The sequence below is a fragment of the Nelumbo lutea genome, chromosome 3 (genome assembly GCF_056320005.1).
Source record: "Nelumbo lutea isolate HS-2025 chromosome 3, American lotus-T2T, whole genome shotgun sequence".
Lineage (NCBI taxonomy): Eukaryota > Viridiplantae > Streptophyta > Magnoliopsida > Proteales > Nelumbonaceae > Nelumbo > Nelumbo lutea.
The window spans coordinates 20,978,137-21,122,315 of record NC_142686.1 but is presented as its reverse complement, the minus strand read 5'-3'; the positions used below and the strand labels follow the sequence as shown (position 1 = coordinate 21,122,315).

General features: G+C 37.7%; 7 protein-coding genes, 3 long non-coding RNA genes and 1 pseudogene across 11 annotated transcripts in view; 7 read left to right on the top strand and 4 right to left on the bottom strand.

Annotated features, from left to right (window-relative positions):
* Positions 1-74, top strand: part of LOC148863478 (uncharacterized) — a 1,684-nt gene extending 1,610 nt beyond the window's left edge. Inside the window, exon 2 of the long non-coding RNA XR_016110550.1 lies at positions 1-74. This exon is cut by the window's left edge and continues 434 nt beyond it. This is a non-coding gene — a long non-coding RNA (uncharacterized LOC148863478).
* Positions 75-6,231: 6,157 nt separating this feature from the next.
* On the bottom strand, positions 6,232-7,151 carry LOC148863477 (ethylene-responsive transcription factor ERF110-like). The gene has a single exon (XM_088975989.1). It carries the CDS (start codon positions 7,126-7,128, stop codon positions 6,358-6,360), a length of 771 nt encoding a protein of 256 aa, XP_088832115.1. The 5' UTR covers positions 7,129-7,151; the 3' UTR covers positions 6,232-6,357.
* A 19,836-nt stretch (positions 7,152-26,987) lies between these two features.
* On the top strand, positions 26,988-37,652 carry LOC148863476 (golgin family A protein). The gene is made up of 6 exons (XM_088975988.1): positions 26,988-27,367; positions 29,010-29,132; positions 33,911-34,090; positions 34,194-34,275; positions 37,102-37,166; positions 37,256-37,652. The coding sequence occupies exons 1-6, from the start codon at positions 27,077-27,079 to the stop codon at positions 37,553-37,555; spliced, it is 1,041 nt and encodes a 346-aa protein (XP_088832114.1). The 5' UTR covers positions 26,988-27,076; the 3' UTR covers positions 37,556-37,652.
* A 2,186-nt stretch (positions 37,653-39,838) lies between these two features.
* Positions 39,839-42,725, top strand: LOC148863475 (putative disease resistance protein At1g50180; annotated as a pseudogene).
* A 1,459-nt stretch (positions 42,726-44,184) lies between these two features.
* On the top strand, positions 44,185-47,300 carry CAS (calcium sensing receptor). The gene is made up of 6 exons (XM_088975987.1): positions 44,185-44,768; positions 44,884-45,129; positions 45,724-45,916; positions 46,109-46,250; positions 46,628-46,759; positions 46,912-47,300. Exons 1-6 carry the CDS (start codon positions 44,526-44,528, stop codon positions 47,168-47,170), a joined length of 1,215 nt encoding a protein of 404 aa, XP_088832113.1. The 5' UTR covers positions 44,185-44,525; the 3' UTR covers positions 47,171-47,300.
* A 6,225-nt stretch (positions 47,301-53,525) lies between these two features.
* AAE17 (acyl-activating enzyme 17) lies at positions 53,526-99,334 on the top strand. Of its 2 annotated transcripts, XM_088974868.1 has the most exons (15): positions 53,526-53,974; positions 54,662-54,791; positions 54,871-55,139; positions 56,532-56,736; positions 57,709-57,749; positions 57,843-57,968; positions 58,573-58,646; positions 67,538-67,758; positions 74,887-74,981; positions 75,149-75,365; positions 86,858-86,983; positions 87,065-87,163; positions 87,245-87,454; positions 87,551-87,647; positions 98,572-99,334. In XM_088974868.1, exons 1-15 carry the CDS (start codon positions 53,721-53,723, stop codon positions 98,634-98,636), a joined length of 2,229 nt encoding a protein of 742 aa, XP_088830994.1. In that variant the 5' UTR covers positions 53,526-53,720; the 3' UTR covers positions 98,637-99,334. The 2 variants fall into 2 exon arrangements, with proteins under 2 accessions (XP_088830994.1, XP_088830993.1); XM_088974867.1 differs by lacking the exon at positions 98,572-99,334 and having other exon boundaries at positions 53,527-53,974; positions 87,551-87,909.
* A 5,956-nt stretch (positions 99,335-105,290) lies between these two features.
* On the bottom strand, positions 105,291-109,180 carry LOC148863472 (protein trichome birefringence-like 19). The gene is made up of 2 exons (XM_088974866.1): positions 108,152-109,180; positions 105,291-106,445 (listed from the first exon to the last, which is right to left on the bottom strand). The coding sequence occupies exons 1-2, from the start codon at positions 108,668-108,670 to the stop codon at positions 105,675-105,677; spliced, it is 1,290 nt and encodes a 429-aa protein (XP_088830992.1). The 5' UTR covers positions 108,671-109,180; the 3' UTR covers positions 105,291-105,674.
* A 5,299-nt stretch (positions 109,181-114,479) lies between these two features.
* On the bottom strand, positions 114,480-120,476 carry LOC148863470 (protein trichome birefringence-like 19). Its single transcript, XM_088975605.1, has 2 exons — positions 119,789-120,476; positions 114,480-115,365 (listed from the first exon to the last, which is right to left on the bottom strand). The coding sequence occupies exons 1-2, from the start codon at positions 120,317-120,319 to the stop codon at positions 114,565-114,567; spliced, it is 1,332 nt and encodes a 443-aa protein (XP_088831731.1). The 5' UTR covers positions 120,320-120,476; the 3' UTR covers positions 114,480-114,564.
* LOC148863471 (uncharacterized) lies at positions 116,104-117,826 on the top strand. The gene is made up of 2 exons (XR_016109368.1): positions 116,104-117,045; positions 117,415-117,826. It is a non-coding gene; the product is annotated as an uncharacterized LOC148863471 (long non-coding RNA).
* A 10,435-nt stretch (positions 120,477-130,911) lies between the features above and the next one.
* Positions 130,912-131,539, top strand: LOC148863469 (uncharacterized). Its single transcript, XR_016110378.1, has 2 exons — positions 130,912-131,041; positions 131,204-131,539. It is a non-coding gene; the product is annotated as an uncharacterized LOC148863469 (long non-coding RNA).
* A 4,724-nt stretch (positions 131,540-136,263) lies between these two features.
* Positions 136,264-138,251, bottom strand: TET12 (tetraspanin12). The gene is made up of 2 exons (XM_088975190.1): positions 137,520-138,251; positions 136,264-136,836 (listed from the first exon to the last, which is right to left on the bottom strand). The coding sequence occupies exons 1-2, from the start codon at positions 138,021-138,023 to the stop codon at positions 136,525-136,527; spliced, it is 816 nt and encodes a 271-aa protein (XP_088831316.1). The 5' UTR covers positions 138,024-138,251; the 3' UTR covers positions 136,264-136,524.
* Between the last annotated feature and the right edge of the window lie 5,928 nt (positions 138,252-144,179).

Below are 144,179 nucleotides of genomic sequence, written 5' to 3'. Positions count from 1 at the left end.
GTTACAATCTAATTTTCTTTTTCAATGCTGTACTTTAATATGAGGTCATTTCTTGGATTCTTCTCACATTAAAAGCGGAATTGGATTCCATTGTTTGGGCTTTTTTTTTTTTTTTTAATTTAGTTACTCTTCAATCGAAATGCATCCCTACTTTCATTCGACGGTTAGAATTGTTTGATTAGGTTACAGTTGCATCCATTGAAGTGAGCAGAGGAAATGGATGTGTGGGTGAAGCTGCAGACTAGATAAAGGTGGCACAGTTGTTCCCCAAAGAGGAACAAGGGGAGAAAGTGGTCTTTTTCTTGGAGGGAGATGTGGTGAGGATTGAGGAAGATGGGTTTGGGTTTTTTCTGAGCCGGGGGTGACTCATATGGTGGACACGGCATTAAAGAGTTGAGCTTGAGAGACACAAGCAGTAGATTCCTTGGTGTAGTCAATTTCAGAAGGATGAGGTGCGCCTGCGGCTGTGGCCTGTGGGGTAGTCCGGTCCGGCTTCCATGTACAGGCTGGCTGTAGCTGCACCGGGAGACAGAATTTAAAACGCAGGGATAAGTGGACTGCACTCCTCCTCAAAAATCTGAGATTGCAGCAATCCATCTTTTAATGCACTGGGGGAAGAAAATTGCTTGGGCTGTCAATCTTTCATGTCAGGGGGTCGGGTCTGAGTGGAACTGGAATTGATCCGACAAGAAAAATTAAAGAACCGAAACCGGTCTGTAATTTTAAACCCAGAATCAAACTAATCAGTTTTCATGGCAATTGGGTCCGATCCTATGGACCCGATTATAATAAATCTTATATATATGCCTTGGATTGGGTTTGAATTGGTTTGGGAGTGGATAGAACCAGTTACAAATCGATAATAATCAGGTCAATATATTGAACTGAAACCGATCCATTGGTACCAAATCCTGGACCGAGAACTGGTCCAATTGGGGTCGGGCCCATTGGGTAGGCCCCACCCATTGACATCCCTAGAAAAAACCCAAAATGCCTTTTCAGCTAAAAAGCCTGTTTAGAAAAAAAAAAAAAGAATAAGAAAAACCAAAAATTTTGCCCCAGTTTGGGAGTGCTTATTTTTAAGCACTTATTTGAGGCCGGTTCAACACCAATAAGCACTTGTGATGGAAATAAGCCTCTGTTTTGAATAAGTGGTTAGCCGTGAGGGCCACCTTGGAAAGTCAGAAAGTCGTCTTCAGCCTTCCCAAACGGGTACAGAGAATTATATTAGGGGCTGAGAAGTTAAGTTTGGGCTCTCTCTATTAGGCTCCTGGGTAGGCATTACCTCCCAAAGTGTTTGAATTTGGATTCCAAGGGTGCCAAGATAAGAATCTTTTGAATTGTTTTCTTTATTTCTATTTAGTTCATGCATTTTTGCAATTGTAAGGGGGAAAATAATTAAAACTCAATTTGGAAAGAGTATAAATGTAAATATGTTGAGTGTAAAATCTTGTATTTTATATTATTTTATATATATTTATACCGTACATATTTATTTATATTTGTAGTCCAGGATAACTAGTTATAGTCCTATTACTTCCAATATGAAACATGAATGGTGATGGCGAGTTATGCTGCCGCTGAGGCAGAAAGATTCGGATTCAGACGGGCCGGATCACTTAATCACGCCATTGAAGACTTAAACCTAGGTTGCCCAAGTTTGAATAAAGAAATCCTGTCTCCTCCCTTGAGAGAGGCCGCTTGATTCATGGTTTTTAAAAGTGATTGAATCGGTCAGGGGTCTGGTTATCGGGTTGAACGGCCCAATTGTTTGAATCGAATACTTGGCCTGTTTTAACAAAAAATTCAAAAAAATAAAAAATTGATTAAAACCATTTGAACGATTAATTGTCCAGTTTAGTGGTTCACTGAGCAAAATCAACGGTTTTGGGGGGAAACAAAACCGGTCACTTGACCGGTTCCCAGCTTTTCTGGATTGATCGTCCAGTCCGGTCCACTTTTGAAAACCATCGCTTGAATAATGATCCTAGAACCTAGAGGTCATTTACCTCTAAGGGGGCGTTCTTTTTCAGATTTCGAGAGGGGGGAAAGTTGGTCAATGGGAACAGGGAAAGTTTATTTTCCTGCCTATCTCCTAGGTGGGGAAATTAACTTTTCCACCCATTGGGAAAGTTGCCAATACTTGAATAGGACAAAAATGCTCTTTTTAATAATGGATTTTTATTACTAAGATGGTCATTGCCTTATTTATATGAGAAATAAAAGAACATGGGTAAGTGTTTCCCAAGAAAAACTTACCCAAGTAACCGCATTTACCCTGGTAAGTTGCTTAACGAAAAGCAAACAGGGCCTAATTATTAATTAGTGCATCATCATCATTGTTTAGGGGTGCAAGTTGGGCGTGTTGGGCCAGCTTGGAGTTCATTGCAGCCCGATCCTAAGAATTGAGCCTAAGGCCCAAGTTTGAACTGAAAAAGAAATCAAGCATGGATGATTTAATTGGGTATAGCCCGCATTAAAATTTGATGCATTTGGATTGGGCTTAGGCCCGAATTAGATTCAGGGTAGTCAATCAACTCACACTAAAAATTGATATAAATGTATGTGAATATATGCATGTTTGGTTTGTCTTTATATATATGTGTGTGTACATGTATGCATACTTTTTGTTTGTATGCATACAAATATGCATCCGTATATGCATAAGTGCATACATATAATCAGGCCAGGCTGAAGTCATGATAAGGTCGGGCCAGGTTTGGATTACCTAAGAATTAGGCTTGAGCCCAATTCAAAAAAGAAAAACCCAAACTTTTGAGCCCAGGCCCAGCTTGAGGACCGAAAATCCAAACCTTTCATGAGTAAAATTGCATGCTGATTTGTTCCAGCTTTGGGTTGGATCCACCCAAGTTGCAATTCTACATTTGATAAGGATAGCCTATTCTCTGCTACATGGGGAAAAAACAAAACTTTTGTTGGGAGAAAAATAGCCTGGGACCGTTCTCATGCGTGTGGGGTAAAAGAGTATTTGCAATTAATCTCTAATTTTAAATATTGCTCTTTTGCAAAACAAATTTGATTATCTATAAACTCTAGCACTCTAAGGCTGCATTTAGCCTTTCTTATTTTAAGGACTTATTTCCTTTTTATGGATAAAGTAATATTATGAACATCGAATTTTTAACTATAAAAATGAAATAAATCCTTAAAATAAGAAATGCCAAATACAACCTAAATCGGCAAAAAAATGACTCCTCAATATATGACTAATGGACAAACTTGAATTACGGTCATGGATTGGAGGGGTCGATGGCCCACGATAAATGTAGCTTCATTTTATAATATCTCTAGAAGAACAGAAATGATAAAACATTTCACAATCGGTGCCTCCTCCATCAATTTTAGTTGATCGACCTCTAAATTACTACTTGGAATAGACTGCTTGTGATAAAAATATCGCTAGTCTTAGAAATTAATGGGAAAAAAAAATTAAACTGGAGGACTATCTGTTGGAAAACTCTAAGAGAGTGTGCTATTAAAATAAACTTTGATGCCTCAAGAAATGTTAATGGGGATTATTCTATTGCATGCATTACGATGAACCATACAGGGGAAATTCTTGATGTAAAAAAGCATACTATATTGGTGTTACCACTTAAGCTTGGGTGGCTGGGGAAGCCAATAATGTTATGCTAAGTTTCAAAAAATTTTTTATCAACATTGAAGGTAACTCTCCTCTTGGGATCTCATGCCTAAAGAAGCAAATTGAAGACCCTTGGAGGCTGAAGTCCATTATCGAAGATGGCTCGAATCTGGCTTGACTCCCTGGATCGAGGCGTGTCATACACTCCTTCAAAGTAACAAATCAAACTGTAGATCGACTAGCAAATTAAACTTTTTCTCCCTCTAAGTTCCTTCGTTTAATCCCTTTTCTCTCCCCTCTGTTTTTTTTTTTTTTTATTTGTTTGAATGATTTTACCCCCTCCCCCGGTCTTGTGTAGCTCCTCATATTACAAGAAAAAAACACTAATTTGTTTTGATGTAGTTTCATTAATAGTAGTGCAGAAGTATATATGTATGGAAGTGCAAATCAGTGTAACGCAAATTCTGGTTTAAATTTTACTTTGTTTATTTATTTGAGTAAAAAACAAACTACGGATTACAGATGCATGGATTCTTTGAGTAAAAAACAAAAAATCAAGGAACTCAATTTGGGAGAACAGCCAAAAATTTTCCCTGCTACCCATTTATGATGAGTTCCCTTCTTATCAATTCCTTGGTGCTTTGGACTGACAGATCACAAATGCATGTACAAATGTATAATTTTATAATAAATCATATATAATATATTATAAATGTTATAAGATTATAAGAAATAGATTATTATAAATATATATATTATATTAATTATCGGTTTTTTAAAGTTAACCAAAAATCAAATTAGTTTTTTGGTTTTTCAAAAATACTGAACCAAAATCGAAGCATTCGATTCAGTTTTTTATGTATATATATATACACGTAGACAGCTTTCGAGTTGCACGTGGTAATTAGGGTCGGGAAATGTGAGAAACAGGAAAAGACAAACAAGAAAAAATCCAGAAAACAAACAAGGAGATGCCCAGGAGTATGCCTGGAAAAAGGGTTTGTCAATGGAATTAGTGAAAACCGAAAAGCAGATGCCCTCCAAAGCATGCTTGGGAAATGCGTTTCTCAAACCCCAGAGAGTGCGAGTGTTTGGGAAATGGTTTTCTTTCATTGATGGAGTTGGTGAAAAGAAGCTGCCTGGAGCCTGGAGGGTGCTTGATTGGAAATGGGTTTCTCAGTATGTAGCAATGAAGTGTTTTTCACTCTCGATATCTTTTGCATAATGAATTAGTTTCCTCCCCTTCTCTTCTCATACCGGTGCTGCATGCTTGCTCCTCCCGCACTCCTTCACTTTGGCCTTTCTTCTACATTTCTGGTCCCCCTCGCTCCACCCCAACAAACAATGCTGTAATTAATAATGCTCTGGCTTGGTACAAACCTTGCCTTCTAGTAATGGCGGAGGCCGTATGTCATATATATGGTGGTACGTTCTCCTTAGGCAATCAACCCACATTAATTTGATCCTATATTGTTGTGAGTGTGGCACCTCATGAGGACAACCTTATGTCTTCTGATGTCCTATCTGCAGCTGCAGAAAAATCTTATCAAGCTCTTGGATCGGAGGCTCGGAGCTCTCTTCTTCAGTTATGTTGGTCCAGTTCTCCAACGGATTGCATTAATCCCCCTTGCTGATGCCTTCTGAAGCTCCCCTCCTTGGATTTCTGAATGCTTTGTCCCTACCCTATGGGTCTCTGTTTGTTTCTCCTTAGGATGGTCATTACTTTCAGGCTGAAATTTCCTTCTATCATTTCACCCCCCCTCCGCTTTATAAAGAAAACCTTACTTTCTCACCCCTTGTAACTTGTTTTGATTTAAATGGTAAAGAAAACAACATTTTCAATTCATCATTGAAGGGGATGGAAATTGGAAATATAGCTCAAATTCTTCAACCTATATTATATGGAACAGTGAAAGAAAACTAATGAGTATTTGGTAGGGAAAGTTATGGGGGTGTGGATGCAAGAGTTTTGAATTGTTTTCCCCTGTGATTCAACTTTTAACTCTTGGATTGTATAAGGGAGATTTTCACAACACATGCAGTGGAATACTAGAGCCAACTTGTCTCCACAGAACTACAAGGTTTTAACTGGGCCAATTATGATCATTTTAGTGGTCCAATATAATTAAGTAGAACTGTTGCATGAGCGGAAGCAACATTAACCATCCATGAGTGGAATCCGGTCAAGGATACCATTGAAGGTGGATGATCTCAGGAGGATGATCCAACCATGAGAGTTTCCTGTTCTTAATTTTCTCTTCTGTATCTTCTTTGACCTGGAGATAGTATTTTGTTAATTAGTATGTCAATAAGCACAAATCAACACAATTCTTGAATGGATATCTGGGGATTACTTTCCCTTCACAGATGGACAAAGGGTCTTTGTATTTGAGACTGTACTTGCACTCTTACACTTGTCAGATATATATATATATATATATATATATATATATATATATATATATAATCCTAAAATTGTTAGAGAGTTCAATTAGAGGCCTGTTAAACCAAACAAAAGAGAAATATAATTTTGATGGTGATTCTCAATTTCCTACTTAATTTGAACATTAAAACCAGTGATGAACAACTGAAAGATGACAGCACACCTCTCAGAAGAAAGCCAAGGATTGATCATTCATCAAACAAGATATATATTTATATTTTGATGTAGAGGGAAGAAGGATATATGTAGCTAACAAACTACACTACAGCTTACAACTTTCTGAACATGAATCTCAGAGAAAGAACTTTCTTTACTCTTGCACAAAGCCACTCTCCAGAAACCCAGTTGCATGCACAAAGAGAGGTTCAAGTGATTGAGTCCCTTCATATTTCCTCTCTTCCGCTTGTACTTCTGCTTGATCACATTGAGAAGCACTAAAAGAAGGAGATACGATAACAGAAGAATAAACTTTACAACCACGAAACGAGAATCCACAAAGCCCATCTCTCTCTTGAGAGCCATAACACTTCAACCCTTTCTCTGGGCTCGAAGAACATACTATAGTTTCTTCAACGACAGAATTGACGTCAATAGAACCTGATTCAAATCCTTGCTTCTGATGAGCACTAGTGCTGGCAGATGAGAATTTCCAGTGGTTCTTCATGATTGCGCGTTGAAGAAGCTGAGAGAATCCTGGGTTCTTTCTTAGTAAGCTGGGATTCCTTTCATGGATCTTCATGTTTTCGTGATATGGGAAGTTTGTCTTTGCGTTCCTCCCTCTTAGAAGCCTCGCAGCGTTGTCATAAGCCATGGCAGCTTCTTCTGCTCTATCAAAAGTCCCCAACCACAGCCTCAGCTTCTGTGAAGAGTCTTTAATTTCAGCAACCCATCTTCCCGAGGGCCTCTGCCTTACCCCAAGGAACCTTCTTCCGCTACCACTAGCTTTTATTGGAAGCGCAGAACCTCTTATCTTCACTTGGCTTTCTTGAAAATTCTCTGTTTCATCTGGTTCTGGTTCATGATCTCTGCATGGAACCTGTGTATGATATGAGGATGATTTTGGGCTCTCAATGGAGTCCATGAGAGAGAGGGAGAGAGATGGTTTAGGGCGAATGGAAGGAATACAAGGATACGATATTTAATACGAAATAATGGAAGTATATGCAACAAGGGTAAAACTGGTATGATGGTTTTCCCTTTTGTTTTATGTGTATGACATATAATATAATTCGTCAGACTCTATATATTCTAATATTTTTTGTTGTAACAACTAGCTAACGAGGACAGTATATTCTCATGGAGATTAATTAATACTTAGATTCCGATATTACCCTCAATAGGAGCTGACCTACATGATCACCGTTGAGATTCAGTTATCACTTACAATTTTTTTTTTATTGAATTTTGGGTAATCAAAATATATCAGATGAGTTGGGTTTATGAAAATCATTTTCAGCTTGGACTCTGTTGAATTACAGATGCATTCTTTCATTTAGGCTACTTGTGAAGTTTTTAGATTCCCCGTTAACATGGGTGAAGTGGCCAAATTTGATTGGCTGCCTGTGGCCCATAAGCTTCCAAGTCCCTTCATTCTTCTTCTTGTTTTGTTATCAAGCAATGGATACTTGGATAGTCGCATTTTGGAGGTTACGACCCAAGTAGAATGGATGAGTGGGTTGGTTCTTAGTTGCGGTTCTCATCGGCAGGCTCGCTCATTTGAAATTATAATATTGATACCTGTCGCCAGTGTACACGTGGCTAGATTATTCCTTATCTACGATACCAATAAGGCATTTCTATAATTAAATACAAACCAAAATAGACTAAGAAAGTTGATACCCAACTAACCCAAGTGTCTAACTAATGGTGATGAGGTAGTAAAACAAATTTAAAGCCTAATGCATTGTGACCTCTATAATTCTTATCCTTGGGAATAGGGTCATTGTACAAAGTGAAATAAGCTATGGGAAAATTACAAGATTCATATATTAAACTAGAAAATATTAATTAATAATAGTGCTTATTACTAGATTAATTAATGTACACTTGTCACCTCATCTATGATCAGACCTTCTCTTAACGTTGAATATCCCTATAAAGTTAGATCAGCTTTTCAATTAGTCCAAGATTGCACATCGGATTGAATTAGACAGTTAATGACAAAATGAATGAGATAACACCCATGACAAATTTTGGATTTTTCTTAAGATTTTGAGTGGGTGTGGGATGATCTTTCATTGAGCTTATTTGGATGGCTGTAGTATTTAAATATATTGGTGGGAAGGAATTTTTGGTGTTTGTGGCATTGTCTTCTATGTAAATGGAAAATCAAAATGAGAAATTAATTAAGAAGATTTGAGACTCGGTGCTTTAAAATGGAATTATTGAAAATCAAAGAAAGGAAAAGAAAGAGAGCTCTTGGCTTCATACCATGAAATTGTACTTCTGTTATTCAAAATAAAATTTATATACAACTTTAGAGGCTACTAGGTACAAATTTGTTGAGACCAATTACATGTTTTTGGAAAAAAAAAAGATTGTTGTTAATTTATGAAATTTATTAGTTTAGCATCTCAGCCAAACCATGAGATCAAAGCTTCCCATTAATTAAACTGTGTTATTAGTTTATACAATTTGCAGTGACAACTCACCATTAGGGTTAGCAAATCTGTAATCATGTAATTGTAAAAGCATCTATTCCAATTACCATCCAAATTTAAATGACCTTGTTACAGAGCCAGAAACAACTCGGCTGGCTGTACAGGCCTTCCCTGATAGCTGATGGTCCCTGCCCATGGCTGATTTTGTTGTGATGTAGCTGAACAGTAGGTTAGCCCTTAGAGATCATTTTTTAATTAGATTTTTTATTGGGAGGGGGGATGAATCCTAACCAGTCACATGTTTGAAGCTTTTTTTCTTTCTACCTATTTGTTTGTTTTTCATTTACCTGCAAAAATTAAAGTCAAGTAAACCAACTGCAATACATATATCCATACATACATACATAATATGTCTATATCAATGAATAGAACCAATTATGATTTCACACTTTGACACCCACCACTTTATTCAAGCAAATTCTCATTTATTTCCTATCTAATGCCCATCTGTTACAAAGTTATTTAATCTTACTGAAATTGCTTTCCGATACTTTGCTTTTTCTTTCTTTTGCAATGCAATTGACTTTGTTCAACTAAAAACAAAACTACTATGAGTCGGCCGACTTGGGTTCAACCCAGCCAGATTGTCTGGTCTACATTTTTGGATTTATCATATCTTTTCCATGTGAAACACAATATGCACAGAAAATCCTTTTATAGTGACAAAATCCAAAATCAACCATGAAGAAGCTCAGAACAAATGAGATGAGTCAAACATAGCTTTCAAATAACAAGGGCATATGGGCCACTTGGTAGGACATGATCAGCTTTAAGAAATGATATTAAATTTGTAATTATATGAGGTGGAAGCTTTAGTTGAAATGGGAAAGTGTTATAAACTAGTCTCATTGATTTTTCGAATATAAATACATTGACACTGGCTAGCCCAATCACTATACCACCATGGAATGCATTAATTCTATCTTAATTGCTTTAAAAATATAGATTTATTGACACTTGTTAGCTCAATTAATACCAATGAAGAATACATCCAATCACCTACAAACAAAACACACACTAAAAATATAAATTTACTGCACTGGTTAGCTCAATTAATACAAACAAAACTCACACTTCAAAAGTTCAAAAAATCAATCAGAATTCCTCCTCCCCCACGTTTCATTCTAGCTGCAGCCCCACCCTCAACTCTGTTTCTCAGCCATAACTATTGTTTAGCTCTTGTCACTTAGTGGGTGTCCTTATTAATCCCTTAGAATTTGATCAATTGATTTGGGTGCCTCCTCCGGTCATTGGTTTTGAATTTGAGAAAACAGAGGATTAGATTTCTTGTTGTCTGCATAAGACCAGAAGAACATTTAGCATTGTTGTTGTTCCACTCGTCATGTATCATTGGCTTCTCTCTTTATTTTAATTCAACCTTTTCTCGTTTATTCTTTTTAGCTCGACTGTAACGCGGTGGATCATGGATGGAGTTTTTGTACGAAGGTTTTTTAAACCAATTCAGAGAACGAATTGACAAAAAAGGTAAAAATAAATAAAAAAGGTCAAAATTGTTTGAACGGTTGGAACAATTAATCACTTGAGTCAGCAGTTTGTTGACCAAAATCAACGATTTTTTGTAAAAATCTGGTTTTGAGAAAAAACGCAATTAATCATCTAATCAATTCCCAGTTTTTCCGATCCAACCATCCGGTCCGATCTGATACATACGCAACGAGGACCTCTGATCTAATTTTATCGGAAGTCGGAAGTTGGAAGTTTGGGTCCAGTGATTCAATAAAATGAGTAGTTGGAGGCTTGAAGCTATAAATGTATTAATATAAGCAACATATGTCAAAGATAAGAAAATTCACTATTAAGGAATCACATTTTAATCTTCTGTTGTCCTAAGTTTTGGTCCAGATGATTTTCAAGGTAGGATCCCATCTGACGTGTCATGTGACATGTGGTCAAGATGTGGATGAGGTGGCAAGTTATGAGGAACAAGGCCTAGCTAGACACGCATCCTATGATTCAGTCTCTCTCTCTCTTTCTCTCTCTCATCTTACACATGTCACTAAACTAGTCTATATAAAATGGAGAAATAGTTATAAACAAAGTTGGTTCGGGTGTTATATTAATTCTAGTTTTATCACAAAAAGTTATTATTAAGTCATTTAATTTGTGATATATAAAATCAAAGTCATTTCATTATAATTAGCTCAAGAGCACATGTCTGCACATGTGTGAAAGTAAAAATAAAAGGGTAAAATTATAGAAAAACATTAAAATATCTAAACAACCAACCTTTGATAACATTGAAATCTCATCTTACTATATTATACAAATATTTTGACCTGACTTTTTTGTCCTTTGTGAAAAGCCAAGGCAAGTGTTGCCATTTATACTGTAAAGGTATAAATTACTTTAGTTATTTTTAATTTAATTAAGTGATAATTTATAATATACGATTATGATTTGATATGAATAGATGGATGTATATCGTCATCATTATGATTTTTTCACCATGAGAGTTTTGGTAAAAATTTTAGTGCCTTTGTCAATCTAACACAACCCTCCTCCTTTATTTGGAATTGGGATTAACAGCAGAAAAGTTCGATGGATTAAATCTGATGAATGTTTTCAATATTATTCAAATTAATGCATATATTAATGATCAAATTATATACTATTTGAATCCTATAAATGAGCAATTGCCTGAGGTCAAAGCTAAAATTAGCTAATCTGATGTCCAGTATGAGCTAAACCCAAGACAATTCAGGCTGCTTGGGCTAGCTTTCTTATGTTTGAAAGGGTTGGTCGTGTTTGTAAATCTTTCCATTCATGTTCTGCATTTCTACCTTTAACTTGGGCATTTTGTTTCAATTAGAGACGTCTATGAGTTGGGTCAAGTGGTGAACCTGCATTGAGGGTCAGGTCAGCCTTAACTTTGTTTCGGGTCAGGTTCGGGTTGAGGTGAATCAATGTTAAACCATGGCCTGTTGATATTGCAGCAATATTGAAATATTTGTAAATGTAAGCTTGATTAAATATAGGTAATAGGTGTACTGTATATGGGACAAGACGGGTCAGGTTCATTTTCTCTGTTTACTTGTTTAGTCGGGTCAATTTGGGTTTGGGCTAAGACAATTTTGTTTTAACCCAACCCTACTTGTTGACATGCTTAATATAATTTAGAAATAAGAACAAAAGGAAAAATGCATCAAATATTTGGCATTCATAAATATACATGTGTATTTTTTACGTGCATGACTTTGATTCTTTTTTATAAATATACATGTTATAAATATACCCTACAGTAAGATATAATAGTGAGTTCATATATCTGGATGCTTAGCATAAATATACAATTGTGGATAGCTAAATGGGGTTAAATGTATTAGAAAATATTAAGGCAGGCCCATTTTGGGTTGAACCAGGCGTAGGTGAGTCTCAAATTATCCGAGGTCTAAATGCAAGAGCCCAAGCCCAACTTTGAGATGAGGTCAAACTAGAAATCTCATACCCAAACTAAGACTAAGCCCAGCCCATTCAAATGTTTGTGTTGAATTGTATTGGGCCCACCAAAGTTGCAGTTCTATGGATCTCTGGACTGGCCTGATGTTTAATTCCTTTTATTTCACAACCCCAATACCCTAGAAATAGGGTATTTGGCGGGTACTTATCATTTTTTTAATGGATTTTGGATTTTATAACCCGTACAATACGATTGGAAGTTGGATGTTGACTTTATTATTACGAGGCATATATAAACTTATATATCAATGTATCAATGTATTATGTTGAATTTAATAATAATTTGAATCGAAGAATAATTGAAATCCAACAATTTTTTAATTTTTTATTATTTCAATCAATACTAATTTTCTGCAATCTTTTAAGGAGGTTTTTCAACTAAGGTTCAAAGTATTGATATGTATTGGCCCGTATCGGCCGATACGTATCATTCTGGCACCTTTCCGATATGCCTCTACAATGAATGTATCGGTGGTCTGACCGATTCAGGGTGTGGCAAAGACCTAAACCGGCTCCCCTGAACCAATTGGCAAAAAAAAACCACCAAAAGGAGTATCGATTCGTTCGATATGCCCATACCGGTGTATCGGGCGTATTGATATTTTGAACCTTGTTTTCAACTAATTAAGGCCTAATTTGATTTGCAATTATGATTCAATCTTTTTCCGTTTGGTTTGCAGCATATTTAGCCATCAAAAGTGGCTGCATCAAAGACATGCAAGAAACCCAAATTGAGTGATTTTCGAGAAACTCTAAATAGAATTTTTATGATTTTTTCTTTATTCATATTCATGCAAAAAGACATGCACACGCCATAACCAAACAATCCAAAAGATATTTCACAGGAACTCCACAACCAAACTCAAAGCATTGTTAATTACCACTTCTTTTGCAGACTATCTTCCATTCATGGGGTTGGTGTATAGTCGGTGGTGAACTAGTAATAGGTTTGGGACTATGCTCATAGTTGTTCTGGTTTAATCTCAATGAATAAATGATAGACAATGTCTTCTCTAAGAAGAAGGCAAAACATTTTTGTTTAAATTTATGTGAAGGATAGTTTTGAGATTTTAAATGTTTCAAATGTCATGTGATATAACAGCAGAGACTAAAGTGTGGGTTTTCGAGAGTTAAGTATTACAATGGCATGTTTTAAAGTTGGGGCACTAAAGTGAGAGTGTGAGACTATCCCCAATGCAATACTAATATGCAATTTATATCAATATATTATATATTGTTATATATAATATTAATTAAGTTGTTTTTATTCACCAAATTTTCAAACCTAAAAACCTAAACCAATAACTAAAGGAGCATTGTACAATGTGAATTATTTTTCTTGTTGCCGGTTCTAAAAACAAATCAAAATCATCTAATTTAAAACAAATTGTTTCTTAAAACAAAAACATAAAAAACAAGCTCTTGGTTGTGCTTGTGTTTTTTTTCTCTTTTCAAAATTGAAAGTGTAAACATATTTTTAATCTAGTTTCAAAAACATGTTTTCATCTAATTATTCAACATCATGTTCCAATGGATCATATAACTTTTATATTAGAAAATTTATTTTATTTTAAAAACCAATACTTTATTGGTGCTAAAAACATGTATTAATTGCTGATATGGGTATTCAAAAAACAAATCTATATTTATATCCATACTATATTAAAAGTGTGAAACTTTTGTTTGTTTGACTAAAATATCCCAACTTTTTAATTTGGTCATTATCTAATTGTAAGGACATAAATGTAATTTGAATAACTTTCTCCTCATTCAAATACCTCTCATAAATTCTTATATTTAAGATATTAACTCCCATTAACATTTTTTGAATCTTTATTTGATTAGAATACCCCTATTTTTGAATTTGGTTCATCTCTAATTGCGAGGTCATAAAATATAATTTGAATTTCTACATTTCTCATCATTCAATTCATTCTCATTAAGTCTTATATTTAGGGCATTAACTCTCATTCTTTCATTGAATCCTATATTAATTAATCATATTAAAGAAAAACGTGTGACAAAGAATAATTGTTTTTATTGATTATAGAAATAAAATACAGATTTAAAACCAACCAAAAAATGGAGTCATTTTCGTGTTTGGTCATGTCATAGTTAAATAATAATAAAAATTAAAAAATTATATATGAAAATACATAGAAATATAAAAAATACAAAAAAAAATTGTAGAAAACATTTAGGCACTACTCTAATATCATATATTCATCATATTAAACAAAAATAAGTGTGACAAATAAGAATAAAAATATAGACATAGGAATATAAAAAAAATGTAGAAACTTTTAGAAAACATATTATTCACTACCATCATTAATTAGGAGTATAACTTGGGCAGGTCCAAACCAAGTCTGATCTGACCCAACTTGAGTTTTTGCATGGGGTGGGCTTGAGTTTTCGAGCTACAAGCTACAGTTGGGCCAACTTGGGTTGACCTAAACTTGGGTTGAGGCCTTGGGTAGCTCAAGCCCAAGCCCAACCAAACCCAACTTAAGCCCACCAAAAAATAAATAAATACATATGTGTGCGCATTATATTTATATAAAATGTCTTTTTTTTTCTAATTATGTACACATGTGTATATCAATATATGTACAAAAGAATGTAAACAAACATTTGTAAATGAAATTCGTACATGTTTTCAATTAATTATATTCTTAAATTGGGTCATAAAGCCTTTTATAAAAGTTGAATACATAAATTATTTAAAACCTAACCAATCCACCCAAGTCCGACTAATCTGACCTGGCCCAACCTGACCTTGGTTGATAAACTTAGGCTTAACCGCGAGTTGAGCTAGGTTTGAGCCCAAAGTTTGCACCTTTAAGGTTAGGCCAAGGTTAACCTTCAACCAACCCAACCCATCTGAGTTGCACCCCTAATCATCATCATCATCATAAAAAATTTTCACATGTAAAACATGTTCACACATACTAATAAAAAGGATAAATTACAAATAAGTACCTTGCACTTTGGGGGTAATAACACTTAGGTACCCTGAACTTTTGAATGCATCACTTAAGTACCCCGAACTTTTAGAAGTATACACAGGTGGCGTTTAATTGCACTTTTTAGACGTCTGAATCTAAAAATGTTGCTTTTTAGATGCCACCTTTGTTTGGTGTTGCATCTGAAATAGGGTTTGAAAACTTTTTTCAAATTTGAAACTTTTAGACTCATGTCTGTCACTTAATGCATTTAGATGCATTTCAAATGTGGCCAAAAGTCAAAAATACCCCTCCCCATTCAACCTATCTTTCTTTTCTTCATACATCTCTCTCTCTCCGCTCTCTCTCTCTCCTCCTTGTCTTCCCGCCACCGTCGCTGCCACTTGCAGTGGTGGCTCTCTCTCTCTCTCTCTCTCTCTCTCTCTCTCTCTCTCTCTCTCTCTCTCTCTCCCTCCCCTGTCTTCCCGCCATAGCCACCACCGCTGCAAATTGTAGTAGCGGCAATTCGGTGAGTAATAATAATATTTTTATTAATTATAAATTATTAATTGTTTTAATATTTTTTATTAATTTACTTGTTTTATTTATTAATTATTAATTATTTTTATTAACTAGTAATTTTTAATTATTTCATTAATTTTTAAAAGTTATTTTAATTTTTATTTGTGTAAAGTAATTATTAAATATTTTATAGTCAATAATTAGTAATTATTAATTTACTATATTTTATTTGTATTGTTTCAATTTTTTTTGAGGTTGAAAAATATTTTTATGAGATAATGCAAATTGAACTCAATATTTCCAAATAGTATGTTCTAGGGGTAAAATAGTAAAAGCAGTAAATTTCATATGGTAAAGGGTTGATCCAACACAAACAAACTTATGGATTTAGGTCCTCTAAAATAGTAAAAACAGTAAATTTCATATGGTAAATAGTTGATCCAACACAAACAAACTTATGGATTCAGGTCCTCTAAAAAGTAGAAAAGCATCTATGCCTCTTTTCATATTTAAGACACTTTTAATATCTTTTTAACTTTTCATATTTGAATTTTCAGAGCTATCAAACGCCACCTTAGGTCTATTCGTAAGTATTCCGTTAGTTAAACATTTTATAGCACCAAAATTACCCTTCTCGTGTCAAGCAGAAGCCTACCCCAGATTTGGACCCAAAGCTACCAAATGATCAAAGCTCTATTGCTCCTCAATTCGACTTCATGCTCTTCTGATTCTAGCTTCATAGGTGGGTTTTCTTCCTTGTATGCGGAGTCTGTCTACAGAACAAGATTGAGGTCACCGAGTTTCATGGCATAGAGACCAAAACCGGTTCGAACTTGTATTCCAGCTTGGTCGGAGAAGCCTCTACAGTACAACGGTCATCATGAGCAGAGAAAATTGCATGTTTTTTATGAAGCTTATCTTCGTCATCACCAAGAGAGAGATTCTCTTCCACAGCAAAAGCCTTCAAAGAACAGAGGTGGTCGTTTCATCAGGACCAAATCGAGAGCATTAAAGATCTACGGTGATCTAAAGGAGGTGAAGCAACCAATCTCGCCAGGAAGACGGCTTGCTGCATTTCTCAATTCTTTACTCATTGCAAGCAATGCGAAGAAGGCAAAATTCTCATCTTTGGCTTGTGGTGGTAGTGGTATGGAAGATACATGTTCGGAGAGTATTTCAAAATCGACACAAGCATCAACATGTTCATCAATGTCATCATTCTCGAGATCGTGTTTAAGCAAAACCCCATCTTCGAGTGGGAAATTGAGCAATTGCATGAAGAGGTCGGTTCAATTCTACCTAGTTAGTGTGATCATGGACAAGGAAGACGATGAGGGCAATGACGCAACGGGCATATATGTTTGTATTTAATTCATCTTATTTAGTCGGTTAAAAAGGAATTGACATCAATTTCTGAGGTGGCACCTACCCCAATTGTACTTTGGACGTAAAAATTCTGACCCTGGGCTAAACCATCATTCTCCAAAAAGGAATTCCTAGGTATCTCATTTAAGCTTTATCTTTTACTGTCAAAAGAATTAGGGAAAAACCCTGATAGGTACCCTGTACTTTAGGCCAAGTGCCAATTTAGTACCCAAACTTTAAAACAATCTAGTACCCGAACTTACATTTTGCGACAATCTAGTACCTACCTACCATTAATGGACTGTCAGTTATGTATATCATGTGACCTCATGTGCGATTTAAGACTTTTAAAATGTCAAAATTACCCTTGGACATTGTTCATCATCTTCTTTCTCAAGAAAATGAAATAGAGCCCAAACACATTGTTCATCATCATCTTTCTTAAGAAAATGAAGATCAAGTTCTGGGAACCCAAATCTCTTTATAGAGGTGAAGCCTCCATCTACCACCTTATCATGTGCGATTAACTGGGTATCTAGGGTTTCCTTCTCGATATCCCAAACGATGCAAGTGGTATCGATGCTCAAAGTCCTGATTTGCTTTGGCTCGGCTTTGTTCTAGTAGGAGGTGAGGGGGTCACAAAAATCGCTGTTTTTGTTGCTATTGAGGAGGCTCTTGAGCTCGACCCAGTTGTCAGAAATGCACCATGCATGGAGAAAGTCACCGGAGGTGACAAGGAGGTTGGGCTTCTGGCATCCTTGTTAAGGAAGAAAATGGTCTTGGTGGATGGGTAAGGGTGTTTCGAAGGAGAGATTTGAGTCTGAGCAAATTTCACTGGTAGAATCATCGAGTTGGATGATTTCAATCCGATTCTGATACTGCTCAAGGAGGCTGGCAATGGCAAGTCTGTACTTCTTGTCGTGGCGGACACTCCAGTTCATGGCGTAGATGTGCCATGGAGCCTCATAAGTGTAAATCTCGAAGCGCTTTTGCTGCTCCTCTGACCTGTCCTGAGTTGGATCTACTCGTCCCCATGGAACGAACGAACTTGATTGATCAGTCATTAATTGCCCGTTGGCCTCTTCCCGTCTTTCGTCTCCATTGTGGATAAGAAGAGGGAGGAGAGCGGGTGAAGTGGAGCTATCTATCAATAATCAATATCAATACCACCAAAAAAAAAGAAAAGAGTATTGACAAATAAAAAATAAAAACAATGAATGAATAAAATATCAAATCAAATGAATAAAATGAACCATTACTTACAGTGACTTTTGATTCAAAAGGATGCTTGTCTTCAATATGCGAACATAGAGAAGCAATATCGTAAGCCTCGTAACAAAACGGGCAGGGAAAATCAGGACGAACCTCCTTTTCAACCTCAAAGTCGTCCTTGCACAATCGATCTAACATCCATCGTCATGGAAGAAAATTCATTTTCTTATAGAAAATAATTGTGCAATGCCTGCATATTCTTCCTGCATATTCAGTGCTGCTCACAGCTCATTACATCTCATCATTTAGTTATTTATTAGTTTTATATTATTCTTTTATTTTATAGGGTGAGGTGGAAAGTTGGTTAGAGACTTTGTTATTTTCTACATCATTCTTTTTTGTCGGCTTGTATATATATGTAGAGAGAAGGACCTTTGTTTTTCATTAGCTTCTGGAATAATATTTTACAGAGCTTTTCCTTCTCTTCATTCTATCTTTGCTCATGGTATCAGAGCAACGATCTAGGGAGAGGTATTGAAGATTTGAAGATGAAGGATTCGTCTTGGTTTTTTGCTTGATTAAGCAATACAACCTTATTGCAGCTACAGTAATGGCTAACGAACAAGAAGTTGTAGTCGAAGGAAATGAAACAAAGGCTGAAACAAGCTTGAAGAAAGATCAAATTGCAGTTAATAATGGAGATCCACTTTTCTTGCACAACTCAGACCATCCAGGTATGGCTTTGGTCACTGCACCTTTAACTGGTAAGAACTTTTTAGCTTGGAGTAGATTTGTTAAAATTGATCTAGGAGCTAAAATGAAGTTGGGACTCATAGATGGGAGTTATAAGGTACTAGAAAAGGATTCACCAATTTATGATCAATGGAATAGGGTTAACTGTATAGTAACCTCCTAGATTTAAAACTCAATATCAAATGACCTAGTAGAAGCTTTCTTATACACTTCTACTGCAAGAGAGCTTTGGTGTGAATTAGGGGAAAGGTATGGAGAGAGTAATGGACCTCTTTACCAAATACAGAGGGAATTTAGTTCCATTACTCAGGGAACGATGATTGTTACACAGTATTATACTAGACTTAAGAAACTTTGGGATGAGTTGACTGTTTTAATGCCAATACTTGAATGCACATGTGGATCTACAAAGGCAGTAGCAGATCTCACATTATTTAATCGTCTAATGCAATTTCTGATGGGGTTGAATGATATTTATGATCACAATAGAAGTCAAATTTTACTAATGGATCCTTTGCCCTCAGTCAATAAAGCATACTCAATGATAACAAGGGTTGAGAAGCAGAAGGAGGTTCAAGTTTCTTATGTGGAACCTAATGAGAATGCAACTATGCTAGCCAGAACACAAATGCCTAGGAAGGATGGAGGAAACAAGGTAAATACAAAGGGAAATGAAGTGACCAAAGAAGAGAAGCAGCAATATTGTACTCACTACCACACTAATGGTCATCTCAAGGAATCATGCTTCAAGCTTATTGGATATCCAGACCGGTACAAGCAACTCATAGACTAGAAGAGAAAGGAGTCAGGGGCAAGAAATGAAATAGGAGGAAAATATGCAACAAACTTGGTGGATACACCATTGGAAATGAACACTGAAACTACTGCAGGAAAAGGACTTGACCAGAATGCAGGGTTTGCAAATTTTATTCAGCAGGAGCTTATTAAACTGACGAAAGGGAAGATGCCTGTAGTTGCGAATATGGGAATTTTGCACATCTTAAAGACTTTGTAGGTACCGTTCTAAATCCTGAACTTAATTTTGCTTTAAATATTGTGGATTTGTTTAGATCAGGAACCTGGATAGTAGACACTAGGGCATCTAATCACATGTGCACAAACTTTTCACTTATACATAAACCAACAATTGTAAGCCACATGACACCTGTATATCTTCCAAATGGAACCATAAACTTAGTGAAACACACTGGAACTGTCCAATTGACCCCAAGAATCTGTCTCACAAATGTTTTGCATATACCTAGCTTTAAATTTAATCTGCTATTAGTTAGTAGAGATGCAAAGAGTGCAAACCAGAAATTTCTTTTTTTACCTACACACTGTTTGCTGCAGGACCGACAGAGTGAAGATGTATTGGCAATGGGAAAATCAGTAGGAAATCTTTTTTCCTAGATACAAAGTCTTTTCTTCCAAGCACTATACATAAATACACATTTCCTTCATGTAATTCTGGTTCATTACCATCTTTACCTTTGCATTGTAATGCAGATACGAATTCAGAAATAAAGTTAAAGGACAAAGCCAACTCTATGTCACTTTGGCATAAGAGGTTTGGCCATGCTTCAGTTAATGTTTTGCAACATTTGAAAATTCTGAATTCTTGCACTAAACAATCTCTATTGCCAAGTGATGTTGCTCCTTTTCTAAACAGCATAGATTGCCATTTCCTACTAGTCATATTCATACAATAAACCTTTTGAATTAGTTCATTTAGACTTGTGGGGACCTTACAAACATGCACCATAGACTGGTTCTCATTATATATTAATAGTAGTGGATGACTACAGCAGGGCAATTTAGACTTTCTTGTTAAAACACAAGAGTCAAGCTTTTCAAACTTTAGTGCAATTTATCATTATGGTTGAAACTCAGTTTGAAACAAAGATAAAATGTTTTCGATCAGACAATGGAACTGAGTTTTTAAGCAATGAATTTCAAAGTCTTTTACTTGAGAAAGGAATTTTACATCAAAAGTCATGTGTATATATCCCTCAACAAAATGGTGTAGTTGGAAAGAAGCATAACCACCTATTGCAAGTTGCAAGGGCACTTATGTTTCAATCAAACTTACCAAGAAATTTTTGGGGATATTCTTTGCTTATGGCAACTTTCATAATTAATAGATTGCCAACTGAGATTCTTAATTGGAAGATACCTTTTGAGGTTTTATATAACAAAGCACTAGAGTATCATATCTTAAAGGTTTTTGGTTGTCTCTGCTATGCAACAAATACTAAACCAGCAAAAGATAAATTTTCAACTAGAGCCTTTAAATGTGTTTTCATAGGCTATCAGCCTGGACAAAAGGCTTACAAAGTGTATGATTTAATTTCCAAACAAGTTTTTACCTCTAGTGATGTCATCTTCTTTCAAAATGTTTTCCCATTTAAACAAGAAACAAATTCCATCTTGCCTTTGCGCATGTCAACTGCTGACAGTGAACATGTATTTGAAGAATCTGTTATTTCAGAACCAATTTCACAGCCTGAACCTTCATCACTTGCGCTTGATCTTACTTCTGATTTGGATTTAGAACTTACTGATCATTCAACACCAGACCAAATATCAGATGTTGAACCTGCAATTGAAATGCTACCACTTCAACCTGATCTAGACCTCCAACAAACCAGACACAGTACTAGGATTAGGAATAAGCCAACCTGGATGAAAGACTTTGTTACTAATCTATCTTTTACTGATCCAACTGCTGCCAATACTTACTCAGAATCACACCCACCAGTTCCAAACACCACCCCTCAGACTTTTCCTTTCATTCACTCACCACCGTTTACATGTGATTACTTGTCCTTTCTAGCAAATGTTACAACTATTCAAGAACCAAAATCTTACAAAGAAGCCAGTGTTAAAGCATAATGGGTGGAGGCAATGAACAAGGAGTTAGAGGCTTTAGAATCAAACCAAACCTGGGATTTGATGCCATTACCTGCAAGGAAGAAACCTATTGGCTCTAAATGGGTCTATAAGGTGAAACTGAAACCAGATGGGACAGTTGACAGATGCAAGGCAAGATTGGTGACCAAAGGGTACAATCAAGTTGCTGAGGTAGATTATTTTGAAAGCTTTTCTCTAGTAGCCAAGTTGGTTACTGTTAGAATTTATTTAGCTGTGGCAACTGCATTTTCTTGGCCAATTCACCAACTAGATATAAATAACGCTTTCTTGCATGGATTTCTCAAAGAAAAAGTTTATATGTGGCCTCCAGAAGGGTATACAAAGGCTAAAGAAGGAGAAATTTGCAAGTTAAGGAGATCTCTTTATGGCTTTAAACTGGCTTCCAGAGAATGGAATTCGGAACTTTGCAAGAAATTGCAAACTTATGGTTTTCTGCAATCACAGCATGATCATTGCCTGTTTACTTTGAAATCTTCCACCTATTTTCTAGCTCTACTTGTGTACGTGGATGATGTTTTAATTACAGGAACTTGTGAAGAGCAGATCTTAGTTGTGAAGAAGTTTTTGGATACTGAATTCACCATCAAAGATCTTGGTCTTGCAAGATACTTCTTGGGAATTGAAAATGCATGCAGTGATACTAGCACTTATATTAATCAGAGAAAATATGCCTTAGATATTGTTACAGATGTTGGATTATTGGGTGCCAAGCCTACTGCAAGTCCTCTGCCTAAAGGCCATAAATTCTCTTCTCAAGCAGGAGATCTTTTACTTGATCCTGACAAATATCGTAGATTGGTGGGAAGATTATTGTATTTGAATCTTACTCGACCGGATTTGACTTATGCAGTTCAACAATTAAGTCAATTCGTTAATTTACCCTGCAAAAGCCATTGGAAAGCCTCTACATGTTGTTAAATACTTAAAGGGCACACTCAGTAAGGGTCTTTTTTTTCCTGTCCAGAATTCTTTCAAGTTACAAGCATTTAGTGATGTTGACTGGGCTTCCTGCATTGACACTCGTCATTCACTCACTGGATTTTGTATTTATCTTGGTCGCTCTCTTATCTCATGGAAAACAAAAAAACAAACCACAATGTCACGTTCTTTACCAGTGGCTAAATACCACAGCATGGCTTCCACAGTCTGTGAGTTGCAATGGATAACTTATGTTCTAAAAGATTTGCAAATTCCACTGCACCTTCCCATTCCTTTGTGGTGTGACAATCAGGCCGCCCTTCATATCATTGCCAACCCCATTTTCCATGAGAGAACCAAACATTTAGAGATTGATTACCACTTGGTTCGCAATCAATTCAAATAGGGATTTGTTAGTCCTCAGCACATCTCTACTAAACAGCAAGCGGCAGACATATTTACCAAAGCTTTAGCTCCTCCTCAATTTCATTTGATGCTGTCCAAGTTGGGCATGATGGATTTCCATCATAGTCCAACTTGAGGGGGGATGCACAATACCTGTATATTGTTCCCGCATATTCAATGCTACTCAACTCATTACAACTCATCATTTAGTTAGTTAGTTATTAGTTTTATATTATTCTTTTATTTTATAGAGTGAGGTGTTTAAAGAGTTTGTTATTTTCTACATCATTCTTTTTTGTGGGCTTGTATATATATGTAGAAAGAAGGACCTTTGCTTTTTATTAGCTTATGAAATAATATTTTAAGCTTTTCCTTCTCCTCGTTCTATATTGGCTGGAAAACCAAAAAAATCATACATTTAATGATCAAAACGAAATCAGGATGCCTACCTAACTGAGAGTTCTGATGGCGCTGCAACGTATATTGGCGTTTGGCGGCAGCAAGGCGTGATGTCCAAAGATCGGAATCTATCGAAGACCAGACGTTGGAGACGATTAAACAAATATGTTTTCACTTCTAAACGATCAATAAAAAAAATATAATTTCAAAACCACCTAGTAACGAAAATATACAATCTTTTCAGTTTTCACTTCTCCTCTCTTCCTCTTCTTCTTCTCATATTTTTCTGGTTTTCTTCGTTGATCTATTTCTGGTTTATTTGACTTTTTCTGGTGTTCTTCATCTTCTCCGGCAACGGCACGATTTTTCAACTTCAACTTTTCCAGCGTCTAATTCGAACGTTGATTTCAACTTTTCTGACGACGCATTTGCTTGACATCACCAGCGTGAGGGAGCTGGTTTTCAGAATCTCAGCAAGTGTGAACAGTGGCTACCACTTGCATTGATCGAAAAAGATGACGGGTCATTTTCATAATTTCAATCGAAAATTTATGTATTATATAAAATAGCTGAGGGGTATTTAGACTTTTTTGTCTTCAAACTGATGGTAAATTAACATCGGATACTCGGCCTAAAGTACAAGATACCTATTAAAAATTTTCCCAAAGAATTAAGAATATACACACACAAATTTTGGGTGTCGATTTGCCGAGAATTATGTGTCATTCTACCGGCGGCTATCATTCAATTAATTCCCCTCCCCTCATTCCTAGAAGTTTTTCTCGCCGGCGGTTGGGGTGAGGGGGTTAATTTAGGTAGATGGCCTCAAAAGTAGTAGATAAAAAAACGTTGATCTATGCAGTATGCATTGATTGAGACGAATGTTCTGACGTCCTTCCAAGTTGGAACCTTGGATTTTCAGCTTTTGTAGGCTGAACGAACGTTGGCAATTCCGAACTTCACAAAAGGGGAAATACAAAAATAAGGGAGGGGCGGACCTTGCTTTCTTCTCAGGCGGCGGTAATGGATTCTTCTCCCCACGGTAGCAAAGGTATCTTCTCATGCTGCCGGCTACGGTTACTTCTTGAGCGAAGAGTACGGTTTTTTCTCAGCTCAGGTGGTGACAACGATTTTTTCTTTTCTTGAGCAACAGTGATCCCCATATTGAACAGAACCCTAATTTTACTCAGGATTATTTTTGTCTTTTTCAAATTTTATGATTTAAACAATTTAAAATAATATGACCCTTTGGTAATTCGGGCTATTTTTTATCCTTAATATTAATAAAAAATAATATTTTCACATAATAATCAAAATAGGATAACTTTTATTAGAAAAATATCAAGAAAGCACGGTCGCTCGTCTTCCTCCTCTGCCTCTATATTCATCTACTTCGATGGCACAGGAGGCATTCCCATGGACTGCTCTACCTCTGTATCTAGCTTTGAAGAATTGCACATCTCAACTTTCATTAACGTTGAAATGGAAATACCTATCCATCGAGGCTATTCCCCACTCTATCTTGCGCACCTTAAGAAGAAATTCACTCTATTTTGTGCATCTAAAGAAGAAACCTAGAATACATCAATTGATGAGAACAGAACCACCGATGTTAGAGGAAGTACGACGTACACTGTCTTCCTGATTGGATTTGATGCAATTCCCGCAGCGACAAGAACCGATGTACCATGTTGTCCGCATCTGAAACACAGATCTGTAAACTGTAGGCCATCACCGTGAGGAGGTCCATGAACCTGAAATTTATGATCATCTTTCTTTGCATATGGTACATGATTGTCTAGGAAATGGATTTACACAATTTTGGTTGATAAAATGGTAGGCCATCACCAGAGGACTTACAGGAAGACGATGAACAAGCCTTTATTTGATATTTTCCCAAAAAAATACCTCATTTTGATTATTATATAAAAATATTATTTTTTATTGATATTAATGATAAAAAGTTGCCCTTATTCGCTATTATCCCATTTTACAATAATCTATAACGTGAGTTAATGGTAATGGACCTATTTTGAAAATTCAGAGTAGCTAAGACTCAATTTGGAAAGAGCACAAATACAAATTTATAGAGCACAGAGCATTGAAATTTGTATTATTTTATATGTATTTGCACTGTATATTTTTGTATTTCTACTCCTTCCAAACTAAGTCTCAGTGTTACTACCCCCAAATTACAGATTATTTAGGCTCCATTTGTAGAGTACAAAAACAAATATATACGGCATAAATAAATATAAAATAATACAAAATATAAGATTTTGCCATCTACAAATTTGTATTTGTAATCCTTCCAAACTTGCCATATCTGTAATCTACCCTAATAAAAAAAAACATTAAATCATTAATGTTCTAAAATGCCCCCTGAAATGAGTGCGGTGTCATATATCATGTTGGGAGTGAGTTGAACGTATTTTGTTCGATTCTACCGGTGTGGCTGGTGCTAAAGCTAGCACTATATGCCTCTTAACCCTGCAGTCCTGCTCTTTCATGAATAAAATTTGGTGTCTTTCCACAAAATCATTTTCACTAGTTGGAAAAACCTTATCAAAGTTCCCGACTAGCTGTAAATTTTCTACTTTGGTGTCTTTCCTCAATTTCTGTAAAAGAATACAGAGACCCGAGAACCAATTCCCATCTTTTATATCATTGTCATTAAGCTCCATCCATTTGGTAACAGGAGCATGATTCGACCAGAAAATTATATCAAAAACACAAGCACAGACTGCCCTCGAAAAAATAACCAAACCGCTAAATAAACCGAGAAGCTTCATGTTGCCATTGTAAGATTGCTTACTCCATGTTTTGTCTCTTACATGTGCTGTGAAGCGGGTTACGAACCCTGTACGCAGGCAAGGGCTACAAAGAAAGGAGTACAGTCAACAATGGAGAAAGCTCCACAGTCTAGTTGCAGAGCACACTGATCTACAAGGTTCGGCATTTTGATTTTAGTCCTAGTAAAAGGTTTGAACAGGAAGCCGAGTAGCGCCCAGTTGTTGAGGATTCAACCTAGCCCATTGCAGTTGCTCCCCAGCGAAATGGAGTTTCTTGGATAACCCTCTTCACATCACATGGTGGTATCCAAAGTTCACCATTCTCGTTCGCCTTGGTTGCTAAGGCGCCGGAGTAATAGAAAAAGGAAGGGCAAAGGGGAGAAATGGGTTCCTGAGCTTTGTCTGGATTTGTTGCAGGAAGCAGCAATTGGAAGAAAAAGGAAGAAACGTTTCCCGCCCTTTTTGTAACCTCCTCTCAATTCCGATATGGGTACAGTACACAGACAGAACGTCGCGGTTTTTGATAAACTCGGGACACCCACGTGAAAAGACAAAAGAAGCCCCTGCTCGACCAATAATTAAGGGTCTGCCCGGCTTATGAAAAATGAGAAGTGCCCAACTCCAAAGAGTTTCAGAGAGAGAGAGAGATGGCAGGGTTGCTTGCTTGGGCTGCAGATGTCGTAGGGGGAGGTGGGCAAAGCAACGATGAAGACGAGAAGAATCGATTCCCAGAAGTCGTGTTCACTCCCGAGCAGCAGAAATATATAGAGGAGTTAGACCAGAAAGCTGGTTCTCTCAGACGTACGATCCAGGATCTGCGATTGAGAATCCCTCCTCCTCACATCTCCCAACGCCTTCCACACCTCCATGCTCATACCCTTGCTTCTAATGCGGCTCTTGCCCTCCAATTGAATGCTCACTCCTCCACACGGGAGCAGGTTATTCAACATTTCAGTTGTTTTCTCGCATGGATCTTTGGATACTCTCTCTCGCTAAAATTGTAGACGGATGCTTCTTATATTTTTTGTTCTTCCGTACGATTGTAATGAAGGTGTTTTCTTATGCGGGCCATTCGCAGTTTCGGTTGGGTTTCTTCCATCGATTAATAAAGAACTAAGGGTTCTGCAGAACTTCGTCTCCACTGAATTATGTTGCAGGGTTGCCATGTTTATTAGCACTTTCGTGGATTTTTTTTTTCACTTGGTTTTATTTAATATTTTGGGCAGTTCCTGACTTTGAATCAGATATCATGGGTCGTCGAGCTTTTCTGCGTCTATAATTAGGTTGTTTTATGGGTCGTTTGGGGCTTCATGGTGCATTGATTCGAAAAATTAGGGGAAAACGAATAATTTAGTGAAGGCTAACCAACATGATTTTGTGTTCTTTCCCAATATTAATGCTGTTTTATTACCTACCTAAGTAACCTGAGAAAAGTGCATGAGTTCAAATCAGGTTCAGAATTTGCTGCCTCTTTTGCTTAGCAGTTCTTATTTTTGTACTGCATCAGGTTTTTTTTTTCCACCAACCTGATGCACATATCCTGTCATTATCGGTTTTATTTGTTTTGGATATGTTGCTTTCTATTGATGAAGAGAAGGTTCTGATAGAATGAAGTTCATTTCTCACATTTTTTGTGGTTGTTTCGTAATCTAAAAACAAGTAATTCAAAATTAGTATCATCTACATAAGTAGATATCCACAAAATGTACTTCTACAACTACAAATTAATGGAAAACCTTTTTTTAGCAAAATTAATTGAAAATTTATTCACTCAAAAAGGTACATGAGAAGATATACAATAGCCAGAAAAGGCTGAGGCAGAACTACACAGGCAAAGTACTGTCACTAAACAAATTTTCTGTATGAACCCCAGATTTAGCTAGGCTGTCAGCTACGGTGTTTAGCTCCCTGGGAATCCAAATCAGCTTCACATTCATTGAGTCCAAGACATCTCTAGCTTCAGACAACAAGTGTGCTAGCCTCCAAGGCCCTCCTTCTTTCTCCCTTAGCCTTTTTATTGTATTGGAAGATTCGCCTTCAGTGGTTAGAAAGGACAGGCTCTTATTGTACATAGGCTGACTGCTGGTGTTATTGGCTTTCACTCAGATTTTAATACAATACAATACTTTACCTGTTTCAATAAAAGAAAAAACAATAAGAAAGGAAGAGCTTCTGATTGGAGACCTGGGAGGCTTAGATCTTCTCAAATCAAATTCAAAATTTAAGTATTGAAGAAGAGTATTTACACTTCTACCAAAAAAGAAGAGAATTTACACTGATGGGAGGACTTGGTAGCTCAAAATGACAATCTGGAATTCTGGATTGTTAACGAGAAAAGGAAAAGCTTCTGATACATGGCGGATCATTAAAATTAGTTATAACATCTAGTGAATGTTAGGCCGTTGGTTCTACCTTCTACGTAATATAGTACACCATTATATCCAATTATTAGATGTGGTTCACCTTTTGTATAAACAAATAAGGTTTTATATAAAGGTGCAGTTGCTAAGGTTCATTTTGGTAATCACTTAACCTGATTAACCTGATTATTGATCTTTTGGTATTTTTCATTATGGCTAGGCACAATTAAGAGAGGCTACGCTGCAGGAAGAAAATGCTGCATATGAAAAGGCTATATCAAATTGTGAAAAGAAAATACAGGAGAAGTTGCAGGAAGCAGATCATCTTAAGAGTAAGCTAAAGGTTAGGGACATATAAGTTTTGGAGCTTTTCTTTTTTTATATGCTACCATTGGAGATATTATTATTATGACTTGATGACTTGTGCTATTGAATTCTAAATTTATGTTGTTCTCATTTTCCCTTATGGGTCTTAATGTTTTATTTAGATTCAGGAATGCCTGTTCTGTAATTCTCTTGCTAGAAATGGGTAGCAAGGCATGCCTTATATTCCTAACTGCTAGGGATGAGAGGCTTAAAAGTATGCTGTAAACACAAATTACAACAATTTTCTGTGAACATTATCAGAAAATCACATTTAATCCATTAATACCTGGTATTACCCCCTCCCCCTCATGCATTCAGGAAGCCTATTTTATATATGTAGAAATCTTATAGACATATCATATTTGGATCTATTTTTTTGATAGTAAAGATAGTATTTATAAAAAAAGGCAGAGTACAAGAATAGTGTTGAGAAATCACTGAGAAAACATTGATAATCCCTATAAAATAGCAGTGTTGCACCAACCACCACCTCTCTAGAGTTTTAACAACTACCTGCACTTCTTAATCTCTCTAGCACCCCCAAGAAAAAACACCCAAACTCTTTCCTACTTGGGGATCTCTCTATCTACCACCTTCTTAATCTCAATTTCGTTATTTATGATTTATCTGAACCACTTTGTCCAATGGACAAGCACGTCCTCATCTTCTTGAACAAGCCGTCTCTCCCTTTGTATCTGAGCAAACTTCTAGATTAACCAATTGATTGCTATTTGGTGGTAATGTTCTGAATAACTTCACCCTCCAAATCAGCCTCAAGACACTCCTCGGAAGAATCAGTAATGTTTCCATTCATATTCAAACTCAAATTACCTTCACATGAAATGGTTATTTCATGATTATTTCTTTTACCATGCCCTTATTAATCCCAGAATTTCCTCTCTTAACCAATACCTACCAAGCACTTCTACACACCACATGCAATGATTATTTCATTCACATGTGATGATTATTTCTTGCATGGATCTGCTCCAAAGAACATACCCTTTAGCCTTGAAAAAACTCTGAGATATGTACCAACTACTTCTAGATCCCTTCAATTGCTTGCCAACGTTACTGCAATTTTCCTTCAATGCGGAGTCTCCCCAAATTACTTTTTAAGCTTTTGCAATTGGTAACATCACCTCCATTACTCTGATTTGTTCATTTTATTTGACCTGAACCAACCCTTTTTGAGTCATTCTCCTTGTTACATTACATTTAAACCAATCATACTCTCCTTATCTCTTGAACCTTTACCAAATTTGATTGAAGCTTCACCTTGCTGTTTAGTAGACATAGAGTTATAATCTAACTGACCTTCCTCTGCAACTGAGATGGACCATCTAACTAGTGGGGCTGCAACTTTGTTGGGCTCTAGTTGAGGGTTTGTTAAAATTTGAATGGGCATGGCGACCAACTTGCACCCCACTAACCAATAACCAATTCTGAAATCAACTGGAGAGGGAAGGCTTATGGGAGGAATTAGCAACAATTAGGGGTTTGTGGGAGGGCCCATGGTGCTTGGGGGGTGATTTCAATGTGATTAGGTTCCTACAAGAAACAAATAACCCTAGCCATAGGATTACTTCCAATATGAGAAGATTCAACCTATTTGTGGATTCTAATGAATTGAGAGAGTTGCCCCTTCTACAAGCAAAGTTCAGTTGGTCTAATTTTCAAGAGACACCAATTTGTTGTAAGTTGGATAGATTCCTCTTTTCTGTAGACTGGGAGGAAGGGTGGTGGGAACAATGGGGTTAAAGCAGGAGTTGGAAGAGATTTTGAGAAAAGATTAGATAAGCTGGAGACAGAAATCTAGACGTCATTGGTTAAGGGAAGGTGATGGCAATACAAGCCTTTTCCACTTAGTAGCAAATGGGAGGAAAAGAAGAAATACCATCTCTAAGCTAGAGTGGAATGGGCAAACTCTAACTAGGGAAGAGGATATTGCACAGGCCTTTGTGGATCACTTCAAAGCCATCTTTGCTGGTCAAGGGGGAATTAGAGAATCTTTAGAAAACCTCGTTTGGAGAAGAGGCTCTAGGGCTTTGATGGAAACCATAGAGAAGGCTTTTGAAGTCCAAGAAATTAAGGAAGCAGTATTTTCTATGGAAAGGTCCAAAGCCCTGGGCCTAGATGGTTTTATGATGACTTTTTTTCAAGATTGTTGGGAAACTGTGGGTGTTGATCTAATGGAAATATTTGATAAATTCTTTTAAAGGGACAAATTCAACTTGAGGGAAAACACTACTTTGCCTTGATCCCCAAGAAAGCAGATGCTTCTCATCTAAAAGATTTTAGTCCCATAAGCCTTGTGGGTAGCTGGTAGCATGTATAAAATTGTTTCCAAGGTGTTAGCTAAGAGGATAAAAAAATTCCTTTCCTCTTTAATCTCTCTAAATCAAGGGGCTTTTGTGTTTGGAAGACAAATAATAGACCAAATCCTCATTGCTAATGAGTGTGTGGAGTTTAAAAAAAAGGAGAAAGTAAAAAGGCCTAGTTTGTAAGTTGGACTTGGAGAAAGGCTATGACTTGGTGAACTTAGATTTTCTTCTAGAAGATTTAAGACTAGGAGGTTTTGGAGTAAGATGGTGTAAATAGATAAAGGGTTGTATCTCCTCCTGTCATTATTCCATACTGGTAAAGTGGGAGGTGGTGTCAAAGAGTAGGGATAGCGGAGGCTTAGGGATAGGAAATATTAAACTCGGGAACTTGGCACTGGTGGGTAAATGGTTATGGAGGTTTCCTTTGGAACAAAAAAATTTGTGGCATAATGTAATTGTAAGCATCCATGGCATGGCAGACAACAGATGAGATGCTAGTCTTAATCCTAGGGCATCACGGGCATCTCCTTGGAAAACAATCCACAGCTTGCTACTTTCCTTCCTCTTGTATATTAGGTATGATACTTGTGTTGGCAATAAAGTGCGTTTTTGGGAAGATGTCTGTCTTGGGGATACACTTCTTGAAGACAGATTTCACCTATCTACTCCCTGTCCCTTAACAGAGGGAGAGTGATTTCTTCTGTGCATGCTAATGAGAACTCTTGGGATATAGGATTAAAGATAGGGTCAAGGGTATCTGAAATGGGCCTAGTAGATGATCTCATTGCCCTTCTTAGTAGTGCTTTTTTGGACCTTTCTTGTCGGGACACTGGGAACTAGGATTTGGTCGGTATCCCCTTCTGGCTCTTTTACCTGTGTTTCCCTTTTCTCTACCCTCCTTCAATCCTCATGCCCGGTAGTGTCCTTCCCTACAAAGAAGTTTGGTGTAATCCTATACCTCCAAAAATAAGACTTTTGCTGGGAGGTGGTGCTCCAAAAAATCAATACTATGGATAAATTACAATAAAGGAGGCCGAATCACTGCCTCTCCCTACATTTTTTTTGCCTTTGTTTGGGAAATGGTGAGACAATTGCACATCTTTTACTATCTTGTCCATTTGCTTCTTTTGTTGGAATTGTTTTTCTTTCCTATTTGGCTGTAGGTGGACCCCTCCCCCAGATGTAGTAAGCCTTTTTGACCCAAGTTTCTTCACATTACCAAAGAAAAGGAGTAAAGTGATGTGGAGGGCAACAAGAGCAGCCATCTTTTGGTCTGTATGGGAGGAAAGGAACAACATAATCTTCCAAGGGGTAGAAAGTTCAAAAGAACAAGTCATTGACTGCATAGCCATTAAAGTTTTGCACTGGCTGAAAGTTACTGACTTGTTCAAAGACTTTTCAGTGGATGATATACTAAGGGGGTGGTCAGCAGTGGCAAATTCTTCAACTAGACGGTCTGTGTTTCAGCCTTATTGGATTCCTGAAGCACAACAAAGGGTAAAATTAAACTTTGACGGAAGCTCCTTAGGTAATCCAGGACCCTCTGGAGCTGGGGAAGTCTTCAGGGATGGGGAGGGTGGATTGATGGCACTATATTCTGGTCCCTAGGTGTGGGAGACTCTCTGAGAGCTGAAATTATGGCTCTACTACAAGGCTTGAGATTGGCCAAACAATGGTGGTTTTAGAACTTTGAGGCGGAGGGAAATTCTAAACTGTTAATATGATGGCTGCAGACAAAAAATCTGGGTGTATGGACTTTTAGACACCAAATAAGGGAAATACTTTACTTAGCAAGCGAGACAGGAGTAATTTTCAAATGGGTAGGGAGGTCAGCCAACTCTGTGGCTGATAGTTTGGCAAAGCAGGGGGTCTTCAGGGAGAACTTTTTTTGGGCTGTATTGTAGCTTCAAGAACTTGACAGTGTATGATGATTAATTACTATTTTTAATGAAAGCCACCGTTTTCAATAAAAAAAAAAAAAAAAAAAACTGGAACACACATTTGCTTAATCAGAGTTCAGGATAATAAGAGTTATAGTTATTATCATTTTTAGCTTAGGAGCAGTTTGAGTGACTGCCCTTAAGTTGTGGACTGATTCAAGATCTGGTTATGCCTTAACTTAGCTGAACCATGATATTGCTTAGTTGAACTGGCCTTCTCAGCTGGTTGGACTGTTTAACTAGCATTAACTCACTGATGGTTACATATTTTACTTGACGTTTTGTTTCTGAGGTAATCCTATATCACCATTTTACCAGGTTGTCTCTGGACAGGTTGTGTGTCCATCAGGGTTGAATTGATCCACCCACACACCAGGATGGTCACTGGTCAAGGTTTTAAACAATTAAAGGGGTCCACTCAAAAATTATTTTTGGTACTTAGTATATTCTAGTTTGCTTTTGATATTGATTATTTTTCTATTTGGTTACAGGAAATGGAAATGACAGAGAAGTATTTGAGGTCTGAGTTGGAAAAAATGCAAGCTACATTGGAGACAGACCGTTCTGCTAAATCACCAGTTGATCCAAGTACCACATTGGAAGCTAAAGATGATACAGAGGCTTCAAAGGATATTATATTGGACAAGCTAGAAAATAAGAGAAAAGAGATGGTTGCTATTTCCTTTCTCAGCTTCACTGCAGTAACACTATCTCCCTTTTTTTCTTTTTTCCTTTTACATGTTCTTAGGAGTTAAGCTTTTTTTTTCCCCTTAGAGTTCCATTGAAGAGGGAGTTCAAGACTTGGAGAAAAAATGGGCAATGGTTCAGCATAATTCGTTGAGGCAGCCTTCTCCAGGTAATTTTCTTCATTGAACAATTCTAGTTTCTTTTTATTTATCAAAAAAAAATTCGTTTCTTTTTAAATGTTGTCTTTCTAGAAAATTAATAGGTGGCCCATTGATTAACCATTCAACTTTTATATTGGTAAGTAACAATTCTATTTGTAATTTGGTATTTGGAATTTTGAAATTTCTTTTCATCCCTTCCCCTCAATTTTCCACCGTTTCCGTGCATCATTAAAGTTATATTTTCAGGTGTGATAATTTTTCTTTGCATGCTTTCAATCTTGTTTGGAGATTGAGACTGATATAGGGCATTTGGTGAAGAAACTCTTCCAATTTTTAGAAAGGTAGGGTTTCTTCATGAAGTACCCCATTGAAAGTGGTAGTATTTTGAAAACTCAATTAGGATTTTAGAATCAGGATTGGACGGTTTAGCACCTTTGACTTTTTTATGGTTGATACAAAGGAATGGGGATTGGTACTTGGGCTGGTTTAAAGTCAACCCCAGGCCAATCCTAGGCAACAAGAGCTCCCTAATCCAACCTGAGCATTAATCCTATTCCTGCCCAATCGAAGTCTTAGAAATGCAACCCTCACCCAGCTGAGCAACACTCTCTCCATTTGCATAAAATTAGTTGAGGAAAGGAAAATCAGTTAACCATGCTTTAATAATCATCAGGGAAACAACAAGGGAAAATGTAATTTATATCGAAACCTATCTTATAAATACTCATTCTGGAAGGAGAAAGATACATCAGGCTTTTCAATCATTGAGATCATCTTGCTTTAGCAATGTGTCTTCCAAAAAGGAAAATTTGCAATGGAGATCATTTTGTGAAACACAATTGATGTTTTCAGATTCCCCCACCTCACAAATTTTTATCTGTTTGTACGGTTGGGGGAATCTGACACAATACAAGGAGGTGGCACTGTGTCATAGGTGGGGGTCTTGGAAAGTAAAATCAGAAAGCAATTAAAAATTTGTGAGGTGGGGTAAAGTGAAGATAATACAAAATCTGTAGTCATTTGTACATGTATCCCTTTTGCAACATCCTTGGTGAGACCATTCTTCACCTATTAAACTCCTGTTTATATGCCAAGGGGATATGTAAACAGTTTTTTTGGCTTTATTTGGAAATGGATCCCCTCAGAGGTTCTGACCCTCTTTGAGCCTCATGGTTTTTCCCTGGGAGGAGAAGGGGTTAAATCATGTGAAAGTTTCTGAGAGAAGCAATCTGGTCAATTTGGGAGGGGAGGAATGCCAGAGTCTCTAAATTCCTCTCTCCTATAAACCCAGTTGAGCTTATTATAATCGGGGTAGACCATTAAGTTGTATGAGAGAGGAGCTTAGAGATTTCAGCATTGATGGTGTTGTGAGAGGATGGGCAAATGTTTTGTCTTTACAGACCAGGATTGCTTTTTTTTGACAAGCACAGACCAGGATTGCTTCTCCATTTAGATTCATAAATCTTAATTTTGATGGATGGTTTTCCGAGCAATTCAGGCCCCAATAGCAGGATAGAACTACATCAAAACCCACAGGTGCAAACTACAAAGAAGCAACCCCACTAAAAGATCTCCCTACTCACAGGTTGACCAAAAGACAAAATCAAGATCCAGCAAGACAGCTCCACCTCTGGTACAGGCCCACCTCACAGGATGCCATTTCTTCCCCCTCCTGCCATGGCATCTGCCTCTAGTGCTTTTTGGAATGTGCTATTATTGCTTTACTTTGGAAAATAAAGACAAAAACCTCGATGACCCTGTGTTCCTAGACCATCGGACTTGAACTCTCTCAACCACCTCCTTGAAGTCTAACCAATCACTCCTGAGTTCTGATCATGATAAAACATGGCTTAGCAAATTGCCATAATTCACTCCCAAATGAGACAAGCCTTGCCATATAATCCCAGATCCACAACAACTTGCCTGCTTCACAGGGATCCTTCTTAGATTTTGATACCACTTAAGCATTGCCCAGACTTGAGCTTTCTTTTTTTTTTTGTGTTTTCTGATAGTAAATAAATGAAATTCCATTAAAGTGGAAAGGGGCTTAGTATGGCTTTAGAATCCTTCATTTAATTTCTTGAGGATGCAAAAATGGTGTATTGGGCTACTTGAGGCATAGAATTCGCAATTCCACACATACCCCCCCCCCCCCCCCCCCAACAATACAAAGATTATATCCCAGTCACATAGGACTGAAATTGGAAGGCAGAATAGGATTTCTGTATCCAAACTAGTTGGACAAGGCACTGATGGTGTATTATATCTAAAGTATATCACATTTCAAAGAACCTAGTGTTTTCCACTCAACTTGGCTTAGTCTTGTATACCTAATTGGTCCAGCTTGTGAGGTGCAAAACTAAGCCTAAATTTGTCTTTTGGACAGCTATTACAACTTACCGTGGTTTCTGTGGATTAAACTTTTCGATGACTATTCTCTTCCTCTCTTTTGATCCTGTTGTGTCTCTTCACAACATGGAGAGACATATTTTGTTGGCCTTTTGGTCTAATTTGTGCCTTATCTTTTCACATTGGTGTCATTTGATCTATAAATCCGATGAAGATGACACCTTGCCTTTTCTTTTAGAGATTTTGTAGATTGTGATTTTTCTTGAAGTCTGATGCTGTAACTTATCATTCTTTTACACCAGAAGAACTCTTCCTCTGAAATTTATGGATGCTTCCTTGTATTTTCATGATAATCCATGAACTGATGAATCATTTGCAATGAAAGTTGGTACTTATTGTGTTGATCAGAAAAAAATGTTATTTATTATAATTAGGAGTTTCAGGGCTTTACTTTCTTGCAGCTTACATTATTTTTGGTTGTGCAGCACAGAGGGAAAAGATTTTGGATAAACAGCTTCACAGTCTGATTGAGCAACTAGAAGCAAAGCAAGTAGGTTTTGTCAATTATGAAACTGTAACTATTGAAGGCAACTTTTCTTTTTAAATGAGATTCTTCTTTGCTACTTTTTCCATCTTTAGACACAAGCACAAGGCCTGGTTAGTGAAATCCATCTCAAAGAGCAAGAATTGGAGAGATTGAATGAGTTGTGGAAGAGGGTTGAAAATGGGAATATAGAGGCAAGTAATGCAAGAAACCGTTTTGGAAGAAGCAACTCAGAGAGGGGATCTTCTTCAGATTACATTGTCGATGTTCATTCCGGGCCTTCTTACATGGGTGGTCGAACAGAAAGCCAGCAGAGGCTAATGCTACTCAGATCTGCCTTTATTCTCTATATTTTGGTTCTCCACATTTTGGTCTTCATCAAGATTTCGTTTTAATCTTGCTTAAAGACACCGTTTGCTTCATCCTGGTTGTATGTATTACATTTAATGTATAATTCAATTAAATTCAATGACTTTTATTCCCATTCTTCAACCATAGGTTTTTCTTTTAACGGTTGTTTTGAGGCCACAGAGATGCTGCAATGTTATTTCATTATGTATTCAACTACTTGGCTAACTTTTGATGCATGCATTTTGTATATATTTTGGGAAAAAGTGCAGTAAAGATTATGTTTCACATAAAAATGGTGTGACAGACAGAAAGACCATGCATTAGAGCCATTATCCAATGTGTTGGTCTCGCTTCTGGCTATTTGGGGTCTTGGAAGGGGTTAGACTTAGACATATGAACCTAATAACCCTTGGCATTTTTTTATCAGTGGCTGCTCATAGATGTGAACCCGTTTTCTCATAGTTTGTCAGATATTGGACAATTACACAAAAGTCAATGCGCATGAAAGCATATTCAAGGCATCTAGAATTTTTGTTAGAGCAAGACAACAGACTGCATCAAACTCAAATAAACTTGTCAAGATATCAATACAATGGTCCATAAGTTGCACAATTTAGCATATAAAACTAACATCTGTGAAGTTGCTTTGTCTTTTCGTGGATAAAATAATTAAGGGTCATCAACTAAAATACCCCTACAGTTTATGAATTTACTAAAACCTTCCTTATAATTTGTGTTTTACAAAAATATCCCCTACAGTTTACAACCAATTTACCTAATTGACCTTCCATTGGATGAAAGTGGAAAATGGCAGTTTTAACCACAATATCCATTGAAATAAATTTAATCAAAAGAAATTAAAAACAAAAATATCATTTTTACCCCTATTAAAACATGGACAACCACTATTTTTCTCTATACAACCATGGGTCCATGCTCTTGACATTTTCCACTTAGTTTAGGTGATTATGTTACTATTTTCAGATGGCAAATCAAATAGTTCTTAGTGAAAGGTTGATTAAGTAAATAAGTTGCAAACTATAGGATAAGTTTTAGTAAATCTGTGAAACTATAGGCAGTGTTCTAGTAAATGATCCAATAATTAAATAAACGTTCAAGGTTACTTATCCACCCAACTTCAGCTTCAGCCATTAAAGAACCTACAAGCTCCTTAAAAACTTATTCAGTAGGCTATATTTGGTTTGGTAGAAAATAAGAGAAACTGAAAGTCGAGGGAAAGTTCTTAAAGAATATTGTCATGTGTGCACTTAAAAAATTTTCCTTAAACTTTCTTTCTTATTTTCTATCAAACCAAATGTAGCCTGAAGGACAAAGTAATGGGCTTTTCAGTTCATCCATTTCACACTGAAAAGGCTGTGAAGATGCATGCTTCTGTGTAAACTATGCAACTGTGGAGTAGAAGCATACATTTGCTACACGCCGTAGACTGCAACTATGTAGTATAAATTGCATAACATAGATTATGATAAAACAGTGATTATATGATTGGTAAGATCACTAGAAACTATGGAGTAGAAGAAGCATACTGTGTTTCTGTAGTATATCCCGTGTTACTGAGAGATCGGGTCACTAGCCCACATGTGCATGGGCATACTCTAATTTGCTTTCTTCCGCACCAGATCAAAGCCATCAGCCATTCCGCATGCTTGTTGGCTTGAAATTTCAGACAACAGAAATTGTAGACTTTTTTTTTTTTTTCTGTTTACAGGTCAATGGGTGATAAAAAACTGTAGGGTTCTCAAAAAGGTTATTAGTTAGGCCCCATCTTTTGAAGGACTTGGGAGTGGAACTATGCTGTCAACAAATGTATAGCTTCAGACAAGAATGATCGCTTCTTTGACCCACCAGGTGAGTTGGTTGGAAATGTTTGGCCAAGGAAAAATGCTTGTGTTGGATCACTCTCTGCATTTGTTAGTTAAAATATAAAGAAATCACGTAGAAGATCCCAGAAATCCACTTGAAAGAACATGTTGACATTATCTTAAGTACAAAAGTCAACAATTCGCCAATAGAACAGATAGTAGAAGCCGGTCCATGACGATGTCACAAATGACTGAGGAGGTTTCCTTCTGAGTGGATATCTTGATCAATGGGTTGGTATGCAACGTTATAATAATTTTTAATTGAAAATGATGTGGATGGGTTTGAAAATCTCCCCCATGATACATTTTCTCTGGATGAAGACGAAGAAATAATGCATTTTATTATTCCATTTGGCAGAGAAGAAAGATGAGACAGACGACACAAATGGTGTTAGGTACCCTGTAAAAACTATTGTGTATGGTTTTTGACTTGGGATTAAGAAATCGAAGGAAGAAACGGAATGGTAGTTTTCCAAATTCATTTGAGCTGTAACTGCAAGGCACTGAACTTGTTTCCTTGGGAGAGTGAGAGGAGCAGATAGATGGCTGAGTACATTGTTTGCTTTGTTGTTGAAAAGCTCGCTAATGAACTCATTGAAGAGACAGTTTCCTTGTCAAGAATCCATTGCCAAGTGGAGTGGATTGAGAGGGAACTGAAGAGAATGCAATGTTTCTTAAAAGATGCAAATGCAAAACGGGAGGCAGATGAAAGAGTGAAGAACTGGGTGGCTGATGTAAGAGATGTTGCTTATGATGCAGATGACATTATTGATGGCTTCATATTCAAAGGAAAACATCAAAGGAAGAAAGGTTTGATTAACTTTGTTGAGAGATATTGTTTTGTTTTGAATGAATTGATTGCTCGCCATAGAGTCAATAAAAAGATAGAGGGAATCAAGATGAGGATCCAAGCAATTGCTGAAAGTAGATCAACCTATGGAATTGAAAATATTGGAATAGAACGAATATACTTCGCAAGTAGAAAACTGCATGAGAAGCGAAAATCGTCTCCTTATGTCAATGAAGAGGATATTGTTGGTTTGGAGGAAGATGTAAAGATATTGCAAGCACGGTTATTGGGAGGAGAGTCACGACGGTCTGTGATTTCCATCATCGGAATGGGAGGTTTAGGTAAGACTACTCTTGCTAAGAAAGTTTACAACAGTAGTGATATTAAGAAACATTTTGACTGTTTGGCTTGGGTTTACATCTCTCAAGAACATAGAGTGGAGGAGATTTTGCAGGACATGGGAAAGCGAGTCTTGGGGCTTGGAAAAGTGGAAATGGAGAAAATGATTAAGAAGGAGCTGGAGGAGATGCTGTCAACATTCCTGGAGGATAAAAGGTATTTGGTAGTCATTGATGATATATGGAAAATAGAAGTCTGGAATGATTTACAAGCAATCTTTCCAGATAGAACAAATGGAAGCAGAGTGATGTTTACTACTCGCTTCAAAGGTGTGGCTTTACTTGCTGATCCTAGAAGCCCTCCTCATGAGTTGCACTTTCTAAATGATGAGGAAGGTTGGGTGCTGTTATCAAAGAAGGTATTTGTGCAAAGGAATACTTTGACAAGTTTTCTTCTGTGGTTAGAGGAAATTGGAAAACAAATTGTGAGAAAACACGGGGGTTTACCATTAGCCATATCTGTATTAGGTGGTCTCTTATCCACCAAAGATGAGACCTTTGGTGAGTGGATGAAAGTGTTGCAGAGTGTACATTGGCAGCTAACTAATAGTGCAGAACAATGCTCAGAAATCTTAGCATTAAGTTACAATGAGTTGCCTTTTTATTTGAAGCCATGCTTCCTATATGTAGGCATCTTTCCTGAAGGTTATGAGATCTCTGCAAGGAGGTTGACTTTGTTGTGGATTGCAGAGGGGTTTGTGCAACAAAGAGGTGATGAACCACTGGAGGATGTTGCAGAGGACTATTTGGAAGAGCTTATAGGAAGGAACATGATTCAATTGGCAAAAAGGAAGTACAATGGAAGGGTCAAAACTTCTTGTGTGCACAATCTTCTTCGTGATCTTGCTATGTCAAAATCCAAGATGTCATTCATGGAGGCACCAAAGTTGGATCCATAATTAGAGCTCGTCGACTTGCTGTGCATCTTGGAGTTCCCCCTCTAAATAAAGATACTCATCACTACCGTTCTTTGTTTTGCTTTGACCTTGGTAAGCCCATATTCAGTGAAATTGTCAAATTTAAATTGTTGAGAGTGTTTGACTTGGAGGGTGTGTATATGCCTAAGCTTGATAATGCTTTCGGAAATTTAGTTCATTTGAGTTACTTGGGTTTAAGAGGGACTTGGTTGAAAAAGATTCCATCATTCATCTGCAACCTCTGGAACTTACAAACATTAGATATAAGATCCACCTTGGTCAATCCCATCCCTTGTGAAATTTGGAAGATGGAGCAACTAAGAAACTTGTATCTAAATGAACTCAGTGAAATGAGTGTGCATCCCATTGCTGGTGATTCATTAGTGAATCTCCAGTGATTGCAGGGAATCTTTATAGGTGGAACCAGCTGTATAGAGAATGGTTTGGGCAAGTTGACTAATCTTAGAGAACTTGGAGCATGTGGTGATTTAGAATTGCAAGAAGAGGCCTTGGCGCTGTGGATTGTCAATTTGAATCAACTTGAATGCTTGAAGTTGGAGGCAATATCCAGGGCTGAGGGCAGAACTAGATTCAGAGTTCCAATACCAACGTTGATGCCATTTTCAAATCACATGCATCTCTGCAAGCTAAATTTGAAAGGATTGATGAAGAAGCTACTTGACCCAGATGAATTCCCACCAAACCTTACTGAGCTATCATTGCAAGACTCCTTCTTAATGCAAGATCCCATGGAAACACTGCAGAAGTTAAGGAACCTCAGGATTCTCAAGCTGAAACGATCATCCTATGTGGGAAAGGTAATGATTTTCTCTACTGGAGGGTTTCCTCAACTTCAACTGTTGAAGCTTTCTTTCTTAAATGCATTAGAGGAATGCAGGATCAATGAAGGGGCAATGAGAAATCTTAGACAGTTGGAAGTTATTGAATGCAGACGACTAAAGTTTGTTCCACAAGGATTAAGACCTCTGACTGCACTCTGCGAATTGAAGTTGGGTTATATGCCACATGAATTTGAAATGAAGGCTCAAGAACATGAGGGGAATGTTTGGTATAAAATTCAACATTTATTTCCTCTTTAACTAAATAGCATTACTCTTAGAGGGATTAAGATAGCTTCTCTTTCTTTGAGCACGGGTTAGTGTTTTCTTTCTTTTCTTGTCACACTTTTCTTCATGGAGAAAAACTTCTTGCTTGGCATTTATACAAACTGGGTGCTCATCTGAGAGTTGGATAAATTTGTTGTTTACTAGAATTTCTCAAAAACTTATCTCATCTCATCATCTAAGCCTTATCCCAACTATATGGGACGGATATATGAATCCTGTTTTACCATTCCACTCTGTTTAATGCCATATCCAATTTTTAAACACTTCAGATATAATTATAGGCAATGGGCCCAAACCCATCACAAGATATCTGCTGCTTGAATACAATTGAGATTTGAGAATGCATAAAACCCGCTCTGATGGGGTGAAGAGGGGTAGGTCCAAATCAAAGAAGAATCCAAGATATCTCAATTTGATTCAATATCTAATGGATATGTAAAATATGAATCCAATTTCGATTCATTTGCATATTGGGATATTTGTTTTCGAGTTGGATTCGATTAGAATATCCATAAATATCTATCAAATTAGTATATATATATGTATGTATGTATAGAGAAAAGTATATATTTCCCTATTGAATTAAATCTGACACGTTTGCAGCCATTGATGGGGATTGTACAATGATAGAGCTATCAATGAATTGGGTTATTAGTCAGGATAATCATGTCGAACCTGATTAGATCTGATTATATTTTCATCTTACAACTTGTAACTTGATTTTTGATAGGGTAAATTACAGATAGGTACCCTATACTTTATTTGAGGGTAGTAGCAGATAGGTATATGAACTTTTAATTGCAACACTTGAGTATCCTGGGCTCTCAAAAATAGACACTTGGGTCCATCCATTAATATTCCATCAGTTAAACATTATATAATGTAAAAAATTCTCGTATATTTTTAAGATCATTCTATGAAGTAAACTCTTCACCAGAGAATGCCGTCTTCAGAAAATTTGAATATATTATTTGTTGTCCATGTTAGAATGTCATCATGGGGAGACATTTGGTTACCTGAGAATGATCTCAGAAATACACAAAGGTATTTTTGGCATTATGTGATGTTTAACTGATGGAATACTAATGGATGGACCTAAGTGTCTATTTTTGAAAGTTCAGGATACTCAAGTATTGCAATTGAAAGTTCAAAGTACCTATCTATCACACTATACAGGGTACCTATCTGTAATGCACCCTTTTTGATACTATACCCTAACCTAAAATTGTTTATATGTTGATAAAATAAGTGCTTCTAATCAAAATTATCTTCTATTCTGTATAGGAAATTTATCCTTTCAAACATAAAATAAACAAAAATTACAAAAAAAAAACTTTCTATATTATTAACTATATAATGAATTCAGGTCTTAATCGGTTTGTAAGTTGAAACAACAACGATCAACCCCAACCCAATTATTAATCGGGACATAAACTATAGAACTAGAACTGAACAATTGGTTCAATCGGTTCGACTCTGTCGGGTAGACCCGACCTCTAGTCTCTCAGTGGCGGGTTGGATTTTGCGGCTGTATATACGTCCGAGATTGAGAAGGCACAGAGCTTTCCAGTACAAAATTCTGTTCTCATTTGGGAGGAGGTGCGTACTACGCTCCATTGTATTGTGGGCGATGGCCGGTAGGCCCCGTTTGGAATCATTTTAGTGGCGAGAGAGGCTTGAGACTGTGCGATGGGATTGGGTAAGCCAAAGCCATAAATCTTTTATTCATTGGACGACCAATCGACCAGAGATTCTACAGAAGTCGATTTTCCATCATTATATTATTATTTTTTGATCCTCCCATTTCCATTTTCCAATTTCCATCACACAAGAACTCGATCTTACAGATACCGATCAGCGGATCAGGCTGTTCTGTCTGTTTTTCCTTGAGAGGTGGCGATGGAGATGGCCTTCCGAGCAGCAGCCACGGCAAGGCCTCCTCCTTCTTCCTCTTCTTCCGTTCTCCCATTCGCACCCAGAGCTTCTCTCTCTAAACCAACTCCCAGAACTCAAGTTAGACCCGCTTCGGTATCCTTACCAACAACATCAGCGGCCATCTCTCTCCTAGCACTCTTTACAGCTCCCAATGACGCCAAGGCCTTCAGCTTCTCTAAAGAACAGATCGTTTCCACTCTCACTCAAGTAATTCATGTTCTCGATCTTCAGTTCTTTTACAATTTACAGCATCACTCTACCCGTTTTCTGGGTTTCCTATCAGACCCATCTCATTTTTTGACTGTTTTGAGCTTGTCTGTAGGTGGAGAACACAGTTGACCAGGTACAGGAGGTCAGTTCTGGAGTTCTGGAGTTCTCGCAGCGCGTTCTTCAAGTTGTGATTGATATTCTGAAGCCGGGAGTCGATGTGGCGTTACCAATCTTGCAGAAGGCTGGAGACCAGGCACTGAAGATTGCTGCGCCAGCAATTTCTGAGGCTTCTAAGAAAGCCCAAGATGCAATTCAAAGTTCCGGCATTGACACGGAACCAGTTTTAGGAGCTGCCAAGGTACCCATTTCCTTAACTTGCTCTCAGTTATACTGAGTATGTTAGTGTTGGCTATAGTCTACTAGTACCATGTATGGTCAACCGGAGAGGTGCTTGTTTGAAGGGAAAATGGTGCTCTTGGGAATGCTGGCTCGTTGATCACAAGGGACTGAGTTAAACTCTTTGAATTCAGGGGAAAGAAAGAGTTGGTCAGTTGAACTTCTAGCCATTGTTTCTGTATTGTGTGTAAACTTTGATGAAACATTTTAGCTTTTTATAACATGGTTTACCAATCTGGGATCTGAGAGAGGTGGTCATGTGTAAAAAATGGGGCATCACCAATTTGATTAGTTGAAACTTGAAGCGTGATTTAGATTGGGTTTTATGACAGACAAATCATTTTCAATTAAATTTATTTGTGGAAGGTTTATTCAGAAGCCAATGCATGTTAGCCTAAATATTGATCAGTAATTGGTAGTGAGCAATGTTGTTAGAGTAAATATTGGGATGCAGATACCCTCGACACTCTTCTTGGTTGCTTAAATCTACTACACTTTTGAATGCACATATTAGACAGTTCATACGTATTGGCTGAAGGGGTTCATTTGATTACAGACTGTGGCAGATGCAGCCCAACAAACCACAAAGGTAATTGAAGAGACCAAGCCCATTGCTTCATCAACCATGGAGGCCATCTCAACAGCAGATCCCGTGATAATTGTAGGAACTGCCGGAGTATTATTCCTTACGTACCTCCTCCTTCCTCCCATCTGGTCCTCCATTTCTTTTGGCCTTCGTGGTTACAAAGGTATATCCACTTTTGTCTGAAATTTGCATCTTTTGGTTAAATTAGAAATCAGATTACAAAAGTAGCATTGATGTGCAGTAATTCTACTTTTAGTGTTTAGTACATATATTATGTGTCCTTGTATTAGATTTGCATATTAGGAAACCAATTTTATCATGGCTGGGCTAATCTATGGTGTTTGGTGTTCTCTAGGTGGGCTTACTCCTGCTCAGACTCTTGATATGATATCTACACAGAATTACCTCATGATAGATATTAGGTCGGAGAATGACAAGAGCAAGGCTGGTATTCCTCGCCTTCCCTCGAGTGCTAAAAACAAGTTGATCTCAATTCCGTAAGTGGATCTGTTTTCTTGAGCTTCAATTATTTTCATCATTGTAGTTAGATGTAATGTCCAAAACAGTTCAAAAAAGGGGATTGAGGGACTTCTTATGCTCTGGAGGGTTGCAAAGATTTTTTCATTATTCATTTCTTAGGGGCCACATGCTTATGAGCCTTGGCAGTTGCTATGATCAAGGCATTTGGCAGACTGTATCTTGAGCAATGCCTAGTTAGCCCACTGAGTGCAAATTATGTGACAGGATGAATGATGCAAGATAAGTCCGTGCTGGCTAAGGGCATGATATTCTCTTCATTGTGAATTTGTTTACTGTTATTGGTACCACCTGCATGACAAGTATAATGATATGTTTGATATTATGAATGTTTCAGCTTGGAAGAGCTTCCAAGCAAATTAAGAGGGCTTGTCAGAAACTCAAAGAAAGTAGAAGCTGAAATAGCTGCTCTGAAGATTTCGTACCTCAAGAGAGTTAACAAAGGTTCCAACATCATTATCCTGGACTCGTGAGTTCATTTCTTATCCTTCTAACAACTCATATGTTAAAGATAACTAATGAGTTGAAGTTTTGATTAAATTCAAAATTTAAATTGATTTCTGCTCTGCCATTTTCTGTTAATAAAACTTGAGAAATTTGGTAATCCTGTTAAATTATCAGGTACTCTGATACAGCCAAAATAGTTGCAAGGGCACTAACAAGTCTTAGCTTTAAGAACTGCTGGATTGTGACTGATGGGTTCTCTGGGAGCCGAGGATGGTTACAAAGCCGGTTAGGAACAGAATCATACAATGTATCTTTTGCACAGGTTCTGTCACCTTCTCGTGTCATCCCTGCAGCAGTTAAACGCTTTGGTACTACCAGCTCGACAGTGCTCCAATCAAATCAAAAGTTTCTTCCTGGGAGCTCAAGCAATTGATTTTTTTAATTTTTTATTAAATCAGTAATCTAAGTATGCATTCTTCACCAAAATTATGATCTTTACAGTAATTTCTTGTAATTCTTTGAGGATTATGAATCAATTTGTCTAAGTTGTGTTGTTCTACTAATATTTGTGGCATGGATTTGCTTCCCTATCCGTTCTGCAATTTTGTTCTGGTAGTAGATAATCTGATGGTTGATGTCTCTACAATATAATCTCTCAATGCATTGAAAAGGATAAATTGCATTGAATATTGGGGTTTATGACATTCACTAAGCTCTCGTGTATTGTAGAGGTCTTTAGTACAGTTGCAATTTTCTTCTGGCAAACAGTTTGCTTCACTTTTTGTTCAGGCTATAACTGTTTTCAACATGAAAAAAAAAATCTAAAAGAAGGTTATTCATAATCATTATAGCATCATAGCCTGCTAGTGGAGGTGGTATATACTATCTGATTCTCCATCACTCCATGGACCATGGTTACTTCTATGGCTAGTTCTCCATTACTAAATGGAGGGATACCATGGGTTTATACTTTGCCTACAAATATGGGAACCTTATGAATGCAAAATATTCTCTCGAGCTGCATTCATAAAATGTTCATAACTTATCAATGGGTAACTTGCATGGGATTTCAAATGCCATGTGAAGCTGAAATTCACCATCTTGGCCAGTCTTCTCCTGACAGAAAAGGTTTTGCAAACCAAAGTTGCTTTGAAAAAGACCAGAATAAGCAAGGTTATAGTTTGAGCTTTGGATATGCATGGATGTGATAAGAAACCAAAACATCCTGCAAATCTATTAATAATATTAAATCTGAGGGTCAAGTTACTTTGGATAAAGTATAAACACACATTTTAATTGTTTGTGTTCTTGTGAAGTGTGAATTGTTCGGATGTGCTTAGGAAATGGTGGAAAAATTGAAATATGCATATATACCTAGGAGATCAAAATAAATCGCTTTAATACTAAAAAATAAATAAATTTATTGATCAACTAATTATTTTCTTTCTATTTATTTTCAATTTTTGGTTGAAAGCTTGAAATGGTACCAACAAGAGGAAGTTCCCACAGAAAATTGTGGCACAGAGAGTTTTTTTTTTAAACATCCAACCACAATATCCATGAGTAAGGTGGCATTTGGTAAAATTGAATTCTGATCTTTGAGAAAGCAAAAAGGATCCGAATATAGCTTAGATTCCGAATATCTAGAGTTTGGTTTTTTGCTTTTATGTTCTCTAATTGTAGTTGAACTATTTGAATATATGTTATAATACCTGAAAATAGATTATTTTGCATATTTATCCCTAGTTTTCCCTGGGCTCAGTTTGGAAGAAGTACAAATTTGTATTTGTATTCCTTCCAAACTGAGCCTTAGATTTCGAAGAAAGTAGGGTAAAATGAGAATAATAAAAGATATGGTTACTAATAACATTGGCTCTACTAAACAAGAGAAGCAAAAGAGATGGTGGTTTGAGAGAAAGGTAGGGTTTTAGGAGTCTGAATCTAATCCCAACAAGCCATTATGGTTGTATAAGGGAGGTGTACCCGATGCATGGCTGCAATAGCTTGTCACTTGTCAGGACATTGTTCAGACATGTGTTGGGACCAGGTCCAAATTCAGGCTTAATAAAAGATATAGGCATTTTCTGTTATAGATGTGGTTTCGAGCCCCTCTATCGGTTCTCGCCACCATTTGGACAAGAGTTATTTGATAGTTGCTGACAAAGTGTTTTAATGTGTCAAAATTAAAAATGACCCCTATGGGACCAAAAAAAGGGTAATAAAACTTCGTTTTTAACGAGTTGGATTTGCTCGGAACAAAATTCATTTCCTTCCACCATGACATCTCACTATGATACTAGAACCCACTATAGATAATATGTGCAATATCAATAATGTATTATGTCACCTTGGAAGGTATTTATTAGGAATAGGGGTGTAATCGGATCAAATTCAAATCAGATTAGGTAATATTCAAATTTAAATTCGATTAGAAAATTTGAAATCCAAATTCGATTTGATATCTGACAGATATTGAAAATTAATATCTAAATTCGAATATGATTAAATATTGGAATATTTGATTCGATTAGATTCAAATTTGATTAAATAATTATTTTAGATAATTAATAAATATATAAAATAAATATTTTATTGATATAAAGTATATAAATATATAAATTTTTCATATAACTTAATTATTATATATATAAATTATATAAAATATTTTATATATTATATATAAGAAATAAATAATTGGTCAAATTCGGATATTTATCGAATCAAATCAGGTCATATTCGAATTCAAAACCAATTAACTATTCGATATGAATAGGATATCCGAATTCGACCAATTAGATATTCGAATTATCTGAATTTGATTCGATTATGTCGAATATCGAATTCAAAATCAGATTTTTGAATACCGTTGACACCCCTAATTGAGAACATATCTATTCTTTTTTCTTAGTTCACAAAAGAAAAATGGGCTACTAAGGTTATATTTGGTTCACTGAGCCTCATTCTTTTAATTCTTGTTCAGGATAAGCAGGAAAAGCGGGAATGGGCAAGAATGAATAACACCCTTAACCTTCAACTCAGAAGACCCCTAAGGGATTTGGAAATTTCTGAATTAATAACCTTAATCCAGACCCTTAAAGAAGCTTACATCTCCCCCTCCAAGTCTGACACCCGAATCTGGACCCTACACCCCACTGGCAAATTCTCTTCTAAGTCTATGTTTAAGGCTTTGACTATTGATGATCATCATCCCCCCTTTCCTTTCAAGAAGATCCGGTGCAGCCACATCCCCTCAAGAGTATGTTTCTTTGTCTGGGGAGCTTGCCTCGAGAAAGTTAACACTTGTGATCTCTTGCAAAAAAAGTTTATAGGAAGACTGTTTATCTCCCCTATGTTTGTTTTTTATGCCTATGCGAAGGACAATCAGCATATCACATTTTTCTTCACTGCAAATTCACCAAAAAGATTTGGTTCCATTTTTTGAAAATGGCAGGTTATAGTTGGGCTACACCAAAAGCATGTTAAGGACTTTATACATTAGTGGCAAGGAACATGTCTAATTAAGAGGGGTAAACTTTACTGGCAATCAATGTTATAGTGCTGTGGGGTGTTTGGGATGAAAGAAACAAAAGGCTTTTTGACAATAAATCAAGGTCCTTGGAAGAGTTAATTTCAAACATCTCTTACTTGTGCAACCTCTGGATGGTGAGTTCTAACCTTTTTAGTGTCTCAGTCAATGACCTCAATAGAGATGCTTACCCTTTCTTATTTCTCCCTCACCACCATCAATCACCCTTGAGGTTTCTTGAACCCATCAGTGAAGGTGAGATGATATTAAATTTTGATGGAAGTGCTTTAGGTAATCCTAGATTGGTTGGTATTGGAGAAACATTAAGGGATGGAAGGGGCAACATTTGTTGGACTTTCACCGGTCCAATAGGTGTGGCGGATTCCACAAAGGCTGAAGTAATGGCTGCCCTCACAGGAATCAGAATAATAAAAAGCTTGGGAATTCAAAATATAACAATTGTTGGTGATTTAGCAAATACTATAAAATGGTTAAGAGACAAAGAGGGGGGGCCTTGGAGATTAAGTCACTATTTAGAAGAGGCCAGTGACTCCTTTGGATTGCCTAAATGTAAAGTTAGTTTGGATTCCTAGGGAACACAATCATAGAGCAGATGATTTAGCTAAATGTGGCGTATTCTTAGAGCAGCTATATAGCGACAAGGTTTCTCCATTATAGTTTGAGGGGTTCTTCCCTTGCTTTGTACATCTTCTCATGTGCCTCTTTTTTATTAATGAATCTTGGTTAACTTTTTTCAAAAAAAAAAAAACATTAAAGTATTCTCGACATAGGCTTCATTCTTTTCAGAATGAAAAATCAACCTATAACACAAATTGAGGTGGCATTTAACATGAAAAATAACCATGCCCCATCTTGCTCATTTTTCATTATTTAAAGAAACTTTATGTTGCTAGCCTAAGTCTACAGAGTTGTCACCATAGATGTTTACTAGCGGACTTCCATGGAAACTTATGTTGATGGGCATTGACCATTGGCCATTTGCCGATAAACATCTATGCCAATGATTTTGGAAACCTAGGTCGATAGTTTATGACCATTGACACAGTTTTTTTGAAGAATGAAAATTAGCAACATAAGACACTTGTTAGTTTGAAAAAAAAATCATTTTTTTTTAGGAAAAAAGCATTTGGTTTATAACAATATTTTTTCATTTTGCCCATATTTACCCATTCTTGTCCATTTAAAAATTTCATCTTGGGTAAGAATGAAAAAGAATGAGAGTTAAAGCAAACATCGCCGATCCACTAAAAGCAAATTCAATATCCCCCAAACCCATAACCCCCGAGCGCGGTTGATCCCTAGTTCTCCACTCCAAGCAGGTAGACCAAAGAGCATACCAACTAGAGTCTAGATCTCCTAAACACGTTCCAACCCCTAAAAATATGATCTGACACCGCACGTCTCATTCATGGAGGAATGGGGCCTAGTTTTATGGTGACGTGCAGTGTTAGATGAAGTTGGTAGGGATTGGTACATGTTTTGTTGGTAGGAAATCCTAACTCATATCATTTGGTAGGTTGGTGCTCTTTGAGCTGGTCTATCTTTTCAAACCTCAAAGGCTCAAACGTCGGAGTTCAAATCAGCCCCCCATAAGACTGCCCCCACAATGTCCCACAGCACATCCCTGCCGTGTATTGAGAACATCTCCCGATAATAATACCTAGAATGATGATATCATCATTTGGAAATGTTTCCAAAACAATGAGGAAATGTGTTGTGAGACATTGTAAGAAGCAATTTCGTGGGGGGCTCATTGGGTCTCGTTGCGGGGGCTGATTCGGTATCAACCTTCGGAAGACTGCCCCACAATGTCCCACACCACATCACTGCCGTGTATTGGTGAGACCAAACGTCCATTTAGTGCAAATAAACGAGCCGTAAATACGACCAAATAGACGTCAATTTAGTGCAAACTACACGACGGGATTTTGACAGGTAAGCATTTTTGTTTGGTACTCATGTTATGGGACTAACACGACGGGATTTTGGTCCCGAGTCTCCGCTACAAAGTACAAACATCCGGAGAGCGGAGATCCCACCATCCATCACCGCTGCCACCGGGATTTGACAGGTAAGCATGTGCATCGTCATCTTTGTTCAACCACCCCAATTCCCCAAACCCAATCATTAACCGATTAAAGTAACCTAACGCATTTCATTAATGTTTAGTTGGTGAGACTCGAGACTTGAGAGTGACTATCTATCCTTCCCTCCCTCGAAGGATACTACTACCCATCAGACGATAAAGAGTTGAGATCTTCTGAGTCAGGAAGGACTATTGTTGATTAGATTTGTATTGAGTCATCACACACTGTGTCATAACTCATAACCCACTTCGTCTAAGCTCGACACGAAACAGATTTCAGATTTACGGTTGATACTTGAAGGAAGCCATTTGTTCTAAAGGTGTAAATCGGGCCGTGCGGCAGCCCGTGGCCCGGTACCATAGTCTGCGGGCTGTACTAATCCCAGATCGTGTGGGCCATATTGGGCCTGGTGTTTTAGGTCCATAGGCTGGCATGACATGGCATGACCGGAGAAGCTGTTGTCCGTGGCATGTGGATCCGCATGGCCCAGCCTGGCCCATATATATTTTATACATATTTATATATATATATATATATTATATTATATTTATATAAATTATAATTATATAATAATATATTAATAAAATAAATAATTTTTTAATTTTATTATACTAATTTATTTAATTATTATATATATAAATAATTATATATGCACAATTCATATAAAATTAAAATCTTAAGTTTTTTATCAATTTTTTAAATAAATAACTTTGACCCGATGCGGTCTGACCTGGCCCAAAACTCGATCCATGAGACAGGCCCGTGACCCAAATTTTTTATTGGGGAGGGCCGTGCAAAGGGCCGTGGCGTGTCCACCTTACACCTTTATTGATCCATAACACTGGGACCCATTATCCGTGCTCCTAGCCCTCATCACCTGGGTCACTGGGTGAAAAGTTCCAATCCAACAGTTGTAAGTTATGGAACCTCCGATTGTTCGACCTACTGCTATTGGAATGTTTATCCAAGGATACCATAACCATACTATCTCTGAGTCACGGACTCACGAGCACGACCCTCCCTACTCACTATTCACTACCACCACGCTATATTCCATATTTGTGGTGTGAGATAGATTTGTAAGTTATACAACAAAAGGGTCTGTAAACTTAGCATTTTCTTTATTTCTTTTTGGGGTTTTTACCGTTCAGTCCACCTCTGAAATCCTAACTCCATCATATAGGTGCCAGCTCGGAAGCCAATTCCATTTTTTTTGTAGTTTTGATGTTTTCATCTTCTTGCGTTGTGATGATATACTAGTTCTGTCAGTGTCTGTCTATCCATTCCACCTTCTCTTATTCTCACCGGTTGCTGACACGACCAGAAGTAGAAGAACTCGAACAACAAAAATGGCGATCAAAAGCTTAGATTGCGTTACAGTAGAAGATATCAGGGGGCTTGGGATATCTTCTGATGCTGCAAAGAAGCTCCACGGAGACCTGACTGAAATCCTCCGGGAAAACGCCAATTCAGCTTCAGATACATGGAAGAACATCAGAAAGAGAATTCTGAACCCTAATATACCTTTTGCGTTCCATCAGATGATGTACTACGGATGCTTCAAGGATTTCGGCTCTGATCCTCCTGTTTGGATTCCCGACCAGTAAGCTTGTTCTAAACTCCTAATTATATATATATTTTTAGTTTTTATTTCTTCCTTTATTTGTGTTTTGCGAAGATTTCACGTTGTAGTTGCCATAAAATGGAATTGTAGTCCATGAAGTTATTATTTAATATATAAGTTTTTTGGTTATCTAAAAGAATTCACTGATCAATGTCACTGCTGGGAAAGAAAATGGCATTGGGTTGAAGAAACGAAAAGAAAGATGAGACAATTTGCGTAACTTGTTTACGATGATATAGACGAATTTTATATGCTTCCTTGGGAAACACTTACCCTGTAAGTGCCTTTACCCAGGAAACACTTACCCGGTAAGTGCATTTACCCAGGAAACACTTACCCGAGTTGGTGCATTTACCCTAACTAATTTATCGAAAAGCGAACGGAGCCTAAAAAAATTCAAACAACTCTGCTCATCCTTAATTCTAAACTCTCTTAACTTAAAATGATACACCAAATGGGGTTTTCCAAGCTTCCCCTCAAATTAAGTGGTGTACAAACTCAAAAGATTCTTATGTATACATTTTTAGAGTTTGCGTTACTAATCCCAAAGAGGAACGGATCAATGGAAGCGTTTGAAAGAAAAAGTGTTTCTTTTTAATGTGAAAATTGGGAGTTGAGCATAAAGGATGTATAACCTTTTGTTATGAATTACCTGATATATGGCAGGGAGACTGCGATCTTAACAAATGTTGGTCGTTGTCTAGAGAAACGTGGAAAAGAGTTTCTTGGCTCAAAATATAAGGACCCTATCACAAGCTTCTTGGATTTCCAGGAATTTTCAGTCTCCAACCCTGAGGTATCATTGCTACCATCTTAAATTTTGGCTGATGGTAGTTTTTATATATTTTTATTTCAGTGCCTTTCCATCTTTCTAGGTTTACTGGAAAATGGTATTAGATGAAATGAACATATCATTTTCTGTACCCCCATCATGTATTTTGTATGAGCATACCTCCGAGGGAGGTTATTTGTCTTACCCTGGAGGTCAATGGTTACCGGGAGCAATTCTAAATTGTGCGGAAAATTGCTTAAATCTGAATGGAAAGAGGAGCTTAAATGATACAATGATCATATGGCGTGATGAAGGAGATGACAATCTACCTGTGAAACATATGACGCTTAAGCAACTCCGTTCAGAGGTCTGGTATGTTATGTTCTATTCTTCTTACCATAATTTAATTATCTGACAGTCTTTATGTTCTTTAATGGGATGTTTTTACAATTATAATCTGAAGAATTACATATCTATGCATGGGCAGACACTTGATTCACTCATTGAAAAAATAAAAACTGGTTGAATTTAGTTTGAAATGATTTTATCTGCAACCATAATCTTTGAAGTTCTGTCATATGATAAATAGATGGATATCGTTTAATTTTTCATTCTAGGCAACTTTTGTTAATGAATTAAATTATAGAAAAATCACTGGTTGAATTTTTATTCAGTCTGACTGGGTTAACACAAGATTATGTGGCATCTATCTTTCTCATACACCATTTCTTTTCATGGTTAGTTGTCTTGGACTATTGGAGCTTGAAAATTCATGATCTAGTGGTCAATTTTGAATCTATCAGGTTTTAGCTTGTCAAATCATGATCTTAATAAAAGCGGTACAAATTTAAATAGAAAAAGATGAATAAGACAGTGGGTTTTATGGTGAATATATGGCTGACAGTTTAGTTTAATAAAGGATAGGTTTCAGGGTTTCAGTTAATGATACATGTTGAGGAAGGGAGAGGGAAAGAGATATGAGAACAAACAAAATTTTGACTAACTTTACATTGCTTAAAAAATGTTGAAAATAATTAGAACTGCTCAAGCAACAAATCAAGTATGCTTTGGGTGTACTAGTAACTCTTTAGTCTATTCATAACTGACCTGATTCTGATTTTGTTGTATCCATCTTTCATGATTGGAAGATGGTAGTAGTGGATTTTTTTAGTTTATTTTTATCATTTTGTAGTTATATAATCCATATCCAAATGTGGCCTACATGTTCATAAACTTAAACAAATGTTTTTACTTTAGTGATACATGTAGAAATGAACCAGATTGATGAACTCCATTCTGCAGTCCTTTAATTGCTTTGCACAAGTTTTCTTTTTCTTTCTTTCTTTCTATTTTTTTGAAAAAGGTAATGCTTATAGAAGAATAAAGAGGATTGCAATACAATATGGTCTGCCTCCAAGGGCACCTTTAGCTCTATAGGGTGAGAAAGATAAGTCCCAAGGATCAAACCGTGAAACAGACATGATAAGGTACATCAAGAGAAATTCCCCTGTTACATCCTGAACAAATTATTACCAGATAGGAAAAATTGAGCAGAACAATTACTACAAACATTTTCCACCGAGACCTAAGAAGATAGCCTCCACATAGCTTCTCATCTGCTGCAAAAAACTCTTAGATATCTTTGTTAAATGCTAAGTTTGTTAGAAGATGATTTAACAGATGACGAACCTCTGAAATATTTAACACTCTTAAATTCTTCAAACTTTGGTCTGGTTGAATATATTTTGATGTGCTATATTGTAGGTTGGTTGCATATGCACTTGATACACTGGGCTTGGCTAAAGGATCTGCAATTGCAATAGACATGCCAATGAATGTTACTGCCGTTGTCATCTATCTAGCTATTGTTTTGGCAGGCTATATTGTTGTATCCATTGCAGATAGCTTTGCCCCTCTTGAAATATCAACACGACTCAAAATATCTAATGCAAAAGCAATCTTTACCCAGGTATTCTTTTTGAAATTTACTCAATTTTTTTTTTAAATTTTAATGTAGTACAGTGAATGAACAAATCTGCAAGTTTCCTGTCCCGCATTTTTTATTAGTAACTGTTAAGTGCTAACTTTTAAGGATTAACACCCCCCCCTCAACAGAAAAAAAAGAAAAGAAAAGAAAAGAAAAGGAAAGAGTTGTATAGAAAACATGCCAAACATCCCTTACAAAGCTACTATCCTTTGATTGTTCACAGAAAGAGTTTCAAGAGAAAAAAGTCCTGTAATTTCTTCCTTCAAAATATTTATGTATACTCATCTGTGAAAGTACTTTTCCAACAACTTTTTGAAATAATACATCAGCTGAACACAGTTGATTGCAGAAGATTCTTCCTTTCTTTCTTGCCAGATGACCCAGAAAATAGCTGCCAGGATCAATTCCACACAACTTTCCCTTTTTGAGTCAAGCCTTCCTGGTGCCAACCATCTAACCCTATAACTGAGAATGCATTATGATCAATACATTCTCTATTTTTGCTTCAAATAGTGTATCTGTATGCTCCTCTTTCGAAGGCCCCCTTGGTAGAAAATGCCTACCCCTAGCTAACTTGGGGGATGATGGTAATTCATGATCCAAAAAATGGAACCCGAACAAATGGAAATCAAGGGCAATCACGTTCAAGGACAGGAATTTTCTAAGATGAACTTGCCCCTGTAATTTCTGTTTAAGAATGCTGAGTTCAGTTTGAAATTGATTGTTTTCAGGCGTACAATTTTTCATGAAGGAATATAACGAGTGACATTGTAGCCATGACATTGGTTTTATAATTCAACATCTTATGGATAGAAGTTCTTATATCTATTATTCTTTGTGAATTTAGAAATGCTTCTATCTAGATACTCATTTAAAAATGTAACATGTTATTTGTTTTAAAAGAAAATATATATCGGCCTAACCATTTTCACCCTAAATATTTTTCTCCCTCAGGATGTTATTATCCGTGGTGACAAAATACTACCTTTGTATAGGTGATGTTCATATTACACTTTTCAAGGAGCTATTCTATTTTATTTTCTGGCTTATGACTGTATCTTGCTCAGGTGTGCTTTGCAATAATGCAGTCGGGTTGTTGATGCTCAAGCACCTCTAGCAATTGTTGTCCCTAGTAGAGGTTCTAGCTTAAAAATGGAATTGCGTGGCTGTGACATGTCTTGGCATGCATTTCTAGAAAGAGTAGAACATTTCGAGTATGTTCTTTCTTATGAGTATATTTTATTTTTAATTTTTTTCTCCCATTTATACCTACATTCAAATTTTCATGTTGTTCCAGTGTATCCATCAAATCAGATACTTGTTCCTCTACGTTGATGTTATAATTGATGCTTAGAAGCATTGACTAGTTGTGTTTAGGAGTTTGCTATTTGAAATGAAAGGTCAAGGTCAGAAAAATTTGGGAAAACCAGGATAATTGGCTGATGAAAAATTCATTTAGAGATTGTTTGTGATGAAGTTATCAGTATTTTTTGTAATATATTAATGTTTTGAGAATAAACCAAAGGCAAGAGCAATGGACTTTCTCTTTCTTTGTGTGCGTGCCTTCATGTGTATGCATGCGTTAGTTAATTCTGCTAAACAGTAATTAAACCAAAGGCAAGAGCATTATGTTGAACAACTTGATGGTTTGACGAAGTTAGTTAAACTTTTCTCAACTTGGAAAATTTTGATTGTTCAAACAGTGAAACTTTAGTTCTCCGAAACTTTAGTTCTCATTTGTAAATAATATTTTATGGAAATCATGAAGTAGATATTTATCCTGAGATTTTAATTGCACTTTTCCTGTCAAAATTGCAGAAAAGATGAATTTTCTGTGGTACAACAACCTGTAGATGCATTCACAAACATACTGTTTTCATCTGGAACTACAGGTAACTTGCACTTTTCTGTCTTAAGTTTTTTTTTTTTTTGACGGCAGATCTCTCTTTTTACTTTGTCATATAGTTGTTCTTTTTTTTTGTTCTGTATTATCCATCCCCGCTGTACAGTCTTTCAACGTAAATGGGCTGATTGGATATTTTGACTTGTTTTGATTAATACATTATATTACCTTACTTTTTTCAAGAAAAAAAGTTCCACTCTGCATGTTGTCATCATACATTGAACTACAGTCTTTACCTCGATAGCTGACATCCTTGATGCCCGTATGAATAGAGCGGTCAAATTGAATCTTTTAAGAGGTTTCCAGGTGGGTCGTGATGACATCCTAATCTTTCATCTCCAGTATGCTGATGATACCATCTTTATTGAAAACTGGGATTATCTCCATGATTTCAAGCACTTACCAAAGTGCTTTGAAGCAGTGGAAGAGCTGAGGACAAATTTATACAAGACCAGCATTATTGGAATTAACACCCCCCTGCAAGTAGTGGAAGAATTAAAAGAGGCTCTGGGTTGCAGAATCTAATCTTGGCCGATTAAGTACTTTGGACTCCCTCTTGGTGGAAACCCAAAATCTTCTAGTTTTTGGGATGCAGTTATTGAGAAGTGTGAGAAGCAGCTTGGAATTTGGAAAAGGAATTATATTTCAAAAGGCTGATAAAAAAATTACATTTCAAAAGGTGGTATGTTGACTTTGATCAAGGATACACTTTCCAATTTTCCCACCTATTTTCTCTCGGTGTTAAGATCCCAGCAAAGGCGAGGAAGAGAATTGAAAAGCTGCAGTGAGGTGTTTTCTGGGAAGGAGGGGAGAAAAGTGATCATTCAGTCAATTGGGAAACTGTGTTCAAAAATAAGAAGGAAGGTGGTTTGGGTCTGGAACACATCTTTGAAAGAAATAAAGCACTTCTTGGCAAATGGATTTGGAGATTTAAGAATGATTACACCTCTCTCTAGGCCTCTTTTATTTGCAGCAAATATGGTCAAAACATCTTGGACAGGAGCAACTCTCCTCCTTTATCTGGGTTCACGGCCTCTAACCCTTGGAAAGCTATTATTCAAACCCTTGACTTCTTCTCTCTTTTTTGAGATTTAATCTTGGCAATGGTAATCAAATCAGATTTTGGTTAGAACTTTAGTGGGGCCGAAAACCCGTTAGTGAAACTTTTCCTTATTTAGATTATCTCAAGCCTCGAGATAAATCAGACCCTACCATCAGCTGCAGTAACATGGGCCTCTCTTTTAGCTTTAACTTTCGTAGAGCCCTTAAGGACTCCTTAAGGACTCAGAAACCCGTGAAGCTTCTTTTTTACTTTCACTTCTTTCCGATGTCTTCATCTCACCCTCCTCCCCTGATAAGCTTGTTTGGTCCTTGATTCTTAATGGATCCTTCACCACAAAGTCCTTTTTCCTTAAGCTAATAGCCAATCCTTCCTCCTCTCCCTTTCCGGACAAAAGAATCTGATCTCCACCGTTTAAAGCCTCCTTTATTTGGGCGACTGCCCATGGAAAATTAAATACCTGTGATATCCTCCAGAAGAATAAGTTTGGAAGACTCAGCATCTCTCCCGATGTTTGTATTTTATGCCTGAGTGATGGGGAATCCATAGGCCATCTTATTAATTGCCAGGTAACTAGAAAGCTATTCCCCATGCAGTCATGTGGGATTTATGGGAAGAACGCAATAGGGGAAATCTATCAAAAAAAAAAAAAAGAATGCAATAGGGGAATCCTTGAGGACAGAATCTCCCCACAAGAGACAATTGGAGATCATTGCCATTCTTTGATTATCCCTGTGGATGATGTACAACATGGTCTTTGATGGTCCAAATAGAGGAGAAGTGCAGATAAACTAGCTTGATCTGCTTCTCATGTCCCCAAATCAAGGCAAGACAGAGATTTCATTCTGAATTTTGATGGGAGTTTTAGAAGAGTCCTAGATGCCCCTGTGGCTGCAAGAATTTAGGGCCTTTTGAGAAGACTCAGTAGTGACCAGTTTTGGGTTTACAGTGGCCCAACCTCCTCTATAGATGCAACGAATGCTAAGGTTCGTGCTCTTTTAGAAGGTCATAGCATTGCAAAAGCCCAGTAGTTCACTTCTCTTGCAGTAGAAAGGGACTCACAAATGTCATATGTGAACTGAATTGAGAGCAAGAAGAAAACAGAATTAGGGGTGTCAAGAATAGTCAACCCCCACCCCAAAGAGTCTCTTTTATATTAAAGAGATAAAAGTTTTGTACAGTTACAAGAATGCCCTTACAGGGCTGAAAGATAAAAAGAACAAATAAAATAATAAGAATACGATACTGTACAACAAGGACTACTCTAATAGTGTACATCAAGGTATATCTTCACACTCCCCCTCAAACTGATGCATACAAAGAATGAGGTGTTGACTTTTAGTCATGGCCTTGGTGAAGATGTCGGCAATCTGCATGTGAGAGGCTACATGAGGAAGAGATATAGAGCCTGCAACAAGAAGGTCTTTAATAATGTGACAATCCACCTTGATATGTTTAGTCCTCTCATGAAAGATTGGATTAGATGTGATCTTGATAGCGCTGGTGTTGTAGGCATATAGAGGGATATGAGTAGGAAGAGGAGTACCAAGATCCATGAAAAGAGACTTCAGCCAAACAATCTCGCTACATGCAGAAGACATAGTTCTATACTCGGCTTCAGTAGAAGACTTAGAGACAGTTTGTTGTTTCTTGCACTTCCAGGATATGAGAGAGTCACCCATGAAGACGCACCACCCAGTAATGGATCGGCGAGTGTTAGGGCAACCAGTCTAATCAACATCAGCATAAACCCTCAACTGTATGGATGATGAGGAAGAGAAAAACAGTCCCTGAGAGATTGTCTTTAACATAACGGATGATGTGGTGAAAGCAGTCATGAGGTTGCTGCGGGGCAGAGACAAATTGATTGACGACCTGAACAACATGTGAAATATCAGGCCTGGTCATAGTAAGATGGATTAAAGAGCCAACAAGCTGACGGTACAAGGTAGCATCAGGAAGGATGAGGCCTTCGGATTTAGATAGCTTGACATTCAGCTCTAGGGGGGTATCAACATGTTTCTCATCAGTGAGTCTATCTAATTTGACAAGATTGGAGGCATATTTTTGTTGACAAATAAAATACCCTCGATTGCTATGATGAACCTCCAAACCTAGGAAGTAAGTAAGAGGACCCAGGTCCTTCATGTGAAATGAGTTATGAAGTAAGGACTTCAGCTCACAAATGCCGTCATGATCATCCCCAGTTAGAAGCATGTCATCAACATACAATAGGAGGCTAGTGATACCCTGGGGTCTTCACTTAACAAAGAGGGAGTAGTCAGAGGAACTTTGATTATACCCAGCTGCAACAACAATATCCTAGAAGCACTCAAACCAAGCCCTGAGTGCTTGCTTCAGACCATATAGAGACTTCTTTAGGCGACAAACACGTGAAGGATCACTGCAATATCTAGGCGGAGGTTTCATGTAGACTCTCCTTCAGTTCACCACGAAGAAAAGCATTCTTCACATCTAGTTGGTAAATAGTTCGATAATGAACAACAGATATGGCCATAAGAGTCCAAACTGTGGTGATCTTAGCAACTGGGGCAAATGTTTCTTCATAATCAATCCCATATTCCTAACTGTATCCTTGGGCAACTAACCGGGCCTTATATCGATCAAGGGAACCATCTGACTTCCGTTTGATCGTATAGACCGAACGACTTCCAACAATAGAAGCATCTGGAGGAGCTGGCACAAGATCCCAAGCATCATTCTCATGGAGGGCTTGAATTTCGACATCCATGGCTTCTTTCCACTGAGAACTTCTAATGGCTTGCTGATAAGATCTAGGGATATCTATGGAAGAAAGTACAACAGAAAATGAACTATGGTTTGAAGGAAAACCATAACAGTTCGGGGATCGAGAAATACGGGTAGAATGATGAAGTGGAATAACGGAACTACTATCTGAAATAGGAGGATCTTGGGTTAAGGTATCACTTATACAGGATATCGGAGATGGATGCTCTAGACCGGGTGGAAGGGGGGTTGTAGGCGCAGGAGCTGGGACACGTAGCCGCTTGCGGGTGAAGACGAGAAAATCTCTCTCAATTGAGGAAGTAGTAGTGTCATCTGAGTCAAAGTCCTGCAAAATAGAGATGGAAGGAGCAGACAATCTAGCAACCCCAACAAAGAAGGAGATATGTTAAAGAAACACCATTCTGGGAAATTCGAATACGGCGGATAGTAGGATCATGGCACAAAAATCCTTTGTGGTCAGGACTATATCCCACAAAGGCACACATAGCAAACTGAGCAATTAATTTAGATCGTTCACGAACAAGAAGATGAACAAAACAAGGACAACCAAAAACATGAAGACTAGAGAAATCTGGGGGATGACCAAAAGGTTTTTGGAAGGGAGAAGTGTTGCCTAGAACAAAGGAGAGAAGAAAATTTGATCAAATACACGGATGTACTGGCTTCTTCTATCGAAAACGAAGTTGGAGTATGAGACTCCTGTAGTAATGTCTGCACAACACCGAGAATATGTCCTTTCTTCCGTTCAGCCACACCATTCTGTTGTGGAGTGTCTGGGCAGCTGCGCTGAGACTGAATTCCATAACTCAAGTAGGCCAGAAAGTCTTCGTCTCTATATTCTCCCCGTGAATCTGAGCGGAGGATAGTCACATCACACTTGAATCGATTTTGCACCATAGTATGAAATAATTTAAATGCACCAAAGACTTCTGATTTGTGTCGCAGAAAATAAATCCAAGTATATCTAGTACAATCATCTATAAATAATACAAAATATTTGTATCCCAATCGTGAAGTAATAGAAACAGACCAAACATCACTATATATTATCTCAAAAGAGTTTAGTGGTATGTTCAAATGTATGAAGAAATGGTAAAACATGACTTTTACTCAAACAACACGTAGTGCAAGAAACACCAAAAGTATGAACAGGAGGAATTTTATTCTTAATCAAACTAGAGTCAAACAAAAATTTTAATTTTTGGGAATATGGATGACCCAACCGTTTATGCCATAAATTTTTTTTTTGATGAATGAGGAAATTTATTAATTCAGAAAAAAAAACCACTGAAGAGGCACGAGCTGTTACCTCTTCAGAAAAGTATTACATCAAAATAAAACAGAATTAACCATAAATGAAATTACAAAGCAGCCCAAAATAGCTTCTCCCTTGTAGCCCCCTGCTTAGCTAACCCATCCGCTAAGGTGTTTGTTGATCTTCCCACCCATAGAGAGGTAACAGTTATATTTCTTATAAGCCAGTTTACTCTCCTTAATAAATCTCTGTGTTGCCACATGGCTGAAGCTGGGTCTTTCAACCATCCCACCATAATTTGAGAGTCTCCTTCAACTACCAAGTGCTGAACCCCTAATTGTTCTGCAGTCTGAATACCTTGTACCACCGCTAAAATTTCAGCTCTATTAGAGTCTCCTATTCCCACGGGGACTGAGAACAAGGCTAATATGTTGCTCTCCATGTCTCTCAGCACCCCTCCTATCCCCGATGTGCCTGGGTTTCCTTGGCTGCTGCCATCAAAGTTCAGCTTTACCCATCCTTCAGGCGGAGGGGTCCACACTACAGATTCCCTGTCCTTCCTTGTATGGCTATTAACCACCACTACCCAGTTTCTCCAAATATCATCAAAAGAAAAGGTATGAAAGAAGTCCAAAGTTCTCAACCAGTGAATGGCCCGAGTCAAGATACAATCCTCAACAGCCTGAATGGTTCTTTCTTTTTCTTTGAAAATCCTTGCGTTTCTTTCTTCCCAAATTGTCCACAATGCAGCTGCTCTAACACATCCCCACATCAATTTTCCTTTTTTTGTAGGCTACACAAAAAATGAGGGAGTGAACAGTTGGCTTAAGTCTGTGGACGGATTCCACCTACACCCAAATAAAGAGAAAATCCAACTCCAAATAGCTCTAGAAAAGGAACAAGATACAAGTAGGTGGGAGCAATCCTCACCACTAGCCCTGCAAAGTACACACCAGTTAGGGGATAAACACATGAAAGGCCTTTTCCTCTGCAAGAAATCCAAGGTATTAATCTTTCTATAAAACACCTCCCAGCAGAAAATTATGCCATAAATCCCAAATATTATTTCTATAACTCACCAGAGAATCAGACAAAGAAGAACTAAGTAAAGTTGAGGATGCTCCTGATTGAGATTTCTCAAACTCTAGCGCAAACAGACGGCCCAACTTACGCCCCTTCCCTTTCACCTTCCTATTGTACCGGTCCTGTATCAAGCAACCATCATGAGAAAAGGTGAGAACATTTCCTTCATCAACAAGTTGGCCAATAGAAATCAGATTAGTAGTAAGGTTGGGTACTAAGAAGGTTTTAGAGAGAGGAAAAGATCTGGTTGGTGACAGTTGAAGGGACAAATCATTGCTACCAATGATGTCTAACTTTTAACCATTGGCATTAATAATATGTTTATGGTGAGTTTCAGTGGAAGGATTTGGGTGATTGAGGTAGGCTCTTGTCATATGGTTGGTGGCACCTGAATCTATAATCCAAGCATGTGAAGGGGAAGAACAATATGCAGAGAACTTACTAGACAAGCCAATAGCAGAGAAAGTAGAAGAAATAGCAGAAGATACCAATTGCTGAACCTTTTCTTCATCCATGACACCTGTTGAATCACCTTTCACTGAAGAATCACCCTTGGTGGATACATTGTCTGTTGCTTGTCCATCTGTTGCTTGATAGGCCCGGGGCTGAGTCTTTTCTGAGAACCCTTAGCTGGTCAGACTGGACAGCCTAGAATGATGTGACCATGTTGCTTGCAATAGGTGCACACATTCTTCTTCTTACAGTGAGATGCAATGTGTCCAAAATCCTTACACTCATAGCATTGGGTTTTGGAGAAGTCCTTGGAGATTGGCTTCTTACCCCCATGAGCAACAAAGGTTGTTTCAGCCCCAACTTCAGCCATCTTCCCATCAAACCCGACTACAGTGAGAAGTCTAGTTTCTTCCCTCAGAAGCTCCCCTAAAATAGAATCCATATATGGAAGTGTTCCCCTACTTAGAATGTTGGGCCTGATTATCTCATATTTAGGTCTAAGTCTCATCAAGAACTGAGTCACCTTTCTCTTCTCAAAGTGCTTCTAAAGATATTTCACACACTCTACTGGATCCGAGGGTTCAATGTGAACAGTCTCATATTAAGCCCATAAATCAAGAAAACCAGAATAATATTCCTGTATCCTCCTATCTCTTTGGCTATAGGAAAATATTTATGATTCTATTTGATATTGTTTAGACACGTTGGACTATTGATAAACTTTTTCCAGATACAAATACATATCATAGGCTGTTTCCATTCTCCTCATAGGTATAGATAGATATATGATAATCAGTAGAACTCAGAATCCAAGAAACAAGCTTACCATTATCCAACTTCCATTGTTGTAAAGCCTTGGCCTCGGTCTCAGCTGGTTTAGTGACCGTTCCATTCAGATATCCTTCTAAACCTTTCCCTTCAACATAAAAGTCAAAATGGAACTTCCACATCCCATAGTTCTGCCCATTCATCTTCACATGAATGATATCACCTTTGTCTGAAGCCATTACAACAAGAAAATAGCATAAAATAGGGTTCGACTGAAGTTTAAAGGAACTAGACTGAAGTAAAACTTGATAAAAAAAGCGAGTGAAATAAGCTGTAATTGAATCCAAGAGAGTCAAAAACCGAGAAAGAAACCCCTTACTTTCACCGGAGATTGTTCAAAATCCAATAGAAGAAGAAAATTGAACACACAGTCCAGAAAAGGAAAGTCTGGGCGCAGCCACCTAGAAGAGAAGTCCAGATCTCTCTTAAAACTTCACGGATCTCGGTAAAACTTCCAGAGTATGTTGAGAAAGGCTAGGCGACAACTCCTTTCAAATCTTGCTGCAAACGGATGTCAAACGAGAGAGATCCAATAAAATCTCTCTCTCTGGATGCACAGAAAACAGAAAAGTGGTTCCTGGAAAGATCAAAACAGTCCAGGACCAATCGGAAGAGATGCAAGTTCTCAATGGATCAAGAAAACAAGGTGGATCAGAGAGAAAGAAGATCAAAGGGCAGCTCGCTCTGATACCATGTGAACCGAATTGAGAGCAAGAAGAAAACAGAATTAGGGGTGCCAAGAATAGTCGACCCCCACCCCAAAGAGTCTCTTTTATATTAAAGAGATAAAAGATATGTATAGTTACAAGAATGTTCTTACAGGGCTGAAAAATAAAAAGAACAAATAAAATAATAAGAATACGATACTGTACAACAAGGACTATTCTAATAGTGTACATCAAGGTATATCTTCACATCATAAAGTGGTTTTCTAATCCTGATCCAGTTCCTTGGAAGCTCTTCATTTGTTTTCTGGGGATTTATGAGTTAATCTCTAATATGAACTGCAGCTTTAGATGGATTCCTAGAAGCTTAAATCAGTTGGCAGATGGCCTAGCGAAATCAGGGATGGGAAGGGATTTCTTGTTCTTTTTTTTATTGGTTTTGCAAAACTTGTCGTACATCTTCTTATGTACATCCCCTTTTTTTGATTAAGGAAATCCTATTACCCTTCTGTTAAAAAAAGTTTTCTTTGAATAATCCTCAGCTACATGAAATGATCAGAAGGCTCCTAGGGGACAGCTGGGTTAGTCGATCCTACTGATCTTCTGTGGCCCCCATTTGAGACATCTCCCAAATTTTAAGTCTTTCTCTTCTAGTCGTCTATTTTCTCTATGTTTGTATGACAAACTTGTAGGTTGCATGAAAATGTTTATATTAGGCTGTAATATAGTTAGAATATATTGATTTTCCTGATTCTTTTGGTGGATAGGGGAACCAAAGGCAATTCCTTGGACCCATGCAACTCCTCTCAAGGCTGCTGCTGATGCATGGTGCCACATGGATATTCAAAAAGGTGATGTTGTTGCTTGGCCTACTAATCTTGGTTGGATGATGGGTCCTTGGCTAGTTTATGCTTCCCTCTTGAATGGGGCTTCCATGGCCTTATATAATGGATCTCCCCTTGGCTCTGGATTTGCAAAGTTTGTACAGGTAGTGTTTTCTTCTTGGCTGTTTGCTGTCTGCATATCTCCTTACATTTTAATTGATCTGGATAATCTCCTATTCCAAAATACCAATTTTCTTATTGGGCAACTAATATCTATATATGTTGGGTAAATTGGTGATCACTTGAACACCCTTGACGGAAAAATCTAATGTGTATATATATCTGTAGAGGAGATGGGCCGAATGGTCCATAGACTGTCACTTCATGTTATGTTATGTTTCTCTCTGTTATGGGCCTTATTCTGGGCCCGTACTCTGTAGTGTTCTGTTTTTGTATTTTTCTGCCCACTCAAGGGCCTCTCTGTAATTTATCAAAGATTAACTTAAATAAAAGGTATTAGAGTGTTAGAGGGAGGTTTAGTTCGAACTCCTCATCCTCTAACTCTCCTTGCCGTAGTTTTCTCTCTCTCTCTTCTTCTTTAATCTTCTCTAATCTTCTCTTATTAGTTTTTTCTAGTTTTCTAGCACAGTCCCATACTTCTAGGACTGTTTTTCAACTTGGTATCAGAGCGGGTCGTTACTTGGCGTGTCCCTCATATGGTTCTAGTTCAGCCAACTGCATGAGGAGGTTCTAGGGCTGAATGTTTACAGTCATTCGCCTGGTTCTTGGAGGTCATTGGAGGGTGCCCAAGTTTCTATACACTTGGAGAAGGGTTCGGTGACCAGGAGGAATTAGAGAGCAAGTTTTTTCAGCCTGATTTGAAATCAGAGAAAACGGATTTCGAAGCTAGCTTAGAGAGCAAAGAGTTCGGCCTGGTTTGAAGTTCAAACCAGAGATACTGTAAGTTGTTTTCTCAGTTCTTTGCTGAGTTATTTTTGTTATTTGGGAGGACTGTTAAAGCATTCAAAGCACACCTCCATTCGGCCCACTATTGCTGGACTGATTTCTGGGTTATTTTGGAAGTGTTGTTCGGCTGTTATTGGGCTTCCAAACTGCTGAAAAACTGATTTAAATTAAGTGGTAGAAGCCTCTACTTTAGTTCAGCTGCTTCTTGGACCTAGACAAAGTGTTCTTGAAGTGATTTCTGCTTGTTAACAGTGAAGTGTTGACTGTTGCATACATAGTGTTTGTAAAAGGTCCTCTTAGGTACTGTGGACTGTTTTCTTTGTTCTCATTGGGAAATTATTGTTGGGAACCAAGAATACATATTGTTTGGAGGCCTGCTGATTGTTCCTTGAAGGCTGAACCAGGGTTTCTTTTTTTTGAAAGTGCTGCCACCGAACTTGGTTCTCACGACTGCCAGTTCTGAACTGAGTTTGTGTGTTGCTTTGTTTGCTATTATTTCAACTCAATCTGAGTTCTTTGAAGTCATATCACTTTTAAAGGCTTGCCAAAACCCTAATTGAAACTGTTACATAATGGACTACTTAGAAATTGAGAACAAGAGCATTGCTGAATATGGACATAACTCGGGAACTACAACTGATTCCTTGTTGGCTGTAACTACAGTTAAATTGGATGGAACCAATTATTTGGCCCGGTCACAATCCGTAAAAATTCATATTTGCAGTAGAGGAAAGTGGGGGTTTATCTCTGGGAGCAAGAAAGTTCCCCCAGAGAAGGATCCCTCCTATGAAAAATGGGTGTAGGAGAATTACACGGTGATTGGGTGGCTTGTGAACTCAATGCAACCACAGATTAACCAACATTACCTGTGGATGAACTCGGCTAAAGAAATCTGGGATAGTGTTGTAGAAACTTACTCCCAGAAGTTGAATGTTGCCAGAGCCTACAAATTGAGAAGTGATGTGAAGAATCTAAGGTAGGGGAGAAGTCACTTGCAGCATACTTCTCAACCCTGAAATCTCTATGGCAAGAGATTGATTTGATAGAGGTTGTGACATGGGATACCCCCAAGGATGCTGAAACCTACAGGAAGTTGGTTGAAAGGAATAGGGTCTTTGATACGACATTACAAAGCAAAACATCTTGTCCAAGGAAGATGTTTCATTGTCACAAGCATATACTTTGGTCAGCAGTGAAGAAAGTAGGAGGCAAGTGCAGGTTCAAGGAGTCGGTATCAATGATCATTTTGCAAATATGGGAATTAAACCCAAAGGGGTTACAGGAGCTCACAGTGGCACAAGAAGGATGGAGGTGGTGTGTGAATATTGTAAGAAGCCGAAACACACAAAGGACAAGTGCTGGAAATTGCATCCCAATCTTGTACCTATCAGATTCTAGAAGAAGAATGATAGTAGAAAGACAGGAAGTGCACATGCAGCCACAAGCACAGATACAGAGGTTGAGTCTACCAGTGCACAGTTGGCAGCCATGAAAGCTGAATATGAGAAGTTTGGAAAGATGATCAGTCAACTTGAAGGTGTATCTTCATCATCCATCCCTTCTGGAAGTCCAACCACCATTGCATTTGCTCACTCAGGTATAAGGGCTTCCTCTAACCATGCATCCACCTCAGGTAATCACAAAACCCCTTGGATCATAGACTCAGGTGCTTCTGATCACATGACCAACCTTTCCACTTTGTTTGTTTCATATGATTTACTTCCTGGTCGTGACAAAATCACCTTAGCTGATGGTTTTCTTGCCCCTATTTCTGGCAAGGGAACTGTCAAGGCTACAGACTCCTTACTCTTATCTTCCACTCTTCATGTGCCTAAATTAAATACCAACTTATTATTTGTAAGTAGCCTGACCAAGTCATTGAATTGTTATGTAACATTTTTCCCTTCTCACTGTGTGTTTCAGGACCTGGAGTTTCAGAAGGTGATTGGGAGTGGCCATGAAGCGAATGGAATATACTTGCTCGACACCCCTGACCAATGCTTTGATCATCCCAAGAATGTTGCTTTTGGTTCTACTTTTTCAGAGTCTGTTAGTCAAATTATGTTGAGTCATTGTCGATTGGGTCATTTACCTTTTTCTGCTTTAAGCCATTTGTTTCAAAAACTGTTTAAGGGAGTCAGTGTGTCCAGTCTCAATTGTGAGTCCTGTCAGTTGTCAAAGCATTATAGAAAAAATTACCCTGTGAGCAATAAAAGATCCTATTTTCCTTTTCATATTGTGCACTCTGATGTGTGGGGGCCTTACCACTTATCCTCTATGGGGGGTTACAGATATTTTATCTTGTTTATTGATGACTTTTCTAGATTCACTTGGATATACTTAATGAAATCCCGGGTTGAAGTCCCAAGACTTGTGAGGCAATTTCATGAGCTTGTTTTAACTCAATTTGATACTAGAATTAAGGTTTTTAGATCTGACAATGCAAAAGAGTATTTTGAGAAGAGTTTATCCTTGTATCTCTCTGACATGGGGGTTATTCATCAAAGCTCCTATTTTAGAACCCCTGAACAAAATGGAGTTGCTGAGAGAAAAAATAGACATATTGTTGAAGTTGCAAGGAGCCTTTTGTTTGCCTCACATGTTCCCACGAGATTTTGGGGTGATGCTGTACTTACTGCTACCTATCTCATAAACCGTATGCCATCCAGGGTTTTAGGGTTTAAATCCCCCTTCTGTCTTCTTCATCCAGACAAGGATATCTTCCCAATTCCTCTTTGTGTGTTTGGCTATACCTGCTATGTTCACATTCCAAGTGTGCAGAGACATAAGTTTGAACCGAAAGCCCACAAATGCATCTTCCTTGGTTACTCCCCCACACAAAAGGGTTATTGTTGTTTTGATCCAAAGACTGGCACCCGACATGTCTCTATGGATGTTACCTTTGATGAACTTTCTCTTTTTTATGGTTCCTCTCAGGAAGGACATTGTCCACAGGGGGAGAGTCTGTCACAAGTTTTTGCCCTTCCTCTTCCTATCCCAGTTGAGTCTCTTGACAAACCTGTATCCTCACCAAATGAGTCAAAGGAGGATCAATCACTTCATACCTCTTGTCCTAGTGCCTCTATTTCTTTACCTCCTCGTCCTATCCATAATCCCAAAGTATATCAAAGGCAGAGATCCAGGAATGAGCAAGTAGTTTCCTTTACAACAGATGAGGCTCATACATTCCCAATCATAGATGAGATAACAGGTACTGCTTCAGCTCCTTTGGAATCATCCTTCCCAGACCTTGATATCCCCATTGCTGTTAGGAAAGAGAAGCGGAAGTGTACTGCACACTGCATTTCCAAACACCTTTCTTATGACCTGTTTTCTCCTTCATACTTTGCCTATCTCTCTTCTGTTGCTTCTAACCCCATTCCTAGGTCTGTTTCAGAAGCTCTTGGGATTCTAGAATGGAGAGATGCCATGGAGACCGAAATGGATGCTCTACATGCAAATGGTACTTGGGAGGTGGTGGATTTGCCTGAAGGGAAGGATCCAGTTGGATGCAAGTGGGTTTTTACCATTAAATACAGGGCTGATGGAACTATTGAGAGGTACAAGGCCAGACTTGTTGCAAAAGGCTACACACAGACATATGGGATTGACTACCTGGAGACTTTTGCCCCTATTGCCAAGATGACATCTGTGAGAGTTCTTTTATCTCTGGCAGTTCACTTTGATTGGTCTCTCTATCAGTTAGATGTAAAGAATGCATTTCTGAATGTTGACTTACATGAGGAGGTCTACATGTGTCTTCCTCCAGGGATGTATGGGAAAGATATGCAAGGAAAGGTATGTAAATTGAAGAAATCTCTTTATGGTCTTAAACAATCTCCTAGAGCCTGGTTTGAGAGATTTAGAGTTGCACTTGTTAAATTCGGCTATGTTCAGACACAGTCAGATCATACTCTGTTTGTGAAGAAAAGTAGATCTCTAGCAGTGTATCTCATTGTGTATGTTGATGACATTATCGTGACTGGTGATGATGCCTCAGGCATTCTGGCCCTTAAGTCTTTCCTCCATACATAATTTGAGATTAAGGATCTGGGGGAGTTGAGATACTTCCTTGGCATAGAAGTTGCTAGATCCAAGGATGGGATTCTTATTTCCCAAAGGAAATATGTTCTTGATTTGTTGTCTGAAACTGGAAAACTGGGTGCAAGACCAGCTGCAACTCCCATTGATACGAGTCACAAACTTTCATCTTCGGATGGAACTTTGTTGGAAGACAAAGGGGTTTTTCAGAGACTTCTTGGGAAGCTTCTGTACCTGTGCATGACGACCAGATATTGCGTATGCTGTCAGTTGCATTAGCCAGTTCATGCATGCTCCTAGAGATACTCATATGGCAGCAGCAGGACGGGTTTTGTGCTATCTAAAAGACTCTCCAGGGAAAGGAATTCTATTTACCAAGCATGGTCATCTGAAACTTGAAGCCTATACTGATGCTGATTGGGCTGAAAATATTGATGATAGAAGATCTACTTCAGGGTATTGCAGTCTGGTGGCTGGTAATGTTGTCTCTTGGAGGAGTAAGGAACAATCTGTTGTGGCTTGATCCTCCGCAGAAGCAAAGTATAGAGCCATGGCACATGGAGTCTCGGAATTGTTGTGGCTAAGGTCCTTAATGGAAGAACTTGGGATTGATCATGACAAACCCATGATGTTGTACTGTGATAATCAGGCTACCATCAACATTGCTCACAACCCGGTACAACATGATCAAACCAAACATATTGAAGTTGATCGACACTTTATTCGAGAAAGAGTCTCCTCCGGAGAAGTGTGTCTTCCATTCATTACTTCTGAAGGACAATTGGTAGACTTTCTCACCAAGGGCATTTCCAAGGCAAGGCTTCATCATGACACTGGCAAGTTGGGCATGATTAACATCTATGCTCAGCTTGAAGGGGAGTGTAGAGGAGATGGGCCGAATGGCCCATAGACTGTCACTTCATGTTATGTTATGTTTCTCTCTGTTATGGGCCTTATTCTGGGCCCATACTCTGTAGTGTTTTGTTTTTGTATTTTTCTGTCCACTCAAGGGCCTCTCTATAATTTATCAAAGATTAACTTAAATAAAAGGTATTAGAGTGTTAGAGGGAGGTTTAGTTTGAACTCCTCATCCTCTAACTCTCCTTGCCGCAGTTCTCTCTCTCTCTTCTTCTCTAATCTTCCCTAATCTTCTCTTGTTAGTTTTTTCTGGTTTTCTAGCACAGTCCCATACTTCTAGGACTGTTTTTCAACTATATCTAAAATAGAATGAACAATAATAAGAATAAATGGCTCTATAATATCTTCTGCAACCTCAGAAAGATCATTAACTATGGTCCGTTGGTCCCTTGGTCAACTGTCAAAGAAGATAGATCCAAGAAGACCTAGTAAATCACAACAACAACGATGACAATAATAGATAAATAAATAAATAAATTGTAGGCCTCACTGCACAAAAGATTTGGGTGCATTAATGCAAAATTGCAGATTTGCAAAATCATTGAGCTTTTGTTTGTTTGTTTCCTTTACCATTGCACATATATTATTAATTCATATGAAAAAACATGCAAAAGTATAGCCCATGTATGGTGAGTAATATACACTGGTCAATGGCAAGAAATATATCATAATTACATCAGGATTCAAGCACCACTTTCCCTCACTTTTTGTGCAGAAAGAGTCAAAAAGTCAGAATATAGCTGATGGGGAATATGTTTGAAGGCTTTGCAAACTGCTAGTCATGAGTGATCAATGGCTACAGCCTTCTGGGTTACCTGTAAATCTTGTATCTGTACTGGGATTGGAATGAATTTTTATGGGTGAATGCACCCTGTCATTGTAATATCCAGATTATCATTTTAATTTAATCAAACTTTCTTGCTGATAAAAAAGGCTTCTGGCTTACTTGCTCCATGAAAGATACTTTGTTTCTCAAATTCTAACATTTCATTCTTCCCATACAGTCCAAAATATGACAACTAGGAAGGTACTCCATAATATTCTTCCTCTTTCATTTAGGCCTTGCAACTTTCACTCTTTCAAAAGTTGTCACATTCCTCAAGCAGTGCCATTTATAATTCAACAACTTGCAAAAAATAAAATAAAATAAAAAAATAAAAAAAGATAAATAAATACTCCTGAGCTAAAGGGGCAGTAGACAAACAAGTGGTGTGCTGTCTCCAATTCCTCATCGCAAAAGACACATGCAGATGAAGGAAGCTCAGGGATGATTTGATTCATATTTTCCTACATTTTTGCAGAAGTAACTAATTTCTTCAATGTGACAATTGATTAATTTCTTTTAAACTCTTCTCCAACTTCCCTAGGATGCTAAAGTGACCATGCTTGGTGTGGTTCCAAGTATTGTTCGGGCATGGAAAAATACCAATTGCACAGCTGGTTTTGATTGGTCTTCTATTCGGTAAGTCAAGCTACTCATGAATCTTTTACATTTGAATGTGAATACATACATATATAGATATTTTTAACTTATCATTTTTAATTATTAACATAATGCTAGTTAATTGTTGATTTGACTTCTCAAAATGCTATTTCTGAAAGTTTGTTCATGTTTTTGGAATCTGGTAGATGCTTTAGTTCAACTGGTGAGGCATCCAACGTAGATGAGTATCTATGGCTGATGGGGAGAGCTCACTACAAGCCTGTCATTGAATATTGTGGAGGTACTGAGATTGGTGGTGGATTTGTTTCTGGGTCATTGTTGCAGGCTCAATCATTGGCTGCATTCAGCACACCAGCTATGGGTTGCACCCTGTTTATCCTTTGCAGTGATGGAAATCCTATTGTAAGTACCACTTCTTAGCATGCAATCTAAAACAAGAAATATGTTTTTTTTTATCAATAACAATAAGCTTTATTAAAGATAGGAAGAATTAAATACAAGAGATAGGGGAGGTAAAATGACTTAACTCCCCACCAACAAATTACAGTTGGATTAGAAATCAGCCCAAAACAAAGACACCCTATTCACCCCTTGCTTGGCTAACCCATCAGCAAGTGAGTTGGCATTTCTATTCACCCAGCTGTACTTCGTCTCGATGTCCCTAGCAAGCCAATTGAATTTTTTTCCTTTCATTGCTATAGCTCCACATGCTACTGTTGTCTTCCTTTAGCCATCTAACCACCACCTCTGAATCACCTTCAAGGACCAATCTTCTGATGTTCAACTCTCTTGCTTTTTGGCTTCCTTACAGAGCTGCAAAGATGTCAGCCCTGAGAGAGTCACCTTCTCCAATTGGGCTGAAATGAAAGCTAGAATAATCCCTTCCTCATTCCTGAACACACCCCCAATCCCAATCCCAGAAAGCCCTGGATTTCTAAAACTACTCCCATCAAAGTTAAGTATTATGAATCCAGAGGGTGGGGAAGTCCAAAGGGGGCTAGAAATCCTCTTAAACTGAGCAGAGTTAGCTATCTCTTTCCAATTTCTCAGCAAGTCAGTCAAGGAAAAATCTGTAAAAAGGTCCAATGATTTCAGCCAGTGAACCACTCTTAAGTGTATCATCTAACCACCACCCTTAAGAAATATGGTTGCTACTCATGCATGGGCAAACTACACTTTACATTATTGAACATTCATTTACTACTCTCATTTAGTTAAAGGCCATAAACAGCCTTTGGGAATACTTTGCCTAGTCCAGATGCAAAATGTGGTCATTGACATTCTTCAACTTCTTTTCTCCACCTCCTTTATGTATGCCCTTACTGTAAATATAATTCTTAAACTCCAAGCTTCCTCCTTTCTCAACCTTTTTATCATGAAGATATTGACACCATTGGTTTCTGCGAGCTTTGGTCATATATGGAGTATTAGTTTGATTCAAAATTTGTGCTTATAAGAAAATAAATTGTTGTAATTACTTAAACTGGGTTATATGGTAATTTTCTAGAATTTACTGTTTTCTAGGTTAAAGGCGTGAGAGAAACAGAGAAGGAGAAGTAGGGAGAGAGATAGAGAGGAGAGAAGAGAGAAGAGAGAAGAAAGGAAGACAAAAATTCCGGGATCAAACTCAATGGCTGGCGGCGCTAGTCATTGGTATTTATATTAGGGCGTCCCAACTAATAATAAAAAAAGAGTAAAAATACAAGAATGCTCCTTGCGGCACTAAAGAATAGAAACATGATAAAAATAAATAGAGAAACTAACTAAACTAACTGATTTCAACGCTCCCCCTCAAGTTGGAACATAGATGTCAATCATGCCCAACTTGTCACATAAATCATTGTGCCGCATATGATGTAATCCCTTGGTAAAGATGTCTGCAAGTTGATCCGTGGAACTGACATATGGAGTGCACACTTCCCCATTTATAATTTTTTTCCTTGACAAAATTCTTGTCGACCTCAATATGTTTAGTTCTACCATGAAGAACTGGGTTGGCTGCAATGTTGATAGCAGCCTTGTTATCACAATACAAGGACATGGGGCTGTCAACAGGAAAACCCAGCTCACTTAGCAAATTCTTTATCCACATAACTTCAGCCACTCCATGGGACATTGGTCTATACTCAACTTCAGCACTAGACCTCGCAACAACATTCTGTTTCTTGCTTCTCCATGTGACTATGTTCCCTCCCACAAAGGTACAATATCCACTAGTGGACTTTTTGTCATCAATTGATCCAACCCAGTCAACATCTGTATACACCTCAACCTTCAAGTCTCCATTCCTTTGGAATAGTAAACCAGTCCCTGGGAACTTCTTTAGATACCTGAGGATTCTATCGCTTGCCTCCAAGTGTGTGGTCTTAGGGACATGCATGAATTGGCTAAGAACACCCACAACATAAGCAATGTCTGGCCGGGTTATGGACATATATAATAACCTACTCACAAGTTTTTGGAATTGCTTTACATCTTGATAGTCTCACCTTGGCAATCACCTAGTATGTGGTTTGAATCAAGGTTTTAAAATCCGACCTAGAAATGGAACCGTTGTGGCCACTGGTTTCCGGGTTAGCGGTTTGATTGTCCGAATGGTTCAGGTGGTTTGATGAGATTTGAATATTAGGGTTAGGGCTTCATTCCTTTTACTCCTTTATGAGGGAAAAGAAAGTGGTTGTTGGATGAAAGAAAGAAGAAAGTAAGAAAGAAAGAAAATAAGGAAAGAAAGAAAGAAAAGAAAGGAAGGAGAGAAAGAAAGGAATGGATGGAGGGAAGGAGGGAAGAAGGAGGAGATGGCAACGACGACGGCGACGACGACAATAGAAACACAATGGCTTGGGGCAACCTTTGTACTTGTCTATGATCTCAGATCTGAGAACTAAGATCTGAGAACTGAAATCTTAGTTCTGAGATCTTAAGATTTGATCTCTCTTTCTCTAGGATTCCAATGATCATAGATTTGAGATCATCTTGTCTCAGTCCCTCCACCTCTCTCAATCTCTTGCTTCCTTATTAACCGTGAACCACTGTCTGGGTTGAATGGGTGGCGATTTGACCGCCTAGGTTGGTGGTTTTTTGACTAAGTTAACGATTTTTTGGACCAAGAACAGGTTAAGGGTGAAGCGGAACTAGTTGCTTCCCAAGCTGAACAGTCCGACCGTCCGGGTCAATGACTGTTCGAAAACCCGTTCGGGTCAATGACTGTTCGAAAACATTGGTTTGAATCAATGGGAGACTCAGCAAGCTTAACTCCAAGTTTTCCTGTATCCTGTAACAAATCTAGGATGTATTTTCTTTGAGAAATAAAGATCCCCTTTTGAGTGGCTAGGAACTCCTTTAGTCTCTGAATTTCCATCTTCCAGTTGCCTGTGATCACTATGTCACCAACATACACTATCAGGGTTGCAATGTTTTCTTCTCCCCTTTTCACAAGTAATGTATGATCAGCATGACATTGTTTGTAGCCAATCTACTGCACAACTAGGTGAAACTTGCTGAACCAAGCTCTTGGTGATTGCTTTAGTCCATACAAGGACTTCTTTAACCCTTCACACTTTCTGCTCTTGGTTTTGAGCATAGAAACCAGGAGGTTGCACCATGTACACCTCTTCTTCAAGATCACTATTCAGGAAGGCATTTTTAATATCTAATTGGTGGAGGTCCCAGTCAAGGTTAGCAGCAAGAGAGAAAAAAACTATGATAGAATTCATCTTAGCAACTAGAACAAATGTCTCTACATAGTCTACTACACCTGAGTAAACCCTTTTTCCACCAGCCGGGCTTTGTACCCTTCTACTATGCCACTAGCACTGTGCTTTACTGTAAAAACCCACCTGCACCCTACTGGTTCCTTGCCCACAAGAAGATCAACTAACTCCTATGTACCATTTTTACGTAAGGCATTTATCTCTTCTTTCATTGCATTTGTCCATTCAGGTATTGAAAGAGCCTTTGCCACATTTTTGGGGATAGGGACACTGTTAATGGAAGAGAGGAAAGCATGAAAGGAGGATGAGATGTTCTCATATGAGACAAAATGGGAGATAGGATGTTTGGTGGTACAAGATCTAACTCCCTTCCTTTGTGTAAGAAAGAAAGAAAAATGGGGATGGATCCCTGTTTTGTGATTAGAAAAAGGGTGAGGGGAATATATCAAGGCTAAAGCCCTATTTTCATGCAAGAAAACAAGTAAAAATATTAGGGAAAAGCCCCTGTTTATGCATGGAAAAAGGGTGAAAAGTAAAAGGGTGGAGCCCCTGTTTTTATGCAAAAAAAAAAAATCAAGATAAAATATTATGAAACAAGGGGGAAATATTACGAAACTAGGTACCCCTAGCTTTCATGCAAAAATGAATGAAAAACATGGGACGAAGCCCTTGTTTTCATGCCAAAAAACAATTGAAACAAATGGGGTGGAGCCCATAGTTTTCAAGGCGCCAAGGCGAGGCTAGGCGACTGGGGGGCGCCTAGTCGCATAGGCGATGGATTTTTTTTATGTTAAAAAACAGATCCTAGGGCAGTTCCCTAGGTATCATAACCATATTTCTTTAATAATTATTCATGGTTTTCATAAGAAAAGTATAAATTTCATATTAAAGTATAGAAAATCAACATGTTCATGAGAAGAAAAGGAAGAAGGAAAGTAAAATTCAAAAAATATAGGGGCTGAACCCTTATTTTTGTTATAGGAAAAGAAGAAAATAAAAAGTATTGGTAGTAGTAGTAGTAGTAGTAGTAGTGGAAGAAGAAGAAGAAGAAGAAGAAGAAGAAGAAGAAGAAGAATATATGGAAGAGGAAAATGTGCTGATTAGATAAAATTTTTAGTTCTTTCTTACTTATTGGTTCAGGTTTTTAAGTCTTTGAGGGTTGAATACAGCATTTAGCAATGTTTGTGTTGATTAAACCCTAATAAATAAGAAAACAATAAAAAGAAATTAGTATATAAACACACAAAATGATTATTTTAGTTTAATAATGTCTATTTTATAATTATCATCTCAAAAAAGAATGAATAAAAAAGTATTTTATAGAGGAAGTAGAAAACTGTTAGGCGATTGGGCGAGGTGAGCCTCAAAGGGCACCTTGTCGCCTAGGCGTCGCCTTGACAACTATGGGAGAGCCTCTGTTTTTATGCCAAAACACCGACTGAAATAAAGGGTGGATCCCTTGTTTTCATGCCAAAAAACCAATTGAAATAAAGGAGAAGAAAGAAGACAAGAAGAAAGGAGGAAGAGGAGGAGGAGGAGGAAGAAGAAGAACCATGTACAGATAATATAAAAACAATAGAAATAAAAAAAAAACAAAACAAAACCTCTCACCTTTCAACGTAGACAAGTAGAGGAGGTTTGTTGCTTCACCGAAACAATGGAAGAGGGTTTCTTCTCTTCCAATCTCCTGCCAAGTCTTTTCCTTCAATAGTAAGTCATGTTTAACCAACCTGTTAAGATGTGCCGAATAGGGGTAGTTTAGTCTTCTTCTGTTTATTAAGTAACTTGCTTATGTGGCAGCGTTATTAGAGTTACTCTGCCCCACACTTAAGTAAGGGCATTTCTGTCTTTGTAAACATTACTAGAATCTAATATAGATTAAGGGGGTCGACTGGATGGGTTAACCATCAGATTTTCGACAGACCCTTCTTCTTCTTCTTCTTCTTCTCCTCTTCCTGTTCGGACTACTGTAGCTGCAGTCAAAACATGGTATCAGAGCCATGCTCCTGACCTAAGTCAGTTGGTAAAGCACCTCAGCATTGTTCGTGGCTCTTCACCTTCGTTTCTGGTCAGTCGATGGAGAGAACTGGTTCGCCCTAGGTCAGAAACATTACAGCTTGTCTCTCTGCTGCGCATAACCTTCTTCAACAAGGAAAGTGACTTCAGCAGTGAATGGTTGATTGATATTCTCAAAGGAAGGTCGGTTCTCTCTTCTTCTAGTGTTACTTATATTTATGGGTAGAAACCCTACAAGAAGCTGTTGTACTGAGTAGAACCTAGAGAACTAGGTTCATTGTTGCCCTAGGAAGGGCTGTGTGTGCAGTAGCCGAATGGTGTAGGGCTGCTGTAAGTTGTTGAATGGTGTTAGGGCTGCTGTAAGTGGCCGAATGGTGTAAGGTAGAATGCAGTGACCTTGCCGAACTCCTTGTGGTTGTGTAATGCCCTCTTAAGTGTGTTAAACAAGTCTGAACTGGGTGCAGCAGATTTGTCTGTGTTGTGGTGCTTGAGTGGTTGTAAGAGGGCCTCTACTTATGATTAGTGAATGGTAAACTGATGCTTATGTGGGACGTAAGTGTGTGAAGTCAGCAGTGGTGTTTAGAGGCTGCAATAGGTGCTGAAATATCAAACTGTGAACAACATCAACTGTGAAAGAGTACAATGGCAGCAATAGGAGATGGCTACAATGATTGGAAACCTAGTGTAGTAATTTCCTCCGACTACCTAGGAGTGCAAATGACCTCAATTAAGCTAAATGGGGAGAACTATGTTCCATGGGCTAAATCAGTGGAAGTTTTTCTCAAGGCAAAGAAGAAAGTAAAGCATGTTAGAGATGAGAAGCCATCGGTTGTCTCTCCAGGGTTTGATGATTGGGAACAAGATGTTCAAATCATGACTTGGCTGTGGAATAGTATGGAACCCAAAATTAGTGCCAACTTCATGTTCCTTGATACGGCTAAGGATATATGGGAGCATGTTAAGAAGTTATATTTTGGACAAGATAACACAACAAGAGTATATCAGCTGTATCAGGAGTATTTTGATTTACAACAAGGAACCAAAACACTAGAAGAGTACTATGCCTGCATGAAGAATATAAGGAATGAACTCAATGTCTGTCATCCCCTTACTCCAGATATTCAAGTTCAACAACAACAAAGGGAGCAGTTAGATGTTACAAGATTTTTAGTGGGGCTGAAGTCGGAATATGAACCAGTTAGAGCTCAAATATTGGGGGGCTCTAATCTTCCTACACTTGAGGAAGTATTCTCAAGACTTCGTAGAATCTCTTTGGGCCAGATAGAGAACCCCACACAGTATGATAGATCAGCACTTGTGACAGCTAGAAGTGGTGGACATAGTACAAGAGGGGGAGGTCATTCCAGAGGGGGCCGTGGCAATTCCATGATTGGTCGGGGTGGCCGTGACTCAGGGGGAGGCTGTGGCAGAGGAAAAAATAACTCTACAAGGAAGTGTACTCATTGTGGTAGGGATGGACATAGTGAATTTCTGTTATGACCTACATGGCCCTCCCTCTAAATGGGCTAATCATGCTGTAGCAGGCGAGGTTGCTATTAGTGACAGTAAACTGGCAGACCTAACACCTCCCACATCTACATCTACTTCTGGGAGGGAGATGGTGAGTGTTCCGCGTGATGAGTATGAACGGTTCCTTCAAACTGCTTCACAACATACCACTGCCACATATGCCCAATTAGGTATCGCTTGCATGTCATCTAAAACTCCTTCCTGGATTATTGATTCTGGAGCCTCAGATCATATGACCGGGACTCCAGGTGTGTTCTCTTCTCTTTCTGAAACCTCCACATCACAAACTGTTACACTTGCCAATGGGTCCTCATCTCCCATCTGTGGTGTTGGTAATGTTGACTTGGCTTCTGTCCCCTTATCATCTGTTTTATACGTACCTAAGTTTCCATTCAATCTTATGTCTGTTAGTAAAATAACCAAAGCTCTTAATTGTTCTGTTACCTTCTTTCCTTCCACTTGTGTTTTTCAGGATCTCAAGACGGGGAAGAAGATTGGTGGGGGGCATGAAGCTGGTGGATTGTATTACCTTGACGGCGGTGGATCTTCAATTGCACTTCAGACTTCCCTTACTCCTCTACAATGGCATTGCCGACTGGGACATCCATCTCTCAAGGTTCTCAAGATGTTGGTTCCATCATTGAGTCAGTTGTCAGTTTTACAATGTGAGTCATGTCAGTTTGGTAAACACCGTCGTGTGTCCTTTAGTCCAAGAGTTGAGAGTTATATGTTGAGTCATTTTTCTTTGGTTCATTCAGATGTTTGGGGTCCAATCAAAATAGAGTCTTATAATGGGTACAAGTATTTTGTCTCCTTTATTGATGATTGTTCAAGAATGACATGGATTTACTTAATGAAAGAAAGAAGTGAATTATTTTCCATTTTTCAAAAATTCCATGCTGAAATACGCACACAATTTGGTGTTCCAATCAAAGTTCTCCGTTCAGATAATGGTCATGAATACTTTCTTACTGCATTTCAACAATATTTAGAATAGCATGGCATTATTCATCAGACCTCGTGTGCTTTCACCCCTCAACAAAATGGGGTGGCTGAACGAAAGAATCGTCATCTTCTTGAAATTGTTCGGTCTATGCTTCACCACATGCATGTTCCTAAACGGTTTTGGAGTGATGCTGTACTCCTGCATGTTTTCTCATTAATCGGATGCCCTCTTTTATTCTTCATGGTCGGTCCCCCTTCTCCATCTTGTTTCCCACTTTATCTCAGTTTCCATTAACTCCTCGTGTCTTTGGTTGTGTCTGCTTTGTTCATAATCTGAGTCCTGGAATAGACAAGCTAGCTGTATCCCTACCTAACAATGTTCAAGAAGCTCTTAGTTCACCTGGATGGCGGCGGGCAATGGAGGAGGAACTTTCTGCTCTTTAACATACTCAAACGTGGGAACTTACTACTCTCCCAACTGGGAAGCATGCTGTGGGCTGTAAATGGGTGTATGCTGTGAAATACTTGCCAGATGGTAGTGTGGAGCGTCTGAAGGCTAAACTTGTTGCTAAAGGTTACTCACAGGTGTATGGTGTGGACTACATGGAAACATTCTCTCCGGTGGCTAAAATTGATTCCGTTCCTGTCCTAATTTCCTTGGCAGTTATGTATGATTGGCCTCTCCTTCAACTTGACATAAAGAATGCCTTTCTCCATGGTGATCTAGTGGAGGGGGTATATATGGAGCAACCACCTGGGTTTGTTGCTCAGGGGGAGGGTGGTAAGGTGTGCAGGCTGAAGAAAGCAATTTATGGGTTGAAGCAATCTCCACATGCTTGGTTTGGGAAGTTCAGCGAAGTGGTGAAGAGTTTTGGAATGAAGCAATGCCAGGTTGATCACTCAGTGTTCAACTATGACTCAGAAGCTGAGAAGATTTTATTAGTGGTCTATGTGGATGATATTGTCATCATTGGTAGTGATAAATTGGGGATTGGCAAACTAAAGGTATTTCTGCAAAATCATTTTCAAACAAAGGACCTTGGAACATTAAAGTATTTCTTGGGAATAGAGGTTGCCAGGTCAAAACAAGGTGTGAATCTGTGCCAAAGGAAATATGTCCTTGATCTATTGGAAGAAATAGGACTGTTAGGTGCAAAACCGGCTGAGACCCCTATGGAACCAAATGTTAAGTTGAGCAGTGATACAGGAGAAGTATTTGAAGATCCTGGAAGGTATAGACGATTAGTGGGAAAGCTGAACTATCTGACTATCACGAGGCCCGACATCTCCTTTGCAGTCAATCTTAGAATTGTGAGGTATCTGAAAGGAGCTCCAGGCTGTGGGCTATTGTATAAACCAGGAGGAAAACTTGAAGTAGTTGGGTATACAGATGTAGACTGGGCAGGCTCAGTGAGTGACAGAAGATCTACTACAGGCTATTGCACATTTCTGGGAGGAAATCTTGTGACATGGAAGAGTAAAAAGCAGACGATTGTAGCCAGAAGCAGTGCTGAAGCCGAATATAGGGCCATGACTCACACTACCTGTGAATTAGTGTGGCTGAGGAATCTCCTACAAGAAATTGGGTTTCACATGGATAAACCTATGAAATTGTACTGTGACAACCAAGTTGCACTACATATCTCATCCAATCCTATCTTTCATGAGAGAACAAAGCACATAGAGGTTGATTGCCACTTTGTGAGAGAGAAGGTTCTTGCCAAAGAGATAAATACAGAACATGTGGGCTCCAATGACCAGTGGGCAGATTTGTTTACAAAAGCTCTAAGCTCAGGGAAAGTGAACTATCTATGTAACAAGCTGGGATTATATGACATATATTCTCCATCTTGAGGGGGAGTGTTAAGATGTGCCGAATAGGGGTAGTTTAGTCTTCTTCTGTTTATTAAGTAACTTGCTTATGTGGCAGTGTTGTTAGAGTTACTCTGCCCCACACTTAAGTATGGGCATTTCTGTCTTTGTAAACATTATTAGAATCTAATATAGATTAAGGGGGTCAACTGGATGGGTTAACCATCAGATTTTCGACAGACCCTTCTTCTTCTTCTCTTCTTCTTCTTCTTCTTCTTCTTCTTCTTCTTCTTCTTCTTCTTCTCCTTTTCCTGTTCGGACCACCGTAGCAGCAGTCAAAACACAACCAAATTGGATATTCTATGTTTTATAACTAAAATGACGATTCTGCCCCTCAATGTAAAAGAGAAACTTTAAAAAAGAAGAGGGTCTAATGGTCATTTAATCTTAAATTAAGCTTTCAAACTCTAATCGTATGAATCATCCAAGAATCGCGGTTTACGATTTACACTAGCGATTTGCTTACAAATCGTATGATTTATTCAAAAAACGATTTATATATATGACTTGTATCGTTTTAGCCCCGATTTGGTACAATTCAAATCGTGAATCGCACAATTTTGAAAACATTGGTTGGACCTATTGTAGTAAACTGAGAAACTAGGAGTTAACCTAGATGATACTCCTATTGACTCGAACCACGAGATTAATGCTTTAGATGGTGAGCTGGTTAAAGATGTTGCAAGATATCAAAGGATGGTAGGCCAGCTACTATATTTATGTATGACATGCCCAGAGATTTCCTATGTTGTTAGTGTTGTGAGCTAGTATATGCATGCTCCTCGGGTTCAACACTGGGAAGCCATTGATAGGATACTTGCATACTTGAAGAAGCATCCGAGCAGAGGAATTCTATTATCAGATCATGAGAACTTGAAACTGGAGTCCTATACAGATGCGGATTGGGTAGGTCGTCTAGATGACAGGAGATCTACAATAAGGGTTTACACCTTTGTGGGAGGAAATCTGGTTTTACGGAAGAGTAAAAAGTAGTCAATGGTGGCTAGGTCAAGTGCAGAGGACAATATAGATCTATGGCCCATGGTGTTTCATAATTACTTTGGGTTAGATCATTGTTGAGTGAGATTGGGATAGATGTAGAGGAGCCCATAATGTTATATTGTGACAACCAAGTTGCAATCAATATTGCCCACAATCCAGTTCAGCATGACAAGACAAAGCACATTGAGGTTGATAGACACTTCATAAGAAAAAGGGCGACAACCAGAGAAGTCTACTTGCCTTGTGTCTCCTCTGAGTTATAGTTAGCTGATGCCTTTACCAAAGGGGTTGCAAAAAACAAGCTTGAACATGACCTACGCAAGTTGAGAATGTGTGACATTTACTCCCAACTTGAGGGGGAACTTTGAGGATTTTATGCAGATTTGTTAGTTGTTTTTGTTTATTATTTGTTTAGATAGTAAGTGGGGACCACAACACTCTTATTGGGACCCTTTGGAGTGTTTTTTTAAGTTTTTTATGCAGTTTTATGCGTTAGCCGTCCTATTAGGGCATATTAGTCATTGTACTTATTTTTTACTTCTTAAAGTATAAATACCAATGGGAGAGGGCGGCCAGATCTGATTTGCTCTCTTTCTTTCTCAACTTTTTCTCTTCTCTTTCTCTTCTTCCACAAGAAACTCTTCTTTTCTTTGCAGACTTCTAATCTACTGTATGCTATATGTTAACAATTGGGGATGTAATTATTTGGGAGAGTTACCATGATCAATTCCAACTTGCATTTTTTATAACTTGAGCCATATGTGTAATAGATGGTTAACAAATCATTCAAGCTAATTATCAGATCTTCATTGTTTGTAGCTGCAAAACACACCAGGAATTGGTGAACTGGCCCTTGCTCCTATCATGTTTGGAGCTTCAAATACACTGCTCAATGCCAATCATTACGATGTCTACTTCAGGGGAATGCCCATGTGGAATGGGAAGGTATTCCAATCTTCTGAACATCTTTAGTGAATGAGGTTTCCTTGTATGACAGAACTGTCTTTGATGAATTTCCTCATGCAGGTTCTTCGGAGGCATGGAGATGAGTTTGAGTGCACTTCTAAAGGATACTATAGAGCACATGGTCGTGCGGATGATACAATGAATCTTGGGGGAATCAAGGTCTGCATTTGCATTATGAGATTACTTTCCTTGTGCTTACTATAGCTCTTGATATCTTATTTAGACAATTGATTCTTTCAGGTAAGTTCAATTGAGATTGAGCGCATCTGTAATGGAGTTGACGACACTATCCTTGAGACAGCAGCCATTGGGGTGCCACCAGTTGGAGGTGGTCCTGAAAAATTGGCCATTGCTGTTGTTTTCAAGGATTCAAATAGCTTGCCAGATGTGGATCAATTGAAGATGAAATTCAACTCCTCACTGCAGAAAAAACTGAATCCTTTGTTCAGGGTATTGTGTTTTTGTTTTCAACAAAGTTGGATTTAAGCTGTAACCATGACACACTTAAAATACAGATATCTTGATTTATGTTGACAATGGATGCAGGTCTCAGCTGTTGTGCCTGTATCATCTCTTCCAAGGACAGCCTCAAATAAGGTCATGAGAAGGGTTTTGCGGCAGCAATTCTCTCAGCTTTATCAAGGTGCTAAGTTATAACATGACTTCATTTACTTTTAATCTCAGGAACTGCACCTAAAACTTGCACTCTGTTTATCTATAATCCTATACATGTATACCCACCCAAATATAAATCTTTTTTTTTTTTTTGGTGGTAAAAGATTCACAAAAGTATAAGTCTTTACTTCTATAAATGTGGTACAAGTTGTTCATATTCAACCTTTCTGGGTAAAGGTCATGTAGATATATAATCTTCATAAAAGAGAAAAAGAGACATTTTATCTTCATATGGTCAAACTAATATTACACTTAGCATTATTGATTTAAATGTGATGTCTGTGATACGTGTAATAAATAATGAAATTGGAGGTGTGACTCTAACATGCGTATTACTGGACATATGAGATCAACTGAAGCAACACAGGGTTTTTGACTTAAGAGAAAATACAACTATGTGAATTGATATGATTTCTCTGAATTTTCATTAAATTTACTGAAATTTCAGTATATTTCAGCTGGAATTATGTCCATAGATGATAAATCATCATCGTCATCTAAGCCTTGTCCCAACCATATGGGGTTGGCTACATGAATCCTGCTCCACCATTCTGTTCTGTTCAGTTCCATTATCCATTGTTAAATTATCTACTCTTAATTCATTTTTAACTGCTTCAACCAATGTCCTTTTTGGTCTGCCCCTAGCTCTTCTAGCTCCTTCAACTTGTAATAGATGACTTCTTATAGGTGCTGTAGATGGTTTTCTTTGCGCTTAACCAGACCACCTTAATCTACTTTCCCTCATTTTATCACTTATTGGAGCTACTCCTGGGTTCTTTTGAATAAATACATTTTTATTCACATTTCTGCCACACTCATTTGTTTGGACATGCTGTTTATTGACTTGCACTGCTATTACTATTAAACATAACGTTGCATATATTTTGTTTCACTTTGAAGCCTCCTAGGATGTTTTTGTTTTCTTCATCCATATGTATAAGAACCAAGGTGTTGGAAACTTACATTTGACTCACATAAGAAAATTGATGCAGACACGAAATAGGAAAGAAGTCATAAAAGCAAAAACAAATTTATATAGTTTTGGCATCAGTCGCAGTTTCATAATTTTTTGGTCATTTGAATTTTCTAGAAGTTATTTTATAATTTATTAGTGTTTTTTTTGAGAAAAAGTAAATATGATATTTTATAATTTATTAGTTTTAATTAGGGCAAAGTCAGCTTAAAATGTTGTTTTAGAGTTGAAAAGTTGAAGATGCAAGTGTGCCACTTTTCTTTTAGCTCATATTTTGTTGGTCAAAAACTTGTCTGTATTGTGTGCTTTGAATGCCATTAGATAGGTTATAGGGTGCCAGTCTTGACGAGATTTGAGTTTTTGTATTTTCTTGGTTTATTTGGGAGTTGTTTTTTTGGTTATTTAGTTGTATTAGGTTTAATAAAGTGTTATTAATCCTCTACTTTATCTTCTATTTTATTCTTTTATTCTATTTTATATACCATCTAAATTCTGGAAGAAATAAAATAGGGGAAGGGGACTCACAGTTGCTGAGCTGAAGGCTGTGGTGTTTGGGATTCATAAAGCCTGGGAAATGGGGATCAGAAAATTAATGTTAGAAGGAGATTTGAAGGTGATCATAAGTTGGTTAAAACAAAATGATAAGGTTCCTGGTACTTCATAAGTGAGGTTAAAAAGTTCAGAAGATTTTCTAGGGACGAGCAAGTTGTTTTTCAGTGGGTTCCTAGGACAGCAAACAACTTAGCGGTTAATAGAGGGCATTGTTTTGGGGCTCAATTACTCTAAGAAAGTGTTCTTTGCTGTTTTAAGCTTTACTGGGGTAGCTGAGGCTACTCAAGAGATGTAACTTTATTTCTTTTTAATAAAATGTATTTTTCTGTTGCCAATGAAAAAATTCTGGAAGAAACAAAATCCTATTAGCTCAGTTGGTTAAAACATTGTTGTTATGTTTGTGCCTTGAATTCTTTGTGGCGACTTGCTTCATGAATCCGCTCCAAAATAATTTGAGAAAAACCCAAAGGCAAAATTTCATAGTGGTTTGTGGTGGAAGCGTAGGGCTTGTGCGGGGGCGTAGTCCCCGCGGTGGTGTGGACTCGATCCATATTCAGCTTATAGGTCTGAACCGAATACGAAGAGTAATGTATTTTTTGGGGTTTTATCTCTTGTATACTTAGTCTTTGTCTTGTGAGAGAAGAGAAAGACATTATGTGTATTTTGGGGTTTAGGGTTTTCTGTGAGTGAGGTTGTGAGTGCACAACTCTGTATTTCTTCTCCATTGCTGACTACATAGTGGATTTCTGTTCCTCCTTCGCCTGTGGACGTAGGCTATAAGCTGAACCACATAAATCCGTGTGTTCCCTGTGCTTGCTTCTCTTTATCTCTGTTATTAACCAATAACAAAATCATATAATATAGTAAATTACTCATTTAACATCAAATTCAAGTTACTTCATCGAAATATAGCAACATGCTAGGTGCACCTGAGTTATACCTTCAAAATACTCCTTCCCAACATGCCCTTGATTTGTGCACTTGAAAAGTCCTAGCTGTAACTGAATCATTTATCCCCTGCAGACAGATTAGGACAAGTTACCATTTCTTGCTGCAAAGGTAAAACTTTGAGCTAACATATGTGAGAGTATGTGTTCAAGTCAGAAAGCAATCACTTTGTGCAAAAAGTGCCAAAGGTTAGGTCCCTATGCAGTCTACCCAAGACCCTGGTTTGCTAGGACCATCATTGAAATTCATCACTGCATCCATTTTTCACATTTATAGTGGATTTTTTTTTTCTACTTTTCCTTTTTTTTTTTTTCATTTTGCAATAAGTAATGTAACAAGACAAGAAGGGAAAACCCTATATTCATATTATACAAGTTTTTCTGTTCATGTAGTACTTGAGCATCTGCACAAAAAGAAAATTTTCTCTGAAAGGGGATCAGAGATAACCCGTTTTTCTATTCATATAGTACTTGAACAGATGCACAAAAAGAAAAATTTCTCTGAAAAAGGATCAGAGATAACCCTATTCACCCTGCTAGATCACATTTATTATGGCAGCATCGACTTGCTCCTAGTTATGGAGTTGGCTTTCTAGACAAACTTCAATTTTACTTAACAACAAAGGTAATATCTGAATGTTATTCCACTTGAATAGAATCAAGGCTCAAAGCATCAATACTGATTTCAAAACGAAGATAAAGATAACTGTCAATGCAACTATTAATGTGATTATTCCAACTATATTTAGTATCAGACATGTAATGATCGTAGTAGTGATTGTCACTCTTAGACCCATTTATTAGATAACTAGAATTCAGGACACAATCTGCCCCATATCGGGCATATTGCATCGTATTGGCAGGTGGCTGATATGGCTTTTTTTAAGGTATTTTGAGAAAACACTTTTTTTAATAGTTAAAAAGCATTAAAAGGGGCCTCTGAAGTTTTGAAAAAAAAAACTAAAAATGATATGATGCATGAGGTTCAAAGTACCGATACACCGCTCCAGCATATTGGGGTGTATTGATACCTTGAACCTTGAATAAAATTAATTACTTCCACAAACATTGTAATTTTTTTTTAATTTATCAAAAAAAAACATTGTAATTTTTTCTTGTAATGAGTCAATAGATAGAAATGTAGAAAGTAAAACTTACATAGTACTATCATTATGGACATCCTTTTTCTTAAGATGTGTACAAACTTGAGACAGAATACAGTTTGTCTCAAGATATGTAAGCCCATCGTTTCCAGAACACTGACCACATATAATACCAATAACCAAGTATAGTACATTCTTGATGTATGGGGACATTTCTCAAATTTGGTATTATTGGAGAGCTCCTTGAATTGCCTATATACAATACGAGCTTCAGATGGGATAATTCCAACGTGATTTGAGGGGTTATGGCCAAATTATGGACATGGTGTGTGATAATATCAATGTTGTCTGGTTTTTTTGGTTGCTATTTAGCTTTTTGAAAGTATTTGATTTCTATACTTTATCTGTATAATTTATTGCAAATATGAAGTTAAAGATGTTCTAATTGGTTTTAGAACACATCTTTAGGTAAAAATTCCAATGCTAAGTATCTGTACTAGGCCCCCCTAACTATTCCTAATACATGGCTCGATCACTCAACAAGGAAGTTTGACAAATTTCATGTGGAGTCACTCCATAAACCTTTGGGGTGTGATTCTGTTTACCCTTGGTCAAAGCACTGAGATTTCAATCCTTGTTAAGATACAGAATTGTGACTTCCTCGTTTTCTTTTTCTTTGTCAACCACCACTTCTCTACTGTAATGGCGCCATACCCCATTAAATTATTCAGGGTAGGATTTCAAAGCCAAGGTCCTAATCCTCCAGACAGGAATGGGCTAAAAACCCCTTGGTTGTCTTACATCATCAATATCCCAACTTGCTATACTTGACAACTACCAGCTGTCACTCTCACCTTTGTGCAAGTTAGAGTCAACCAACTGGCACATCATGAATATTTATATGAGAACATCTAACTCAAAATCTCAGAGACAATGAAAAAGGAGATGGTGGAAAACATGATATTCCATCGACTGATTTTCAATTGCTTCTTTATTCTGTCTCTTCAAAAGACTTCTCACCTTTTATCTTCAACATCTGTAGCAAGAACTCATTCCATGTATCAACGGGGCCTGGTAGGCACCAGTGAACACAGTCATTAATTGTTATATTTTCTTGTGGCCAGTGCCCATAATGACCAGGATGCCCATCTGGCCTCAAGACTGTAGCTTGAGTAGTATCTAACAATCTAAACTCCAATCCTTGCTTCCTGGCCTCCCTCTCTGCAGTCCTGAATTCCTCCACTTGGGTCAAGTAAAACTCCACATCAAACCCCTGTAGTTTCTTTTCATTGCTTCTGAAAGGTTTGGTTCTTTGACAGGTCCCTCCGGTTTTCCAGGTTCCATCCTCAAAGTGACCAGGAGAGAAAGTCCTCAGAAATAACATCCCCTTGAATTCCTTAAGATTTCTAATGGCTTTAAAGGCCGTCCTAAAGGCCCTCCTATTATCCATAGTACATGGTAAGGTCTGTCATGTTCTTGTCAAAGCAGATGTGGCACCCTACAACCTTGCCCTGTTCATAAAACAGAAGTGGCCGCCAAAACCACTGTCCAGCAGAGATGATTACGTAGTCAAATTTGTCAATTTTAGTTATCCAGGCTTCATCAGGCTCATCTAGGTAGAGATGCATGAGACCAGTTTTCTCTTTTGGCCAGGTGTCCTTGGCTTTTATTAGTTGTGGAGACCAGTAAGTGGCAATGGTAAAGTTGTAGTCACTGAAGAACCAGCGTTTGAATTTCCCATCCCATGGATTCTCAGAAACATCTATAGGATCGGCCACCTGAAAGCATAGAGGAGAATTAACATTGGACTGTGAAACCAAAACAAATTTAAAAGAATTCAATTCAGTAGGTGACCAGACAGCCATGCATCATAGCTTCATAGGGGCATAGATATGCATGCATCCCCCTAAATACAGTACGGAAGCTTTTGATTGGATTTCAGGAATCGCTCAACAGGACTATTGGAGCTGTGATTCTAGAGACTTAATAAGAGGATGGAGAGTCAGAAGGGGGGAAGTACCACTTACACACTTGCAGTTTGCAGATGACACAATCCTGTTTTGTGAGGGTGGGGATCTAAATTGGATCAGAAACTTAAAATTGACAATACAACTCTTTGAGTAGATGCCTGATCTTAAAGTGAACTTCAATAAGAGTTGTGTGGTAGGAGTGAATTTGGAGAAAAGGGAAGCGAGTGCGCAGGTGTATTAGGGTGTGCTATCTCGGATTGGCCTATCACTTATTTGGGCCTCCCCCAGGAGATAACCCCAGGAATGAAAGCTTTTGGAACCTGGTAGTAGAGAGATTTGAGAAGAGGCTTGCTTCTTGGAGGAAAAATTATCTCTCTTGGGGGGAGAATCACCTTGATTAGGTCTACCCGTTCTAATCTTCCTGTTTACTTCATGTCAGTGTTTAAGATTCCTACAAAGGTCTCCAACAGGGTGGAAAAATTAATGAGGGATTTTTTATGGGAACCAAGAGTGGAGAAGAAAGACCATAGGGTGAGTTGGGAAGTGGTAAATAGGAGCAAGAAGCTAGGGGGCTTGGGATTGGGAATATCAGGAAAAGGAACATGGCATTATTGGGGAAATGGTTGTGGAGATTCCCATTGGAAAGGGACAAATTGTGGACGAAGATTATGGTTAGCATACATGGGCTGGATGAGAATGACTGGTATCCAGGAATTTTGGCAAGGGCTACTGCCGCTTCCTCGCGGAAAGCCATTCATGATTTGCTTCCAGGTTTCTCCCCTTGGATCAGGTACGATCTGAACTCCGATAATCAAATAAAATTCTAGGAGCAAATTTGAGTTGGAGACCTACCCCTGAGAGACCAATTTCCCTCATTGTTTGCGTTGTTAAGTTTGAAAAATGAACCCATTTCCTCCTTAGTTCCTTCTGATTCTTCTTCTGGGTTTGGGTGGAATTTGGGGTTGAGAAGGGCGGTAAGGGATACAGATTTGGGGTGTATCTCATCTTTGCTAACCATCATTGAAAATGTTTCTTGAACCCCAATAAGGAAGACACTAGAATCTGGACCCCTTCCTCCTCCGGCTCTTTCTCTTGTGCCTCATTTTTTGAGACATTAGTTCAACCTACTACTCCACTTGGGTTGTCATTCCCTGTTAAAGAGATTTGGAGCAAACCTATTCCTCCTTGGGTTGGTAGTTTTTGTTGGGAAATTTTTCTGGAAAGAGTTAACACAAACGATTTGCTTCAAAGAAAGAGGCTCAATTGCTATTTACCTCCCAATATGTGTATTTTTTGCAATTCTAATGGGGAAATGGGTTACCACATTATGGTTACTTGTCCAGTTACTAAGACTGTTTGGGAATGGGTGTTTTCCCTTTTGGGGTATACTTGGAATCCCCCTGTGAGGATGCAATGCTTGTTCTCTCCCTCATTCTTTAGATGGCCTAAGAAAATGGGGAAGGTTATGTGGAGAAGCATTAGGGCTGTAGTGTGCTGGTCAATATGGGAAGAAAGAAATTCATGAATTTTTTCAGATAAGGAAAGAACCATAGAAAACCTAATAGACTTGATACACTCAAGGATAGCTCACTGGTTGAAATCAATGAAGATATTCTCTGAATTTTCTATGGCAGACTTGCTGAGAAAGTGGAAAGAGGTAGCTACTGCTGCTCTTTGTAAAAGGACCTGTAGACCCTCTTGGACCCCCCCTCCCGCCAGATTCATAAAACTGAATTTTGATGGGTGTAGCTTAAGGAATCCGGGGTCTTCTGGGATTGGGGTGTTTTCAGGAATGAGGAGGGGTATATTATTGTCATGTCCTCTGGGCCAATTGGAGAGGGTGACTCTCTTAGGGCCGAAATTCTAGCAGTTCTTGAAGGAATCCAAAGAGCAAGAGAATTAAGCATCAGATGTCTAGTTATTGAGGGGGACTCGGAGGTGGTGATTAGGTGGCTGAAAGGAGATATCAGTGGCTTGTGGAGCTACAGCAATGAGAAGAAAAAGTTTAATTGGCTGAGTAAGGACTTAGAGGTGCAATACAACTGGGTGAAGAGAAGTATTAACTCAATGGCTGATGGGTTAGCTAAGCAAGGGGTGGCTAAAGATTCTTTGTTCTGGGCAAATTTTTAGTTTCTTCTTTGTCATTTTGATGTTGGGGAGTTAAGATAGCTTACCACCCCTTTTCTGTAATTAAATTTCACAAGTATTATTCATTAATAAAGCTTTCTATTATTGATAAAAAGAAAAGGTCAAGACAACGCAGTGTGCAGGAATCTTCTGTTGGTCTCTAAAGGAGCTTCCAAATAGGAAGACGTTGAAGTAATTAGAAATAAGAGCCCATGAAAAAGCAATCGATAAACTAACATTAAATATTTATATAAATAAGAAATATTATTAGATTTGATACAGTGGTTACTTATATTATGGGGGACAAACCTTTCATAACTGGTTAACTTAACATCCTATTCTGTAACAAGAAAGAAAGAAACCCAATTAGTATGGTTGGATTATTTACTTCTAGGAATGAAATGAAGATCTGTGTTTTTTATCCCTCTGTTTTAATTAACTCATGATGCTTCTTGCACTACAGGATAAGAATTGTGGTTTTGCCCAACTTTTAAGGGTGTAGGGGTGTTCATTTGGTCGGGTCGGTTTGGTTTGGAAATAGAACCTAACCAATATTTCAGTTAGGTCATTTTTTCATAAACCTAACTGAACCGAATTTAAATAGGTTAATTTGGTTAGTTAAAATATCCATATAATTTATATTAATCATTGTTAGTAAAATATATCAATTTTTATAATTAAAATACGTATTGTATATTATTAATAATATAAATAGTAATGTTAATGTATATTAATATTAATATTTATAATTAAAAGATAAATATATGTATTTATTTTGATTAATTCAATTTTTGGTTTGTTTCGGTTGAATTTTTTCTCAAATCAGACCAAAAACTGAAGATCGAAATTTCTAAAACCATAAAAACGAAGTAACCAAACTGAATTGGCTTATTCAGTTTGGTTCGGTTTTCAGTTTAATAACCGAATTTGAACACCCCTCAAGGGTGTATTCATATGGGAGTCAAATAAACAACCCGAGGAACATTGGCGTTTGCAGTAATATTAGTTTTTTGCTCAAAACTGCACATCATACAAAGGTCGAACCGAAATACCATGGACGAAATAGAGATTCAGTCCCCAAATAAATAAAAATAAAGAATGAGTAGTACAGGTTGGAAGTGGAAAGGTAAAGAATGAGTAGAGTGTTTGGTTGAAAAGCAAATCCCATCTATTAATATTATCAACTACTTGTTGTTCACGTGTCTGCCCGCTAATAATTTAACGGAAGCCACGAAAGTGTTTTTTTTTTTTTTTTCCATATCTAATATTTTTTGTTAGTTATTGTTACTGTTGTTGGTATTGCTGTATTATTTATTTACTAATTATTACTTTTTATTTATTTTATATATTGGAGGGACTTAAGCGAAAGGCCAGCTGCCCAGAAACCAATCTAGAACTAATACCACGAACCATGACGATCACGGAGTCTTTTAATCACAAAAGGACAAAACAAAGGACACCCTATAGCCTATACTGTATTACTGTGCGGCACTAGCGTCTATGTTTGCGATTTTCGGTCCTTCGTGATTAATGGTCCGTGGCTCTAGCATTTATCAAGCGCCCAAGTGTCAAGCCTAAAACAAGTGCCTCGATTCGTCCTGTGTATTTAGCCAAGTTCAAATCTTCTTTCGTAATTAGCAGTGATTGATCCAGTCACCATACTACCACCTCATCTCCATACACCGGGTTCACATGCTGATGTGGCATGTCCTGATTGGCCCCCCACTATTATCCAGTTTTAGTATGTTGATGTGGCATACCATGATTGGCCTATTATTGTCCAGTTTTTAGTAGATTATTCATCGGATGCACCATCACTTCACTTGGACGTTCCATACTTCCATATCAAATGGAGGAGAAAACAAACTGAAAAATGTAAACCAGACCATGACATGTTAGAGAAAGGACTAGCTGAATTTGATAGCTATTTTAATGGTTGTGGCACCAGTCATTTTGTTCCACACCAGCCATAAAGTGCATATATTTATGGCTGGTGTAGAGCAAAATGATTGATTCCATAGTCAATGAAATAGCTACCAAATTCAGCTAATCGACATGCATGTTAATCCCTATAACAATATAAATACATACATGACATAACATAAATATAAAGATGATTAAAATGCAAGTTTTCGTGTACATAAAATACTGTAAGTAGCATACACCATGACACGAATTATGTAGGCATAAGAGGATTAGTTCTAGTCTTCTAGATAGTACGCTTGTAACGTTTGTTATTAGCATTAGGAAGCAATTTTCACATGTTATGATGCTATTTTTACAAGCATGCTATCAATAGATTCTTTTTGGATGGTTGCCATTTGTTTGTCATGTAAACATGTATATCATCAAATTAACGAGTTGGTTTTGGAGGTGCAAGATGTTCCAGTTGGACCTGTTACTATGACTTCTAGTAACCATAAATGAACCATAGGTAATGCTAAAGTTGGTCTCGGATTGTGTCTGGACCATGCTTATCATGAACCTGTGGTCCATTGTCGGGCTTAAATTTTCACTGGTTTGACCTTCTCACTGGTCCATTGTTTGTCATGAAAGCATGTATATCATCAAATTAACGAGTTGGTTTTGGAGGTGCAAGATGTTCCAGTTGGACCTGTTACTATGACCCCTAGTAACCATAAATGAACCATAGGTGATGCCAAAGTTAGTCTTGGATTGTGTCTGGACCATGCTTATCATGAACCTGTGGTCCATTCTTGGGCTTAAATTTTCACTGGTTTGACCTTTTCTTCGTTGCTGTATGTTATGTGTAAGCTCATGAGACTGGCTTGTGTATCTATGTAGTAGTAAGACTTGGTCATCCATCACTCAATGGCCTTGAGATGCTGACCCATACAAGACCATAATTCATGTCACTGTTTTTTAGACATGCTCAGGCCTTCTCCAAAGTTTTGGTGAGAGCCTAATTTTGGGGGGGTCAGGGCAGGCTTATGGATGGTTGTCCGGGGTGAAGGCTAGGTGAGAGCTTACCCCACAGTCTGACCAAGGTCAAGATTAGCCTGCAGTTTGTATTTGTATGACATCATTAGTCAGCTAAGAGCATGGTCGAATTTGTATTGGTCATCAATCAATATCTATTCATGAATAAAAACACCATTCAATACAAGTCGACCTGCTGGAAATATGAGATTTTTTCCCTTTTGGCAAATTCACTATAATTATTCTACTGAGATAACAAAACCATTGTTTCTTGCTACAGAGTCCCCCACAAAGGCCATCGACTTCCCTCTAACAATCTCCAGGAACTGTATCGCGTCGAAATGAGGTAGCTCACAGCCATCAGGTTTCCATCTCCAGTACAAGTAGCCGGTATCAGGTCTCCCATGCAGCATACAGTTTTGAGGACCATGTATGTGTTTGCAAGTTGTATTTGTATAATAAGGTCCCTTGGATTGCGGAACCCATTCCCGATTGAATATATCACACTTCTTTAACCTGAACTTTGTTGAATTATTTACACTTCTTCTATGAGAAGGGTAAGATGATGAGGATGGACTCTGATGGACAAAGGGAGGGATGATGGTGAAAAGAATAAGGATTAGGGTGAGGGCCAGAAGAAGTGTTTTGGGGGTGTTGTACAGGTTGGTCTTCCCATGAGGAAGATCAATTACGGGAAGCTTCATTGAAGAAAAGTAAGAAGAGTTGATGCATTCGGGGTATATATAGGTCGGCGTGGACTGTGGAGAGTATTGCGTGGAGGTTCTCAGTTCTTTTCTATCGTTCTTTATATGGATGTTGTACGTGTCATGACTTGTGAATGAATGTTCATTCTGATATTTATGTTTTGAGTATGGAAAAGACCGTTGAGGCCGCCCCATTATGGTGGATAAGGACGTGTTTGGCGCAGAACTACGCCATCATATTCACCGCCACCTATCTTAAGCAAATGGTTGTATTGAAGTTACTGACTTGCCCATCTTATTTATGATTTTTTGTGGGATTTAAGGGTTTTGAAATTTCAACGTGGGTATAAGGATTTTTTTTTCTTCGCATCATTTAAGCAGTCTATTAAGTCAGAAAGCTATCAAGTAGTTTTGTACTAGGGGATTTTTGTTAGGTTTGAACAGTGGAATCTTCTCTCTCTCTCTCTAACCTCTTTCAACCCCTTTACCTTCTACTTGGTTGCCTCTTAAACTGCTTACTTTTTCGGACTCTATATGCGTATATTGTAATGAGAAATTTAGCAGAAATGAAAGTTCTGATTTGTCAGCAGTCTCTTAAGGACTTTGCCTTCGTATAGGCAAGTTTAGGGGATCTTATCCAATTTTCTGTTTGTTTTATCTTTACTTTAGGAAGAAGGCACGTTACAGATGGTGTCAGAGTGGGTGAGATATTAAGGAGCAGCGGAAGATCTGTTGAAAAGCTATGAACATAAAGAGAAATTGCAAGAAAAATATCTACCATTTGAGCAAATTTTAAGCATTATTCGAGATATGGCACTCAGCGATGATGAGAAGTAGAGATCACCAGATGGCATTGCCCTCTATAAGTAAAGCTACCAAGATAAGAATTTCATAGTAATCGAAACTCACTTTAGTTTTTATAGAAATCTGCTAGTATAATAAGTACGAGTATTACGAGAAGGGGTGTCTCTATTCAATCCTCGTTGAAAAATCTAGGAGGGAATATCATGGTCTTTTTATGGGCGTTGGAAGATCATGTGGCTAACCAAGTTTTCACAAGGCTTCTCTATGATCCATTGGATGAGCATCTTATCTATGATCCCTTATGTAGGCCTGTTAAAATTTGGGGTCTGGAAGGAGTATTTAGGGTCGTTTACTAGAACATGCTTTATAGTTTCATAGATCTACTTACATCTACCCTATAGTTTTTATTTTACTAAAATACCCCTATATTTTGTAGCCTATTTATTTAATTGATCTTTCACTAAGAAGAGTTTGTTTTGCCATCCAAAGATAGTAACATGATCATCACTTAAACTGAGTGGAAAATGTTCAAGGACTTTGGCCCATGATTGTTTACAAGGTTCAAAATATTGATACGTATCAGGCCATATCGATACATATCGGCCAATATGTATCATATTGGAGGCTTCCCGATACACCCCTCCAAGGGGTGTTTCGGGGTTTCAACCAGTTCAGGGGTGGACAGACCTTAAACCAACCCCTCTGAATCAGATTAAAAAAAAAAAAAAAGCTACTGATATTGCCCAATACGCCTCTGCCGCTGTATCGGGCATATCGATATTTTGAACATTGATTTTTTATTCCAAAAGCACCACCAATACTTATTCATGCAAACACAAAATTGACAAAATTGAGCCAAACAGAGTGGTTGCTTGTATCTTACTAGGGGCAAAAATGGTATTTTCATTGTTATCTTTGGATTAAGTTTATTCAAATGGAAATTAGGGCCAATACTATCATTTTTCACTATCATCTAATGGAAGATCGATTAAGTAAATTGATTGCAACCTATATAAGGGCGTTTTAGTAAAATGCAAACTATAGGATACCTTTTAGTAAACCCATGAAATTATAGGGGGTGTTTATACTGTTACTTGTTAAATAATTATTATCTCTTACATGCGTGTATTTGTAGGTTAACACTTTTAATTGGTTTTGTTTTCCTACTTAGCACTTTTAAAATTTTGATGTGTGAGAGATTCTTCCAAGGATTCGTTTGGTTTACAGTTGGAATTGAAGTCAAAATCCATTGGAATCAGAATCGAAATTTTTATTCCTCCCGCCTATTTAGTTTAAGAACCAGAATTGGATTTGGAATCAACTGGGTTGGATTCGCATTCCTAAGGGAGGGGGAATGAATGACCATTCCACCATAAATGGAAATGTAATTCTGAACCTGATAGATAATCCGATCCATTTGCATCCCTAATCCCATGATTAAGTTAAACTTTATTTATTTTTTGTTTTCTTTTTTCCTTTTACAAACATATTTTGGTTGTAAATATTGCGGGCAATTGGGGAAAGTGAAGATGCAAGATAAACACGTTGTCCACGTGCAAACGTGGTGGGTCAATGCCAGATCTGATAGGCGTTAGAAATCTAATGGCTTAGAGGATCCTCTTGACATTCTCTTTTATTATTATTATATTTTTTTGGAAAATTCTTGGCATTCTCCTGACTCCTTGGGTGTTGCATGTGATCTGATGTCAACTTATAAGGGAAAATTTGCGTAGATTCTTTTCTGTGACAAGTTAATCACAAAGAGCTGCATTGAATCTCGGACTCGGAGGAGACTTGGCCTATTCAATGTCAATGTGATGTGGATAGGCAACCCAGCTAATGGAGAGATTTCAATGGCCTAATAGTAAGTTAATAGAGTGATATTGGATTGACCACTATCAAGTTTCTAGCTAGTAGTAAAATAAGGCCATTAATAAGCCCAAAATTTCAAGATTTCATTATGGGAGGACAAGATCTCTCCATATGGATAGTATCCCTTTTTCCATGGCAATGGCGTCGGCAACTCAAATGGGTGCTATTTACAGTGGCTACTCTTGTTTCTGTCCCAAAACTTCACAATTCTCTGCTATTCAATATTCACAGTTGAGAAGGAAACTTTTCTTAGTGCGTAGATTAAGCAAATAGAAAGCCCAAGCTAACCAGTTTTATTGGTTGTGGTTGCTTATTTTCTAATTCCGACCTGTGCATGCATGTCAGAACGGAAATCGGATCTATTCACAACAAAAAAAAAAAAAAAACAAAAAACTATTCCAACACATTTCAGTATGATCTGTGTCTAAACATGGTGGATCCTAGTTTCGTGGTGAGATGTGCTCACCAGAACCTAACTTGCTGGGACAAACAACTCATTTAATAAGGTATTAGGTCTACAAATTTTAAGTGCAAATTGTCAATAAATTCGGTTGCTCTTATTTGGAAAAGGCTGGTTCTGAGGATTATCATTTCTAGCCAGTTCCTACCCTAAGCCTTAAGCGATGGCCACATGCCACTACTCAAACTATTCACTAAGGTTATGTTTGGTTCAAAGGAAAAAATAGGAAAAGGAAGGGAAAGATCGGAAAACTAAACAAAAAGGAAAAGAAAAATTGAATTCTAAAGTTCAAGTAAAGTAATGGGTCTGAAACCATTTCACAATCTTCGGTAAATTATCTATTATGGGGTTTAAAAATACAATATGTCCATGTGTGGCTGTATTCATGTGGCCGGCTAACAATGTGATGGGTCAGCAAAACCAGATAGAGACTCTAAGCATCAATATAATGCTATGGTTTATTTAAATAAATCGCTGTTTGGAATAAATGAACAAGTTTTAATTAATCACAAGTGTACGTGAATGCTTAAAACAATTAATGAAGTTATTGTGGTCATAGGTGTGAGCAATTTACGAGTGCATGTTATGACCAGCACAGCAGTACTCATGTTATCAGATTCATGCATGTTTCAAATCAAGTGTTATTTGGATTTTTTCTGAGAATGATGATGGAAGGGCCAATTATTATAAACAATGTTTTAAAAACAGACTCAGAGGCTGAACCTTTTTTGCGTCTGAGTCGCTGGTCACCAGTGAACTATTCAGGTTGAACATGTCAGACTGTGTGACATCATCATTTATATATTTAAGGTATACATACATACATACATATGTGTGTATGTATACATGTATATGTATGTGTATAAATATATATTTTATCAATAAATAATATATAATTATGTTTTAGATATGTTATATATAATGTTTTCAACCCACCATTGATCTCGTCAGTTGAACCGTTCGAACCATCACCCAACCAGGATTCTAGGTTCGGTTCACTCAAGACCCACCATATAGTAAAAACCATTGACTTGGTCAAGAACCATTTGACTTGGATGATTTGACCATTGATCGGGTTGCGGGCTACACAGTCAATGCATACAAAACTTTCAGAGGCCATAACTTTGCACTCTGATGTCTATTTAGGGTGATTTTTTTTTTTTGGGTAAGTTTTTGAGATCTATGCGTCTATGGCACATTTCCCTACTATTACCATAAAAAAACCCTTTTGGCCTTACATTGCAATTTTTAATATCTTTTATAAATAAAAAATTAAAAACTGAATTAAAAACATAAAATAATACATATAACATATCTAAAATATATTTATACATTATTTATTACTAAAATATATATTTATACACACACACACGCGTGTGTGTGTGTGTAAATAAATAAATAAATATTTAATACATATATGCGTTGATGTGGCATGGTCTGAACCGTTTAACCCGGCCAATTGAACCAGTGACCCACGATCGGAGGCAAAAATGGTTCGGCCTTTGGGTCGGTTTTCAAAACATTGGTTATATGTATTATTTTATATTTACTTCATGTATTTTAATTCATTTTTTTAATTTTTATTTATAAAAATATTAAAAATTATGATTTGAGGTCAAAAAAAGGCTTTTCTTTTGCAAAAATAGCAGGACAAAGTTATGAGCTTATAACCTCTAAAAGTTTGCATGCATCAAATATACAACTCACGTCCTAATAACCAAATCGAATGGGTCAACCGTTGAATCGATTGGGTCAAACAGTATTTTGACCGATTAACAGGTTTTAATAGAACCAAACCCAAAATCTTGACTGAATGACGGCTTGAACGACTCAACCAATCGATTCAACGGTGGATTGAAAACACGGATTACAAAGAAGTGGATGATAGTTGGTTTGGAAAATCTCAAATATCCTTGCTTTTAAATGATGCTTCCCACCAAAACAAAATGCCAAAAAGCGATGTTTGCTTTTCAAAGTTAAATTAACCGTTTGAGTTAGGAGAAAAGAAACACTACAAATATCCAATCAAGCCATAAAGTCAGTCTCTCAACATTTGAACTTTAATGTACATAATGACAAATTTTAATTAGCAGTTTAGATTAAGATGGTCTAAACTAGATCTTGTTGGTTAGTACTTATAATGGCCATATTAGCGGGGAAAGCTGGGGAATGTTTTGAGGAATGTCAATTGCAAGGAGCTTAGAAGCCTTGTAATCACAAAATGACAAACACAAAGCATTTGTTTTTTAGTAAATAAATAGGGTTTAGGGTTTAGAAATTTTTTATCAAATATTATCATTTGGTCTCCTCGAAAAGACCTCATTATTGTGTGGAAATGACATTTCAACAACAATAACATGGGTTTTAACATTCAAATTAACAAAAAATTTGGATTATATGGTGAGGGGAAGAACTGGTCTTTAACTCTTGAGTGGCAACAAAATATCTTGTTTTTAATTTCTTTTCCTGAATTGATAGTTGATATATGAATTATGCAGTGAAAGGGCACCGTACTTGATACTGATATGCAAGTCAATTCCTACCAACCGATTTGCGCTGGCACTAGAATTTGAAAGCAAGGCCCTCTGGCTGGCCTTGTCTCAAGCTAAAATATCATTCCTAGGTGGATCAGGTTCAAAGTTCAAGCCCATCATCCATCTCGAAGCCCAATTGCATGGGTTGAGTAACTTATAGGGGGTGTCAATTGGACTGGATTTGGTTCAATCCGATCCAGTTCAATGTGAGTCCATTATAAATGGACGAGATTCAATCCAATCTAATAAATATTATAGATCATTTTGGACCGAACCAATTCAATGTCTGAACCGTTTGATCTATTCATATTCGTTTTAATTTAGATTGGTTTCAACCCAAATCCAGTTCATTGACACCTATATTCTTATCTTACAATCAATAGACCAGATATTGGCTTGATCCAACCCAATCTAATATAAATTTATTAGAGAGGGAGCAGGTCTAATCCAATCTAATAAATATTTTAGATTGGATTTGTCTAATCCAATATATCTTATTGGTCCCTCCAATTCGTCCAAAATGATTTTGAACTGAACGGGGTCCAGTACATTGACACTTTTAGTAACTTGGGTCCACTCCAAGAAGCTTTAACTTTCATACTTTCATGAGAGAAGAGGAAGGAGATGATTTGTAAATGACACCCTTTAATTGTTTTAAAATCCTTTCCTTGTATACATCAGCCAGGGTCACAAATGCCTTATTATTATTTCACTCTATTATTGTTGGTGACTGAAGTGTCTAATCTGGGTTAATGGTCTCTGTCGACTTCCACATGTGGGCCTAAGGAGAACCAGAACCAGGCTGCCCAAGCAAAAATAAGTCAAACCTGCCCCAAAACCATAGGTCTTTGGCAGTATTACCAATACCAGATAGTAGATACTCGAACCAAGACAATATGCAAAATTATTAAATTAAAGGATTAAATACTTAGACATTGGAAACCACCAGGCCCATCTGGAGCAATTTGAGTGGGGAGAATTGAGAAGAGACAGCTAAGAAGAAAAGCTTTCAGCTTCCATCGAATGATCTTCCAGCCTCCATCTTCATCCTCTGAAGCAGTAAATCATTCCATGTATCAATGGCCCCAGGCAAGCACCAGTGCGAGCAATCGTTATAAAAGGTGACATTCTCACGGGGCCAATGCCCATAATTGTTGGGATGTGCATCTGGTCTCAGTAGCGAAGCAAAAGTGATATCAAGCAACCTAAACTTCAACCCTCTCTTCCTTCCTTCTCTCTCTGCCACCTTGAATTCATCAGTTTGGGCCAAGTACATCTCTAAAGGTAAGCCCTCTAAACGGGTCTCACTGCTCTTATAGGGTCTTGTCCTCACACATCTTCCTCCCTCGTTCCAGAAGCCATTCTCAAAGTGCTGAGGAGAGAACGTCCTGAGGAACGTGATGCCCTTAAAGCCTTGTAAGCTGTTGAGTGCTCTAAAGGCAGTCCGGTAGGCCTTTGAGTAACTATAGGCAGAACTAAGATCTGTGACGTTTTCTTGGCGGCAGAGGTAGCACCCCACGAGCTGGCCTTTCTCATAGAACATGGTTGGCCGGAAAAACCAGTGCTCGGCGGCGAGGATAACATAGTCGAAGTCGACAACCACTTTGATCCAGTCATCGTCGAACTCGTCCAGGTAGAGATTGAAGAGGGCGGTGTAGACGGGACCATCGGGGTCAGCTGCCTTGGATTTGACAATGAAGGGCGCCCATACATTGGCAATGGTGAAGTTGTAGGTGGGGTAACGCCACCGTAGGGTTTGATATTCCACTGGTTGCTCCACCTGAAAAATATTGCACACAAACGGCTTTTAATTTTGAAGAGTTTGTTAATTAAACAAATAAAAAAATAGTTGGAAGGCGACTGAACCAAGAAAATTGAGCAGTGAAGTGAAACTAATAAATTTGGGAGTGGTTATTTGAAAAATAAATACTTATTGCAATAATTGCTCACGAGCCTTTAGCGAAACACTTATTTCAAACAGTAATATTATAGATATTTTCAAATTGATGTGGTGGGACAGAAAGAAAATAAGAACTTATTAAATAAGTACTTAAAAATAAATCCGTTTTGATTTCTCGAATTATTACTTATTCTCAGAATAAATACTTAGTTTGGGCTTGTTTTTTCATACGCCACTAAGTATATTTTGCCGTAGTGCTTAATTTTAATCACTCCCAAACTTGGCCAGTGGCGAAAAGTTAGGAGTCGCGGGGACCCGGAGGTGGGCTCAATACGAGTTGGTTGTGTGGGGTTTTAGCTTGGGGATGGGCTCAACTTTCTTTAAATCCATAAACATGATATTCAGTATTTCCTTTGGCAGAATCAAAAGGAGGTTGAGGGCCGTGAGGAAGAGTTGGGAGGGTTGTGGCCGTGAAATGTGGAGAGAAAGAGACGTGTTGTGTTGGGTATGGAATCTTCTGGAGCCTTTTATTTATTTTTTTATTTTTACTACACACAACTCTGGAGCCGATTCACTCAACTTTCCGTCAATCTAGCCTTCTCTTGCCATGTGATTTAGACACAAGGACAATAAAAAAAAAATTAAAGGAAGACGGGGAAGCTTCAAAACAAAAGAATGTTAAAAAGATGCTGTGAGAGAGAGAGAGAGAGAGAGAGAGAGAGAGAGAGAGGGAGAGAGTAGAAAACAGATGAGGAAAGGCCCACGCTGGTGAATGTCTGTCGTTATATGGCCTTCCTTTGTTTGGTTTGGTTTTGTTTTCTTCTGTGAAGTAGTTTTAGTTAGTAAACAATGCAAATTTTGTTTGTTATGAATCAATTCACGATTAATTAAGCTGACTACAGCAACTTAACATGGAGGGTCTTGCCAGATGTGCAATTTCTAATCCATGTCAGTCTACAACCCTCACAAGAGATTATTATTTTTTTTTATATTTTAATATAAAAACTTGTCTGAAAAGAGGGATTTACTTTGTCCACGTGGCAAAGATTTTGGGGACAGTGGAGACCATTTCGGAACAAATCAACGTGGTGATCTACAGTTAACAAATTAAAATCAGCCACATATCAAGGGGATTCTATCATTCTATCTTATCTCCTGCCGGATTTCCGGTCCAAAACGTCATTCCACTCTTCTCAAATCTCAATTCTTCCGACCTAAAACCCTAAGAAATTGAATCAGAAGAGATGTAGGAGATCCAACAGAAAAAATTGCAAGTCACAATAGATCGGGTAAAAACACGAAAAATGCACAAGAGTTGAACGCAAGCATCATATAATTGGGAAGAGATCTGAGGGGGGAGTCATCCATGGTTAAATCTCTTGTCAGACAACAAGAGAGAAGGGATGATGAATGCATCGATTCAGATTTGCCTTTCCCAAACTCAGATTGACTCAACTAAATCGCCCAATCCATCCTCCTAGAAGGATCCTAAACAAACATTTGATACCAACACTTGATTGTGCTAAATTAAAACAATGTTGAAACTTGAAACTTGAAACAGAGTAGGAGGTAGAGAGGGCGCTTACACTTGATAAGAGGCACATCAAGGACTCCATTTGGTTTCTTCCTATGGAATCCCCGACAAAGGCCATGGACTTCCCTCTGACGAGCTCAAAGAACTGAAGCGGGTTGAAGACGGGCAGCTCACAGCCGTCTGGCTTCCACCTCCATTTCATATACTCAGTATCAGGTCTCCCAAATTTCATGCAATTCTGTTCATCGTGGATGGTAAAACAAGTGCTGTTTGTGTAAGACGGTGCATCCGGGTTTGGAACCCATTCTCCTGTAAAGAGGTCGCATTGCTTAGACGAAGCTAGCCCTGTTGATTGCTGTATTCCGCCATGGCGGCGAGAAAGGGATGTTGATGTGGAGCGAGAAGATCTGCACCAAAGAAAGGAAGGAAAATAGCCAAGCGACAAGTAATATAGAGGAAGGACGGTCAGGAGAGTCAAGGCAAGGGTTGCTAAAACAACGGTCTTTCCTGTATTTTGAAGAGTTTGGTTTTTGGCAGAGAGATGATCAAACCAGGTGCGAGAAGGCTTCATTGAAAAAGGTATAAAGATGTTGCTACTTTACTAGCTAGGTGCGATTCCAGTGTCGGTGAAGATATTGAGTGAGTGACCGAAAGTGAACGCAGCTGTTATATAAGCTCATCATTGTATTTGCAATTGATGGAATTGGCCTCTGCTGTGCCCATCGCCACAGGGCATTTTTCCTTTTTAACTCCACTGTAAGGTATAAACCATACACACATACACACACACCAGTCGTGAGTTGTGAGTTGTGACTTGTGAGTAGCCCACGGCCGGACGCCCCACGCTTTGCGATTATGTGATGTGACCAAAACCAAAAAAGCATGTTACTGAGTTTGAAAGAAATACACGTAGTCACGTATGTATGACGTACATGCTGCCACCATGGTTTCAGCATTTTCTTGTGACCTCTAATTATAATTATAGCATTCCCAGCTACTAAGCCCCAATGTGATGTGTAAATTCACCACACGCACTTTGCAATTTGCACTACCGTGAGACGTGAGTGATGCAATGTGTTTCAAAAGGATTTGGGATTTGAAATATAAATATTTTTGTTAAAAATATTAAATAAATGTGTTACGTATGGTATTAGTGGGCTGTGTTGTGTTGGGGCCATCAATGTCATTTATTGGGTCAGGTCAGATAGTTAGTTAGTTATAAATGAAATTATTTTGTTACTTGCAAAGTGATTTGGCAGAGTGCGTTATTAGAGTTGTGGCCTGTGGGTTATTTGTATATAATCGGCCAAGAGAAATATTTCCGATACATGACTGCAATAGCTCGATTACAACATTATTTGGACCGTTTGTTGATAGTTGATCCGGAATTCCTAAAATATGAGATTTTGAAAACTAACTTTTAACCTATTTCAAAACAGGCTGCTAAGAATGCATTCTATGACTAAATATGTTGATTGAGGGATGGACTACTCCGTTATGTAATCCTTCGCAAGATATTAATGCAGTGGCAATTGATATTATGTTGCAAAGGAAAGAGTGGGGTCTGTAGGGGGTTTATTATTGGAAGGAAAAAGAAAGAAAAAGAGACACTTGAATCGATGCTCTTCAAGTAACATCAAGTGTTATTAGGACACTTGGACCCACCGCAACGAACAAGAAGGGTATACAGGGTTGTGACTTGTGGTGGCATTTTCGTTAGACGGACAACAGAGGTGCTCCAAATTTATGCTCAGTAGTTAGGAGAGTTGATAGGGTGTTAATCTCGCACGCCGAGGATTGTAGGTCGTTCTACAAAAGTGAAAAATCTCTCTACATTTGGATTTATGATTCCTTCCAATTGACGTACACGAGAAGAAAATGTTGTAACATCTAATCTCAGGGAAATTGTCAACATTATCAATGATGATTCAGATGTAGATGATGAAGTAAAGTATATGGTGATGTAATGCAGCGACACTGAATCAACTTTAGGTATTGACGGAAAACTCCCGTAGTTGAGTTGTTGATTTGTGATTGATGGTTACAGATGACACCAATAAGCATGACCGAGTCTGGCAGGTTCGGACTCACTGTTTTCACCATCACCAGCAGTGAATCTCCAAGGATTTACCACCGACAAAAGAGGCAGCTTGCCGACACAATTAAACCAAAAATACTAAGAAAAGCACTCACTAGATGATGACTCGTGCCCAGCTAGTATTGTGGAAGATCAAAGGCAAGTATTTTATTTTATTTTTCAGGGTAAATTATAAAATATTTGCCTTTATTTTATTTTATTTTTTGCGGCAGCCATCATGACCTCAATTGTCCGATCGCGACCACGATCACAACAAGACAACTGAGCTTCTCTTCCTCTTCCTCCTCCTCCAGCACCTGATTGATCTTCTCCTCCACATCATCTAGAGCGTAAGAACACGGCTTCACATTTCCCCCTCCTTTGTCGTCCGATCGGAACAAAGCCCCACCTCGACCGTGGGATCTGACAACCCATACTACCCTCGCGTGCCACGATCTTAGAACAATTCTTTGCCGCTGCTGAAACGGAGAGAAGAACAGAGCTTACTGTGAAGGCGAAACCACGACGCAGCAGAGAACCTAACTTGACGCCAGGGCCAGGCAGGGAGAGATTGTAGTCCCTGGTGGAACTAGAGGGAAGAGCCTCACAGCACAGGAGCATCTCGTCCAAGGGAGGAGCCGTGGAGAGCAGATGAGGAAGGAGCAACTAGGCACGGAAGGATACCAGGAGATGGGGCGGAAGGGTGGACTTAGCACCATGGACCAGTCCGGAGACTCTCCTCCTGCAACACTTGCGGAGCCAGAGCCGCCTCCCCTGCAGCACGCCGGAAGCTCAGTCCTCCCTCTCTTTCAGAGAAAGATTTGATTGAAGTTGCAGAACTTCATTCTGGCAGACTTCCGGCGGTAACTTCAGAACTTCATTGACTGCAGCGGCGGACTACAATGGCCGATAAACCAGATAAACCCAGCAACAGCGAGATTTATAACCTAAAGGAACCTTTGATGGATTCCCTCTATGGCATGGATCAAGGGTTGAGGGCCTCTAGTGAGAACAGAGCAGAGATCGTAGAGCTAATCACCCAGCTGGAGGCTAAGATCAAGAACCCAACTGCAGCTCCCACCGAGGCTTTGACTCTTCTATGGTTGGTGTGTGCGTTGTAGATACACCTCTTTTGTGGGCTTATTCCCGCTGTTCTCGAGAGGGAAGCCACCACTGGTGAAGGTGGAGGAGATATCTCAGAGCATAGATTCATCAAACTTCACGGTGGAGAATGTGGTCCAGTTTGCTGGGCCTTTCGCCACCACAACCTTGAGCACCAATGCCAAGCTTGAGATCCGAAGCCCCAAGCGCGTTTAGGTAAGCTATCAAGTATTAGCAAGCAACAACCAAAATCAAATTACTCAATGTGAATGTGAATCATTCAGTTTCACCTGATTCCTAAACCAGCGGTGGAATTGGGTTGGGTCCTCGTCCTTCACCTTGTAGTGTGTAGCCGAGGTTGCTGTGAAGCACATTGTAGCCGATGAAGAAGAGAAGAAGCCGCTTTGTTATAGGTGAGAGAGATTTGAATGAAGTTCTGAATCAATGAGCAATTGGAATAGAAAAGGAAAAGAAAGAGAGACGGTGTTTGGCAGATGAACAGTGCTTTTCGCGACTGCTATTCGTGTATCTGAGGTCGGGGAAGATGAACAATGCCCGATTGTTTAAATGTTTATTACAGGGGTAATATGGGAATTAAAACAACGGGAATTCAACGAAAAGATAACAGAAGGGCTTCTTTGTCACAGACCCCATAGTCCATAGTACATTTACCCTAATTTTTATTTGTTGATAAGACAAGTATTTTATTCAGATTGTTTATTTTATGTGATTTCAGAGGCTATAAGACTAGGTTATATGTTTATAATTAAACAACCTAATGGGACCTCCCTCCATCGATGTCATGTAATTAGCCTTGAAAGCCTACGAGTTACGATTTTTTTTTTTTTTTTAATTTGAGTTAAGAAACTAAATTAGATTTGATTTGTGATCAGATGATATGAATCAACATTCTCATCGAAATCGGGAGACGATACAATTTTTAAAGTTGGAGTGGAAATGTGGAATCTTTGCCCCTTTAATATATATTTTAGGGATACTCCAAACCTATGCGATGACATTCACATATTCCCTGCAAGCAATAAAAACTCTACATATAAATCCAATCGCACATTGGGCATATCTTCTCATGATGTATGAGACATATTATCAATATGCAGTTGGATGCCATGCATGCAGAAAATAATAAAATAAATTTGTTAGATAGAGGGTTTCACTTAAGCACCTAAGCTTTATTTTGTGCCAAATTCTCTCTTGATCTATCACAAAAAAATAAATAAATAAATAAATATATTAGCGTTCTATCAAGAAAATGAATGAAAAATGCCACTATATACATCATGTGATGTGTCAGACATTTTTAAATGCCCAAATTGTCCTTTTCTTTAGAGATTTATGCTTTTGTCTTCTTCATTCTAGGCTGCTCATCACCAAGGGCAATAGCAATAGGGCTGCTAGTCACTTCACTTTTTGTTTTCCAAAAATTACCCCCAAAAGATTCCTATTTTACATTAGTATCTTACAATTTGAAAACCCCATAGTAATAATAATAATAATAATAATTTATTTATGTTTTATTTAAGGACCTATTTAAATATTTATTATCTAGTACAATTTCTTTTGTTATCCATTAAATTATTTTATATTTAATTAATTAATTTTTTAAAAATGTTTTGTCAGTTTTCATTTTTCAAAACTCAACAACAAGATTTTAGAATAACATTCTCTACATTTAGACTTGAGAACCAAGAAAAGTTCACCAACTCCAATGCACCTTTAGAAATAATTATTATAAATTCAAAGTCATTCAGATGTCAAACTTCAATGCAAAGTGAGGCCTTAAACTTAATTGGATAAAATTGTGTGCCTTGTTCAAGGAAAAAATGTCCCTTTCTCATCTTAAACTATGAAATGAAGGGGAAAGTGTAATGTTGGTATTTAAAAATGTAACATTTTTCATCCATTTTCTTGACGTACTAATGGAGGTTTATAAGTGCTAAAGGAGATGTTTGTTTACTTCACTTATGATAGTTTAAAAGGGAATTTGATGAAGTTTAGGTAGTTAAGCCCTTGTTTGGGAGTGCTTATCTTTAATTACTTTTTGGAAAAAGTGCTCATTTTGGGCTAGGATCACATCAATAAGCACTTATATGTGTTTGGAAATAAGCCTGAATAAGTACTTATTCAATAAATAAACATGTTTTGAATAAGTTCAAAATTTTTGCTTTTTTTTTCATGCACTTTAAGAAAAAGTGCTTATTGTAGCATGTCTTGGCCTGCCACGTAATTTCTAAAATACCTATAATACCCCGTTTAAAAAAATGCTTTTACCCCGAACACTCCTAAGTGTTTATTAGGATAGGCACTTATTTATCCAATAAACACTCCCAAACGGGGTTTAATTCAAATAACCCCATGGGGTATATGGAATTTGCGCTATATAATTTGTTTTAAATTATAATCCATTTAGCCCATTTTTTCCAAGTGGACCGAAAGCCATCATGTCAAGGGCTTTGCTTTAAGATGTTAAATGCTAGTTGGAGAAGAGCCCATGCCATCTCCAAGGATGCATTAGAGTGAGTACCCAAGAAAAAAAAAACAATATTAAAGAGTGAAGTTTAGAGATGATTGGTCATGTGATCGGAAGAAATTCAAATACAAGAATGAATGAATGATCCCTGTGTCACCTTTACTATGTTACATGATTTGTAGGCATCACAGCTTACAATTACCACACAAACCATCATGAGGTAGCAGCCTTCTTTGATGAATGCAAAAAAGATGAATAGATGATGATGATAGTGAAGATGTTTTCCGTTTAAGGCATATCGAATCTGGTGGCCGAAGTGTCAAGCAGGAAAGGAACATCTGGGCTACCTCATATGCAGCCTTTTCCATGGCCCAAAGTAGTGGGTCCATCAACAAAGCGAGTTAGGCCCATCAGAATTTTAACTCAATTCTCAGATGGGCTTCTGTGCTGGGTTTCCAGTCATGGTCACTGATACCTGGGTTTAGATATTGTATATTGAATATAACAAATCTAGTCATCTAAGGATCACCCCTTTTCATTCTTCTTTGGTAATTGATGAATGATGGATGACCTCGAAACGTCTATTTGGGCCTACATAGGTCAAGTACGGCAATGGGCTTCCATTAGCAGAACCGGAGCCCAAACAAGCAATAAGCCGATAGCTCATCCAAAGTCCAAACTCAGAGCTATTTGACAAATGAAAATCCTACCAGATACCCAAACCAAGAAAGCATGCATAATTGAAGGGATCAAATGAATACATCACGATGTAAATGAGAGAAAGTTAAGAAGTAACTAATTAAAAAAAATGAAAAGCCCAACTTGATTTTGTTTTATCAAAGGATCTTCCATCCTCCATCTTCATCATCTGAAGCAGTAAATCATTCCATGCATCGATGGCCCCAGGCAAGCACCAGTGTGCACAGTCGTTGACAAAGGTCATATTGTCATGGGGCGCCAAGTGCCCATAGCGACTGGGATGCCCATCTGGTCTCAATAACGAAGCAAATGTTATATCAAGCAACCTAAACTTCAGTCCTCTCTTCCTTCCCTCACTCTCTGCAACCTCGAATTCCTCGGTTTCGATGGAGTGGGTCTGTAGATTGATATCCTCTAAACGAGTTTCATTACTCGTAAAGGGTCTCGTCCTCACACAGTTTCCACCTTGGTTCCATGAGCCATTTTCGAAATGCTGAGGAGAGAATGTCCTGAGAAACGTTAGACCCTTGAAGTTTCTTGAGCTGTAGATTGCTCTGAAGGCAGTCTGGAGAGCCTTTCTGTAACTGTGGGAGAAACGGAGATCGGTCACATTTTCTCTGTAGCAGTTGAAGCAGCCCACGAGCTGGCCGTTCTCATAGAACAAGGTTGGCCGGAAGAACCAGTGGCCAGCGGAGATGATAATGTAATCGAACTCCACGATTTTTGTGGCCCATTCAGGGTCCAATTCGTCGAGGTGGAGGTGAAAGAGGGCAGTGTAGGAGGGGTCATTGGCGTTGGCTCTCTCTGCTTTGATCAGATAGGGTGCCCAGAAATGGGCGATTTTGAAGTTGTAGCTGGTGAATTTCCAGCGTTGGAGTTGAACTTCCACCGGATTCTCCACCTGAAAAATACACAGAAGAACAACTTGTGAGGGATGACGATAACCGTAGACCATCAATCTGCAATTATCTGGAACTGGAAGGTCCCATGTTCCCCTCTTCAACAATCAACACAGTGGTACCGGTAAGGGGTGGAACGAGCCGACCTTTTTACGAACTGTTCGAATAAGGCTTGACTCGGTTTCAATCGAGTTCGAGCTGAATTGGCTCGATTTTACGAGCTCTTCGAATAAGGCTTGACTTGGTTTCAATCGAGTTCGAGTTGAATTGGCTCGATTATGAAACAAATCAAGTTCGAGCCTAATAGAGCTTAGCTTGTGAGGCTTTCAAGCCGACTCGAATATTTATATATATATATATATAATAATTATAAAATATAAAAATATTATAATTATTAATTCTTATTTTATTAAATATCAAATAAAAATATTTTATTAAACTTATAAATTTTTTACTCGAACCAAACTCAAGATTCTGACTCAAACCGACCTCGAGCCTTGTAAAACAGTTTCGAGCCGAGCTCGAGTCTCATACTATTCGACTCGGCTCGGCTCGAATTTACGGTTCATTTACTAATCGGATCAAAAAACAGATCAGGCCTAGGTATGGGTGTCAATGGACCGGATTCGGGTTGGACCTCGTTCGAATCGTATCGCCGGTCTACGCATTTATGGTCCAATGTAATTAGTGGACCGAAAGTCCGAAACGGACAAAGCTCATTACTAGTCCACAAACCGATTGGGGACCGAATCGATTGAAGGCAAAGTTCGGACTCCAGTCTAGGTTTTTCCCCTGAGCAAACTCTCTCTCTCCGACGGTTTTCTCTCCGGTGGTTATATCTCTTGCAGTGTCTTTCCCTCGCCTACTTCTGCAGTCTTTGGTTCAAGTTTCATTTTTAGCTCCTTCTGGAGACTTAACATCGTGTTGGATTTTGATCCAACCATTTCTTCAGTCTTCTGTCTGAGCGTGTATTGGAGAGTTGGAGTTCATCAATCTTCCCTTCCTAAAATCTGTTTCTGGCCAGGAGCTCCTTTTTATTTTCTTCATGCTTCCTCAGCGACTTATTTATATTCACTGCCACTGCAGCATCTGATTCAATCTTCTTGAGTAACTTATGTAGCAGTTCCGCTCGCTCCGCTGCTTCTCCAGTCTTATGATTTACCTTGAAATGGAGCTCTTCAATTTTCTCCTCTAGACTACTGGTTTTGGCCAGGCCCAGAAGTTGCTTCTTATTTTTTTCATATTCGTTCAAGATCTGCTCATCATTCACCATTTCAGATGTTTTTTTCTTGCAACTCCCTCCCATTATCTTTTTCCTCTGTCATTTTTCTAAGCTCATTGACCTCGTCGTTCTTCTCTAAGTTTTTTAATTTGGCCATTAGCAGTTTACTCTCTGTTTTGTGATCCTCTAATAGATTTTCACTGTCTCTCAATTTCTGTTGGAGAAAAGCAATCAACTGCTGGTTTTGTTCAAGCACCAGGTTCTTTTCAGAAAGGTCTTTTATTTGGCGTAACAGACAGTCTTCCTTATCTCACCATTCATTTGCTGTAACCCTCCTGCCTTAATCAAAACTTCCCTCCAAGCTTTTACATCTCATCTGGAACTTTGGATAGAGTTTGGCTGCAGAAAATATACTCCATTTGACAAATCTTGTATTCATGAGTATGATTACAGAGTTTAGGTAAGGGGAGGTTCGAGTTCTTGAAGCTAGTGCTACTGGCAGTGGGGGGATTGGGGAGGGGGATGATGGTAAAGATTTGTTGGTTAGTAGCCTTGAGAAAACTAAAAGAATCCGCTTTAAGCCTGACCTGAAGATCAAGCTCCTGTATCAGTCTGATTCTGAGTTCCTAGATTCAGAATGAGAACTCACAGGAATAAAAAGAGAGGAAGATGAAGATAAATTATTTGAGTTTCGAGCTGCACTAGCTGCTACTATAGTTTTTTATATTTCAAATTATTGTGATACTTATTACATGGTGATTTATGCATTTTCTTGTTTTACTTGTAAATTATATCTAACAGGTTGACCCTCGCATGGTGATTGATACAGGACAGTCGGAATATCTGAAGGAATTATTCTTTATCTCTTAGTCAGCGAATGAAATTTACACTAAGAGGAAACTTCATGTAATTCCTTGCTCGCAAAGAACATACTTTTGAAATTACATTGTGTACATTTCATGTTAGAATTTATGGTTATTTTACATTTCATGTTCTCAGTTACAGTTAAGTATCTGTTCTGTTATGTTCTGAAACTACAGGTTGATACAGATCCATGGGATCTCTGCCAATGAAGATTAAAAAAGAGGTCCCAGCATTATTTTTTTTGAAGATTAAAAAAGAGGTTCCAGCATTAACTTTTTTTTCACTTTTGGTGTTATTAACAAAGCAAGAGAGGCCGCCATGTATGAAACATTTTGACTAGGAAAGATAAAAAAAAGTAAACGAAGAAGACATTTTTTATATTTTTGTGAAAATTTAAATATATTTCTACAATTTTTTATATTTTTTGGGTTTTTAAGTAACTTTTGAAGTTCCACTTAATTTGGATTGGATTGGACCCAATTGGGTCTATTTGCATTTCAATTGGACTGGATTAGATTCAGTTTGTATGGATTTGGACCAGATTTGGTCCAATCCATTTGTAAATGGACCAATGCCGGATTGGACTGGAATAGACCAAATCAGGTCCAATTGACACATCCAGGCCTGGGCCCATTGGCATTTCATTTCAAATTTTAACAAATACTCAACCCAGGCCCACCCAAATTGCATCCCAACGGGGATGGATAAAGAGTAGGGGAGAGAGAGAGGACCAAATCAACGAGCCCACTCCATTGAGATAGAAAGTTCCTTAATCGCTAAGGAACTTGCTTGAACAACCTGTCATATTTGATATGGACACATGCTCATGCAAGAGCACCTAGCATGTGTGCAATTAAATATTAACCATTCTATATATAATATTTGGATTTAACTTTTATGATTTTTTTTGAATTAGGATAAATCTGTTATATATATTATAGATATATTTAAAGTGCAATGTATATATCAGCTGGCCCATGCTACACAACATTGTGAGCAGCAGATACAGATTGTTATAAAACATGGGCATCTTTTAAGGTTAGCCATGTCATGTTATGAGAAAAACTTAGCCATGAAAAGGGATACAATCCTTTGTTAAGGTTACGGTGGACACCATCAGAGTTAGTTGGAACTCCAATTTTTTACAAGGACTCTATCTTTTATTCAAAGCTAAGTTTCCTTCTAAGTTCTATCTTGGACCTTCTGATGTGGGATTATCTCATTGGTCAATATGGAAAAACACTCAGAGACATGTAGGGCCGGGACTGGATCTAGTAGACACAATATAGTAAGCACGTTTAATGATAAATATTCTGATTTTTGTGAAAAGTGGATCTTAATCTTTTTAAAGGATAGGCTGAAGGTATTTTAAAGGACAAGTGTCAAAAAAAAATATTAAATGCCCATTGAACGTACTTGCAGCTTGCCTATCTGATAGGGACTGTGTAGGGCCATGGTAAATTTGGCATGATATAGACAATCTAAATAATGCACCAAATGGAGGACCCAACGTTGTTTTTTTACTAGAAAAAAGAAACTTCACTTCTGGACCTTCTAGTCCACAAGTAATATACTTGTACCAAAGAAAAAAGAAACAAAATCTTCATTATTAAAAGGAAATTGCAGGAAGAATTGTATAGGACCATCACAGTTTCAGTTTTATACCATTTGTCCTCACTCTTCGTACATGCGAATTTTAAAAAAACAATGTGCACAATTGCATTTTTCTCACCTTCAATTTTGAATACAGGTGACACAAAGCTGTGATGTACCCAACGTTGTTTTTTTACTAGAAAATCTAAATTCTGCCATTTTTCATCATCTAAATTCTAAGCCTTGTCCCAACTCCCAATTAATTTTCCTTACTATATAAGTTACCATTAACAAATTAAATAACCAAAACTTATATAGACTTTTCTCACCCACTATCTCATAGGACAGAATAGATCTAAATTAAAAGAGAACCAGCAAAAACACCAAGTGTACAAGCGTAACCCAATCAAGACAACAAGAGTTCAGCGCAGGCATGATAGATCGATCGGAAGAGTCATTCTGAGTTTGGTTCAATCTATTTGATGAAGAGAACAAGAGAAGGGGCGATGGAGGTACATAGAGTCAGATAAATTAATTCTGTTTTTGCTTTAATTTTCCCAAACTCAGAATGACTCAAGACAGTTAAAATTCGGCCAATTCATCTTCACAAAAGTTAGCAATGGAACTCGGATCCAATCATGGAAAAACCAGCTAGCAAGAAAATTATTCAATTTGCAGACAGTAGGAGGAGAGAGGTACAGAGAGAGAGAGAGAGAGAGAGAGAGAGAGAGAGAGACCTAGCTTACCCGTGACAAGAGGCACAACAAGGACTCCATGTGGTTTCTCCCCAGTGAATCCCCGACGAAGGCCATGGACTTCCCTCTGACGAGCTCAAGGAAGTGAGACGGGTTGAAGATGGGCAGCTCACAGTCATTTGGCTTCCACCTCCATTTCATGAACCCAGTATCTGGTCTTCCATATTTCATGCAATTCTGTTCTTCATGGATCGTCCAACATGTCCTGTTTGTGTAATACGGTGCGTCTGGGTTTGAAACCCATTCTCCTGTGAAAAGATCGCACTGCTTAGCCGATGGAGCTCCTGCTGAAACGCCATGTCCGTGAGAGGAGGATGTTGATGATGATGACGACACAGAACTGGTCCATAGAAACGAAGGATAATAGCGTAGAGATGAGTAATAAATAGGAATGATGGTTAGAAGAGTTAAGGCAAGGGTCACTGAAACTGAAACTAAAAGAGAAGTGGCTTTTCGTGTTTGTTGAGGAGGAGTTTGGCTTTTCGGACGGAGATGATCAGACCAGGCTCGTAGATTCTTCATTGAAGGCGTTGGCAAAGGAGGTGGGCGAGGGCGACTACTGAAATGAGATGCAAGCAAACGAAATACAAGATTACTTATTGAATGCCAGAAAAAGGACACCTCACCCAAGGCGCCCACCCTCTTCCTTCACTACCTAAAATAAATTAATAAATAAGGGGAGGATAATAATTGGTGATGAGTATTGCAAGGAAACTCATTGACTCAAATTGCTTATTTATATACCACATTGGAGTAGGATTGTTGTTTTTTAAAGTTATGGGCGGGGTAGGTTGGAAATCTTAGGTGGCTCGATGTTTGGTATAATTCAGCCACATCTAAAATAACTAAGCCCTGCGTTGTAGGGGTTCGCTCATAAGCTATCAGATTCGAATTCAATTTGAATTAGAGAATTGATTTTGAGTTCGATTTTGGTTTGAGTCAAAAACTCAGAAGTTTGAGTTCGGCAATCTTTAATTGTAAGTTTTTCAAGCAGTCAAGGTGCTGAGCCGAGGTCCCCCTTAATTGTTGATGTGCTAAATCGAGGTCTCCCTCAATTGCTGAAGTGTCGAGTTGAGGTTTTCTTAGCAGGCGAGGTATCGAGCTAAGGTTTCCCTCAATTGTCGAGGTGCTGAGCTAAGATCTCCCTCAATGACCGAGATGCTGAGTCGAGGTCTCCCTTAGTGATCGAGGTGTTGTTTAGCTCGAGCTCGATTCAAATTAGAGACTTGAGCTTGAGCTCAGAAGTTTGAGCTCGGCTCAATTCGAGTTCGACTACTTTTGATTGCAGGTCCCCTAGCAACCAAGATGCCCATGTGAAATCTCCCTCAGTTGGAGAGAGAGAGATAGCATTCTTGTAATTTGTAAGAAAAAGAGAGAAAGAGAGTTAGTAGGAGAGAGAGTGGCATTCTTGTAATTTAAAAGAAAAAAAACAAAAGAGACAGAATTGGTAGTAGAGAGTGGCATTCTTGTAATTTGAAATAAAAAAAGCAAAATTTACAATTAGATTCCGTTTCTTAGCTTCTAGGGTCGGGGCTCGCTCATAAACTATCAAGCTCGAGTCAAAAGCTCGAAAGTTCGAGCATGACTACCTTTGATTGCAGGTTTGTCAAGCAGCCGAGGTCTCCCTCAATTGTCGAGATTCCAAACCAAGATCTCCCTCAATTGCTGAAGTGTCGAGAAGGTTTCTCTAGCAAGCGAGGTGTTGAGGTAAGGTCTCCCTTAGTTGACAAGGTGTTGAGTTGAGGTCTCCCTCAGTTGTAGAGGTGTTGAGTCGAGATCTCCCTCAGTGACCGAGGTAACAAGCCAAGGTCTCCCTCAGTGGTCGAGGTGTCGTCTAGCTTGAACTTGATTCAAATTAGAGACTTGAGCTTGAGCCCAGAAGTTCAATCTTGGCTCGGCTTGAACTCGACTACCTTTGGTTGCAAGTCCCCTAGCAGCCGAGATGCCGAGCTGAGGTCTCCCTCAGTTGGAGAGAGAGTGGCATTCTTGTAACTTATAAGGAGAGAGAGTGGCATTCTTGTAACTTATAAGGAGAGAGAGAGAGAGAGAGAGAGAGAGAGATGTCATTCTTGTAATTTGAAAGAAAAAAAAAAGTAAGAGAGAAAGAGAGATAGTAGGAGAAAGTGGCATTCTTGTAATTTAAAAGAAAAAAAATAAACTAAAGAGAGTTGGTAGAGAGTGGCATTGTTATAATTTCCATTAAAAAAGGCAAAAAAATACTATTAGATTCTATTTCCCTCATCCTCAAGCCTTATTACGTGCACACTTCAGCTTAATATATTTATATAGATTATTGGTTCTTTGTATATTTTATATTATTATTTGATGCCATCTATGCATCATGAGATGCCACGTAGGAATAAAGTTAAGACGTTTCCATGGCAAAAAAAAGTTTGATGTTTTTTCTAAAAATTGATTTCACAAAATTCAAGGCATTCTCTATTGTTTAAAATCTCTGAAAAACACTCAACCAAACAAGCAAAAAACTAAGGGAGATAGATTGTAAAAATAAAATGTCTATATGGCAAGGTTCAAAGTATCGATATGTATCATATCAGGAGCTTCCCAATATGCCCCTACAAAGGGTGTATTGGGATTTTGATCAGTTCAGAGGGTAGACAGACCTTAAACTGGCCCATCTGAATCGGATTTGAAAAAAAAAACTAAAAAACTACCGAAACTACCCAATATGCCTCTACTGGAGTATCAGGTGTATCGATATTTTGAACCTTGCTATAAGGTATTGACATGGCGAAAATGCCTGGGAAAAACAACTCTAGCACCAAACATTGCATGAGTATATGTTTGGCATCGATGTTGTAGATATAGAACCGTTTTTGCACCATTCTCAAAAAATAGTATTGCTGACGTGTAGGTTGGAAATACCATTTTCTCATAAAACGGTGTTTTTTTTTTTTTGTTTTGAAACGTTGCTGCCAGGTAGGATGTTAATATCCTGGAGCAACAACAATGTTTTTGTTTGGTACCAATGCTCTAAGAAACGTTTTCAGCACTGGTACTTATTATGCAATGCTTCTACTATGTATATATTATCTTACATCCAATGGTGGAAAAAAAATACATTTTTCATCCTATGGTCCCAATTGTTGAATAGACTATAAAAAAAAAAGAAATTAAGGAAATCATGAGAAAAATGACAAAAAATCTAAAATTGCATGGAAAAAAATAGAAAAAATCATACATTAATATAGAAAATTTCTAGACAAATGGAAAAATATAGAACAAAGTACGAAAATCAGAAAATTGAGAAAAAAAAAGAATATAAATATACATATGTATATATATTCTGATTTTCATATATATATATTATAAATATACATATGTATATGTATATAAATATACAAAGTACCACATGGGCATGCATTTTAAGTTTAAATACAAATTTTATTTTTTGTTGAGGCTCTTTTGAGTTAAAACGGTCATAAACCAAGGGGTGTTGGATTGGAGAAAACCTATTGTCTTCCCATTTGAAGGAAGAGTCTAATGAGCTGGTTCTTAGGTGGCATCCTACATGGCAGTGTAAAGATGTAATTTGGTGCAAAGATGGATATACACCACTAAATGCCCATAAATCCTACATTCAAAATAAGAGTTCTCTTTTTGGTTCTATGGTAGTAGGAATGGCAATAGGGCAGTTTCAAGGTGAGCGCTATACTCCCCATTCCCAACCATAACTTTGAGACAAATCTCCATCCTTGACCCTAATCCTCACCAGAGATAAAAATGACCCTCCATCCTCGATCCTCAACAGAGATAGGTTCCCCGTTAGGTGTCTGAATCCCCAAAAATTAAAAGTTTTTACATATATATATTAAACATTTAATCCTGAAGCCCTAAAGTGGCATTGGTACATGCAATAAAATATGGCTGGATTTGTATATAATTATAGTGCCATTCAACTCCTACATGCAATAAAATATCTTGTATACTTTATGGTGTTTCAGCCCTCAATTGGATTGGTTGGTCTTTCATTACCTGCTATATTTCTAGATCTATTTCACACCAAATTATTTACTTGTAAGAAACCATTGACCAAATGAATAATTTGTTTACTTGACAAGTTGGTCCACTGAACTGTGTTTGACCCAATCGGCCGGTCATGGGCTTGTACAGATTTCCTACCTTTTATTTTTAAACCAAATAATAGTGTCAATTATAAGGCATTGGGGACTGAGGCGTTTATGTGTTTGAGTCTGGTTAAATCCATTTAACTTGGATGATTGATCTGTTAGATTGTCACTTGAACTTGAAGCCAAAAAAATAAAATGGTTCTATTTTCATGACAATTTTAAAAACACTATCATTTTGGGCCTTCATCATCACCCATAGACGCTTAGTGTGTTAAACTGTAGATGAAAAATCTTTTAAGGAGTGTTTGGTTTTATTTTTGTTTTAGTCAGTGCAAGACCCGTTCGATCAGCCTTGACAGCCTTGCATTGGGAACATCTCCACATTTCTGTATTTTATTTCATGGAAGATATTCCCAATGCAAGGTTATAAAGGGTGTTGGAACGGGCCTTGCATTGATTTAATCCGGATCCGTCAAACACCACGTCCCACTCCAACACTTTGTTGTGCCAGTTTTTAAGTTTAAATATCCTGTGGCTGCAGTATTGGGTGGCTTTTCATCAAACCAAAATGAAAATCCACTTATTATTCATTCAGCTCACGGCTTAATATGTTTGGGTGGGCCAGACCAACAACAGAGGAGTGGGTTATGTATGGATTATTATAAATAGTAATACTAATACATGCCCAACAAAATCATGTCTGTTGACTCTATTTACCCTTTAGCGTTGTTGGTCCAATAGTAAACAACACTATTGAAACTTAAGCCCTTTATAGAAGACAACTAGTGATTTCTTAAAATTTATAATTAAATAATTACAACTGTTTCTTTTTCTTTTTATTTTTTTTTAATACAGGATACAGTAAATCCAATTGGATTTCGGATGTAAATTTGTAACTGTCAGATTGGATTCAGATGTGGCTGGATCCGATCCGAATGTTACCCATTTACAGCCTTAATGGTATTTACTACTCGCCAATTAGATGTTTAGTGTACAGAAGTACGTTCTCTGTCGCATGATTGAGCCAGTATTAAGAATACAACTTCAGAAGTTCGTTCTTTGGATGTTTAGTATAATAGTTAAAATGTATCCTTTTCAACATTTTCCAATAAATGCCAATAATTCTCTTAAAATCATTCTATAAATTAGAAACCCGTAAAAAACAAAATGAAATGCCTAACCTCATCCTCAGATAATATATATTTATATTTCAGAATCACTGGTTTGGTGCTCTAAAGTCTGATAAATCATTTTCTTCCAATATGGGCTGTAAAGACCTGTCAAACCCAAAGCACAGCACCACAAGAACAAAACTAGTCTTTGAGTGGTGGTTACACAGTTTTGTTCGTCCGAGGTAACCTGAATTTGGGTATGGATCTCACCTTCACCCTCTTGCAATTGACCAGCTTCTACACTTGGGAAGGAAAGAAGAGACAAGAAAAAGGAAGATAATTAACAAGAAATTTTCCACAAATTTACAATGGGCATGACAAGATGTTTATCGCTAAATTTAACAACAGAACTGGATCATTTGGAGAAGAAAAAGAACTAGTAATAGTATAAGAATTGGCAACAAGAAGTTAGATTTCTTTTATATATATTTAATTCCTTTGTCTGAATTGATACATGAAATAAAATGGCAGGGCACCACATATGATATAGATATGTGATTCAATATTTGATTTGATTTTGTTTTTGTCCTTTTCATTATTATTCTTGGGTTGATATGATACGGGCCCATCAAATAAAAGGTGTCTTGGGCTTGAAGTTCTATTCTAATCCACATTGCTTGATTGCTCAATCCCTTGAAATGTTAACTTTGTCAAGTCCATTTGTAAATCTGGGCCTTTATAGGCCCAGTACTTCGATGAACAGAACCAGAAGCCGAGCCTGAATCCAACCTAGAGCTCATTGACATCCCTACCAAAGATTCAAACCAAGACAAATAGGAAAAATTATTAGTTTGAAAAAATTGCGTAGGGCTTATTTGGGAGGGATGAAGCCATTGACCAACTTTCCCCTTCTGAAAATTCAAAAAAAGAACGCCCCCTAGAAAAGTCATTTTCTTGGCTGAAAGACGGCTAATATGGGCTTTAATTTTGAGGGGTTTCACTTCACCAAACATTGCTTATAGGTTATCTGGGCGGGGCCCACCTCCCAAATGGGCACTTAATTGATGCTACTACCCTTGTTGATGACTGTAAACTAAAGAACCATTCCATGGATTCGAAGGATATAATAGACTAACAAAAGGTAATAACTAGCAAAGATAGATTAAGGTCAGAACAGAACAGCTTTTGGTGAGCGTTGAAAATTTTGGCATTTCCAAAAGAGATGCACATAAAGACATAAAAATTAAAAAAGGTTGGTTAAAATATGTAGATGTGAGCGAAGAATGAGATAGGCGATCAAATCTATAAAAGGTTGCAGTTGCAAACCTGCAAATGATTCAAAGTTCAAACATTGTATTGCAATGGAGGACAGCAAATCCTGTTGCAAAATTCAGTCCATTTTTGCTTCAGATTTTGCTTCAAATTTCATTCTTTTTACTTACTATTCACTGCAAAAAAAAAAGGGTAAAACGTATAGCTAAATTAAACCAAAAAAATGGTCTCAACTCATTTGCACTCTCATACTTTTGTTCTCATCCAAATAAAATTGCACTGTAGACCAAAAAAAGAAAAAGGCCAAAATGAATAACAGAACTCACCTTGACTAGCATACTGAAATTTCTTATATAAGAAGTAGTAATGTTTCTCTTCTGAGAATAATTGGAGAAAGCAATTTTGATCAAGTGAACTTGGTAGGACTTAACTGAGTCCCAAGTCCCAACTCCCAAGACTTGGAATCAATTCAGCTTAAAAGAAAACACAAGTCAGTAGTCCATCAAATGTTTATCAATTGATTGCCTAATGCCTACCTAGTCATGATTCATAAGATTAGTAATCAACAATATCAATTTATCACCCATCTTAACAATCCAATTGGCTTAACTTTATACAGAGGAAAAAGGGAACTAATCCATGAGATAAATTGGCAGAGGCAAAGATCTGGGCTGCCATTGATACTGAAATGATCAAGCCCTTGATAAAGGAAACGATTGGGAATTTGTTATCACCAGTTCCAACTTGCAAGGCCAAATAATGGAGAAATGGGTTAAAATAAATTGACAAGCTGCAGCAGAATGGTGCAATTAAATTCTCCACCTTTACTGCCCACGATCCCTCCACTTTTGGGACAAAAGATAGAACCGTCCATAAAGTTTCTGATGCTCACAGAGTGTAGATGGAGACCTCTCATCTCATGTGTGTATAGGATGAAATGACACTATTGCTACAAATGGCGTACATTTATGCCACCATCATGGACAGGAGCTGTCTTCTGTATTCTTTTGTGAGGCTGTCCAGCCCTAAGATGGGCTTAAGGTGCTGACATTAAAGCAATGAATTAGGTGACATGTTATTCCCTTGTTAAAATCCTTAGATTTAAAAGTTTTTTCCCCCTAAGATCATAGATTGTTTGTCCACCAAAGGAGAAAAAAGAACAGATCATTATTGATTTTTTTTTTTTTTAATCATACTTTGTGTATTATCTTACTCTTAGATTGCGTTTGGTATCATTTTCGTTTCAACCTGCAATATTTTGGTTGGCCAATATACAAAATTTAGAGACATTTTTTTTATTAAAAATGTTTTGAGTTGATCAATAGAAATTGTTGTTTCTACCTCAAATATTGAATTTGACATTTCAACCATATATCATGCATGTATTTATTTTTTAATTGAAACCACTATCTTATGCAATGTGATAAGTCATTTTTGTTTGAGATAGAAATGACAATGATACCAAACACAACCTTTTAACCCCACAAGTTTTCAATCCATGGTCTAACCAGCTGGTTGGAATGGTTGACTCATTACCCAATTATGCTTTGCTTGCAAGCCCATTTTGCCTCAAAAAACTGTTGACTCGATCGATCAATAAATTGATGACCCAATTGGTTGAAGTGTTGATCATTTGACCCAATCAGTGGGTCACACAGTAAACTTTTTTTTTTCTCTTTTTATGTATTTTTGAGTTTTACCATATTTTTTTTCTTAATACTATACACATGCCCAATTTTGAGTGATTTTTCTATAATTTTTTATATTTTTTTTTTCTGAGCTAAAATTTACTGCAATTTTTATTTACTTTTCTTTATTTAATATGTTAAGTATAGTCACTTACAACAAAGTCACATCATCAGTTATGTTTTCTTTCTCTCTTCTTACTTATTAGACAAAAATGAACACTTCTCTATACAATACTTTATTAATTAACAAACATAAGCTTTTGCTCTTCTTGTGTTAGAATTTAAAAAAGAAGAGAACCATATTGATAATTTATATTTTTCTATAAACATGCTACTAGTCATTATTTTCTTCATCTTGCTTTCATGAGAACACATTAGATTCTGATTCTCATGTCCTTGTCCATGCCTAATCTGGATGAAGGGAGGACGATTGCTATATGAGTGGGTCGGAACAATCCACAAAGTTGCACAAATAGACCGTTTTTTGAGTGGTTAATAGAAGTTCCTGTATTGCGGTATAACTGTTACTATAGGGTGTAGGGAACTCCAAAGTCCAAAGTCCAAACAAATATGTGTTGTTTTGTAAGTTGGGGAAGATGTAGAGCTCTGGAGGATATTTGTCATGGCAGACTACAAGATAAAATCAAAGACCAGAATAGCCCAGTGCTTGGCATTTTCACCTTTTTCCACCAATTTGATGGAGATGGCACCTTTTTCGGTTAAATGTCATTATGTGAACTGATGTCTGGGAGGGCTGAACTCAAGATAACCTTTGGTTCAGCTACATAAGTCTCAATCTGGATGGAGTACAAATGTAAATATATACAGTATAAATACATACAAATTGAATAATATAAAATATAACATTTTGCACTCTACAAATTTATATTCGTACTCCTTCCTACGAACTGAGCCTAAATGACATAAGTCATTTATTGACAACTGCTGCCTAAGTCAGACAAGTGGTCAGATAATCATGCAAGGCACTCCCCCATGATCTATTGATCAAAGAGCGGATCAGAGATCGGATCTGTTCCTCACAGAGCATAGCAGGCAGGTGTGCATTAAAAACATCTCTCATACATGATGTTATTATTCATGGGAAGATGCTCCTAATGCACAGTCACAATGCGTTGTGAGGCTCTTCTCTGTGAGGAACAGACCCGATCTTTTCGCAGAGCGATGGAATGGGTTAGAAGCAAAGTCATCCACAGCGGGTTAGGCAACCTATCAAGAGCAAACATGCACATGGGCCCATGTGGAGACCACACTGTATGTGTATGGGACAGTGGCGTGTTCATTCATGATGGGTCACCTAGCACATTGCAGCCCCATCCAGGTTGAATCTGAATTTCCTCGTCGAGTTAGAGCGCTCCTGACAGCAATCTCAAGGAACATTGCAGCCCTGCATTGAGAAATGTACTGTGAGGTTTGGTATGAGGAGAAAATCAGTTGGGCTCATTCGAAGATGCTGAAGCGAACAGTCCTACTAGCTGATGATCAACAGCTTATTTGGCTTTTTGGATTTTTTTTCACCAAACATTGCTTATGGAAGCCGCTGCTTCTGCCCTCCTAAACGGGTACGACTTAATTTTCTTCCAAAAATGCCCGAGACCAGAGAGAGAGAGAGAGAGAGAGAGGGGTAAAATCTGAGACAAGAAAGGTGCAGATGAGGAGAAATTGTGTGTAGACACAGTGAGGTGGGAACCTCCTGGTGCCCTGTCAAAAACACGTAAACAACACCTAAAGACGAAGCAGATTTTACCCAAAAGAACAACATTTTTACGCGTCCACTTCATCCCCCTCTAAGAAGTTGTACCCTTCCAAACGCCAAACTATATTTGTCGCACCTCTTTAACCCAATGTGAGGTGTCTACAAAGAGCTGGGACCTCTTTCCCCCTTCCCCCGACCCCACCACTATGACACTACCAATAGGGCCTGCCCCACCATGATGTCTACTTTCCCCAACTGACCTCTCTAATTTTTCTTCCATTTTGGGGTTTATAACAACCGGGTTAGGGGCTGGATCAACCAACATCAACCAGAAAACTTACCTTTTTTCTTTTTTTTTTTTTTGCCTCATAAAACTTCAGAATAGAAAATACCCATGGTTCAAAGTATAAAAAATTTTCAGCTTCTAGCACTGTTAACCATCGACAATAGTATCAGTTAATACCCATTAATCCTTATCTATTATTGTTATCTAAAGTTACCACCTATCCCTGATTCCTTACATTTAATGTATTGATAACTCCAAAAACCAATTCATTTGTGTGATACTTATCAATACTTTGAACCTTACCCATACTCAAAACTGAAAACCGGAAAACCCTTCAATTCCGACCAAGACAGGAGTTGCTATCAAGTTTCTACTACAACCAGCCAGAGAAGAGACTTTACCAAGAGAATCAATTGGCACTTTCACAGTTTCACTCATACATCATTTGCTCACTAATTCGAATGGCTTATTACTTTATCTTTTAGTGAATAAGTTAATCATAGAATAAAATGTTTGGGCATAATCACCCAACATAACACTCAGCCATTAAGAATCTCAAAAGTCACAACCTACTACTCATAACTTGTTCAGTAAACTGCAAAGCAATAACTCGTTAAGCTCAGCTGCTTCAGCCATTATCAAACGGTCCTTAGTGCTTTGGAGAATATTTCTTAAGCATATGATCAGTACAATAATGTCGAAATATTCTTCCAAGTGTGTTCGCTGTACATACCTAGGTTAGGTTTGGTGAAAGGGAGATGATGAGTCAAAGATTCATCGTCAACATATATAATTATCATCATCATTATGCCTGAAGAAATTAAATGAAGTTTTTTAATCAGAAAAAGAGAAAAAGAAAAAACATGTAATAATTTTAATTACGAAAAGGGCAAAGGGATACTTTGGTAAATTGACTATGATGGCGTTTTTGGGATGTAGTGATCCATCCATATAAATCTGCCCTCATGAATGAGTAAAGAGACCGTCCAACAACAATTGCAATTGCGTGGTTTAGTTTGCCTTGCCATCACTCAGAGCTTTTAACACTGTGACGTGCAACAGACAACAGTTGCTCATTCAGGTTTGATCCCTCACTTTTGTTCTTCCCAAATCTTCTTCTCCATAGCATTTATTTCTGTACTACAAATTCCTCTTGCTGAAAGAATTAACCCATCTCACAGGCTCATTTCTTGTTAATGTTCTTAACCTGTAACTAATCTAGCAGTTGTTTTTGTTGTTAAAGGGTGCTTGGATTCTTTTTCAAGGTTTCAACATGGTGATGATGGGCTTGGAGAGGTTGGTGGTGACTCTGAAGTCCAAACTAAGATCGCTGCGACCGAAGAAACCATACGATAAGATAGACAAGAGTGAAAGCATGAGGGTAGAGATGAGAAGCAGAAAAGCCCAGAAGCTAATAGCCCGGACTCTCAAGATTGCAGATTCACCAAGGAACAGAACTTATGCTTTCTGACTGTTTTGTATCAATAAGTTGCATACAGGGTTCCTCTTTCCCTGCCTTCAATGTCCATCTATCTTGGGTTCCAAAGAAACAATAAATTAAATTGGCTTTAGTTGTTTATCTTCTTGTTAGTTGGTACTGCACAGTCTTTTCCTTGCCTCTGCAGGTAATTTCACGTTGTTGCTCAATTAGCCAATCCATGCTAAACTATGGCGTCAAGTCTTCCTAGTTCCTATATAACTATTATGTCTGGATACTCCGAGTATTCAAGATAAAACAACAAATTAAAGGATGCCATCTCTTGATTATATGATATCAACTTAAAGGGCCGAAGCCTCAGTTCTATTGGTGCTTGCTCTAATGCATCATCATCATCATCATCAAAGTCTTAGTCCTAACTATAGGGAGTCATCTACATGAATTTTGTTTCGACATTCCATTCTGTTTTGGTGCTATATCCATTCTGTCTGAACAGTCAAACACCCATAACACTATAACCCATGAAATTCCAGTCCTAATAGCCAACTGGGAAGCAGAAATCAACCGACTTTGATTTGCATTTTATTTTAAAGAAGTCCACTGTAGATTGTGTTGCCAATTGCCAGTTATTTTCAAGAAATGAATAGATCTCTGCTTTTACTGTTTTAGTCTTGGTACATTCTTTTCCTTTTGGTAAAACTATAGTTCATCATCATCATCATCATCCTACTCTCATCCCAACTATATGGGGTCGGCTACATGAGTCCTGTATTGCCATCCATTCTCTTTAATGCCATATCCATTGTTAAATTATGAACACTTAAATCCTTTCACTAGTACAACACATGTCCTTTTTGGTATAATTGACTCTACTTTCAAGAAAAGCATCTCACTTTAAATGCAACTGTTGGTGCATCCAAATCCAAATGAAAATAGTCCACTACCATTAGGTCCTTGATTGAATCGAAAGCACAAGAGCATAATATAAGCAATACCAAAACATCTTGATAACTTAGTGATAATGCTCTATGACAATAGCTACCTGTGTCTAGTTTGACAGAAACTAAGAGAAACAAAAAGTTGAGAAAAAAGAATTCTTGAAGTATATATCAAAGATAGACTTAAGGAAAGGATCAATAAAATATAGATAAACCATGAGTCATGAGGAACCAGAAAAGAGAAAAAACAAGCAGAAAGAACGAGTAGGAATCGGCCTCTGAATCACAAGTGAGTGTTAAAACAAGAAAATAGAGACACAGAGCGAGAGATTCATGGGGAATACGTCAAAAGGGATGTCCTTCACCACTACAAAATTTTCAATTCAATAGATTCCATTGAGATGAAACTGCTTTCCACGTATGGCTGCTACTCAAAGAAAAGCCACTTTATAATTAGCTACTGTCATCAGTCCTTTAGGTTCTCGAGGATTTGCCTTTTTTTCATTTGAATGAAAAGTCAGAATATATTACTGGTGCAGCAAATGGGTCATTCCGATCGAGCCATGGTCATCATCTATCCTATCAAGATAAGGGGCTCGCACATTAAGCAGACTAAAAAGGAATACAAATGGAGGCCCAATAGTGACACTCCTTTAATCTATATATATAATTTGTATAAAAGTACGGATGGATGTGGTTGGCTTCTGATATTTTCAATAGACTAAAATACCCCATCTCTAAGGTTTGAATAAGAGAGTTAGCAAGGTAAATATATAATTTTGTTTTCTAATTTAATGCTTATGGCTCTTCTTTCTCATTTAATGCTTATTAAAGAAAAAGACACAAAACTCCATTCTTATTGTTCATAATTGTAAAACAAGTCAATGACAAAAATGTTATTTAACATTCTCATTTAAGGTTTGTTTGGGAAAATACACAAAAATCCCTCTTTTTGTTCAATAATTGGCAAACGAACCATGGTAATTGCTGAAACATCCCTTAAATATTTTAACCATTGACCAAACCTCTCCTGAAGTTTGGTAATTGCAATCACCTCCCATTAATTTCTTGACATAATTGCAAGTAGACCCCTTTTGTAAAATTCTCTAGCAAGAGGTATGAAAAAAAGAGTTTATTGTTGCAATTTTACCTTTGAGCAATTGATATGAAGGGCAAATTTAAAAAATACATCAATTCCGAAAAAGAAATTAGAAGGGATTGGGGTAGTGATCCATATGAAAAAAAATGAAAAATAAACATTTTAGTCAAAAAGTAAGTATATGGGTATTTTGGACATTTGTTGTGCTTTTTGTTGGAAGATTTTAATAGAGGGTCTAATTGTAGTTGTGTCAAAAAGTTCATGGGAGGTGACTGCATTTACCAAACGTTACGATGAGCAATATGATCAAAAATTTTACAGGAGCTTTTAGCAATTTACCCTTTAATTTATTTAATTAAAAAAAACTTGAAATTACATCTTTTGTTCTCAATTGCCAATGTTGGGCCATATTAACCACCATGAATAGATTTTCAACTTGCAAATGGCATGGATTAACAATTTATTCTTTAAACTATATTCTTTTTTTTTAAATATTTCTAACCTATTTTCATTGGTTTAGTTATTGATCATATGGTGGGTTCATGTTTAATTTGTGTTACCTTTGCCCACTTCATTGAATGACAAGATATTTGCAAGAGTAAGTGATATTTTTTATAGCAGCTCATTGTAAGGGTTTTAGCGGTTGAAGGAGCTAAAGTTGGATTTATGATTTATCATATAGAAATTAATTCTTCCAAAGGTAAAAGGTAACGAGAATTCAAATAAAATTCTGAATGAGGGTAACTGATAAAAATTATTAATTTCATTTATGAACCATAATAAATAAGAATAATAATAATTTTATTAATTCTTGTTACATTTACAAGAATTTTATTTGAACATATCTTTATATTGATGAACCATAATAAATGTGATAAATAAAAATAACTTTTATAGATGTAGAAATATAAAAAATTATAAACAAATTTTGGAAATATATTATATCCTATCATCACAAAATTTGTTACGTTGCAAAGCATACAAATACTAGTATATATAAAAATTTAAACTTTAACATTGGATTTGGTTCAAGATTCTCCACAAATTTTACCCGGTTCAAAGAAACAAGATACCATTCTCGAGCATTAGAAAAACATATAAGGAGAAGCTATGAAGGAGGAACTACCACTAAAAAGAAAATGAAAAACTAAACTTTCACAATTTAAGATTTGGCTCGGATATATTTACAGATTTTAGAGGTCACGTAGGGGTGACCCAAAGCTAACGATGTGCATGGAGTAAAACACAGGATGTGCATACAAGAATTAGTATGAGTTTTGCCCAACTCCAAAGTCCATCCTGATCTAAAAACGCAATCAACCTGAACCCAACAAAGGTTGTATTTAAATTTCTCTTGCAGTAAAAAAAATAAAAACATACGATAGGCATTTTAATCTGCAATGTTTTGAGTTGAAACACTGTTTAATACTGTGTAATCATATTTTCGTGGGATTTTTTTTTTCCGAAAATCGATAAGCTAGGTTTCTTACAGACTTGGATTCCTCTGCTTCTCTCTGCGATTTCATATTAGTTGTAACAAATTCATTTTTTTTTCCTTTGGTTTATCATTATGCTTTATTTACCATTTTTTATTCGTTTTCTTGATTTCCTTAGAAAGTTTCCGTGATTAGAAACCCCAGATGTGCAATGGACGCGACATATGGTGGTAACTTGGGTAAAAGGTGGCAGTTGATCTTCAAGTCAAAGATGAAATATAGGATTATATGGAATCTCAGCCTTTTTAATCTTTCTTCTTTAGTTCTGAGTAGTACCATTTAAGAATTGCAAGGTTGCCTTTATTTCCTTTGCATTCTTTTCAAAACCCAATTATGCTATCTCCGTAAAAACTGGTAGTAATTCAAATATCAGTTTTTTTTTTTCGAATTCTGTTTAAAATAAATTTTTTTTCTTAGTAGTGTTGTTTTGGGTATTTCAGTGATTGTAGCTAGTCTGGAAGCACCAAATGTCTAATTCCGTATTGCTGCTTCGATGGGTCTGTGATGGTTGGCTGTGTAAACTGTGCATTTTGCATCAGGAAACAGCAATTGGTTACTGTTAGGGCATTTCAGTTCATTTGTGCATTCAAATGCATTAAAAAATGTCTAGAAGCCACATGGAAATGAAATCCTTTCATTTCATTTTTCTTGCATTTGTTGGTCCATCAAAGGTCAGTACAAGAACTGCATAGACGTAGGCTAGGATTCTGCGATAGACATAAACCTATTTAAAATGAAGTCTATTTTATCATTTTAAATGATGAAGTTATCTAAATGCTATGAAAAAACAAATAGGAATTGTTTCCTTTTCCATGAACTTGGATCGTTGGTAAATTACAAGCAATGGTTGCTTCAGTGTTTCAGCGACCTAGGTTTCTGAAGTTCACTCAATTTTCTTTTGGAACAGTACGCTGGACATGAGAACTTCATGTTTTTTGTTTTCTTCATTTAACCTTTTCTGTTTATTTTATTTTCTTTTCTCTCATTGTCTTTGTAAGCAATTGACAAATTTTGTTATGTTTGCAAAATAATGTTGGATATGGTGTTTGGGATAGAAATCTAACTCAGATGTCCATGGAGCCAGATTGACTCAAAGAAAGAACAGGAAACACAGATGGCTACAGAAGATATCCCTTAATTATCCACTGAAAAGTAAGGTAATAAGTCATTCTGTTCAGCAAATTCAGCCATTATCAAATGGCAGGAGAAGATGCGATGCGATCTCTGTCTAAATGCCTGCCCCATTAGCTAGCACATAAATCAAACCCGTTTCCCTCTTATTCTGAATAATTCTATTGCCTAATTTTCACTTAATCAAAGCTTCCAGCAACAGAAGAAAAACGAGTTTATCTAATTACGAAGAACAATAATAAAGTACAATAAATCTATAAATTACGAAGAAAAAAGAATTGGTCAATAGAATGGTGGTATAGTTGGTTCAGCCTAGTTCCATCCGTCCATCTGAAAATAAATAACCTTATTGCAACTAAAGAGCACAAAAAGAAAAGAATCAATTAGGTTATGTCATATAGAAGAATCAAGATAATAATTGAACAAGCAATGAAGCAACTAATGGACCAAAGTTGGGCTAGTTTAGTGATAGGCTCCTTGGTAACGGTAGCGGTCTTCTCGGCTGTTTCTGTAAGCGCAGCATCCGATAGTGTAGACAAGCATGATGAAGACGAGGACAGAGATGTTGACAATGGCGATCTTCCTCCACCCAGTCCTCAGGTTAGCCAGGAACCCTGCCTTGCATGACTTGCATCCATAGCACAGCGTCTGCTGCTGGTTGCTCCACGCTGTGCAGTCGCTGTCTGGAACAGCTGGGCCCGATCTAGGCACCTTCCAGAAGGTTGCATTTTTGTATATGAATTTGCAGTAAGTTGGGGGCTTGCAGCAACCCGACTGAAACAAATAATAGAAATAAAAACAAGGATGATCAGTAAACAGAAAATAATTTCTTAATCTTGTTAATCTTTTACTCTGTTGGAAAGGGGTAAAAGATTTTCTTGCATAGTTTGATAGTGTTTTAGAAAAAGAACTGAGACAAGGCTGAAATGGGTGTCGTCCAAGTAGTCTAACCAATAAACATGGCCATGTTTAGCTATGTAGTGTAATGGGGTGGGTCAAAGCAGGAATCATGTGGGCTGCAAACAATTGGGATTAAAGCGGATTTGTTGAGTTTTCTCTGCAAGTTCTATTTTATCTTATCAGAATTGATGAATAGCACGAATTGGGGGCTGCATATATACTAGAGAAAATATGTTAGGAAAGGAGTTAGGTAACCCCAACTCAGATTTTCAAATTTCCTATTGATTAGAAGATTTTCTCCTTGGATGAACAGTCTTAACTGCTTCTGCTTTATCTTGTCTGATGCCTTCTCTGTTTGAGCACTTCTTACTATAATCTATAATACAACACAAATATAGATTTTCTTCCTTGGTATATGTATGACAAGTAGGAGTTTCTATATTTTGTGCATAGAAATATTTAGCCAAGATCAAATGCAAGCCTTTTGTTCATCTCAATTCCAAAATGTTATCCAAAATCTATGTTAGTACGATAAAAACAGACAGAGAGAGAGAGACCTGTATCGGAGACAAGTTCTTCTGATAGAAATGGGAGGCCCTCTGGTTAGCATCCTGTCCGAGACTCCGGCAGACCTGAGCATCAATCAAGCAACTCTTGATTTTGTTCCATTTGTCGCCATCGACGACATGCTTCTGCAACCAATTGGAGTAATCGCCAAGCTTGTACTCCTTGTACCCTGTTCCCGATATCACTTTGCCAATGCCTTTGTTGGTCACTACGAAGGCAAAGATGGTGAAAACGAAGGATGCAACAATGAGAAGGAACATCACAAAGAGGTAAAAGCAAAGGAGGTACGACACCCGGCAACACGAACCGATCAAACCCAACAACGATACGAAGAGCAAGAAGGCTCCGAATATCAGGAGCGGAAGTTGCAGGAGCTTCTGGCATTCGGAAAATCCTTTAAATTTAAAGAAAAACCCTATGACGATTATAAAAATCGAAAGGACCGCAGTCAGAATGTTTAAGAACCCGATCAATTTGTTACTCAAGCGAGCCATCGTATATTTTGTTTTTGTGTATGGGGAGAGAGAGAGAGACTTGTCTAGATCTCTGTAAAAGCGGGCGTGAACAATGAGAGTTTCTTCTCTCTCTCTCTCTATAGAAATGGGAGAGAAATTCGAATCTAAACCAGGCGAGTAGTAACAGAAGGAACCACTAAACCAGGCGAATGGGGAGGCGGTTGTTTCTGTGCGACGTGTTTTTCGGAGTCCGGATCTCCTGCTCACAGAAACTCTGCCAACGACTACCTACATAATATTATATAGTATTATGCAAGGAGATGTTCCCAATTCACGAAGGGTGTCGGTAGACGTTAACAGAGTTTGTATGTGAATATTTCATCCACCCACATAGTATTATATAGTATTATGCAAGGAAATGTTTCCAATTCACGAAGGGTGTCGGTAGACGTGAACAGAGTTTGTATGGGCGGGAGATCCGGAGTCCGTGTTTCGTCCCTCTTCCAACTGTTGCTGATAGAGTTTCAGTTGTTGCCGTTACTTCCATCTTTTCAAAACTATAGAGTTGTCCTTGTCTTTATTTTTATTACGGATATGCCCTTTATCAATTATTATAATTTATAGAGCAACGAACGGTTCATTGATAAATTGAGCCGGGTTTAATTAATAACTGTTTGGGTTCGGTTTAGAGATGGCAATTTCCAGAGATTTTTTGGGTACCTGGCATGGCCCTAATAGGACCTGTTTATTAAAACCCCATAGGGTTTGGATTTTGACTTTAGAGTATCCGATATTCAATACCTAGTTTTATTTGACGTGATTACCTGTTCCTAATACCTGATTATAAACCCGGTTGTATATAATTATAAGAAATAAAATATGTAGCGTGATATAATATAATGTAATATAATATATAGTATAAAACAATTTATAATATATAGTATATTAAGAGGAATTAAGTAGAAACCAAGACAAAGGAGCCCTATGGCCAATGGCATTCCTAATTGGTTAATTTTTAAATTTGGGGCATTTGGTTAGGTTCAAGTCCAATTCAAACAATGCTTTTAGGTGAATTGTCTATTTACGATATTTAAATTTTTATTAGTTAATTTTAAAATTTTATTCACAAAATTATTATTAAATTTAAATGAATTTTAAATTAATATAATTAGGATTTAAGATTGCAAAATACCAATGGCATCTATTTGTCTAAATTCAAATTAAGAATCAATTGGTTTTGGCAAGTTTAAGTTCAATCCAAGCAAAAACTCTAGATGAAATATTTGTCTATGAATTTTAATTTTTTATCAATTAATTTTAAAAAATTTATTGATGTAATTATTTCTAAGTTCAAATGGAATTTAAGTTAATGTTATTAGGATTTGGGATTGCGCATGCTATCTATTTGTCTGAATTTGGATTGAGGCTCAATTGATCTAGGTAAATTTAAGTCCAATCCAAGCATTATTTTTAGGTGACATACTTGTTAGTGGTTTTTAAATATTTATAGTTATTTTAAAATTTTATTGCTACAATTAAGATTGCAAATGGGTTTTATTTGTCAAAATTCAAACTCAAACTCAATTTGAAATGATAATCTCATTTTTAAATATCTATGTATGTAGACTCTTCTTCAAGAGTTGATTCAATGTACATCTCTTCAGTTAAGGATGATATTCTAGTGGAGGATTAGAAGGCAGAACAAGTTCTTGAATAACAATCCTCTTATGTCACTTAATTTTATTTAACTTATATTATTTTGTTTTCTTCTTCTATATGAAAGCATTCTATGCAAGATTGGTTCTTATCGAATGTTATTGGTTCATAATGAACTTTGAGGAACATTTTTTATGTATTTAATATTGAACTTGAAAAAAAAAAAAGTTTAACTTGATCATATGATAATTGGGTGGGATGAATTTAATGGGTTTGGAAAAATTGAGAGGAAAAGTTAAACGGGTTTTGGATAAAGAGTACCTAGGCGGGTTTGGAAACGAGTAGGCAATCTGCATGGATACCCTACCCTTTGTCATCCTTAGTTCGATTTGGATTCGATTCTATCCAATTCCAACCCATCCCAATATTAGGTCTGGTTTCCTCAAATTGAGGTGGATTTACCATTTTTATCAATCTATGTCTATGAGTAGGGATGTCAATGGGCCGGGTTTGAGTTAAGATCCTGTTCAACTCAAAACCAATTTTGATGGGTTGGACTTGGACAGTCCAATAAGATATTAGATTGGATGAATCTAGATTTAATGGTCCAACGCATTTATTGTAATGGTTGGATCTGGTCCATCTGTAATGGATTTATATTGGACTGGGTCAGGTTGAATCAATATCCCCTGCATTGACAAAAGATAAGAGTAGGGGGTGTCAATGGACCAGGTTTGGGTTGGACGCAATCTGAATTAAATCCAATTTGAACAGATTGGACGGTCCAATAAAACACTGAATTGTACCACTCCAATCAAAAATATTTATGGCCTTTTTAGAATTAATCCATCTTATAATTGTTTTATTGGTTTTCCAAATGTACTTACGCCCACCCCCATAAACGTCATTCCCTCTGAATTAAGAATCTTTCTCCCCCTTGACAGTGACCCAAATTGTACGATCACATTAGGAATTCTGAGGTGAACTGAACGGACCTGATCCATCTGTAATGGACTCATCGGACCAGATTGGGTTGGACCAATATCTGGTCCATTGACAGTCCTATCTGGGGGTAGAGGCATCCCTCGTTGGTGTTGGGCAAATCACGAACCCATATTATCAGGCCCAACTAGAATTGCAAATTGAACAGATTGGGTCTAGTTTTAAGCCTTTAAGGTCTACTAACGCCCAACTGTCCAGACTCCCAACCTAACTTGTGGTGACATCCCAATTTGACCAACCCAAGCCCAACCAAAGATTAACCTTACATAAGTCTGGTAGGATGAGAGAGAGAGAGAGAATTCTTTGAATAAACTCAGTAATGAAAACTGCTAAAAGTTGATAAAAATGGCTTACAAGCATATTTCAGTTTGACAGGGTAGTAGTAAAATCATACCTTAGTTGAAGAATTTACATTTGAGCTACTTGTATCCTTATAAATCTGCATTTCTAGTGGAAAATCACTTTATTGGAATTTGCATTTCCTCCAACCATTGTGTAGTGCAATCGGACCTCTCCATCTCAAAATCAATGTTTGGACGGTAACAGAGGCCCATGGGATTTTTTGCAAGCAAAAACCCTGCACATATTATGCAACATTAGGAATATCTACTTATGAATTTAACATACATGTATGGGAGTAGTCTCACTGTGTACCTAGAAGTTGTGTGTACAGAATTTTTATTTATCGGAGAAGGGTAATTATTTTTAAAATAAAGAATATTTTAATGATTTTTCTGATATCTTAAAAAACAAAACCATATACATTGACAAACACCGTTTTAGTTTTCCATATAGCTAGAAAAGCTACGATAGCAAGAATAAATGAAACCCAGTTGTTGAAAATGTCCTCAAAGAAGCGAAACTGAATATTCATTGAATTGCCAAAACCCAAAAGAATACTAAACAGTTTCGCTATAAGTCATTCTTACTTGAAACTTGGATTAAGTTTCAGAGGACACAAGGATGCGAGTGGGCTTGGGCTAAAACTAATTAAAATCCATTGAAAAGCGCAAAGGATGTGGGTGGGCTTGGGCTAAAAAGTCTGTTCCATCTTAACATAGCTCTCATTATTAAGTTGTGTTTGTGCTTCCCTGTTGAAAACTCTCTTAATTTGAGCTTCTATTCTGCAACATAAAGTGCAGCCCAATGCACAAATCTTATACCAATGTGGGAGGGACCGATGTACCTAGCCTTATCCCTGTACATACAGAGAGGCTAATTTCAAGATTTAAACCCTGATCACCCAAGTCATAATGGAGCCACCCAATCATTGTGACATACATATCTAAAAGCTAAGGGTTCCTTTGGTTTACAGTCAGAATGGGAATAGTAATTAAAATAGTCTATTTTATTCCTCTAACCTATTTGGTTCGTGCTGGAATCAGAATTGACTGGAATAGATTCTCATTACCAAGGGAAGAGGCCATTCCCTCAAATGGGAGAATGACATTCCACCAGGAATAGCAACAGCCGATTCCCTCCAACCAAATTCCAATTCTGATTCCAGACCCCTCTATTCCCATGAACCAAACAGACCTTGAGTACTTCCAGATTTGTAAACGAGGGTTGTATTAGGATTCCCACCATTTCTATTAGGGAAGTTCCGAGTAGAAGCCTCCTCAAGTATTTGTCAAAGTCAACAGAGATGGGGCAGTTTCTAACTCCTGTTCAGGTGCCATTTTTACCATAAGAGATGAGATGGGCCAGGTTCTCTTTGGTTCCTTGCAACTGAATCCATTGTGAATCTGTTCTGTTGGTTGTCACTTGTCAAAACTCAATAGTGAGCCATCTTGGCGCATTCAGACTTTGATTGCAGACTGCAGAGGAGTTTTACATCAGCTCAACAATCGTCAATTGTGCGGTGTGTTACAATCCAAAATGTTGCAACTTGTAATAGAATTGCTCATAAACAGGACAAAGTAGTCACATCGTTTATATCCGCAAAATTTGTTTTCGGGAGTTATTGATTGATTGAATGAATTTTGCGGAGGCAGGAGGCCCACATCACATAAACAGTCTTCTTTGGCTTAAAAAGAAAAAAAAATGATTTTCTTTTTGAAAAGTCAAAATAAAGGATTTATTAAATAGAAAAAAAGTACAGCTGAGCCATCGTCCCAAGGCCCAGGACAACCAGCCCAGAAACAACAACCGTCTTGACACTTTGACAGCAAAAGCTCAAACAAAACAAGGCTTCAAAAAACAGAAACATCATAACCACCTCAAGACAACAAGAGTCTTTTGCTTCTCACCCTCCGCACAGCAACTATCCCAGTAGGAACGGCAACTGGGCGGGTATCATATTCCTCTGTCCCCAATTCCCATTCTGAAATTAATCCCATCCCCGATTCTGAAATTATTATATAGAAATAATATAATAATTTATATATTTAATATAACATTATATATATATATATATATATATAATCGGGGTTAGGGTGAGGAAGTTAGATGGGGTCGGGGAAATCAGATCCCCGTCATGAATGAAAAAAATTTCCATCCCAATACACCAGAACTTTGCTCCTTCTCAGTTTTCTACTTCCAGTCACATAGAAGTCCATGAGTCTTTCTCTCTCTCTCAGTTGTAATAAGTATTAAGAAATGACATTTGGCTTAAAAAACCAGATATAAACACGTTATATAAGCATATTACATAGGGGGTGATCATTGGTCGTGCCGGGCCGGGCTTTGCATTTATGATAAAGGCTATAGCTTAGGTCCGGGCCTGGCCCAGCCCAGGGTTCTGGGCCATAAACATAAGCCCTAGCCCAGGTCTATACGGGCCAAGGCCGGGCCGGGCCTGATTCCAGGCTAATGTCACTCATATGTAAAACATTACATATTTATATATTAAATGACATAACATGCATATAAACTTATTTTATACATTATATAATATAAAATATTATATATGATATAAATTATACATATCATGTTATAATATTTATATACAAAATATATATAATATAATGTAAAATAACATGTATACATTATATATAAAATGCATAAATTTAATATATAGAGATCGGGCCAGATCCAAACTAAGCTTGAAGTATTAACATTAAGCCCAACCCTAAAATTTGCGGGCCTAATATGGGCCCAAGCTCGGACCAGGCCTAAACACAAAACCCAAGCCTAATCCTAAAATTCCGGGCCAGGCTGAAATGATCAGTCCTACATAAGATATCTGTATTCATAACTATGTCCAGAATAGAAAAAGGGAGAGTTATACCCCCATTTCCTGTATCCGCGTCTGTGTCTACATCGCTATCCATTTCCAGGCATCATATATTTAAAATTATTTTCCTTATTCAGTTTGGTTGCTGTGTAAATTTCATTTGCATTAGAAATAGGCTGTGTAAATTATACTTCACTTTTGTATTAGATTTATCTTTCAGAGAAATAAAATAAGTGGTACAATTAATCATATTGTCCCCACCTCATATTCAAGAGAATGGAGGTAGGAGGAGGGGAATTTATTATTTTGGAGTGAGCTAGAAAACTCCACTCTATATGAGAAAGAGTTGAAGTAGGTGGAAA

What these genes read in the sequence shown, in the direction of transcription:
- LOC148863476 (XM_088975988.1), top strand. Translation starts at nt 27,077, where the DNA reads ATGGCAGGGTTGCTTGCTTGGGCTGCAGATGTCGTAGGGGGAGGTGGG. An exon ending in ATCTTAAGAGTAAGCTAAAG is followed by an intron (nt 29,133 to 33,910) that starts GTTAGGGACATA and finishes ATTTGGTTACAG; the next exon opens with GAAATGGAAATGACAGAGAA. An exon ending in GTTGAGGCAGCCTTCTCCAG is followed by an intron (nt 34,276 to 37,101) that starts GTAATTTTCTTC and finishes TTGGTTGTGCAG; the next exon opens with CACAGAGGGAAAAGATTTTG.
- LOC148863470 (XM_088975605.1), bottom strand. Translation starts at nt 120,319, where the DNA reads ATGAAGAATCTACGAGCCTGGTCTGATCATCTCCGTCCGAAAAGCCAA. An exon ending in TGTTGTGCCTCTTGTCACGG is followed by an intron (nt 115,366 to 119,788) that starts GTAAGCTAGGTC and finishes TGTATTTTTCAG; the next exon opens with GTGGAGAATCCGGTGGAAGT.
- AAE17 (XM_088974868.1), top strand. Translation starts at nt 53,721, where the DNA reads ATGGCGATCAAAAGCTTAGATTGCGTTACAGTAGAAGATATCAGGGGG. An exon ending in GTTTTCATCTGGAACTACAG is followed by an intron (nt 58,647 to 67,537) that starts GTAACTTGCACT and finishes TTTGGTGGATAG; the next exon opens with GGGAACCAAAGGCAATTCCT. An exon ending in AACTGAATCCTTTGTTCAGG is followed by an intron (nt 87,455 to 87,550) that starts GTATTGTGTTTT and finishes CAATGGATGCAG; the next exon opens with GTCTCAGCTGTTGTGCCTGT.
- LOC148863477 (XM_088975989.1), bottom strand. Translation starts at nt 7,128, where the DNA reads ATGGACTCCATTGAGAGCCCAAAATCATCCTCATATCATACACAGGTT.
- TET12 (XM_088975190.1), bottom strand. Translation starts at nt 138,023, where the DNA reads ATGGCTCGCTTGAGTAACAAATTGATCGGGTTCTTAAACATTCTGACT. An exon ending in AGAACTTGTCTCCGATACAG is followed by an intron (nt 136,837 to 137,519) that starts GTCTCTCTCTCT and finishes TATTTGTTTCAG; the next exon opens with TCGGGTTGCTGCAAGCCCCC.
- CAS (XM_088975987.1), top strand. Translation starts at nt 44,526, where the DNA reads ATGGAGATGGCCTTCCGAGCAGCAGCCACGGCAAGGCCTCCTCCTTCT. An exon ending in TGGCCTTCGTGGTTACAAAG is followed by an intron (nt 45,917 to 46,108) that starts GTATATCCACTT and finishes GGTGTTCTCTAG; the next exon opens with GTGGGCTTACTCCTGCTCAG. An exon ending in AACATCATTATCCTGGACTC is followed by an intron (nt 46,760 to 46,911) that starts GTGAGTTCATTT and finishes TTAAATTATCAG; the next exon opens with GTACTCTGATACAGCCAAAA.
- LOC148863472 (XM_088974866.1), bottom strand. Translation starts at nt 108,670, where the DNA reads ATGAAGCCTTCTCGCACCTGGTTTGATCATCTCTCTGCCAAAAACCAA. An exon ending in TGATGTGCCTCTTATCAAGT is followed by an intron (nt 106,446 to 108,151) that starts GTAAGCGCCCTC and finishes AATATTTTTCAG; the next exon opens with GTGGAGCAACCAGTGGAATA.